This window comes from Onychomys torridus, chromosome 1, assembly GCF_903995425.1.
Source record: "Onychomys torridus chromosome 1, mOncTor1.1, whole genome shotgun sequence".
NCBI lineage: Eukaryota > Metazoa > Chordata > Mammalia > Rodentia > Cricetidae > Onychomys > Onychomys torridus.
This window is the reverse complement of record NC_050443.1, coordinates 54245609-54389787: the sequence shown is the minus strand read 5'-3', so window position 1 is coordinate 54389787 and position 144179 is coordinate 54245609. Positions and strand designations below refer to the sequence as shown.

The following is a 144179-nucleotide window of genomic DNA, read 5'->3' as shown; positions in this document are numbered from 1 at the left end:
TACGAATTATCTAAGATGCTATGTGTTCAGATGCATCCTTTTGACCAGAGTCTGACTCAGTAGGTCCAGGATCAGACCCAAGAATCTGTTCCAATACAGGGTCCAGGAACATGTTTTAAGAAATGCCCATGACAGTAAAGGACTACTGAGCAAAAGGGGAATGTTCCAGATTGGTAGTTTCCACCCCTGAATGCCCATTGAAATCACACAGGGAGTATTTTCAAGGGACACAGAGTCAAATGGGGTAGTACAAACCTATAATCCCAGTACCTGGAAAGCCAAGGCAGGAGATCACAAGGTGGAGGCCAGGCTGCTATATACAAAGCAAGTCTGAGACCAAGCTGGAAGGCTGGACCACATACTAGTGGCTTAGAGCCATCCATAACTCCAGTTGCAGTGGACCTGATGTATTCTTCTGACCTCCAAGGACACCTGGAACCCACGTGGTGCACATACTTACACACAGGTAAAACAATCTACACATGTTTTTTGTTTTTTGTTTTTAATTTAGGAAGAAAAGCAAAAGAACAAAGAAAGGAAATGTGCATATATAAAGAGAGAAGTAGGGAGAGGTAGACAGGAAAGAAGGAAAGAAGAGCTGCCTGTAAATAGTGGTGAGGGTAAGGCTTGAGTGCAGCCTCTTGTTTCATTAATTGAAATAAAAGTGCACACAAATTTGCAAAAGTTTATTAAGGCAAAGCGACAGAAAATATCAGAATAGACTGCAGTGGAGAAGAAGGTCACATGAGTGAAATTATGCAGGGGCCCTGATTATCATCTGGGGCCAAGAGAAGGAGGAGCTTGGTTACTGAGGGGGGCATAATGCAGGTGGTTCTGTTTTGATTAATAGATTAGGTCATAATAATCATTTTTCTACTTCCCAACATGCATCTGATTTTATACCTAATTATGCATAAGCAGAAGAGATTCTTCCTAGAAGTTTACTTAAAGGCCAGGTTACTAAATTATTCCTATGTTTGCCTGATTCAGAAGGAAGCAAGAAGGAAGGGAGGCAGGGAGGGAGGGAGGGGGAGAAGAAAGGAAGGAAAGAAAAGAATACTGATGCCTTCATTTGGACATCTATGATAAAATACTATAGATTGATTCACTTATAAACAACAAAAATCTATGTCTTACAGTAGTGCCATGTAGGAATTCAATGACCAAGGATACAGGATCAGTGTGTCAGGAGGATTGAGAACTGTGAGCCACCCTCCCTGGACTGGGCAATAAAGACCCTTGCTGTAGGTAATCTCTCTTCATTCTCAGTTTCAGCATCCCCCTGCCTCTGCATACCTGGAAACGGGAGGTGATTCTTCCACTACCCTTACCCCACCTGCAAGTCCACGTGACCTGGCTCAGGTTATTTCTTTTTCCTCCACCAGGAGCCACAACTTCCTCCTCCTGGTAAGCCTCTGAACTTATCAGCAGCTTTCCTTCCCACCAGCCTCAGCGCTCCTGCTTCTTCTGAAACAGTCTCACCAGAAGACGGGTTTGGGTTTGGGTGGCACAGGAGGATTGGCTGCCCTGCAGTGCAAACGTCCAGCTCTTGTTCTTTCTCTCTCTGACCCTGTTCTGCTCTACACCGCTTCCTTAATGCTGAACTTGTGTGAAATACATTTAGTTTCTGCTTTCCGGGTCTCCATCAAGATCAGGGACCCAGTCTTGTTCCCCATCTAGTGCAAAGCCTACCTCCACAGAAGGCACCCTGCATTTTCTGATGGACCTGTTTCAGGCAAATCAAACTGGCATGTGCTGCTCACTGGTCCCAGAGTAGAGTCCAGAGGCATTGCTTTCAACATCAAACTCTCCTGGAGCATTTTAAGAAGCCAGCTGACTGGTCCTTGAGTCCCCAGAGCTTCCACCTGTGTTCCCATGGTGGCTGACCTGTTTAACAGCATCGCAGCTGCCCAGAGATGCCAGGCCAAAGGCAGCAACCAGAACTCCTTTCGCTCTTTAAACCCCTCCCCCACCCCAAGAAAACATCACAGAGAAACACAGACCTGCTAAGTAGGAGTTAACAAGAAGAGATACCAAGAACTGAAGACTAAGTCGCTCCCATGCTTCCACTCTTTAGCCATCCTGGAAATGGCAGCAAGGCACCATGTCCATAAGAGGTAAATAATGCTTTCACTTTAGAAATGAGGACACTGAGGCACAGAGAGAAAATACATCATGCCAACTGCCAAGTGGCTATATCTAGCTGAAGACAAATCTGATTCTAAAGCCTTTCATCTTCCTTGATAGTGAATGTCCTTGTTTCTCTGGCTGTGTAGTGATTCAAAGATGCAGCACGACATCTCTGTAATAACCTGGAAAATATCCATGTTTTGTAAAAATGAGAAGATAAACATGTATGTGTCATCTATTCACATTATAGATGTTTTAAGTGCCTTAAAAATATTTGAAAGAGGGTGGGGAGATGGCTCAGGTGGGAAAGTGTTTGCTGCACCAGTGCAAGGACCCACATTTGATCCTCAGCATCCATGTAAGAAGCTGGGTGGTGGTGTGAGATATTTGTCCACTGTGTGAAGATGTCTTGCTGTGATTGGTATAATGAGGAGCTGAATGGCCAGTTGCTAGGAAGGAGAGGGTGGGCAGGATTTCAGGGGAGAGAGAGAATTCTGGGAAGGAGAGAAGGGAGATGCCAGTGAGACTCTGAAGAAGTCAGATATATGGTACAGAGCAGAGGTAACTAAGCCATGTGGTAGAATGGTGATTAATAAAAGCAGGTTAATTTGAGTTATAAGAGCTAGTTGGGGACAAGCCTAAGCCAAAGGCCAAACTTTCATAATTAATAATAAGTCTCCAGGTTGTTATTTGTGGTCTGACGGTTCAGACAAAAAGGTACTACTACATTTGGTGCCCAACATGCAGCACACTGTTCAAATTGGACAAGCAGGACACAAAAGAAGGTAACTGCTGGACTTTGCCAAGACAAGGTAGGACAGTCCTTCAAAATCCCTGCTTCACAGAAAAGTCTGTCAGATATTGTAGACCTGTAGATCAAAGATGGATGCCCTAACATTGCAGAGGAAACTTAAATGACTGTCCATGCAGCCAGATGTCTCTGTTGTTTCTATAGTTTGAGAAGTTGTTTACTCTGCACTTCCTGTTTACTCAGGTAATATTATATCCTTCTCAGGCCTCTGATGGGGTTGAAAATGGGATAGTTGTAGTTACAGTTTTCCTTAAAAAAAAAAAAAAAAAAAAAAAAAAAACTTAAGGACTGGAGAGGTGGCTCAGTGGTTAAGAGCACCAACTGCTCTTCCAGAGGTCCTGAGTTCAATTCCCAGCAACCACATGGTGGCTCACAACCATCTGTAATGAGATCTGGTGCCCTCTTCTGGCCTGCAGTCATACATACTGTATATATAATAATAAATAAATCTTTAAAAAAATTACAAAAGAGATGTAAAGTGCATAAGGTTGAAAGATATCAAAAAAAGACATAAGTTATTTATCTAAGAAAATGTTTTAAAGTCTAAAAAGATATTTTTAGGACAGTAATACAAGTTATGATAGAAAATGACTTAGGTATAAAGCTTTGGAGTCATCAAGGATAGATAATAGAGTATTTTCTCTGAAATTGTCAAATACAAATGGACTGGACATTGTGAATGCAATTCTTTCCTGATAACTGTTCTTATTATATGTAGTCTTATTGTGTTAGAGCTAAACTCCTTCCTTTTTATTTAGACAAATGGGGGGAAATGTTACAGAATATTTGTTTACACTTTGTTAATATGTGTCATTATGATTGGTTTAATAAAGAGCTGAACGGCCAATAGCTAGGCAGGAGAGAGTAGGCCGGACTTCTGGGCAAAGAGAGGAATTTGAGTTTAATCTAGCCAGTGAGACACTGAAGAAGTTGGTCATATGGTACAGAGGAGAGGTAACCGAGCTACATGGCAGAGCAGATTAATAAAAGCCAGTTAATTTGAATTATAAGAGCTAGTTGGGGACAAGCCTAAACTAGAGGCCAAATTTTCATAATTAATAAGTCTCTGGGTCATTATTTGTGGGCTGGTGGTCATCCCTGTACTGGGGAAACAGGCAAAAGAGGATCCGTGGGGCTTGCAGGCGAGCTGGTCTAGCCACATTGAGTTCCAAGTTCAGTGAGTGACCTTGCACCCAAAATAAATAAGGTGGTAAGTGACTGAGCTTCCTCAATCTCATTTGACATCATCCTTGTCCTACACACACACACACACGCACACGCACACGCACACACACACACACACATAAAATTATTAAAAACAAAGCAATTTCCTGGGCCAGAAAGATGGTTCAGGCAGTAAAGCACAGCCGCCAAGCCTGGCAACCTGAGTTTCATCCCCAGGACCCACACATTGGAGGGAGAGAACCAACTTCCACAAGTCAGCCTGTGACTTCCAATACGCTCATGTGTTCAGTACTTTAGTTCAAAGGGTCTTCTACCCACAGAAGGACATCTCGTGAGAACATAGATCTTTAATTCCATTTGGTGCCTTGGTGGCTGGAGAGAGAACAGAATTGGTCTTTCAAGGAGTAACTAAGAGAATAGAGGGAAGTTGCAAAGACTGGACCTAAACTGAGGCATGATTTCACAGTTGAGATCCGAAGACCCTTGTGGTCAAAGTACCCTGCGGTAATGACCAAGGGTGAAACTACCTCCAGGCAAGGGTCTCAAACCAAGCCTACTCCAGAAGAGAAGCAGAGAATGAACTTGGTACATGCTCAGTCCCCTTTCACTTACAGGGGAGAAAGTCAGGGGCACTTTTCAGCTCTTTGTAGGTGTTTTGGAGACACTGTGTTCTCTGAGAAGCCCTTAATATGGCTTTAGCTTTTAGATGTTTTGGCGTATGTCTGATCAACTCAGAACCAGCCTAGCATTTCTTTCAGCCGAGTCTATTTTCTAAAGGCAAAAATTAGTGAATATTGGAAGGACGGCTTCTCTGAGTGAGTGTACCCTGCTGTGTTGGACTTTGTAATTCTGTGAAATGACAGCTTCGTAGAACCCAGGACTATGAAATGTTCCTGGGCTCCTCAAGAGGATGGATTCAAAGGAAGGAAATTAAATGCCTGCCATGATTCAACACTACAAACAATCCACCTAAGTGCTACAGGTTTCTCGGGTGGGGAAATGTGGTCTTCATTGTGACTTCCTTCACCGTCACTGTGTGGTTAGCAGAATGACATGGTAAAGTCATAGATGATACTGAAGAGATGTCACAGTGTACTGGAATGGACAGGCTGCATCCCAACAGACCGGTATTGAAATCCAGTATCCTAGCTCAGGCAACCAGACAATGTTTTGAGGATATTCTAGGATAGGCTAGATAGATTTAAGAATAGAAATGTTTCCTTGTGGTTTGGGAGGCTGTAAATCTGAAATCACAGTGCCGGTATGGCTGGGTTCTGGTGATAAGTAATGTTATTTCTGGCTTATAGACTGTGACCTTCTCAATGTGTCCTCACACAGTAGAAACAAAGAGAAGAAGTAAACTCCGGTGACATCCCATAAAGACACAAATCACATCATGGAGGCTCCACTCTCCTGGCCTCACCTAAACCTAATCATCTCCCAGAATCCCCATCTCCCAGTACCATCACACTGAGGGCTAAGGCCTCAATACAGGGGTTGAGGATAGGGTTCAATTATACATGCTACTCATTCACTGGGGCCTGATGGGGGAGAGGCTCATTCCCTTTCTGAGTCTCAAATTTGTCACCTGAAATATAGTGAGTCTTCTTAAATATTTGTTAGTTATATGAGCTAAAGAGTATAAGCCTTTCAACATGGGGCATATAGGAGACACCTTAGATTTACCCCTCAACAAGCCTCTTCATTGACAGAAGCACCATACAAGCAGGTAACAAGAAAGAACTGCCCTTCCATCTGCATCTCGAATACCCTGGAATCACTGAGCAGTGCTCAAACACCATCCATCGGATATCTCTCCACTGCACCTACTGGGTGCCATTTCTACAGTGCCTTCTAGCAATCCTAGAAATAGAGCATACATCTGATCACGTAGTGCTGGGATCTGAATAAGAAGTGTTCTCTGAAAAGGCTCGAATGCTGAAGGCTTGGACTGCAGCTGGTGCTACTATTGGATGATGATTGCATCATAAGGGTGCTAGCTTCATCAACTGTCTAAACTATTAATGAGTTCATAGATGAATGGTCTAATAAGGGCTTACCAGCAGAAAGCAAGCCTCTGAGGCATGCCTTTGAAAAGTATCTTATCCCGACTTCCTCTCTGGCTCTTTCTGCTTCCTGGCCACCATGAACTGAGCAGCTTTCCTCCACCACAGCTTCCTGCCATTGTGTTTGTGTGTCTCCACAAAGCTAAGGCAGTAGAGATAGCTGACTATGGACTGAGTCCTCTGAAACTGTTAAAAAATAAAAAAACAGCCTTCCTCCTTTGTTTATCTCAGGAAGTTTGTTCCAGTAATAGAAAGTCAATGAACACACATTCACAGATACTTCAGGACAAGCGGACTTTGGGGCCGCATCCACACTATCAGACTAATTCTCTTTGCAACTGTGCCAGCCTTTAACCCCAGTGCCCTGTGTTCCCTCTCCAACATCATCACTAGGACCTCATTCCCATAGATGAATTTAGGTTGGCTCTCAAGTCTCCTCTCATCAGAACCTGTGTAATATCACCCCCTCCAAAATCCAAAAGATTTATTTCTTTCACGTTCAAGGTTAAAAATTTGGAATAGTTTCAGGGGTAGGCATACATGAATACACCATGGATCTCGGTTTAGACAAATTTACTAGATTTGGGAGTCTTGTTTCCACTTGAGGAGTTGTATGATGGGTTGAAAAGCATATGATTCATGTGTTTTGCATTCATTAGTATCATTTCTGTGTTGCCAAATGCATAATTCTGACTCGCAGTTCCCAGTGAACCTATAAGCAAGAGGATTTATTTTTATCATTTCGTTTTTATTCACTGCTTTTGCTCCCATTCAGTGTTTCACAGGACCATGTCACAGGTAAAACTGTGCCTGTGATTAGACATAGGATTATAGTGGTGAGAACTGGGAAGCTGGGCACAGGTCTCCGGTTGGAAGGCACCTCCCACCAAGTGTGGTGGAGGTGTTTCTGCAGAGTGATGGCCTAGGTGAAATATTCCTAGGCAGGATAAAGGAGGCCATATTTTCTAGGAAGAAAAACACCTTCCTCTGATGCCAGTGTTTAAAACCTTGTCTTCGGGTTCTAGGACCTCCTACTCAATGTTGGTGGTTTTTACTCAGCAAGTGTGAACAAAAAAGTATGTCTCCTGTATTCAGTCCTAACTTTGTAAGAAATTCCCATCACAAGTAGGCAGTCCACAGAAGCAGGACAGGAAAAGATGCCCTCATTCATGCATCATGGAATAATTTTCTCGCACCCAGTGGATGGCAACGATGAAGAAATTTGAAATGACGTTCTGTTAACCATTATGGATAGACATTTTGATGGACTATGACCTCTATTACTTTGACACCTCTTTTGGCAATGGCTAACCACAGAGTAGAATGTACATTATCCTTGTAACAACAACCCCACTCCTGAGACTTTGTCCAAAATTGATGATGGTGATATACATATTGACGGAGAAAAATTCCACACCTGCACAGATTTGGCTCAGTTTAAATGGTAACCTTGAAAAATCTCAAAATTGTACCTCCACTCTGCTCAATAAATGGATCATGCTTCCTTGATCAAACAGCCTTCTACTCTTGGACATGGCTGTCCTGGCAGCCCCTCACTTAATAAGCCCTTGGCTTCTCTCTCAGCTGGAGACTTCGTTGTAAGCTTCATAGAGAGAGAGATGTACGTAAGAATGTGTTTTCCCAGTTAAAACACCGTCAGTCCAGTTCTAACAAGAGAGAGCACGTGTTTGGCAGTATTCAGCCTCGGGGATAAGTGGCTTATAGTGTCACTAGTTATATGGAACCCCCCCCCCATATAAACCGTCAGAAGTTCAGGTGTACTGTTTAAAGAACCAAGATCCTGGCTATGAAGGAGAGAAAGGAATCAAATATCCTTATGGTTTTTAACCTAGGGAGCTACATAGATGACTACTACTATTAACCTGTATGTAAAGCTTTAGTTCAGTGGGTTTAGATCTTGGACTAACACAGCAGTGTCCCCCATTTCTTCTATTTAGGTGCAAGGTAATAGCGGAGCTGGTGATGTAGAGGATGGATCAGAAGGGAAGTACATGCAGGCGTCTTAGGCAGGAAAGAATCTGAGACTGGGTGAAAAGCCTCTCAAAGAGGGAAGGAGCCCAAGCTATGGGAGACTACTGATGCCAGTTTGCTCTCCTTGCAGAGAGGGAGAGTGTTGCAGGGAGCTGAGGAAATGGCCGAGATACTTCAGCCTCAGATGCAACGAGTTTACATAAGAGTGCTGGAGACCACGGCAAAACCTCTTACCTGGAGATAGTCTGGGAGTAGCAATTTATTTAGCCTCTTTTCTCTCCAAGTCTCACCCAAGTGCATCTTATTGGTGAAATGGAAATGGGATATATACAGGCAGGGATTCTGAGAAATACTCTAATCCCTATAGGAAAAGACAGAGCACAAAACGGAAGAATAACAGAACTTCTCGTGCTATGCGTGGGGAGTGGGGGAGTAAGGAGTTATGTTTGAAGTGCAGATGGCACACTCAAAAGGAGATGTGACTTAAATGATTGACTATCTGAGATGGAAAGCCATGAGTGAGGTCAGGCTGGGGATCTAACTAGGAGAGTCCTCAGCACATAGATGGCATCAAAAACCTTGGAGTCCACAGCATCAGACGGACACACAGTTAGAGGAAATTCAGGGACTCGGTTCTGGCCAGAGGAGAAACGAGAGTCAAGGATGCACAGAGGAATGGGATGTCTTAGGTGAAGGGGTAGATTGGAAGCCTGGAATTGGGAGAGTATGACCTAAGTAGATGTGACTGGGAGGTCATCTGTCAGGCAAGATGTGCAGCAATGTCGCCTGAGTTGAAACAGTTCTCACTGGAGAGAGATTCCTTAAGACTCAGGAAATAAATAACTCACAAATCTCAAGGAGTCTTTGAAATTCACCAAATTCACAAGGTCCCCCCGCTCTGTTTATGTAAGCATTAAGGACTGGTAAAGAAAGGCACATCACATGCAGAGTACTCCAGGGTTCCATAGCCCATGCTTGGACACACAAGCTGAGGAGGGCTTTTGGATGATGCGGCTACTTTTGAGTTGCCCATGCTCCTTTATATAACCCCATACACTCATATAACCCATTCACCAAGTTAGACTTTGATAGAATCATCACATTGGTCTGCAGTCCATTAGGTCTCTGTAGACATTTGTTTATGTCTCTCTAGGAAACTTCTCACACAACAGAAGGTCAACAGGGGCCCTTTAGAGGAACTATGAGGATGGAGCTGTTTGGAATTGTTTGAAAAATGCATGAGCATAAGAGGCAAAATCCATTCAAGGACATTTACTACAAAAGGGGACAAAAAAATGAGCTATGTTCTTCACCTGAAGAAACCGAGTGCCAGAGTGTTTATATAATGATAGATTATGGCAGGAGGTAACATTTCAGGCTATCCACCCCCGAGGCTGTCACCGAATCCCATGTTGTCTTCTTTCTCATGGACCTTTTACAAGTTTCACGTTGTTCTTTTGTGTGGGCTTGCTTTCTCCAAGTTATAGGAAAGAAACTAAATTCTCTAGTTATGGTCTCACAGCACCTTGTCAAAAGGTGACTTTTTCTTATTGGAAAACAGATGATACTAGACAGAAGCAGGAATGAGGCCTTGGGCTGGTCTTTATATCTTCAAAAACAAAAGCCGTCACTAATTCTCTCCCATAAGCACTTCCACAGAAGGAGAACGTTCAAAGAGATGAGAAGGGGAAGAAAGATTGACACCCTCTCCTTCTGATCATCTCAGGTTAATAAGCCAGCATTTGCGTGGGCGGATCAACTTCAATGGAAGCACAATCTAAACCAGTGGAGGGAAAATAACTCCAAAAGTGAGCACAATGTGAACCAGTCAATGCAACTCTGAGATGGTTATGGGCTGTCTGTTCTTTGCTGTCTTTGCTAAGGACATCTGAGAGCATGACATACGGGTGTTTGGGGCATCAGTTTGGCTATTTTCTGATTTCTAAACAGATGCTACAAATTCTGATCACACACCCATACATACTAAAAATTAGAACCGAATGCTGTAAACCCATGAAGCAAACTGAAGAAGGAGATGCAGTTTGGATTTCACTCTGAAATAAAAATTTGTATCTTGTCATATTTATTTAGTTAGTTACAAAGAAAATCATACAGAAATCATACAGAAAAATGAATCACATTTCAGGGGTATGATAGGCATAGTAATGAACCACCTAGGGATGGAGCTTCCCACAATGGGCTGGGCCCTTCCCCATCAATTACTAATTAAGATAACGCACTGTAGGCTTGCCTACAGCATGATCTTACGGAGACATTTTCTCAATCAAGACTTCTTCCTCTCAGATGATTCTGGCTTGTGTCAACTAGCCAGCATATTCAATGAGGAATAATTCTGCTGGCAGGTCATAGACAGAGGCAGTGAACAAAGCTAGAGAGTAAACTCACTGACTGCTAGCTCTCCATGACTCCATCTTCAGTGGTAGGTGAGGCATAGAAAGTCTCTGGCGTAAGATGAGAATTCAATTGTTAAATAAATCTCTTGATGAGTTGGCGATGACATGCTGATAGGAAGGAATAGTGTAGTTTATGCAATTTATCAGAAATGTGTGTTAGAGAGGTGGGGGGTATGCCTTGTCCAGCATGGTGTGGTCCTGGGAATCTGACGAGTGTGACATGGGAATGAACAAATGGCAGACACTGAAGAAATAACAGGTGCAAATACAGGAAAACTGTGACCCCATAGGCTGTGCTTACTCTAATGGAGGGTGCCTACTACACAACTCCAAAACTCTGCAAGTTTGTTATATACAGCTCAAGGAGAGGTTAACTAATCTCTCAGTCTGAAGTCTCTCTAAGGGAGCAATCCCAGCCTGTAAACACCCAGGAGGAGTAATACATACTTTCTATACACTCTGTCGACATCTGCTCATGGGCCAGGGGATGCCTCTGCCATTCCCTGAGCCTTCCTCAGGCAGGCCATTCCTGCCATTCCTGTGGGTCTTAGGCATGGAGGTGCTTGATATGATACAACCATAATCATGTCAACAAGACACATTCCCTCAGGACTTCATCTGCTTCCCACAGGCCTGTAACTCCAACAACAGTGTATTGAGTGACTATTGATAAACACCATTTATATTTAGGAAAGACTTAGAAGAGATTGACAATTGAAAGGCAAGTGTGAAAGCCATAAGACTTCCCGAGCACTTAATAAAAAGGTTTTGATATCCTCAAATGGAAAGACAGAGCAGAGACAGGTTCAGGACTTCATAGTAAGAAAAGGCAAACTCCTGGAGCTGGAGAGATGGCTCAGAATTTAAGAGCACAGCTGCCCTTCCAGAGGACCTGGGTTCAAGTCCCTTTGCCCACAATGGGGAGATCACAAGTGCCTGTAACTCCAGCTCTAGACCCTGATTCCCTTCTTTGGACTCCTAGAGCCTGCGTGCACAGTGTGCACATACCTACACCCAGGGGTATGTGTGTGTGTGTGTGTGTGTCTTTTGAGAGACAAAAAAGAAAATATCATGAGAAATCCAATCTCTAACCTACACAGTTCTGTTATGTCAAGTTCAAGGACCTAAATAGATAGGTAGGTAGGTAGGTAGGTAGGTAGATAGATAGATAGATGGATGGATGGATGGATGGATGGATGGATAGACAGACAGACAGACAGACAGACAGACAGACAGACAGATAGATAGATAGATAGATAGATACAAGCAAATAATACCTAAATAAATAGAACCAAACTTTAATGTTGAAAATATTTAGGCAATGTGGTGTGTCACCTTGCATAGCCTTGGTACAGTGGGAAGGGGCTTGGACCTGCCTAGGCTCAGTGTGTTGGGCTCTGCTGACTCCCCATGGGAGACCTTGATTGGGGGATGTGGGGATGCCAGGTGGTTTGGAAAAAAGGGCTGGGGGTGGGAGGAGGGAGGAAGGGGAAATCTGTGGATAGTATGTGGCGTTAGTAGAAAATTTCTTAATAAAGAAAAATGAAGAAAAAAAGAAAATATTTAGGCAAATAGTCCTACAACTTTGAATCTCCTGATTCCTTTGAGCCCTCTGAGCCTGCAGGAAAGTACTAACCCTACCTGTTATGGTTCAGGGCTCAGTGAAGATGCTAGTTCCTCACAAGACAACACATGCCCACCAAAGTATCTTCCCTTCTTCTTGCCATTAAGGCTACTATTTTGTTTAAGTTACCACATAACCCACTGTGGACCTACTGTACCTGATAAAAGGAGAAAGTCCACACCAGCCCAAAGCTGCAAGCCTAGCCAACCTGGGCCAACAAGACCATAGGATTATTCATTAGTGCTGATCAATAGGGTCAGAATTTAGGCCTGGATCAGGCAGAGTTTAGTGATTTGAGATTTCTCTTCTAAGATACCTTCTGTCAAGGACCCTAAGAAATGATGCAAAGTGGCTGTTAGGATGCTATTTAAAACATAGAACACACAATATTTAAAGCAAAGGAAATATGAAGTGCTCCAACTTCCAGGAAGGACATTGGGAGACACAAAGCTCTAGGAAAAGCCAGCACATTCAGTAGATGATCCAGTGTTCAAATCAGTCATGCCCTGGGGCTAGAAATCCCAGCACCAACATCACTTCAATTACTGGGGGTAGCTGTCTTCTACAAGCCAAGGCTGATGGTAGGAGAGGCTGTGGGGACTAGGCTTCCTGGGAGCAATGAGCATGATAACACCAGGAGCAACAAAATATCTGAAACCTGATGGACACAGTACCACTATAAGGATCAGGGGAGGAGTGCAACCCAATACAATCTGACCCATGGGGAGTTCACAGCACTATGGAGAAAATTAATAAGACACTGGCTTTTGTCCCTCCAAGACACTTCCTCTGTTTCCCTCAAAAAAGGGATGAGGCTCACTTCAATCCTAGAAAAGCTGCTAGCAGAACACATTACAGAAGAATATCAGACGTGAAAATGATGGACTATGGACAGAAACGTTCACCCAGATCCTCGTGGAAGGAAAGACTTTTTCTGTAGCAGTGGTGGGGTCTGGTTGCCAGCTCCTTTGGGATCTGCCTTGCCAATGAGAATGACTTCACCCAAGGGCTTGCCCATTCTGAGGGCAATGAGCTTGCACTGACCCACTGCAGAGGGTTATAAAAACAAGCCTTTTCCACCCAATAAGAAGAAACTTAACTGGGTCAAATATGCTCCAGACTTCCCTGTGTGGCTGGACAAACCTTTGTTAGGTCTGAAGAGCAGTTGAAACCTCCCTTAGCCCAGCTCCACATTTATAGCTTCCCTTCCACTGAGGTCCACTCAAAAATAAAGCACCCACAGGCATGTTCAAGTAAAGACCTGCTGCCCAGACCAGAAAATAAAGTAGGAGACAGTCTTCAGTGGCTGGCATGTCTCAGAATTGTCTCAGGAGCAAAGTGCCACATATTCCAAGGTCTTCTGGGAACAGCCAGCATCTAGTGGCTGAATTAGGCAGGGCTACAGAGGCTGGACCACTCAAGACACTGAGTTGTAGGGGCACTACATTCAGCTTTCCTGGCTCACGCTTCCTACCTGTCTCTTTCATATGTGATGGTGTCCATGAACATCTGAGTCTGCTCCCCAAGAACCCAACCTACAATAAAAAGAGAGAGAAAAACATGAATCAAAGTCACCTCAAATCATAAATGATAACAACGCCTATGCTGGCTAGTTTTATGTCAATTTGACACAAGCTAGAGTTATCAGAAAAGAGAGAACTTTGGTTGAGAAAATGCCTCCGTAAGATCTGGATATAAAGCATTTTCTTAACTGGTGTTTAATGGAGAGGGCCCAGTCCATTGTGATTGGGGCCACCCCCGGGCTGGTGGTCCTGAGTTCTATAAGAAAGCAGGCTGAGCAAGCCATGATGAGCAAGCCAGTAAGCAGCACTCCTCCATGGCCTCTACATCAGCTCCTGCCTCCAGGTTTCTGCCATGTTCCTGTCTTGACTTCCTTCAATAATGAACTACAATGTGGAAGTATAAGCCAAACAAATCCTTTCCTCCCCAACTTGCTTTTGGTCATGGTGTTTCATCACAGCAATAGAAACCCTAAGACACACTCTATGCTCCGTAAATCCAGAGTATGTCCTAGAGCTGAAATAACTCTGACTCAGGTATATGAAATCAGCCAGATAAATTTATAAGCTGTTAAGTCACCCTTCTGTTTATTCAATGACAGTGTCAAATCTCAGGTTTTCATCAGAATAAATGTAAAAGTCTGCCAGTGCCACACTGAAGGCATCTGTAGGCCCCAAACATTTTAAGAATGCTACATTTATGTCACCCAGACACAATAACACCTAATACATTATAGTTTAGAACTCAAAACCTCTTGCCTTAAGTGAGTCATCACTTTGGACACAACAAACTTACCCCAGGTTCTGAAGGCGAGGAACCTGTACAACTAGGCTGTGTTCTCCTCAAGGGTTTCAGAAGCATGCAAACAGCGTGCTGACAAGAACCGGGTTCTTATCCAAATGCTCAGCTGGGGAAAGAGTCACTTCAAAGCTCAGTTGCTGGCAGAATTCAGTTCCCAACCATTATGGGACAGGCATTAACTGGTGTCCCTGTTGGCTGAAGACCACCCTCAGTTCCTTGCCACATGGGCATTTCCAATGTGGAAGCTGGTTTTATCAAAATAAGTAACCAGGAAGGCAGTAGAGTGAGTCCAATAGTGTGATGATTAGCCTTCATCACCAACTTGGTTAGTTTTAGAATCACATAGGGAACCCACCTCAAGGAAAGGCTGTGAGGGCATTTCTAGAGAGTTTTAATTGAAAAAATATTTTTTCCCCTGAACATGGAAAGCATCATTCCATGAGCTGGGTGTCCAGAAGCAATGAAAAGGTGGGAGAAAGGAGGAAGCCAAGTGAGTTCCCTGGATCATAACCAGCATCCTCATGCTCCTGCCATAATGGCTGAGAGACACGCCCATTACCACGTCTTCCCTATCATGATGGGCTATACCCTCAAGCCATGAGCCAAAATGAATCTTCTCTCCTCTAAGTACCCTTTGTCAGATACTTGGTCACATGACAAGCAAAGTAACTAATACAGAGAGCAAAGTGGAAACCATGACATGTGTAACTAACATTTATTGTTAGTTCTTGTCATGATAGACATTCTGAAATAGGTAAGGAGGCACCGCGGAGTAATTTTAATTTGCATTTCTCTAATGATTAGGAATGTCGGACGCTTTTAAAAATAGCTATTGGCCGTTTCTGTTCTTTTTATTGGAAACTGTCTTTTCAATTCATTAGCCCATTTGTTGATTGGCAGTTTTATTTCCTTGGTATTCAATTTCTGCAATTCTTTGTAAATCCTGGCTATTATCCTCCCGTCTGAAGGGTAGCTGGCAAGATTTCCTCCTGCTCTGTGGGCTGCTGCATGCCTTGCTGACAGTTTCCTTTGCTTGGCAGGGACGTTTTTGGTTTCATGTGGGCCTACGTGTTGATAACGGGGGCTAGTTCCTGTGCTGTTGGTGATGTGTTCAGAAAGCCCTTTGGCTGCCTCAGTGTCTATTCCCTGTGTGAACTGAAAAGCAGAAACATCTAGATGAACTTCAAGCAGTGGGGTGAGATGTTTGAACTGATTTCTCTTTATAAGCTAAATTGTCAAGAGTCCCCATTTTCTCTGTGGGAAAGCACCACACCCAGAATGTACCAGAGGGGCAGGAAGAGTAGGTCTCCTCACAGTTCTAGCTGATTCTGTTCTCACTAACTACCAAATCACCCTATAGAATAAGTTCCCCCATATATCAAGACTTATTCCACATTGACAAATTTTCCTTTACAGAAGTCATCTCAATTTACTCTTGTGTGAACAATATGGAGGATTTGTCCCCATTTGTTTTAAATCTTTTACGAGCAAGGATGCCTATCCCCAGCAGAGTACAGACATTTGTGTGTCATGCTGATCCACTTGTTAGATGCCCCAGGGGCCAGCCAGAGAGAGATCTCAAGTATGTGAGCTAGAGCAAATGTAAAATACCAAGCTGTTGAGAACTGGGATGTCTAGGGCCCACTGAAAGCCTTCAGATTCCAATGCATCTTTAAATACTTTGCTTGCCATGAAAGCATCCATGTGTTTTTAACTTGTGCTATGAGGGTTCCGGAGATGGCTTAGTGGGTAAAGTGCTTGCCTTGCGAACATGAGGGGCTTAGCTGGGACCGCAGAACCTGTGCAAAAATAAATACATAAATAAATATGTATTGTGGCACACACTTGTAATCCCAGCACTGGGAGGTAAAGACAGATAGATCTGGTTGATTAGCATAGCCTAATTGAAGAGCTCCAGACCAATGAGAGAACTTGTCTCAAAAATTGGGTAGACTGAATGGTGTTCTTGATCAATGACACCTGCCCTCTGACCACTACATGCATGTACACACATGTGCATGAGCACACACACATAAACATGCACCCACACATAAATAATAAGCAAGTTTGGACTATAAATTTGTGGTTTGTGATTATCCTTGAGAGATAATTGATGAAAATTTAAGCAATTACTTGACTGTATTTTTATCTGATATTTTGAAACAGCCTTGAACCCATGATTCCTGTGCCTCAGTCTCCCAAGAGCTGGGATTACAGGCATGTACCACCACACCCAGAGTGAGTTATTGACTTTGAACACAGAAAAAAAGCTTTCCCTGTGCAAAGCCAGCTGCCTCATCAGTGACCGGCAGCAGTCTGCACTACAGAGGTCCTAGCAAAGGGCCAGCAGGAGTGCCAAGATGGACAAAGAGAACACAGCTTAATCAGCTCTCACTTTGGGGGACTTGAAAGCATGCATCATAAAACGTGTAAGTGAAGATGATGGCAGCCACCTGCTACCATATTCACTTTATCCTTCCATGCTTCCTGAGCAGAGCACTTTGGCTTTCAGAGCCCAGGAGTAATGAAGGTGCTTTTACAAATACACCTACACTTGCCACAAAACTTAGGGGCTCAACTCCACAACCCCAGAGATCTGACAACAAGAATCCATCAAGTTAATGAGGGACTGGGTACAGTTATATCTGTGCACCATGTGACAAGCACACCCCATAATTAAATCAGCAGAGTTTTCTTCTTGCAAAAACCTGGGGTGCTATGGTTTCTATTTCTTAACTCTCTGATCTCTGGGCTTGGAACTGGGCGCATAGGGGAAGGTATTTCATTATTTTATAATTACCTAGTGTTTGGCATGTGGGCTTCCAGCATACAAATGACATATTAATGCTGCCCTTTCTGTCAACCCTTGGAGAAGTGGGTTTGCTATTTGTATACTTTCCATGGGGTGGAGTAGGAGGCATTAAGGAAAAGAGTCTTGGCCTAATTTTTATTAAAAAAAAAAAAAAAAAAAGGATAACAGTACCAAGCAGAGGCAATTCTACTTTTTAACTTGTAAACTGAAACAGCCAGGAAACCGCATACTTACTATATAGTCTTGCCCACATCAGGGCCAGTGCAAGGTGTCAATCTGTTACTGATTTTGGTATTGATTATTTTAAGAACTGCTCAAATTTAATTTCTTCACTGAGGCTAGATGGAGTGTAAATGAAAGGACTTCTCTGTGGAAATTCCTGGGACTCTCTAACCAGTCTGGTAATCCAAGAGCATCTTGCCTTGATTCCTTAGCCTTGAATACTGATTTCCACAGACCATATGCCCACTCTTCATCTCAATTCCAGCTATGTGGCTTCCGTCAGCTTCACACAGATCAGTCCACAGACAAAACGCAAGATTCTTGCCTTCCAGGCAGCTGTATCCACTTCCTCTTCATCTTCTCATGCTCCACTCTCTCCTTGAGTCTTCCCTAGCCCTGAATTTACCAGATGGGAGCTAAAACCCTGCAATTTCCCTGTCCGCGATCCAAGGCCCTCATCTGGCACAGTGCCACCTGGTGGCTGCTCCCCGTCATCGCAGGGAGACAACAAAGGCCAAGAAAAGCTACCGAGAGAAAACTGAAAAAGAGGATTAGGTGCATCAAAGAAACCAAGCGACAGGAAAGGAATCCTCCCTGTAACTGCCCAAGTTATACGAAAACAGAGTTACAGGCTAAGAATCGATTCTCCATAGACTATTTACGAAAAACACAACTGCATCTCTGCCCGCATCTCCCCTCAAAATACCTGTTTTATTGTGTTTTGTGAGAGGACAGGATGAATTTGGAGTTAACAAGTCCCTGAGGAAGCCCTTCTCTTGACTGGCTTCTGGAAGCAAAGCTGTAAAATGGTCTTCGATTAGCCACACATTAGGACGAACATCAATATTATTGATACTTAAGAGTTTATCCTTTCAAAGGGCTGCAGTAGCCACAGAAGGATAATTCCTGTTTCATTCACAGCTCCCATCCACAGGGACTGGGTATGTGCTACAATCCTGGGACCTGGCTCATACTTGTTCATGCAAGGAATACAAGGAAACAAGTTGGCAATTTTCTTTCCCTTTAGGCTTTGGAAATACTTTTTTTTTTTTTAATTGTTGAATGTGATTTAAAAAAAAAAAAATCTTGCCTGGTGATTTCTGCCCTATCATTATTTGTGGTCAGTCCCATTCTACAGAGGGAGAGAAGTCATTTGCCTGCCAACTTCATTTTTCCCATTGATTTCCTTGCCCAGCACATGCCCCTAATGGAGCTTGAAATGACTGCAGCTCAGCTTTTTTTTTTTCCTCTTTTGTTGGCACACCTCTGCCAGAGGCCAGCTGCGGTGTGGGCTGAAGGGCCCTCGGGCTGCAGGCAGACCCCTCCCACAGGCTGGCAAACAGAAGGTAAAGAAGAGGAAGGGAGAATGCGGTCCCTTCCGCTAGGCCTTGGATCATTAGCAGATAGCAGCCTTTGAAATGAGCCACAGGACAGGGAAATGAAAACACAAGAGAGCTAGGAAGAAGATGCTGGACAACTGGACCATCATCGGGAAATGACAGATGAAGTGTGGATACTGCCCCCCTCCAACACATACACATACCCAAAACTGCAATATAAGTATAGTTTCCCTTTGAGATACAGGAGACACAGGTTCCAGGACCCCCATAGTTGCCAAGTGGATGTAAGTTCCTTATAGGAAACAGTGTACTATCGGCACAACACACACAATCCTCTCCTAGTCTTTCAATCATCTCTTGATGGCAAGAACCTAACACAATGTAACGTCAATGCAAATGTCCTGTGAATGGTTGGATACTTGGTATTCAGGGAAGAGCAAGAAGGAAGGAAAGTCTGTGCATGTTTGGTACATGTAAAAAAAAAAAAAAATTCTCCAATCTTTTTGCTATTCATTTGGTTGAGCCCACAAATAAGCAACTTACGATCCTAAATGATCCAAATAGAAACTATTCATAGGAAGAAGGAAGAATCTACCATCAGGCCCTCCAAGTGCTCCAGCTAGCCCTGGTCCTCCATTCCTTCAGACCTCCCTCCACCCAACCAAGCACCTCAATCTATAATAATTAGTGGACTTCAGTGAGTGCATCGCTCTGATAAAATTTAGAGTTCAGCCAAAAACCTTGTTTTTTTAAATAGATATGATAACCCTCTACAGAATTTTTCCTACATCTAACACCCTTCCCCCCAACTTTTCCTCCCAGAAGAAAACAAAAGGCTCCAGCTAGCTGTGTTAATGGGCTATGAGACGATGGACTTAAAAACAAAAGAAAGAAAAGAAAAAGAAAACCGCTATTAGGTTGTTGATTTTGGAGGTTTCCATCAGAGATACTGGCCTGCATGTTTGCTTTGTGACTCCGGCAAGCTACTAAATGCCAGGAGTGGGAAGTAGAAATAATACTAAACTCTCATCACAAATCAGGAGCTAGACTAAGAAGGACCAGGATCCCAGGACCCCTTTCACAACCACCTTCAAAATAACCTAGGGACTTCACACAAAGTCTCACCTCTTAAAATTCCACAGGATTTCCAATAGTACTGCCTTGAGAACAGGTCTCTAGAGTATGGGCCCTTAGGATCCAGGCAGTGAAATTCCCCATCCTGAAGACCCATGATCTGCTATATTGGAAGAAATATGTGTTTTTATAACTCAGTGTTTGAGTAACTTAAATGCTACAGGGTCTGTTGTGACATGCCCAAGCTAACCCCGGGTATGTTAAATGGCTTGAGGCCACAGCTTCTCCCAGAGCCACTCAGGAAATTGTATTAAATTGCTTTCAGGAGAGAGGAGCAGCCCAGAGCTCTCTTGTCATCATGGTGAATTTCCAGAAACAGACTGCATGTTCTTCGCTGGACCAAAGCTATAACTGGAGGCGCTGCTCCTGACCAAGGACTTGGGAGTAAATAAATCATAGCTATTAGCAATAACATGTTGACATAAAGGCCAACACACCGCCACAAAGCTCTGTAATCACTCAGATTTGCCAACATTATCTCCCTGTTAGTAAACATTTACTCTAAGCTTTGGTGATGCATGGGATTCCAATGTCCTCTAAAGAATATTTGAAACAGAAGAGCAAGTGATACTACCAGATCATCAAATAGTCTTCCCAAGCATGTGAGTAATAATAAAGTTAAGTAGGCATATTGTCCTCTTAGAATTTGGAAAGGCTCAGACAATTTGGACCTTTTTATACATCTCCAACAAGCTATCTGGGAAAACTAAAACTGTTGTCTTCCTTTTAATTTCAACAAATTTTCTCCTAGTCATTTTTTTAAGTTATTCGAAATGAATGGTAGTCTCAAAGCTATATTCACCATGAGAGCCCTTCTTCTCAAAAACAGCAATGGCTCCAAGATGACTTGGAGGCCTCAAGAAGGGCATTGCTGGTGAAGAACTGAAAAGCAGAGGCTCCTGACTCTTCCCTGCACTACCACCAAGGTGGAATTTAAGCAGTGGTGGGCAGAGAGGAAACCCAGGCTCCTTGAACAGGGCCCACTCTCCTGCTGAGCCAGCAGCAGCAAAATCTAAGTTGGATGACAGTTGGACTGGCCTAGAAGAAGGTACAGCAGGAGGAACCTTGAAGCACCCTCCAGAACTGGTCATCTGAGTGGAAGAAAGTTTTGTAGACCATGTTTTCCACCCTTGGAAATTGCACTGTGAAGTCTAGGTAGATGCTTACAAAATAGCAAAGAAAGGTTGGAAATTGTTTGCAAAACCAATTTTACTAAATATGTGTGTTTATATTGGATTATTGAGAAAGAATATTAAACCCTGCCAAAAAAATATCAGTGCAGAGAAAATAGGCGCAACAAATTTTAATGGCTTTTTTTTTTTCTGATTACAGAGTAATTTGTGAACATTGAAGAAAAATTTTTAAGGCAGAAAATAGTGAGAAGGAAAATCAAGATCATCCCAAGTTTCACTGCCTAGAGATACCTACTGTTACACATATACTACATATGCAATAGATATTATGTACTCATATATACATGTATAAACATATCCTTTGTATTTTGTATCGTACTAAATAGTACATATAGCTCTTTGTGTAGCACACTCAGTTGATGTTAGCTTTATACACACTTTGAATATATTATTTTAGTTCATTCTCACTAAAACTTCTGAGTTAAGTAATATTATCTTCTTCATTTAACATCAAGAAAACTGGAACTTAGACCCAGAGCAGATGCTAAGAGGGTTCTGAATCCTAATGGGCATGATCTCAGAATCAAGTCCAAACCAGAACAATTCAATGTGTGGCCCAGGGCCCAGCACTTATGTGAGCTATATATGACTCATCTACATTGGAGCCGTGTACTGCTCATCTACTCGGAGATGAATAAGAAAATTGAGCAGCATTTGGAAGCCTCTGCAGAGAGTCACAAAACTCTTTCCCAAATCAGTGACTCCTGCTGATGAAGAGGCGTGGGCAGTGTCTTAAGACACATACCGTTTGACAATTGGTTAAAAGTTTTAAAACAATGGGGTTGGGGATTTAGCTCAGTGGTAGAGTGCTTGCCTAGGAAGTGCAAGGCCCTGGGTTCGATCCTCAGCTCCAAAAAAAAAAAAAAGTTTTAAAACAAACAGCCTGTTTCTTCCCCACAAATTTCTTGAGAAGCATTGCTTCAGATCACTATACCCATCCCTTCGTGTGAAAGTAGTAAAATAAGGATGGTTAGAAACATGAAGACATATATATAGCATTGATGCCCAGTTCTACAAACAGCTCAGTTATTTACGGTCTGTGACTTGGGCAATCAGAAGGCAAGAATAATAAGATTTCACAGTGTAAAACTTGTCTTTAATACTCCCATTGTGGCAAACCACACTAGCTCTTCCCACCTGTGTATTCCTTCTTCCATGATAGAATCTCAGCTAAGATAGAAACACAGAAAAAACATGAGTTTCCTGCTTCCCTTGCAGCCCTGCTTCCCTTGCAGCTAGTTGTGTCACTTAAGCTCTCTGGACAGAAGTAACTTTTTTCTTATCTCTTCCCCCAGTTTATTGCCTGGAAATTGAATGAAATGAGCCATGTCAAAGAAGGCTTGCCGTTAGGAATGGCACAGGGTTTGGGAACTATTTATTGCATTCAAATTAAAACACTCATGCAAGGATACTAATTCATCCCTAGATCTTTTTGTAGCTCTCCTACATCTGCTTTGTCAAGAAAAATGTAAGAACTGGCAAGTGCTGGTGGGCAACCATACAGACTATTTGAGCAGGAGACACAGGAAAGAGGATTCCCAAAGGGATAGAGGAAATTACCTTAGAGCCTAGGAGCTCTCTCAAGTACATAGTTCTGTGTGTTATCCTGCCAGCAGGTCAGCATTCCAGTCAAAGGTGATATACCATTGTGGATTAACCCTTCTGGGGTTTATGTTAGAGATGGCATTTCATTAAGCATGCTTTTCAAGTTTCAGAACTGTGGCTACTCCATGTTGCCACTGGTAACTAATATCATGCTAGAAACAGTTTGCTCTCATTGTTCCATGCAGTCATAGAAAAAAATCAAAGTATAAGACTAACAAGATAGTTCAGCAGGTAAAGGCAACTGCTACCAAGGCTGACAAATCTAGGTTCAGTCCCCAAGCCCCACATGGTAGAAGGAGAGAAGCAACTCATCTAAATTGCCTTCTGACCTCTACGTGTACACAGTGGCATGCATACATATAATAGAAATGTAACAATAAGTATTATTACATTTACAATGTAATATATTAGTTACATATAGTAATATAAAAATAAATGTAATATAAAACATATTAAAAGTTAAAATATTAAATATTAGCATACATGGAAAATATAAACCTTCAGTTCCATAAATGATACCAGAAACAAAGTCAGTAAGCACTTAGAACCTATCACTTTCTCATTTTTCACCCTTCACTATTTTCTGTGTTCTTTGGGGTGTTTTCATTTCTTTCAGGCATGGTAGAAGTGCTCTGTTGTGGTGTGCCTGCCACTCATATCTCTTTCCAACTATGACTTCAACAGCATGGGTATGACAGTTTGAAGAAGGTCATGATAAAACAACAACAACAACATATTGGTTGTCCATGGTACATCACAGTCCGAGACCAGAAAGTAATAAACATCTTTATCCCTTGGAAGTTTCTAATTTCACTGAAATTGCATGAAAAAAAAATGAAAGAAACTGGTGTATATGAGATAAAACTAATACTGCATTTGATTAGAGACAAGCAAGCCTAAGTGTGTTCTCAGCTTTGGTACACCGGGAGATCTGGAAAAGCCCACGAGACTTCATCGGGAAGATGTCCACCTGCCTCAGTTACTGCATCCCAGCTGTCAGCACAGTTTCAGATACAAAACAGTGATGAGACAAACCGAGTCTGTGAATGGAGAGGAGAACGTGATTTCCACCAACACTCCTCCCAGCTTTGTGAATAAGAGATCCATCATTCAGATGGAGGCAAAGGGAAGATATGCATGATGGACCGAAGGGTGGCCAGCCTGGGCTAGCCCTGGATGCCTGAGAATGGGGATGTCGCACTGGACTACAGGCAAAGCCTGGCAGGCGGAGAGGTCTGACTCAGAAGTGGTCATTTTATGGAATCATGAGAGAACCTTCCCTTTTGTTCTCTGCTACCTGGTCCTGGACTTCACAGTTTTGTTCTAAACTGTCTTTCACCCCCACTGAAGGACTTGTCAAAATCCCAAGGAAAAGAATGCAACAACCCCCCCCCCTACACACTTCTCTCCCTTCCAACTCATTGAGGAGCACGTCCCACACTTGCCCCACATCTCTTGCTGATAATTTCAGAAACATTTGCAGCAATTGCCTGAGTATATTTCTTTTCGTTCCTTGGCTAAACTACAATTTTGCTATGTAGGAAAGTTACAAATGGAATGCAAATGTGCCCCTTTGCTTTTCCATATTGTTACCACTCTCGTTCTGACTTGGAAGGAGGAAATGTGGCTTTTTTTTTTTGAGAACACTCAAATGTAGTGTAAATTTCAAACGAAAAGGCAGGCTCTTTCAGTTATTGAAGGTGCAGAAACACAATAGCTTATTAATCTACCCAGACTATGATATCTTGCCTCTTTCCACGCCGCTCCCATGCTATCGTCTCTTGATTCTCCTCTCTCTCTCTCTCTCTCTCTCTCTCTCTCCTCTTTCAGAGATAATTAACAAGCAAGACTATCGATGTTTTGTGGCTACAAGGGTGTTAGGCACAAGGTTCGAATTTGGGAGAATCATTATTTATTCTGTAAATGATTGAAAGGACTTTTCCATGTGGAAAGACAAAACTGGAGATTTATGGTTACTGTCTCATTGATGATGGAGGCTATGCAGAAGTAAAGATGGATTTGCTCCCCCAAGCTCCTACACAGCAGAACTGGGGAGATACAGTACACATGAAAGGAGATGCTATTTACAAATAGATTTAGAACTGCCAGAGTTCTAGAGGAACCTTGGCATTCCTGGGATTACAGTGGAAGCATTTGAATCAGAATTCCCTCCACCAACTGAGCCACTTAGGCAGTTCAGCATTTCTGAGCCTCAGTTTGTCCGGTACAAAATGGAGATGGCACTCCGTACATGAAAGGCAGAGTCTGAGAGAACTAAGAGAAACACTGCTCAGCCTGGCTTGGAGTGACATGTGCGCATGAATGTCAACGGTGTGTTACCCAACACTCCTGCCCCTGTTTGACACATCCCTTCGCCCCAGGCAGTGTGTTGGCAAATTAGTATCAGTATAGTAGTTCGAGTGACAGTTTTGCATAGCTGGACTGTATTGAGGGGTTACTTAGGTAAGTGATGGTAAAGATGAAGAATGTGCATGAACCCCAGCTCTAGGTAAGTTCCACTTCTTGTGAGTGGCGTCTCAAAGGACAATCCAATCCTCAGCCTGAAGAGTAACAAAGAAGGACTGTCTGACTGCTGTGTGCATGGCCTCCTTCTATGCTATCCCTCATTAATACAAACTTCCTGAGCCCTTTTGAGTTGCCTGAGCAGCTAATACACTCTATTAATTCAAATTAAAATGTTAACGAGTGGTAATGACTTTTAATTTGCTGACACTCCCATATAAGTCCCGCATTTTAACCCAAGCATTCAATGACTTGTCCTAAAGAAATGATTGTTGTAGGACATCCCGGTTTCCTGAGAAATCCAATGCAGGAGAGGAGACTTGTTTAAACAAGATGGAAGGAGAGAAGTGATCGGCATGTCAAAGCAAGCATGTGCCTGTGTTACTGTGCTGGCTAGTTTTATGTCAGCTTGACATAAGCTAGAGTCAGTTGAAAGGCAGGAACTTCAACTGGGAAAAATGCCTCTGTAAGATCCAGATGTAGGGCATTTTCTTAATTAGGGGGGAGGGCCCAGCCCATTGTAGGCGAGGCTATCCCTGAGCTGGTGGTCCTTGGTTCTATAAGAAAGCAGGCTGACCAAGTAATGACAAGCAAGCCAGTAAGTAGCACCCCTCCATGGCCTCTGCATCAGCTCCTGTCTCCAGGTTCCTGCCCTGTTTGAGTTCCTGTCCTGACTCCCTTCAATGGTAGACTACAATATGGAAGTGTAGGGCAAATAAACCCTTTCCTCCCCAACTTGCTTTTGGTCATGGTGTTTCATCGCAGCAACAGAAACTCTAACTAAGACAGTAGCTATTTATGCTTGCTTCCAATCTAATCATTCAGTCTCATTCCAAATTCCAGGAATGAACTCAAGTTTCAGAGACAACAAGGACAGTAGGAATGCACAGGTCATTGTTAAGGACACTGGCGAAGAAGAGTGCCTAAGTTGCCTTAATTAATATTCTATGGTGAGTGGTCATAAGAGTCCCTCACCACACTCCAAGCCAAATCCCACCTCAATGACTCATTGGAAGGAGAGAGTCTCAACACTGTTAAGTTCTTTTTCTCTGGTAGATATTCCCTGGAAGCCTTCTCCAAGGGCCTGGGCACATGAATTTCTCTATAAGGAATGGTGTTTGGTATAAGTTCCCATGGCTTACTGGTCACTCAGAATGGTTCCTTTCTAGAGGATGCAAAGGAGGAACAGTGCTGAGCCTGGAATGAGAACATGAGTCACCAAACAGAAAAGGGAAGTCTCCACTGTAATAGTATTTGTAGCAGTGAGGCTCCCTGAACTGATGAGTTGAGCATCATGGTACTACTTCGTGACGTTCTGTCACGATACAGAGTATCATTGGGGAGTGGGGAGATGGCTCAGTGGTTAAGGCATTTACTGTGCAAGTGTGAGGACTGGAGTTGGGATCCTCAGAAACCCACATAAATGCCCATGGCTATAGGACCCCTTCTATGATTCCAGCCTGGGACAGCAGAGTCAGGGATTCTCAGGACAAGCTGGCTAGCAAACCTCGCTATTGGTGACCTTGGGGTTTGATTGAGAAACCCTGCTTCTTCGAATACAATGGAAGATTGATCAGAGGTGATTCCCAGCATCAACCTCAGACCTCCACATACATACATGGGCATACACACACACACACACACACAGAGAGAGAGAGAGACAGAGAGAGAGACAGAGACAGAGACAGACAGACAGAGAGAGAGAGAGAGGTATAGCTGGAGGAAAGACACAGAGCAGGGTAGACAGAGGCCAAGCTGGTTTCTTTTTGCTCTTTGGAATGATCTTATTGATCAATTAAAAGTAGGAGATCACTATGCCATAATCAGACACTGGCATGTCTGCCTTCCTTCTGAACGGAGGGCTACTCGAGGGCTAGGAATGACATGACTCTGTTAACTCTAGTCTCGAGCACAGAATTTGGCACAAGATAGCTGCTCAATGAACACCGCTGAGTGAACAAAGCAAATGGAAAAAAACAAGACAAGATGTTACCAAGAACAACACACACCTCTTGAATGACCCATAAAATCCCAAGAAGAAAAAGGCACTTAGAAAATTAGACCATATCAATGGTCATGCTGACAGGAAAGAAAAGGTAGGTGTGTGTGTGTGTGTGTGTGTGTGTGTGTGTGTGTGTGTGTGTGTGTTGTATTGTTCATGTTCATGTGGGGTGTGTGCAGTGTATTGTAAGGGCACACACACATGAATTATGTGTGTATGGAGTCCAAAGGTTGATGCTGGCTGTCTTCCTCAGTAATGCTCTACCTTAGTTTTTGAGACAGTCTCTCACTGAACCTGGAGCTTGCCAATTCAGCTATATTGGCTGACCAGCAAGCCCCAGGGACCTGCCTATTTCTACCCTTACCCCTCGGCACTGGAGTTAGAGATGCACATTACTCTTATTTGGGTATAGCTGTGTATTTGGGTGCTGGGTATCCAAAGTCAGATCCGATGCTTCATGTGCAACAATCTGGTTGCTGACTGAGCCACCTCCTCAGCTCTGAGATTCCCTCTTCTGATGTCTTGTCCTTATTTGTAATGGACAAAGAGAGTGATTTCAAAATGGTGCTCAGTATCAGAAAGTCACAACAACAACAACAAAAAAGTGTGCTGCTCTTAGGGACTCATTGCAAAGGGAATAGACGTGCATGATGATGGCCAGGGGGGTGGGAAAGCAATGAAGTACTGTGGAAGTGGCACAACCCTTCTCCGGGGGAAAGACAACTGCTGCCAGGGCCGTGTGTGTGTGTGTGTGTGTGTGTGTGTGTGTGTGTGTGTGTGCGCGCGCGCGCGCGTAAAACTTAATGAGCGGGCCCTTCTCACTTAATGCAACAGTGCTGAATTGTCTGAAGCAGGGAAACAGTCCAGTATAGGGTGGGGGGAGGGGCATCTTCCTTTGTGGGAACCGCATTTTTCTAGAAGGCCTTTGGATCATGATAGGACTCCAGGGGGTTATTGATTAGACCAGAAGAGAGCAAGAGCTAGGCAGATGAAGCCCGTCCAGCATCAGCCACAATGTGCGCACTAAGCCTGCTCTTGGAGGTAGAACAGGTGTTATACGGGATTCCGAGGGTTCTAGCCATGACTTCAAACAATTCGGGACCTCCAGGCTCCCGGGCTTGGGTCTATAAATGGACGGAGATGACCGCGCCATAGAGGAGGCGGTGTTTTGCAGGCTGAGTACCTCGCCCACAAATTACCATGAGCATCTCTGCCGAAGTTGAGCCTGTCTTAGCCATTTCTTCTTCCCTCCTCTCTTCCACTTCCCCTCTCAATTCGCCAACTGCTGAAACATAGCCCAGAGGAAACCGCCTCCTCGTTGCGCGCTGGAGACCGTCCCCAGGTGTCAGTCTTTGTGTCGGGAAAACTTTGCGAGGAAGCGAGGGCGCTGGACAAAGAGAAGGCGACGGAGGGCATTTGCCAGCCAGCCCCGGTGCTCGGAGTTGGCCCCGGGCTCAGCTCACTCTCCGGGTCGCTTTCGATAGCCCAAGCCCAGCCTGCCTAGGCCGGGAGTGGCAGGCTCCCTGAGCCCTCCCGGGTGGGAGCCGCCAAGGCAGCTGGCTGGTCGCTGGAGTTAGTGGGAGGAGGCCAGGCGAGGCGCGGAGCAAAGCTGTCAAACTGCGCCGGGAGCCCGGTGCGGGGCGGGGGGAAGGGAGGGGAGAAGAGGAGGAGGGAGGGGAGGGGAGGGGCGGGCAGGAGAGAGAGCGAGCGGGCTCGCCGCGACTGAGCAACCCCTGGCTGTCGCTGCCGCTGTCGCCTCGGCCGCCGCCGGCCCGGACTCGCCCAGAGTGCAGGGTGTGTGCCCCGCTGCGCGTGGAGCGCGGAGGCTCCTCCAGCCCCAGCTCGTCGCCCCGGCCCGCGCGCGGGTCCCGGAGGGCGCCGACCCCACCATGCAGCTGCAGTTCCGGAGCTGGATGCTGGCCGCGCTCACGCTGCTCGTGGTCTTCCTCATCTTCGCAGACATCTCGGAGATCGAAGAAGAAATCGGGTAAATAGCCGCCCCCGGCCCGTGCCGCGAGCCCCGGCGGGATCTCTTCCTCCCCGCGGGCTCCGCGCTCCCCACCGGCTTTGTGTGCGCCGCGCCCCCCTGTCGCTCCGCTGGAGGGATGGTGCGGGCGGTTTGGGTTGGGGATGGCAATGTCAGGGGCCCGGGACGCTTTAGGGAGTGGATGATGGGGGGCGCGGCTGACGAGGGGTGTCCCCGGGCGGGGTGCACGGGCAGCTGTAGCCGCGCGGCGTGGGGAAAGCGGACTCGCCCACCCTGCTCCCTGTCCCCCGGTCCCTTCCCCTGGCGTGTGCGCGCGCGGTGTCGCCGGGGTCGAGGGAGGGCGCCGGGGAGTGTCTCGGGCGGGTAGAAGGACGGAGAGTGGAGGGAGGCAGGAGTTTCTTTGTCTCCGGCTCGGCCGCTTTCTCGCCTTGGCAAAGTGGGCAGGGGGCGCGCGGGGATCTCTGAGCTGGGGGAGGGGAATCCCCTGGCGGGAGCTGAGTAAGGGAGACTCTGCACCGACTCTGAGGAAGGGGAATGTGCTCTACACACACGGGTACGCACTCACGCCTCCCGCCGGCCAGCCCAGGATCCCGGCGTGGGGGGTTGGCACTACTCAAGGTGTGGCGCGCGGGGCTGGAGACCCGGGCTGTCTGCTGGCTTTGAATGTTCAGCCAACCCTGCGACGCCCCAGGCGCCCCTGGGTTGCTGTGCGCTCACAGCAGGCACAGAGAGCCAGAGACCCTGCCTGAAAGTCTCCTACGCCGCCCTGTGGGTTTCAGGGTTCCCAGGAGCGCGCGATCTCAGCTTGTCCCCATCTCTTCAGAGGTGGGCGGGACCACAACCTCGAGCTGCTCGGGGTTCGGGACTTCTTGGAATACGCTCCCTAAAGGAGCCTGACATACCATCAAGGTGTCCCATGGGCTGAGGCTTGCGCCCGGCCCTACAGACTTCTGCACGCGGAGCCCGGCCCCTGTCCGGAGCCTCCAAACTGGGGAGGTCATGTAGGCAGCAAGGCTCTAAGGTAGCCACCGCTTTCAGGAAAAGGATGAGGTCTCATAAAGGGCAGGGGGCGAATCTGATCCTCTGTGGGATTTGTGAGAAGCCAAGTATACAAGCGTCCCGTGCTGCGTGCGCCCCTCCTTTGTCCAACTTCATTATCCACAAGAACAGAGGATGCGCCATGCTATCAGGCCCCTCCAAAACAGTGAGCGCCCAGAATCCAAGATGCTGAAGCCGTAGGGACCCTAACCTGTAGGCAGCTGTCTCTTCCTGCTCTTTGCTTTCGCACTGACACTATCCCTCTCTGTAACTCGAAATTCATTCTGTGGACTCCATTACGCTTCAAGAGCCCTGTCTGCGTCATCCTCGGTTTCCCCAAGAACTCTGAAAACTTTCACAACTGTTCAGTTAATACACTATGTGCCTCCAGCTCCTACACACAGACAGGAACAGGCTACTTTTTCATAGCTGTTCTCTTGGTGTGTGGTCAGAGAACCACAGGTACAACAGAAATCGGTGAAGTCACATTCTGGGACAGTGAGGGAAAGATGGACGTCCTGCGCTCCCGGGTTTCTGCCTGGCCCAGATCACTGGGTGGCCTTTGACGGTAAGAAAAGGAAAGACTCCAGATGCCCACTTGTTCTGTTATAAAAACACATTGCTGCTGCTTCCATGAGCAAGCATCCTTGCTCATCAATTTGCTGAACTTTTTTACTGAGCATCTTCTATTTGCCAGGGACTTTTAATTTTTAAAATGTAATGAGAAGCTCAGTTACACATAGTGTCTCCCTTTCCTGCCACAGGCATTGTGAAGTCTCCACTTTCCACAGTCAGATTCTTCCAGCAGGCAATCAGGAGTTTCCAGAGGGGCATTTACATAGAGAGTGTGTATTGAAAAGTCGGAGCTGGATGCCGTGAGCATAGTCCCTGTGACATGTTTCACTTGGGGATCCCGACTTCTTTTTCTTTTGCCTCTTACCTGGACTGATCCTAGGAAGAAAATTGTCACCCAGCCCACACTGACATGGGTTGTCGTGCCTTCCCTGGGGACTCTGGCCTTGGGGCTGACCTTTAGCTTGGTCAGCCATCAACACTCGCTCCTAGTTTGATGTAGTTAACCTTGGGCCTATACTGTCTCTGCCACATGATTGGTATCAATAGCTTAGTTCCATTTGCAGCCAGCCCCATCTATGTTTAGTGGAGGGAGCGGGGGCTGAGACTTATATTGCCTTTGCCATGCACAGAGAAGGAAAGAACAGTCTGGGGCAAGGAGGCTGGGAATCCCACTCACCCATCTTTCAGCTAAGGAGTGAGGTTTTAACATAGTCACAGAGGCTAGGAGGGAAGGGTGTCAAGAGCACTCTGTCTCCCGTGCCCTGCGCTTTTGGGGATGGCCTGGAATCCTACTCAGGACCACAGTGCTCTTGTACCAGTTCTTGCTACCTGTGCTAGAAAGGATAATAAATCACTCACAGTCAGAACTGTGGTCCTGTCAAAGTTGGGGGGGGGCTGTTCTGGAAGGCAGTAGACAGTGGGATCCTGAGATCTAGTGGTTAGGCAAGAAAGACAGACAGAATGACTTTAGGGATAGGTTTTCCAAGGATTAAGGGATAAACAGTGAAAGAAGCAAGTAAATCACACACACACACACACACACACACACACACACACACACACACACACACAGCCCAGAGACCCATTTTTCTAAAATCTTCAATTCTTTGTTAGAAAATGAGATTTTAGGTTGGTGGCCTCCATGGTCCTAACTTACCAGGGGTAAAGTTCTCTTTTAGAGGCCTTATCTGAGAGACATCTCTTTTTCGGAGGGAGTCTCTTCAGTTCCATTCCCAACACTCTTGTTCTCATTCAGCTAGGACCGTACAAAAAAGGAAAACACATAAAAAGACAAATTCTCTGCAAAGCACCCAAGGAGGCCTGCCTGAGAGCAAGGAACAGTTTCAAGTTCTGAGTCAACAGCTGAGTGGGGCTTTTGTGAAGTAGCCCCATACCTACCCTGAGCACCTCCTGGGCTTTAACAACAGTTGGCCTGTGTTGTATCAGGCATGTTCAACCTTTAGATAACATGACATGACATTATCATCTGCAAAGTCTACAACACACTGTCTAGTTACCAAAACGACTTGCAAAATAAAAACAGGATATTTTAAATAAGTTTATAATTTTGTGTTAAACTATATCCATAGCTCCTTTGGTGTGCATGGTGCCTGTGGGTTGTGGCTTTGACACACCTACTAGGTAAACTGAGTCATTCTGGTTGTCATTGGGCTTTAGTCTTGAGTGTAACACCTGTGAGGGACTGTGGATCATGGTTGTTAGGTGTACCACATTGTCCTCACAATTGGCCCATGGAAATCATTCAGGAAGTATGAATTTTCCCAGTCTGGCACAGGTAGGCACACGGCATCCGTAGGCAAGTTGGAGGTCCTCAGGCCACAAAGGACTCCTCCTTTAGAAACAGCTCCCTGTGTTATTAGTTAAGCTTAGTTTGATGTAATATAAAGGATCTAAGCCATACCCTGATTGCTTCCATGTAATGCAGCCTTCCACAGATCTCCACCTTTGCCATCCTTTCTCATCCATGCTGAGAGCTAGTCTTAGTTGTCCAAGACATTAACATATTCTATCCCTTGGTACCCCAATGGCAAGCAACCAGTGGCACCAATAACGACTGTTCATTGAGCTACTGTGTACCAGGCCCCTGCTGACTACCTTGAAGCATCAGCTCACTAACCCCATCACTCTACCCATCTCCTGGGTAGTGCTGCTACCCCTAGTTTATCAGGAAGGAAACTAAAGCTGTGAGTTAATATGCTAGTAATGAAATACTTAGTGTTTGACCCTAGGTCTACGTAGGCCAGAGGTCAGGCAGACTGTGGGCTAAATCTTCTGGAGGTAGGTAATAGTTCTCTCATTCTCTTGCAAACTAGACTCCAGTGGCAACTGAATTAGACTTCCTTGACTGTATCCAGGCATTCAGAGCAGGGGTGATTGTGAAGATATTTAGCAACCGATCCATCTCTGGCACTGATGTGTTAGAATGGATATCTGAGTGGTCAGAATTGATGCCATCTAGTACATCATGCCAGGGTCCTAGTACCCTATTAAACGTCAAATCATGTCTGGGAAAGTAACCGAGGAGGTGGGGCTAGCTCTGCTCATCACTGCGACTGGCTCTGTGAGCAGGCAGTGACTCCTGCCATCCAGGGAAGGCTAAGGTGAAATACACTTCTTAGAGGAGGGGTCTGGGTGGATGCAGAAGAACATGGCCTTGGGCAGCTGCTCTGTGAGGAGAGTTTGTGTTTATTCTAGGTGGTCCTTTTCATTGGGGGAGGAGTTCTTTTTTTTTTTCTCCTCCATCCTAGAATAGTTCACCCAAGCATAAACACAATTAAAAGATAAAATAGAAGAGAAAGACGTTCTGGTTTTAACTCCCTTGCTCCGAGTCCTTGATGCCAACTGTTCTAGCATCAAATTTAAATTGTAAATAGATATCTGTCTTGGAAACCAATTCAATGCACAAGGCCTCTTTCCCCTTGTAGTGCTGAGTTGCTAGGTTTTAAAATTGTTGAGGTTTTACAAACTGGAAATGGCGAAAAATGAAAATTATAAATACTTGACATGAAGAATAGGATTCTAGAAAGGCTCTCACTTCTTTAAGTAGAGAATGCACAGAGGTGAATATAACCTGGCCATGGCCTCCCTTTCATCCTTCTGTGGCTCTCCCCGTTCCGTTCTGTATGCTTGCAAGTTTCTACATTGCCCTATGATGGCACGTTTCTATACCTTTGCACATGCCAATCCTCCTTTCTGGGACTTTCGATACACACTAGCCTTCCTGCACTCCCTGTTCCCTTCACAGGTCCCTTTCTCTGCTCTGCTAGTACCTCCTTTACATCACAGCTCTCTCTCTCTCTCTCTCTCTCTCTCTCTCTCTCTCTCTCTCTCTCTGCCTTCATTGCTCACCCAATATGCACCTTGAGTATCCCATCAAGTCAGCACCCTATGAAGACAGAGTTCACAATTACATTTTATTTATCCCGTGGCCCCCAGCTCCTTCTGAGAAGTACATGGTCCGGGAATTCCCAAGCTTTCGACATTGCAAATTGGCATTGCCATCTACAAGTTCACCCTCAAGAACCCCTTGATCAAGTTAACAAAACAAATCATATTTTTTAATTGTCATGTTTTTAGTTAGTGTTCTAGTTTGTCATGGACTACATTCATAGCTATCCTGGGGTGCTTGTGGTCCAGGGCCCCAAGTTGGAAATACCTGGTAGATAATGAAGCTTGTGAAGTATCTTTTGAATGAACAAACTCAGGCTTAGGGTTTAGCCAAGTCAGATCCTAGTCTCTCTGTCTCAAAATATCCCCACTGTTCAAGTAACAGTTAAACACCCCCCACTTGATGAGAAAGCCATGGCGTTTCTGCCACATGCAGAATGAAGGGTACAGCCTGGGAAGGACACTAAAAGGGACATCTTTGACACACGGCCCACATAGGAATGCAAGGTCCCGCCCCGTGTGTACTATCTCCAAATGTTCTTTATGGGTACTTGAAAGTAGTGCTTTTATTTTTAAAACGTTGTCGAATGAGGGGATTGTGATGACCCATCAAGGCTGGGGTTGCTGCACGGATCTAGATAAGCTCAGGAGGATTAGAGCTCACAGCTGCCTGGAGCAAAACTGAGTTAGACAGGCAGATGGCAGGATAGCAGGAACTCCACAGCCCAGTGAGCCCGTGGCTATGGCTGTCTCCTTCTCGGGGGAGGGGGGGGAGGGAGTGATGGAGACAGGTCCTCCTCCCTAGAGGTCAGCCAGAGTGACGTCCCCAATGGCTGCCTTCCTGCCTGTCTAGGTCTTGCTATCTCTGCTGTGCTAGTCTGGTCCTTAAGCGTTGAGATTAGTCACTCTCTTAGGTGGCAGCTGGGCTGGTTTTAAATTCTCCCCAGTTGCCTGCAATTCATCACCCCAGCCAGGAGGCTGTCCAGTGTCCTGACGGGACCTGTTTGTCCCTGAATTTGCTCAGCTTCAGTTGTCACCTACTTCACAGTAGCGTGGAGAGAATGGCTTCAGCCGAGGAGAGCAGAGCATGAATGCACTACACACAGGCAGCTGTGTTCCTCCTGACACACTCGCAAGCACTTGGGGGAGCTGATTTGTTTCCCTGGAAAATCGTGCATCACGCCTTGCTTGCTGTGTGAGTTGTAAATCTGCATTGCAAGAGGGAGGCTCTCCACTCTGTCAAGGGGATTTCCCTGTGCTTTCTTGCTATTGTAGAAGGAACCCAGCGTTCTGCTCTTCTCCCCAGCTCCCCTGCCCCCAAGCTTCAGGGATGCAATTTCTGCTCCTGTAGCTTCTTAATTCATAGCTTGGCGATCCAGTTGACACCCCCTGACCAGTAGTCCCCCAAATGCTGATGTGTAGAAAAGGACAAAGGATTCAAAAGGGAAAAAACAAAAAAGAAAGGAAAAGCACACCAGAAGAGTTAGGCAGTTTCCAGCTGCCTTTACCATTGCTACTGAGATGACCACCCTTTGAAGAAAGTCTTGGTAGACGGACCAATAAGCCTCTTCGTTTTGACCAAACATATTGGGAACTAATGCCTGCCAAGCCCAGTTTTTATTTGTTCGGTTTTTGTTCTGTTTTGTTTTTGATGTTACCAGCTTTTAAAATCTTATATTCTGGGATCAGGTTCCCGGGAAAGGTTCAGGGTGGAAACCACACTGCAGCCTCCCTCCACACACAGGTTTTTTTTCTCCAGGGAAAGGTGCCAATAGACAGCAAGGACAAAGTCATTTTGTGGGTGCTAGATATCTAAGCCTCACAGCAATCTGATAAGGTTGATGGCATTATTATCCCCATTGCACAGGTGAGGAGACTGAGGCACAGAGTCGTCAAATAATTCATCCGGCGTTACACAGCTAGTAAAGTACAGAAGCGAGATGTGAACCCAGGCCCCAGAGGTCAAGAACTTTGCAATAGTGATGCATTAAGTGGCATCCAGTAAGGAAATGGGCATGCTCTTATATCCAAAACAGCAAGGTCTGTGTGAGAGAGGACTATGCAGGTGGCTTTCAGGGGTGGTGTGCTGGAGCCCAAGACATAATAGGCCATGACAGCTGAAAAGATCCATACAGAATGGGGCGGGGGGGCAGCTTCAAAACACCACCACCTTTGCCTCCCCTCCAGCAGCCTTCCGCCCCAAGCTGCTCTCCTCAGAACCGGCTCTGGAAGGTGTTCCTTAGGGGAGGAGCGAGGGAGGGAGCGAGGATCGACTCACCGAGGCACATGATGAAGACCTGGAGGGATTTTCTTCTGGAGAAGAACAGAGAGGTTCACACTGCCAGCTGCCCCAGGCCAGTGAAGCCTGATGAGGACAGAAGGACCGACCGATAGATAGCTCGTGAGGAAAGGATGGCTCGTCCCAGGGAGCCCTATTTCCAGGGCCTGACACCCCTGAAAGCTCACTTTGATAGCCTCACTAAGTACCCCAGTGGTGGTGTTGGCCCATCTGCAGTAAGTAATAAAGGCTCAGAGAGATCCCAGGACTTTCTGTGACCACACAGCAAGTGAAAAGGAGCTGTGTTTTCTGGCCCTGGCCTAGGCTCACTGCTCCTAGCTACTTTTTGGTACTGAAGTTTTGTTTTGTTTTGTTTTGTTTTATGTTCTATAACAATTTAAATTAATATTTATTTATGTATTTATTTACTATTACTTTATAATTTAATTTAATTTTACACATCAGCCACGGATTCCAATGTCCTCCCTCCTCCCACCCACCCTACCCCCAGCCACTTTGCTCAGCCTGGGTACTGAAGATTTTCATACCACCCTTCTAATCTTGCACTGGACCTCCTACGCTCTGTTCCATTTTCTGTGCCACGGTGCGGGTTTGTAAACTGATACTGGAAACTTCTGAGTCTGTAGGAGAGACTCGGGCGATCTGTGGTCTAGCACCGTTGTGACGTCACTGGGGTCTGGCGGTTCAGCTGAGGCGAGGGAAAAGGGCAGACACACCTGGACTCTGCCCAGTTAGACCCAGTAGTTGCTGTTGGGTTTCCTAATCTCTAGTTTCTTGGCCTCACTTGGGGGAGCGATACCTAGGGTAACTCACACCTTCTTTCATGGCATGTGCCAAGACAGTTTAAATAATGGAGGCAAAGGCATATGGTGTCTGGTGAGAGTGAGCTTGCCTGGGCTGCTGGCTTTGGCTTGCTGGTTCTATATGTCAGAAAGGTCCTCTAAGTGCATTCCTAGGACTTGACAGCAAGCGAAGTGTGCAAGATGTCCAAGCTAATGTCCTAAGTGAAAGGTTTATCTATGAGAAGCAAGACGAAAAGTGAGAACTACAGTCATGTTGTCTGTGTCTGGACATGCTTACGGAAGGCCCCCCAAAGATTCTGGACGGGTGTGGAAGCAGCCATGGCTCACAGCCCTTTCCACAGCCTACCCATGCTGCCAACTGTGGCTCTAACCCCACAGAGTGAGGACTTGGGTCTTCATATGAATCTCTTCCTGATGCCACCTAAAGCCTTACTTCTACACTAGGTTCTCGCTGGAGCTGTACTCACTTCCCATGATGCAGTTCACCAGGCTCCACTTTTATGCCAAGGAGGAACTATTATTGGGTGGTGGAAATGCTAACCTCTGGTGGAACACTTATTACCTATGTGCCTTCAAGCAAATATCCCGCTTTTCTGAACCTCAGTTTCCTAAGCCACAGTCTCCTCATGATTATGCAAACTACAAACCTAAGATATAAAATGCTGCTGCCACCATGGAAAACAGGACAGTTCCTCCCAAAATCCTAGTACAGATTGCACACTAGCCAATTTAGCAATCTCACTTATGGGTATACATAAGACAAAACAAACAAACAAACAAACAAAAACCAGAGGGGTTGGAGAGATGGCTCAGTGGTTGAGACTACTGGCTGCTTTTCCAGAGGACTCAGGCTTGAGTCCCAGCACCCACATGGCAGCTTACAGCCATCTCCAACTCCAGTTCTAGAAGATCCAGTTCACTCTTCTGACCTCTATAGGTTAACACACATGTGGTACACAGACATCTATGCCAGCAAAACATTCATACACAAAAAAGAAAAATAAATAAAATCACCCGAAACTTTATAAAAACTGAAAGCTGAGACTCAAACAGATAGTGGTACAATAGTACCGCTGTTCACAGAAGCGTCGGTCACAATAGGTAAAAGGTAGGAGCAGCTCAGATCCATTGACAGATGAATGGACGGCCAAAATGTGTTCCACATGTATAACGAAATATACTCAGCCTTAAAAATGAATAAACTTCTAACACATGCTCCATTCATAGATGAAGCTTGATGCCATTGAAATAAGTGAAATAAAGCCATCACAAAAAGACAGCCGGTACTTGATTCTTCCAACAGGAGCTTCCTAAACCAGCCAGATTCTCAACAGGATGGTGATTGCCACGGTCGGCTAGGGGAGAGGAAGGAGTTACTATTTAAGGAATGCAAAGTTTCTGTTTTTCAAGATGAAAAGAGTTCTAGGAAGGGATGGTGGCGAAGATCACACAGGAATCAGAAATGGACGAAACACCACTGAACACGTTTAAACACGTTTCAAATGACGAGATGTTGCTCGTGTTTTACTACAGTTTTTGAAAACACGTGCGCGCGCACACACACACACATACAAATGAAAGAATGCATGCCAGGTGCTCAGGCGTGTTGGTTTACTTTAAGAGCGCGGGGTGGTTTTAACAAAGCAACATCAATGAGAGTATTATTTTATTTAGAAAGTAATATGATGCCAAGAAGCATGGGAGGGAGACAATAATGAGGGAGGGAGAGGGAGTGGCAGAAACAGGGAATTAGAAAATGCACAGCATGGCTGATCGTGAGTGTGTTTCGATAGACTTGCTGAATGGGAAGTACAAGCACATGCTTTTCTGTGTGGCCATTGTGTAAATACTTGCTGGCTTGCCTGCCTGTCTAAATTCAGTGGAGGGGGTCCCTGGGGTCCCCTAAACACTCAAGTTCATGGAAGGCACAGTGCAATGGTAAAGGATGTAGGGAGCCCAAGGCTGCTCAGACCCCCTTCCAACACTCTATCCAGCTTCCTTCTCTCCCTTGCTCTATCTTCTGCAGGGGGGTAGTCTTGAAGCTGCCCCCCATTTTGTCTCAGGAGTCAACTCAACAAACCTCAGACCTCTCGTCTTCTGATTTGACAACCACAAGACCAGGAAAATTGGAGTCCTATGGTCTCTTTCCTGTCAGGCTCACACCATGCAGTACCTCCAAGAAAATGGAATCTTCAGTTGATATTGTTTCTGGAAGGTATAGAGTCCACAAAACGGCCCTCAAACTTGAAAGAGCATCCTCAACGGCTTGTCCAAACCAGCTTGATGAGCCCCACTCCAGAGGTCCTAAGGCCTGAGAATTTGCATCCAGAATATCTTGTCACCACTAGGCCCTCTGAGGAATTGAGAGACACTGGGCTAGGATCTCTTTCCTCAAAGTGTGGTCCTTAGACCACCAACTCTGGAGGTTTGGAAGACATGCTGAATCTCAGGCCTGCTAAGTCTGTGTCTTCCTTATACGAAGGCCCCAGGTGGTATGCATGTACACCCTGCTGGTGGGAACATAGTCACATACCACATAATGATGTTTTGCTCTATCCCAAACTGCATATGCCAAAGTGGCTCCCTAAGATTGTAATGGGGCTGAATAATAATGTACCTTTCCTATGTCTGGATAAACAAATGCTTACCACTGAGTGTAGTTGTCTGTGTACACCATATAGAAACCTGGGGTTTGGTCCTAGGAGCAACAGGCCGGTGCATATAGTCATCAGATAGAGGCCTGCACCACCCGTGTTTGCAAGGACACTTGGTAGCATTCACACAACATCCCTTAATGATGCATTTCTGCAGACATGTCCCTGTCACTAAAGGATGCATGAATGTAACTGCCCTCCCTGCCTTCTGTAGTGACCCTGGCCCTACTCACCAGGGAGAATTTGTCTATGGATCTCTGCCCAAAACAGGGTTGCCCTACAGTGACTCACCAATGGATGCTTAAAAAAAAAAAATAAATAAATAAATAAATAAATAAAAAAACCTCATTACAAGCACAAGTAGGATACCCATATTAATATGAAGAGTTCTTTATGTAGTTGACACATTTATTGTAAAAACACTGCAAGAGGTACTGGGGAGATGGGTGAACTGCTCATCACACAAGCTCGAGAACCTGAGTTCGAATCCCCAGGACCTATGCAGTAGCATGCATCTCTGACCCCAATTCTGCGACAGAGAGATGGGAGACAGAGATAGGAGGATCTCCAGAAACTCACAGGCCAGGGGTATGTATTAGCAAACAATCAGCTCAAATGAGGTTGAAAGTAAAGACCAATGCCCAAGGCTGTCCTCTGACCTCCATAGGTATGCTATGGTGAACACACACACACACACACACACACACACACACACACACATACACACACACACACACACACCCTGCAAGAGCAATTTGATGGACAGGTAACTGAAACCCGAATACAGTAATTGCTTCATAAAGCCAGAAAAGGGACCTGAAATTTTTCAGTCTAGCTGGCTGTGTTCCTGGGTCATGAGGTAAGCCAGAAGGAATCTTTGCCAAAGGTTGGCCTGACATAGGACTTTAAAGAGGCTCCAGTGCGTCTAGACACAGCCTTGACCTAGGCCTGCAGTACCAGATGGAAATTTCTGGAGAAGCTGGACAGCAACACACTCCTCAGCTTCACTGAGCCCTCTAGTGAGCTGGTTGGCTGTGATCATTCAAATGGCAAATGGCCTTCCTTCATAGTTGGCACATGCAATAATAGTTCTTCCAGAGGTCTGGGGGTTCCTCGGCAGATTTGGTGGCCTGCCCAGCCTGTGGTCTAGTTCCAAATACCACTGTCGGGAATGGAGAGGGGAGGCCTCTAGGGGTGATGGAGGCTAAGTATAGGGGAGCCTTTTAAAACCCATCTGCTCTTCCTGATAAAGAGAGCCCCTGAGCAGGACGGCAGCCAAGAATTTAATTGTATTTATTCTTGTTATTACCTTCTATTTAGGGCAAGGGATATTGGTAGTCTATTTATGGTAGTAATATAAAGATGTCTTTTGTGATAAATCCATTTAAGTTTAAAGACAAGTGTTAAGTCAACGAAGTTGAGTTAGCAAAATAGATGAGGGTAGACCCAGAAAATGTTGTGGTTGATGTGTGATGTGCCATCTGATTTCTTCCCTGTGGCATTATCCACCCCCAAAGGTAGCAAAGCCAAAACAACTCCTTGAGGAATGTCTATACAGAGTGAGTTAATACTCCAGAAAGACTCCTTATTATGGAAATGATCCATTCACTGTACTTGGGAAGTTGCCTAGTACCCAATGGAAGACTTCCCAGGAAACAGTCATGCAGGTGATTTAAATAGTGGTGTGTGTGTGTATATATATGTGTGTGTGTGTGTGTGTGTGTGTGTGTGTGCATGCACGCACACGCGCGCGCGTGGATACACTCATGCAAGCTCTACCTACCATCACCCTCCAAAGCAGTACCATCTGGACAAGAGGACAGTTCGGATGAGGTAGGTCCAAGTGGGACTCCCTGTCTTTGCAACACTAGCAGGCCAACCCCAGCTCACATTCTTCTGGAATGCCCGGCCTCTCTTGGGTACCACTTCATATCTATTGTATGACATTTTCACGGCTGCTGCACAGTAGCTCACCGAGAGACAGGACCATTTCAGATTTGTGCTTTGTTGACTTTCCAGCTCCTTATCCAGTGCCTGCTAGAGAATATGACTTGTTTGGAAAGCCCAGGAAAGAATGGGGAAGGCAGAGAAAGAATGGAGAGGGAGCTAATTCCCCAAGGGAGGCCCAGAAAGGCCCTGTCATTCTGGAATCCTTTAAATACCTCTTTCTGTTGCCAGTGAAGAGGAAACCTGCAAGGTAGTGCATGGAGCTCTGCAATCATCTGATATGAAACCCACAGTTACTATTTGAACGTGAGATGTCCCCAGCAGACTCGTGTGTTAATTATGTGGTCCTCAGCTGGTGGCACTATTTGGGGAGGTATCAGGAACCTTAGGAGGTACAGTCGACCTGAAGGCATGCCTTTGATGGGTCTACCCAGGGCCCAGTCCCTTCCTCACTCTGCTTCCTGTCCACCCTGAAGGGAAGAGGCTTTGCACTTCCTGCTCCCGCTACCGGGATGTTCTGCACAAGCACCTGGGCCAAGCTGTGGACTGAACCCTCTGAGAGTATGAGCAAAATACTTCTTTTCTTCTTTGTTTGTTAGGTATTTTGTTCACAGCACAACAGAGCCAATTAGGACACAGATTAAATCCTGTCTTATTACTATAGTAACCCTACTCCCTCCCAATTCCATGAAGAAAGATCAGCCCACAGATGAAGTTAGTATTCCTAACTTGCTGCTTCCTGGTTCCACATGGCCGTCATATACAGAAACCAGAAGATTGGAGGGATGTGGCCAGAATTGGGAATCAGGCGGGCGCCTGGCAGGCTGAGATCCAGCTGATAACAAGAAGATTAACAGAGGTCCACAACCTCCTCAATCCTGAAGCATGGAAGAGGGTTTTTAAATCAATACTGGCCAGGCTGGCTTAATGGTATCTAATCATGCCTTTTGAAGCTCAGATATTTGGGAGTTGAGATCTATTGAGATAAAATAGAATAAAGCGTGTTGGGTTTTAGATTTTTTTAGACTTCATCTGAGTCTCATTGTGCACAGTTGTTTTTATTTTCTTAGAAGCAGGCAGGGATTAGCCTCGCTCCATCTGCATGAGGGGTGGTCTATTTTTATTCTTTCATCTCCCACTAGATCGTTTTCCACGAGGGAAGTAATGCGTGTCTGTGCTAGCCTGTCTCTGTACCCAGCACATGGCTCTGTAAATGTCCAGTGACTATTTTTCAAATGCAGTGTCTCAGAGAAACTAGTGAGGACAATATACCCCTAGCCTTTCTTCTAGGGAAAAAAAAGAAAAAATCTATTTCTGATCAGGTGTGCATACAGCAGCCTCACAGGACACTCATGTTGTTCCTGGATGAAAGCATCGGGTCAACTCCCCAGTACCTGCTTTCTGTGACAGTTCCACAAGCTTTGAGGCGTCATCACACAGTTGTGTGTGTACTATGCACATGACCCACTGTACCCAGGTACTTATAAGGTCTGTGCTAGATGCTAGTGCCATGCAGAGATGGACACATCCCAGATGAGGTGCTCAAGGGAACTGTGGTCTGGTTGAGCAGAGTTTTTGTATGATAAAGAGGCGCGTGTCTGGAGAGGAGCCTTTAGAGTTCTGGATTCTGCTGTAGACTTGCAGTCTGCCTCAGTGGCAGGCCCTTGCTTCTCAGGGCCTCAGTTTCCCTATCTGTACAACACTGAGTAGATAATGTCATGGGTCTTTCCTGGTTCTGAATCCTCAAAATTGGGTGACTACCACAGAGACATTCCCTGGAACAGGGTTTAGACTCACTGGAGGTAGATAGGTCCTTTGTTGTGCTTCCAAATGTTTTACCCTGAAGGCTGGAATGGCGCATTAAATAGATTCTGATCTATTTTCACCTCCTATCTGCTCCACATGGAGCAGTAAAGGGTAGAAGAGTGGGGGAGGGCCATGTAAGGAAAAAGAAAGTCAAACTGGCTACCGTGTCTACACTGTACCAACTATTGCATGTGACACTTTCATCTCAGAGAAACATCTTCAAAGATTTGCAAGCTGGGGTCCATCAACTCCTATCCCACCACTCAGTGTCACTGGAGAAAACATTATATTACAGTAGGATTGGCGTTCTTGATAAATAACGGTCAGTGTACCACAATTCAGCAAAGTTCATGGGTGTGTGTAGCTAGAAGCAGAAAAGCTCCCACGACACATAGCTAAATCTGGTGATCTGGGAAGCCTTCTTCATTTGGCAATCAGGAAAACCCACCATTGCCAATAAAGAGCCTGTGCCTGTGATCTGCCATCAACCTAATTGTAACCCCTGACCTTGGTGGTAAATGCTCCTGTATTAAAATAAATAAATGATTTTAAAAAGACAGTCTGGTTTGGAGGAAGTGAGATGCTTTGCCTGAGGGACCAGAAGCCCTAGGGAGTCTGTAGTAGATCTTAGGTGCTCTGTGAACCCTGAACCCCTTCAAATGACAGGCACAAGATCCATATGTCTCAAAAGATTCTCAAAGAAAAGGGAACCATTGGGGACCCCTGAAGTGCTTCAAACAATGATGACTGTCAGCAAAGAGCAAGTTTACTAGGGGGCAGGGAAAGCAAAGGAGCCCAGAGGACCACCCATACTACCAATGGGAGTTGCAGCGTGGAGGGTCTACCCCGGGGTGGTTTCCATGCAAAGACAGGAAGGGTTAGGGAATGGTCCCTCCCTCCTCCCAAAAAACCCTGATAGCTCTGCAGATTCCCCAGGGACTGTCAGTAATGATTGAGCCTGGGGTGGCTCAGGCATGGAGAAAGGAAGCTGTTCTGTATGGCTCATCAGTGGGTTTGGTTTCACACCTGATCATTTTAGACAGAGGTCTCCATCTGTGTGGTAGTGAAGATGAGTGGACTAGAACAAAGTCAATGAAATAGCCAGACAAACAAACAAACAAACAATAACAACAAAAATCCAAATCAGTTCACCTGTTATTAGAGCAAAGTGGTACATAAGTGGCCACGTCCTTATTAGTACAGGTACAGCAAGCATAAGATGTGACTAACTTGTCCACAGTCCCCTAAGTGGTGAGAGCCAGGGGCTGATTGGAGAGCAGGCAGGGCTGAGACTAAAGCAGTTCTGCATGAGGTGGTGATGAAAACCATTAGTGTAGATGAGCCTCTGGAGTAGCAAAGGCTCCAGCAGTGAGCCTGGGTCTTTGGCTTCACTTGGAGAGTCAGAGCAGAAGTCAGGTGGCGGAGGCCATGGGAAGAAAGGGTAGCCAATGAAGTGAGGAGATGACAAGAGAGCAAGGGAAGCATGCTGCCAGTGTGTGCACCCCTTAAAGATGAGGGTGCTCAGGGCCCTTGGGCTTGCTCATCATCAAGCATGGAGACTTTGAGAGACCACTTTGCTTAGAGTAGTGGTGTGGAAGGAGATTCTACAGACAACAGATTCACCAGCAGTTTGAAAAGGAAGGAGAAAGCAGGAGACAGAAGATGGGAAATATTCTACAAATAAAAAGTAGATTTCCAAAGAAGCCAGGCTGAGGAGAAGGTTCAGTGAGTAAAGCCCTTGCCAGGCAAGTATAAGGACCTGAGTTCAAATCCTCAGAACTCATAGGTCCTACTTAGATCCACTTGTCAGTTTGACATAGCCTAGGGTCATCTGAGTGGAAAGTCTTAATCTGAGAGGAACACCTTGATCAAGGAATTGCTTGTAGGTTAGATTGACCTCTGGGTGTGGTGATATTTTATTTGTGCTTTAACAAATAAAGCTTGCCTGGAGATCAGAGGGCAGAGCTAGCCACTAGTTGGCCATGGAGGCCAGGCAGTGGTGGCACACACCTTTAATCCCAGCACTCGGGAGGAGGAAACAGGAAGTGATAAGGATGGGCAAAGGCAGGAGCTTGGCCTCTTTCAGGCTGAGGAGTTGGCGAGGTAAGAGGGGACTGTGGCTTGTTCCTTTGTCTCTCTGATCTCTCAGCATTTACGCTAACATCTGGCTCCAGGTTTTTATTATTAAGACCAATTAGGATTCGAGCTACATGTGGACGTGTCTGGGTGGGGGATTGTTTGTTAATTAATATAGGAGGGCCAGGCCCACTGTCACATCATTCCTTGAGCAGGTGATCCTAGGCTGTGTAAAAAAAGAAAGAAAGAAAGAAAGAAAGAAAAGAGAAGAAAAGAAAAAAGAAAAAAAACTACACATGAGCCTGTGAGTGAGCCAGGAAGTTAACCAACAAGTAGCATTCCTCCATGCTTTGACTTCCAGTTCCTGCTTGAGTTCCTGCCTTGACTTCCCTCAGTGATGGACTGTGTCCCAGAAGTGTAAGCCAAATAAACCCTTTCCTGTTCATGGTGCCTCATGGTGCCTTTGGTCATGGTGCTTATCATAGCAACAGAATGAAACTAGAACATCACATGAGGCTTGGCAGCGGGAGGCTACAGCCCCAGCTCTCCTACTATGCAATGGGAGGCAGAAGAACCCTGGGATCGTGGAGGGCCATTAGCATGCTGCAGGCAGTGGTGAGCAGCAGAAGTCCCTGAGTTAAGGTGGAAGTCGAGAAGCAGTACCTACCTGTCCTCTGTACACACACACACACACACACACACACACACACACACACACACACACTGTTTTCAAAGTCTAAAAATAAAGTCATAAGGGAAGAGAAAGAAAGCAAAAAAGGCTCCATGCTGGAGCCACAACCCTGAAGTGAAATGGAACTAAACAACAGAGAGGGAGAGGGGACAGGAGTCGGGGGATAAGATTGCAGTGACCTTGTGCTGGGGTAAGAAGGGTACAGAAACACCACATTGCCTACATAAGGGAAGACTGGAATGTGCTAAGCCATGAGGCTGGACTGTGCTTTTAGGTAATAACCTTTGCAATTCCTTTTCTGCGACTCTTTCCTGGGGTGCATTTTGAGTCTGGTTCTCCTAGTCCTGTAGAAAACAGCCCCTCCAATCCACTACTAAACACACAGTTAACTGAAGTGTCCCCATTTCTGTTTCTGATGTGTGTTCTCAGTAGCACCCAAGACCTGGGTAGGTAATTATAGCCCCATGCCTAGGGCCAGAAGGATGTTTGCTTGAGTGTGTGTGTGTGTGTGTGTGTGTGTCTGTGTGTGTGTCTGAGTGTGTCTGTGTGTGTGTGTGTGTACCTTGAAACTAGACACTCTACACATGCATGCTCACCATGACCATAGAGTCTACCCCAATGCCTGTCGTATAGGTACTCAGCTATATGGAATTCATACTAATTGGAACAAAAAATAAATAAATAAAACAGAGAAACTTAGCTATGACCTTCTCACCTCAGAAGAGTTCTAATAAGAACAATAATAATAAAAACAAAAGTGTAAGAGCAATACATGCCAAGCTGGTGGTACCTGTTTCAAGGAATGGGAAAAAAAAATGTGGCCTTGCGTTCTCTACTAAAGGTGGCACTAGGAATCACATCAAACTTGTGAGGCTTTTAGTTGGTTGGTTGGTTGGTTGGTTGGTTGGTTGGTTGGTTGGTTGGTTGGCTGGCTGGCTGACTAGTTGGATGGATGGATGGATAGATGGATGGATGGATGGATGGATGGATGGATGGATGGATGGATGGATGGATGGATGGATGGATGGTTGGATGGATAGTTGGTTGGATGGCTAGCTGGATGGATGGATGGTTGACTTGGGGATATGTGGGGGTTTTCTGCAAACTCTTACTTTCACATTATCATATTAAAGGAACTTTTGTTGAAAAAACAGGCAGGTTCCCATCCCCTAGCCAAGAAGTAGAAATCTCCGTCCCCTCTTCCCTTCATCTGTAGAAAGCATTGTTGGGTCCCAGTGTGCCTGTGTCAAGCCCCTCTTGTGACCAGATGTCTCCAAAGAGCACACAATCTGTTCAAGAAAACAGGACTAAAACCTCTGCCCAATTGCAGTGTGATGTGATCAAGTGGAGAAGTTGGTGGGACAAGAGTTCTCTTTGCCTCTGGATGATACCAAACCCAAAGAATGGCAGGCTCTCCACCTTCTCGGCTTCACCCCGATCATCTTTTCTGAAATTTCCTACAGTAATCAACGACAGGAGATGTGAGAAGAGAATGAAGTTCTGAGGCAGCTCCTTCATGTCAAATGTTCAACAACACCTTGAGTCCCTGTGATGCTCTCCAGAATCACCAGCCCAAGCAAGCCCGGGGGGCTAACAGTTCCCTGCCCAGTGCCTGTGCCTGTCCCTTCCCCAACAAACCATGGGATCTGAGCTGATTGATTCACAGGGCAAACAGGGAAAGTAGGGTGTGTGTGTGTGTGTGTGTGTGTGTGTGTGTGTGTGTGTGTAGCTGTTTGTTACATCTTGGTAACTCTCAGTGTGGGTGTTTAAAATTGAACTGAGCTTCCTGCCAGAAGGTGCTGGAAGCATCCAAAGTAAAGGTCTGCAAGTCCATGGAGATAAAGAGAATGTGTAAAGAAGCCCACCATGACAATGGCTTGGACTGTAGTAGCTCTGTGATTTTTTTTTGGGGGGGGGGCTCTTCTTAATCGTCAAAGTGAAGTCCTCACTCAGACACATGCTACTAACATCCACTTGGTCATAACCTTGGAGGCTCCTGTCCTTTCTGAGCTGTTCCCATCCAACCCCTACCTGTTGTGAGCTACAATGACATTTCTTGTGTAAAGCTGCTCTCTGGTCTCTAAACCAACATGGCTGGAGTTCCTGCTTTCTACTTTGAGCATGCCCATGACTTCCCAAAAGGCAGTCAGAAAGTAGTCAGGAGGACCCTAAGACAGAAGGCTTCTTCAAGTCCAGTACCTCCCAGAGCCTTGGAAAGCCTGAAGCAACCTGGACTACAAGAGATCCTATCATAAGGAGAAAAAAGTTCGGCATAATACAAGTCCCCAAATGCTTAGACTAGTTATGATCTGGCCATTTATAAATGTTAAATTCAACACACACACACACACACACACACACACACACACACACACACACACACATAAATAGAATAAGGCATTCCTGGGAGAGAACTTGATATTCAAAGGTATACCATGTGATCCAGCTCATACATTCCAGGATACTCTTGCATTGCCTGACAGAGCTAGAAGGCATGGAAAGTGGAAGACCAGGGCAGAGGGGCAGCCCAGAAAAGATCCTGTAGTAAGAAATCTGATTTTGAAAGCTAGTGGTACCCATGAAGGAATCCTGAGGAGTTTACGGGAGGCAGAGAGGCTGCTGAGCTCTGCAGTGTAGAAATCATGCCTGCCCTGGGAAGGACATGGCAGGCTGTGCACCTGGGAGAGGTGTATGTCACAATGATGGGGGCACTAGCAGCTCCTGTCATTTAGGAGTGAGCTAAAATCCAAAGGTGATGGAACTTGGAAGGGGAAGCACCAAGGGAGAGATTGGGGAGTTGTAGACACTGCCCTGCTTCTGAATGAACTAGGCAGGGTTGTCCTTCCCTGACAGAGAGGTCTATTAGGTAGATGTAAGGCATAGATAGGAAGCAGGCATGTGTAGTGGGTAGCTGTTCCAGCTTTGACCCACAAGTACTACCCCAGTGAGGCTTCCGGTAACTGTCATGCCTACCATGATGATCAACGAGTCAGACAGTAGAATGAAGTTGCTTAGAGGTAGACAGAGGAAAGTTGGAGGTTAGTACATGGGCCATGCTAAGGCTGAGCAACCCTAATATCAAGGCAGGACTGGAAACAAACGGGGGCGGGGAGTATCCTGGGAAAACCAGAGAAAGTGTTGCCACAAGATGAAGCTCGTCCCTGGGATACTTCAGAGTCTCACTTGGTTCGTGGGCAGTGCAGACAACAAAGACTTGGTGTCTTCATTTCTTTTCTCCATTGCTGTGGTTAAATTCCCTTACAAAAGTAACTTCGGGGTGGGGGTGAGTTTGTTTCGGCTCACATTGAAGGTGCTCTCTACCACAACTGGGAAATCAAGGCCTTGGGAGTTTCAGAGAGTTGATCACATTACCCTGGTAGTCAAAGGAGACTGATGGATGCAAACTTAGCTCAGTCCCCTTTCTCCATTTGTACAGTCCAGAATCCCAGTCAGGGAATGATACCACTCACTGTCAGCAGGTCTTCTCACTTCAAGATAGCCCTTCACAGGCACAATCAAAGGCCCTTCACCCAGGTCATTCTAGATTCCACTGAGTTGACAGCACCAGCCATTACACTTGGCTTGTGCCCAACACATGTCTGTGCCTGCTCAAAGAGTGAGCAGGCCTTTCTACACAAGGGTTCTGTCCTGCACAGTCCCATCAACTATGGGCATGTGACATTCAGATGTGTCTCCTATGTGAAGAAAAGGAAATGCACGAAAGTAATCTCCAGCAGCCCTCCCTTCTGGATAGACCCCAGCTCCACATCTGAGGAGGCCATGGAGCATTAGAAAGCATGGTTGTGCTACAGCTAACTCTGTCTTTTCCTTCCTTCATGGCTTCCAATGGTACCCTAATAGGTTGCACAGTAGAAACGCAGCTGTCCTAAGAGACTTCTTAGGCTCAGCAAGCAATAGTTGGTTTATTCTGTTCTGAAGGATGGTGGCCATAACCTTCAATAACACTGCAACAAACATTCACATGGGCTTCTATTTGAACTCTACAAGACCCAACTTACAAAGGGGATATCAAGATCAAGAAAGATTCAGGGCTGTTAAGAGCAGAACCCATGGGGAGCTGGAGCTCCAGGCCCCTATCCAGTGGTCCCACCGTACCTCCTTCTATCTAACAGTGAGGCTTTCTGAGAGGTGACCAGCATTGCTGCTGAGGGAGTGGGAATGGCCATTGTCCTAGGACCAGGCAGGGTCAGAAGGAGACACATCAAACACCCAGAAGAAAAGCACCTTCAAAGTCTTCCCTTCCCGTGTGTCCTCTAGAAATTCTGTCATGAAAAGGCAGCAGCTGACGCTAATAGGGAACACTCCTTCGTCTGAATGCAAGGCCATCAAGAAAGGAACAAAAGAAAAAGAAGCAAGCCTGGTTGAACATGGAGGTCTTTCAAGTCGCCGCCAGGCAGGTTCAAGAGCAAAGCGTGGCATGTCGGATGGGCGCTCTGCTCCTCTCTAAAGAGCATGGGTTTATCTACACCCTACGACATGAATGAAATGAGTTTCCAGGGCTGCCAACTCTCTGGTTAGGGTTCTGCAGTAGCATGTTTCTTCCACAATAAAAGAGAGGGGAATGACAGCCAAGGTTAAGGCAGTGTCTGAAGCAGAAGGTCTGTCAACAGTGGATGCAAAGCGACTGGGTCATAGACGTGTGTGTTTTCATAGCAAACCGTTTCCAAGCATAGCCTCCAATGACGGGACCACACTTTATCTGCTCAGAGTGGTGCAGGTAGGAAGGCTGACTTGAATATTTTCCTGAATCTCTGCTCCGCTATCCCAGTACTGTTTGTGGAATAACCTTTGCTTCCTCTGAATTCGCTGGCACACCTGTGACTGCACACTCAGTCCTTGCCTGCAGCCAATAAATGGGAGGTACAAGACACCTTTTCACAGATACATGACATCTGGCCTCACATGAGTGACATCCTGAAACCTCATGCTCTGTGGTTATTCACTGGGTGATCCTGGGCAAATCCTGAAGGCTTTTTGAGCCTTGGACAGCCTAAGTCTTAAAACAGTGAGAAATAAGAAACTGAATGTACCATATTTCCAGTACTGTGTCTGGCATACAGTAAGACTCCACACATGAAGTCATGACTATTTTTAATGGCTCTTGGAATCTTCATATCCCCCTAGGCAGCATTTTGTCTACATGGCTAAGTGGGACAAGAACTGTCACCTGGGATAATGAAGACATGGCTCTTGGGGAGTGAACTTTGGTAGTGGGAAGGAGACCACTTATTCTGGAGGGGAGAATTGTATACCTATACACTCTTTGGACAATGTTTTGTATTTGGAAATGTTGAAGATCTAAATTTTGTAGAAAAAAAAATGATAGGTAATTCTAAGCAAAATCTGCTTGGGTGTGAATATAAAGGAAAACTGAAATTTTAAGAATTTGGACACCATCTTCCTGGCACTAAAAAGTATCAAGGAGGGATTTTACACCATTGGGGGTAGAACCTTAAGGCGTTGAAAGGAAACAATCTAAAATACTACATCTCTGAACCAGAAGGACTGATGAAGACGTCCCATGAACTCAAAAGCACCCCTTTACTTGCAATAATCTCTTCCTGATAGCAAGCTTCCTCCAGGGTGTGCCCATGGATGACATTTTTCATTTGTCTTCTAAGGGAGAGAAGGTCTGTTCAGAGCTACCCAGACAGAGGGTTAGGACTACACCCAAGAAACCCACAGTATTCTATCCTGGAAGAGAGAAGAAGCTACACTGGCAAGTACCGCTGGAGGCTGAGTAAGATGGCATTCTGGTCAGTTTTTGTCAACTTGACACAAGCTAGAGTCACCTGGGAAAAGGAAGCTCAACTGAGATGTCTCCATCAGCTTCTATGGGGCATTTTCTTGATTAATGATTGATGTGTAAGAGCCCTGCCCACTGTAGGTGGTGCCACCTCTGGGTAGGTGGTCCTGGGTTGTATATCAGAGCAGGTACAGCAAGCCACAGGGAGCAAGCCAGTAAGCAGCACTCCTCCATGGCTTCTGCTTCCGTTCCTGCCTCCAGGTTCCTGCCTTGAGTTCCTGCCCTGACTTCCTTCATGGTGGACAAGTAACTCCGAGCCAAGTAATTGCTTTCCTCCCCAAGTTGTCTTTGATCATGGTGTTTATCACTGCAATAAAATGCACACTAAGACAGATAATGACTGAGAAATGCTGTTGCAAGGTGGTCCTACAAGAATTCTTTAATAGCAGATTAGAGTGGGACAAAGAGAGAACAGGTGGAGAGGGAGAGGAGGGGACTGAGAACATTTGCAAAGTGATGGGAAGAAATATAGAATTGGCTGAGGGGAGCATGGAATTAAGAGCTACTTAAGATTAAGGCAAGGTTAAGTGAATAGATACCTAAATGACAGTAGGTGGGTATGAGCGAGCTTGAACTATGGATGGTAATTCAGGGCTGGGCTCTTCTACCAGTTTTCTAAGTTCAGATCCCGATCCTGAGGTCATCACTTACTATGTGGCTCTGATCACATTTTCACCTTCTCTGTACCTCCACTTCCTCTTCTGTTGGATGTTTGTTCCTCCCTCAAGGGCTCTAGTGAGGCAACAATGAATTAAGAGAAGATTTGTGGAACCGAGCCTGACTTACAACAGCTCTATGATACAGATCAAATTATGCAGCTCGTGGGAATTGTTGAGTTCATGGAAGAGGGAAGACACAGTGGATAGAGAGCCTCAAGGCAGAAGGGATTTGACCCAGAGCACAGGTAGAGGCACTGGCTTTGGATAAGGAGACAGCTGGTTCCTCTGTTGTAACACAAGAAAGGTGAGAGGTTGAGTCCTTCTATTAACGAATATTAATTGAACCCTGGAGGCAATGTACCCCACACCACTGAGGTTGGCAATATTAAGGCTAGCATGCTTCCATCATGGAGCTAATGCTGTAGTGAAAAGACAGTACCTTTAATAAGTGAGTGTGGTGATTAAAAGATTAAAGTAATGGAGAGTGAGGAGAACTGCAATGAGAATACAGGGGAAAGTAGATGCTATTTTAAATGATGGTCAGGAAAGGCCTTTCTACACAGATGGCATTTGCACAAAGATTTGAGAAGGGGGAAGTGTTCCATGGGGATCTCCCTGGAGCAAACATCGCAGGGTACAGCTAACAAAGCCCTAGCCCCAGAGCATGCCTGGTGGATGCAGGTGGAAGAACATGGGAGTATGTCTGAGTTCTCCATCCTTCCTCCCCAAGCCCTGCTCCAGGAAGCTGAGACTTCTCTGGAGAAGAAGGACACCTGCAACTGTTTTGACTCATTTCTTCATTCCCCAGTCCCTCCGAGAACACACTGGATAAGCAGGAAGTATACTTTCTATGTAAATACTGGCATGAGCAGGACCCCAGACTTATGTTTGGCCATGGTCTATGGTGGGGGCACTGGGAACTGAGTGTAGACAGCACCTTGCTGCAAATAGGCTAGAACGTGAAGGCAGGGCGGAAGACCCTGACCTGTAGAGAATAGGAGGAATGTATGAACTCAGAAAAGGCCTTGTAGCCATGAACACTGTGTTGGTTGCTCTTGTTGCTGTGACTAAATATACAACCAAAGAAACTTGAGGAAGGTATGGTTTGTTTTGGCTCACAGTTAGAGGGCTATGACCCTTTGTGGTGGGAAATGCTTGGGAGCAGGAGCAGGGGGCAGCTGGTCACATTACCTTCCAAACAGTAAGCAGAGTGTAAAACTTCAAGGCCTTCCTCCCAGTGACCCACTTCCTCCCATAGCGCTCCACCTCCCAAAGGTTTCACACCTTCCATAACAGTGTCACCATTTAGGGGCCACACGATAGAACACATGAACCCATGAAAGAGACTTCATAGTCAAACCATCATATCTGACATTTAAAAGCCACTGGGGCTAGAGAGAGGGTCCACTGGTTAAGGACATTTATATAGAGGACCAGAGGACAAGGGTTTGGTTCCCAGCACCCATAGTAGGTGACTCAGAGCCTGTCACTCCAGCTCCTGGGGATCCAATGCCCTCTTCTGGCCTGAGTAGACACCCACATGTTCATGTGCATGCTAGTACACATACACGTAAGTTAAAATAAAATGTTGTTTTATAAGCCTTTTCTACTCACTTTTCACCAGATCCAGCTCATTTATTAACATAGATGCATACACTTTTGGATGCCTTGTTATCTGCGTCTTTGAACTGGAAGAACTTAGGATGCAGCATTATTTTAGTTAGTTGTGTAAAAAGTATGTATCATTTAATGATTTGGAGGTCAAGTCCCACACGAATTGGTAACCCCAGTTCATGCATCTTCTCAGGTCTGCATCTCCGTTCACTCTGAGAGCTTTCTGGCTGGAGTGATAAATCACACTGTCTCCCCCTGGTTAGAGGTAAGAAAGAGGAAGGATCCAGAATAAGCCTGGTGTGACATGCTGGCATCCAAGAGGCTTGTTTACTTGCATTTTGATGTGCAGATGCCTATAAGTACTTTTATATAAAGTCTAGGGAAATAGGCTGGAACGTAATCAAAGCTCTAGCTTCTCAGGGATGTTTTCTTAACTTAGGCAGAAGGGAGAGCCAAGAGAGAGATAGTACCTTTTTGTACAGCAAGGGAAACTGACAAGAAAGAGGTTGGCTGAAATCAAAGCAAATGTATAAATCAGATCAAGCCAGTATTTAAAATAGAAGACGGGATGCCAAGGGAAGTGCTGAGAAATGGAGGAGAGCTCAAGGGCACAGAAGACAGCCATCCTCCTTAGCGGAGGTAACCTTTGGCTTCAGCCACACCCTCAGAAGCCCAGTGCTAGAGACCTCAACTGTTACCGACTCAACACCGTCAAGGTTGACACCTACGCACATCTCCAACTTGTCTGTGTCCTGTGGAGCCTCCATATATACGGGGTTTAAGCACTCCACTACAAGAATAAGGCTTGCTCTATTGAAAAGGAGGGTCAAATCCTGGGGAGCACATTGTGCAGCTGTTAGGCCTGGCCTGAAAACCAGTAAGGAAAGAAACTGCCCCATCCGCATGGACAACACCAAGAACAAACTGTGTCGCTTCCTGTGAAATTCAAGCTGTTAAGAGGAACGTCTCATGATGTCACTCCACATCCTGAAGTAACCACCAGCCAACTCTAGTGTGATCGTGATGGCTCCACACTGGTGATGAGCTGGCCTTGCTGGAGTTCAGAGCCCATGTTAGACCTGTGACTGCCACTTATAAGCAGAAGGAAGTCCTCAAGGAGAAATATGGCAATGATGTCTCCTAGAACATGAGGAGCATCTTGCATCCTACTTTAGGAGTAAGCAGCTCAAATCTGGCCAGCTCCCTGGTACCAATTTCTGTCTTAGTCAGTGTTCCGTTGCTGTGATAAACAAGGCAACTCTTATAAAAGAAATCGTTTAATTGAGGCTTGCTTACAGTTTCAGAGGTTTAGTCTGTTAGCATTGTGGCAGCACATAGGCAGACTTGGTGCTGGAGACACAGCTGAGAGTTCTACGTCTGGATCTTCAGGTGGTAGGAAAAGAGAGCCACTGGGCCTGGCTTCGGCTTTTGAAACCTCAAAGCCCATCCTCACTGTCACACTCTTCTAACAAGGTCACACCTACTCCAACAAGGCCACATTTCCTAACCCTTCCAAAGCAGTGCCACCCCCTGATGACTACGTATTCAAATAGACAAGGCTATGGAGCCATCCTTATTCAAACCACCACGTGGTCCTTAGGTTAAGAATGGAAAGCAGTCAGAAGAACGACATGCATGTTCAGTGGTTTGCAGCGTGCTCTGTGTTTTTTGGATCTTTGCCTTAGATCATGTAACCTTTTCAACAACCACACCAACCAGATACTATTACTCAAACTACAGCCACGGAAGCACATAGAAGCTTCTAGATAGGCCAAGTGATAATCTAAAATCAAACAGCTACTGACTAGTTCATGGAGAAATCAGACACTTGAAATTGTATCTCAGAGCTTGCTCTCTTAGCCTGCTTCCCCATAGGAAAAGTTCCCCACTACTGTAAGGGCAGAGCCTAAGTTCCAAAAGAAAGATTAAGGTGGCACATGAGTTCACAGGGAGAAAAAAAAGGATCTCAGAGAATCAGGGAAAGAGTGTAGGAAAATGTGGCATACATTCATAATATTCATACATACCCATAATAATGGCAGGAACAGTAACTTCTAATTAAGAAAAACCTTAGCCATCCTGCCCCCCCATTAAATTCTTCTCATTAACAGACTGATGAATCTTTTGAGTAAAAAAAAAAAATCTACTGAATTATTATATTTTCTAATGTCATCAATAAAACATTTGTGGAAAATTTTTCTCCCTTATTTCTGAAGGGTATGCATATCTTTAATTTTTCCTCTTGGCTCATAAAGTCTAAAATACTTTCTGTCTGGCTCTTTAAAGGAAAACTTAACTGACTCATACCCTAGAGGATATAAAGTCACCTTGGAAGTGACTTGGAATGTGCTTGGAAAAGCCAACTACAGCATGGGTCAAGTCACTCCTGTACCAAGGCACACCTGTGAAGGTCAAAGGACCATCTCAGGTGCTGGTCCTTGCCTTCCATCTTGTTTGAGACAGAGTGCCTTGTTCACTGCTCTCTATGCTGGGCTAGTTGGCCTGGAAGCTCTGGGAATCCTCCAGTCTCTACCTCCTGTCTCTCAGCAGGAACCCTGGGATTACAGACATGCAGTACTTACTGCACCTAGCTCTAGGAGTGTTCTGGGGATCTGAACTCAGATCCTTATGGCTGTGTGCCAAAAGCTTTACCCACTGACCTATCTCCCCAGTCCCACTTTTAAGGTGGTCAAGAGTAAAGATACAAGAGCTTCCACATCTTGAAGTTTGGGACGGATGACCTTGAACTTCTTGTCTCCTGATGATCCCAGCAGTTACATCACTGTAGTCTAGCTTGCAGACAGATGCAAGTCCTTCATAAAGGTTTCTTCAGTGGTGATCACTGAAGATGCCTTGGACTGGGATTACTGGGATGGGATGCTTAGAGCAAAGTCTCCCCTTGTGCAAGCCATATCCAAATGGAAACATTCTTCTTGATGTGACCATCGGTGGTGGTTTGAAAGAAAATGCCCCCCAAAGGGAGTGGCACTATTAGGAGTTGTGGCCTTGTTGGAGTAGGCGTGGTCTCATTAAGGAAGTGTGTTACTGTGGAGATGGGTTTTAGGTCTCATATATGTTCAAACCGTGCCCAGTAAGACAGTCTACTTCCTGTTGCCTGTGCAGCTCCTCCAGCACCGTGTCTGCCTGCATGCCTGCATGCTTCCCGTCATGATGACAATGAACTGAACCTCTGAAAGTGTAAGCCACCCCTTCAGTTAAATGTTTTCCTTTTGTAAGAGTTGTCATGTCATGGTGTCTCTTCACAGCAATAGAAACCCTAGCTAAGACACCATCCCAAATCAAACTACAAAAACTCCAAGCAAGCACACATGAACCACCTCCGACTCAGAGTAAACAATGGAATTATGGTTGCTAACTTTATGTTTAGGACCTGTACTGAATCACTCTGGGGTCCCTTGCTCAGATGAGCAAGGATATCTAGCCTTTCAGAAGACAGAGACAGGCAGCTAATTTTTGGCAACCATCACACACAGGTCATTGGGTGGGACCTCTGCTCCCATGGAAACCACAGGTGCTTAACTATGGACGCCAACATGGAGGGTGGGGCCGTCCCCTACAAAGAGCATCTTTGTGATGTTCTGCCTCTCAGAACTCAATCATCAAATATCAGGCCTCCATGGCACACTGGTAGGTGGACAAGCTTTGAAAACACGACCTGAAGTCAACAAAGCCACATGTTGTGTGGTTCTATCCACCTGAAATATCTAGAATAGGCAGGTCCATAAAGATGTGAAAGACGACCATGGAATCAAAGTTAGGAGAATGGTGAGGAGGATCGCTTATGAAATGTAGTTTCTCTATGGGAGGAGATGTTGTGAGGATCGTGACGGGTGATACCATCATTAGGGCTTTAATGTCCCCATGCTGTTGCTGAAATTTTTCAGTATGGCAAGTTTTAGGTATTCAGAGGAAAGGGCATCTTTAAATCAAAACCCTTGCTTGACCCTCAGTAGGAACCCCAGGTCTGCTCATGTGACTAATTCCAAATTGTCCCTTCCCTCACCTCTTTCTTTATCATATGCTCATAGGACCACATCTTAGTGTACCCCCAGGAGTCAGCAGGTAGGAGCTCAGTAGGTTTAGCAAAAGGCATTCAGTATCCTCCCAACAATGTGAAGCAGCTACAAATTCATGAATCACTCTTCGGTTTAATCTTCTACTCTCAAGATTAATCAACTGTTTAAGTTAGGTCCAGACGCTTAATTAAAGCTGTCAGAGCCTGAAAGTTCATTTTCCAAGCCCAGCTCTCTGGTGAGAAACTGCAAATGTGGGAAATTCTAACACAGACAGACACTGGGCATGACCTTGAGGATAAACAACGGAGCCTGTTGGTCACATATCAGAATACCACATTGTACCTCACTAACGCATACATTTGTGATTTGTCCATTGGGGGGAAAACAGTTAACACGAAATTTAGTAAATTGCAGGCTGGGGTTGCAGCTTAGTAGGCAGAGTATTTGCAGACATGCATGAAGCCCTGGGTTCCATCACTAGTACTACAGAAATGGGGCGGGCACACCTATAATCCCAGCACTCTAGAGGTAGAAGTGGGAAGGTAAAGAGTTCAAGATAACCTGGGCTACATAGTGAGTTCAAGGCTAGCCTAAACTGTGTGAGACCCTGTCTCAAAAGTAAATAAATATTTTAAAAATAATTGGGTTCTGATGCAGAAGCTGAGCAGAAACTCCTTTTTGTGTGCTTACTAGTTGTAAACACTAATAAATGGATCCAACTGCATGGAGTTTTGCTGTGTTTGGTCAACAGGCCATCTCTTTCTTGTCTTAGTTACTGTGTACTCTGCTCGGGGAGAACATCACAGCTGTTGCAGGACACACTTTCTAAACTGTAAAACTTTTAAATGGCCAAACTTTGTCAACATTCTAGCTGAGACTATTGTAGAAAGATCAAACAGACACTTGTTATTGCTGATATTAGGGCTTGGTTATGAGGCTTTATGGTATGCAAAGTGCTTTCGAGGGGGGGGGGTGTTGTTGTGAACGATGAAGATGATAATGACTTTGGTAGTCTAAGCATCTGTGGTTTTCTAATTCACTTTTGTGATTGATTTTTAGCCAATTTTTCACCCGATCATCATGTTCTCTCCCTTCACTAAGCAAGTATTAGTTTATTTTAATAACGTTTGAGGCCAAATGTAATCATAAAACAAACCCTCATCACTCTGCTTCTTCCTAAAGCCAAATACCTTCAGACTCCCTGAGAGTGATGCCTTGCCTTAGAGATTATGGCAATGCAGTGTCTTGAATGGGTGTAATGAAGGTGTAGGATCAGGTGTGCAGAATTGAAGTCTAACTTAGATCGCTAAGCTCCAGGGCAAGGCACTCTATGAGCTACAGACCTGAACAGGGACAGGGCCTCACCCTGGTTAGCTTGTCATGTTAATAGTCCCCCAGAGAGAGGGCACACATGTCATACCATGATGGGCACACAAAAGACTAGGGCAGGGCAGGAGACAGAGTGAGAGAAATAGATTGGCAAGAGCCTTTAGTGTGGTTTCTGTAAGAAGGCGGTGGGTAAGGATGGTGATCAGGCTAGTTTGAATAATTTCTGTAGGCTGTGGAGTATAGAATATGGCCCTGGTTTTCTCATATCTGGTCTTAGGGCTATTGTGCAAAGGAATAATGACCTCTAGTGGGAGCTCCATCAATGAGGTGGTGGCTTGTGGGCAATGTCATGATTACATGCCCATGCAAGCCTTGATTATTTGTAGGTTTAGTTACCCCTAGGAGGGATGACTAACCTGAAACAATAGTCAAAACACAGGTTCTAAACCAGCAGCAAGCCTCTGCACCACATTCCAGGGGATGCTGGTAATTGGCAGAGACATTTTTGATTGTCACACCTTTGAGATGAGGAAGAAGTCTACTGTTAGAACGCAGTAGACAGAAGTCAGGGGTGCAGCTGGGTTTGGTGGTGCATGCCTTTAATCCCAGAAGAGATGGGGGCAGACACAGGCAGATATCTGTGGTCTACATAATGAGTCCCAGGACAGCCAGGGCTACATTGTGAAACTCTGTCTCAAAAAAGAAAAGTCCAGGATACTATAACATAGAGCTAGCAGCCCACTCCTCGCCTCACTAACAAAGAGCTGTCCTGACTGAATGCCGAGTGTCAGCAATAGAGCCCTGAGTTAGAGGAAGGATTGATAGGGGAAAGTGCATGGAGATGATGGTAATGTCTGAAGGATTCCATGTTCTCTGGGACCTGGCCAGAGGCAGAAAAGGAGAAAGGCTTGGAGCTGGTGTTGGTAAAGTACTGATCCCTTCAAACCTGTCAGTCGGGGGCTGGGGACAGAGGAAGGAGATGTTGGTCTAAGGGCACAAAGATCAGTTAGGCAGTTTTAAAGTTCTATTTTGTAGCACAGTAGCTACAGCTAATACTGTATTTAGTCAAGCACAATGTCTCACACCTATAGTCCCAGCTATTCAGGAGGCTGATGCAGAAGGATCACAAATCCAAGCCCACCTGGGGAACACGGCAAGACTTTGCTCGAATAATTATAGTAACAACAACAATAATGTATACTTGGAAACTGCTATTAGGTTGATCTTCTATGTTCTTACAACAAAAAAGACAACTAAAGAGGTAATAAGTATACAAATTATCTTAGTCATTTCATAATATATACATATATTAAGGCATCACAATGGACATGATGTATACACTCAGTCTTCAGTAATTGTGGGTAATTGACTGTAGGACTCTCCCACAGATACCAAATTCCACATGTGCTCCAATCCTTTATATAAAGTGGTGCAATATTTGCCTATGACCTATGTACATCCTTCCCAAATACTCTGGACTCATTACTGCTAATTTCCTAATACAATATAAGTGCTTTGGTGTACTGTTTGGCTACCAAAAAGAAAAATGTCTGTTCAGCTTCAGTAAACACAAAAAACAATTTTTTGGTTTTTTGAGACAAGGTTTCTCTGGGTAGCCCTGGCTATCCTGGAACTCACCATGTATACCAGGATGGTCTTGAACACAGATCCACTTGTTTCTGCCTCCCAAGTGCTGGAATTAAAGATGTGTGCCACCATCACCCAACTAACATAAAAATTTTAAGGTATCTTTTTATCCTAAATTGGTTGAACCCACAGACGTAGGACCCATTAACACAAAGAATCATTTCTGGTTTTATGTGTATATATATATATGTACTGGAAACTTAAGACAAAAGGGAGAAAAAGAAGAAGACGCCTTGTGGTGTCTCTGAAACTGTTCTTCATGAGGACAGGAACTATGTGTGTTCAACTTTGCCAGCAACCTAGCTACGGTGTTATTCAAAAATTGTGTTGAATGAATAATTTTTCAAAGTTAAATTAGATGCAGCATTCTCCTCACCTGGAGCCCTTGTAAGTTTGATGAAAGCCCCCATGAGCTGGGCTTGCCTTTTGAATAAGCAGCATTTTAGATTCTGATGAAGGCAGAGCATTCTCCAGAATCTCTTATCTCTTCTTACCCTTCACATACACTCCCAGGCCCTCGTCAAGCACTTTATAAATATGCTGCCATTTTTTAAACCCATTTCTTGTATTTCTTTAACTTTTTATTTACAAGCTGACATTTTTATATATGGATACAATATATTCAGATCTTGTCCACCAGCCGTCTGCTCCCAATCCTGGTGGACTCCACGTGCCATACACTCTCCCAACTTCATGCCAGCATTTTCTTCTAAGCATTTTCCTTTTTTATCTGGTCTTTCCCAGAGGGAGATGCAAGTATCCCTACTATTCCCCATGGTGATGTGGGATGATTTGAGGGATTCCTCTGATAAATACTTTCCTTGTGATGGTTTTGTGGTTTTTGTACATGAGTGCGTGGCTCTGACATCATATCTCTGTTTCTTGGATGGTTTTGCTTAGGACAAAGGTACATTTTTAAAAATGAGTCTATTTTAAAGTTTAAATAAATGATAGTATTCATAGATGATAAAGGAAATTGGTTATAGAGATTTAAGAATTGCTGGTTTGGGGAATATTAGCATGCTGGTTAGTGGTTTTGCCAACTTAATACAAACTAGAGTCACCAGGAAAGAGGGAACATCATTGAGAAGACCCTCCATCAGATTGACCCGTGGGCAAAGTTGTGGTACATCTCTTGATTAACAATTGATAGGCAAGCCCACTTCATTGTGCATAGTGCTACCCCTGGACAGGTAGGTGGTCCTGGGTTATATAAGAAATCAGGCTGAGTAAGCTACAGAAAGCAAGCCAGTAGGCAGAGTTCCTCCATGGCCTCTGCTTCAGTTCCTGCCTTGACTTTCCTCAACTTACCTGGGAGCTGTGAGAAGAAATAAATCCCTTTTCCCACCTTAGTTGGTTTGGGTCAATGTTTTAACACAGCAACACCATGTAAATTAGGACAACCAGTCAAACTCACTTGAAGTTCATTTTGCTATCCACAGTAAGGTCCTCAAATTATTTCTTCCAAGATTGTTAGCCAACTATTCCAAACCATTTACTTAATTTCCCTTTGATAATGCTTTTAAAAATCATGTATCAATTCTTATACATGCAGTATTTCTAGACAATCTCTTTTGCTTCATTAACCTTTTTTTAGTCTTGAACTATTACTGCTCTTTTAAATGCCATGTTTGACTTACTATCTGGCCCAACAGCTCTTCCCTCCCAAGAGGAGAGCTGCTTTGATGGCTGGGGTCTGAGTGAGGGGTATGAATGGACACCACACCAAATGAAGCCCCTGGGGTCAACTGGGCCATGGTTCAGAACCGGGACCTGTGAAATATTACCAGAATCCCAGTCAGAAGGTCAGGAGCTCTGCCTTCCAAGGAATGTGGAAAGACTATAAAACCAAATTAATTAATTAATTACTAGACATTAAATGAGAGTAAATATGATGTTACTCTGTGTCATAAAGAACTGGGCTTGGAGGGGTAAACTTGATGGTGGGGAAATCCTAAAGGTCCTCTTACCACCTCCAATTATCTGCCTATGAAGTAGGAGACTATTGACTGCCAGTAAATAAGGTTGAAACTGCATTTCAACAGATCAGAAAAATACATACATACACATGCATGTGTGTATGTACATGCAGATGAACATATGGTGATATCTGTATAAATCCAGTGTGCTGTTTTACCATAACTGCTTCCCAAAGAATTCTTCCCTGGGGATGCTAATTGTTTCTTTGCTGTATACTAACCCTTTCTCTGAAGGGCTCAGCAGAACTTTAAAATATAAGTAAAATTCAAAATACCTTCTTAGTCACATAGCCTATAAATGGTGGGGGAGGGAGGTTTTAGTGAATAAAAATAGTTAAGTCTTATGTATGATTTACCTACGGCACAGGTACAAAGCAGGGAGCTGAGGGCACATATTCATGCTTTACCCAGTCAATACAATAGCAAAACAGGATGATGCTGTGTTGCCAAACAACCGAATCTGACAACTGAATAGGAAAGGGACTGAAGTCTTGAGCTTTGCAAGAGCCTATTCTCCAGAACAAAGGATCTCATTCATTGCCCACATGCCTCCTGTCCCCTCCACTCTACACTATCAATAGTATGCATCCTGACACTAGAAAGTAAGTTGTTGCCACATTTGGTCAGGGGCACTGCTGGGTGGATTTTCTTGCCTCTCTTGAATTTCTGGTGTCTTCAGTTCAGAGTGAATGTGAGGAACAACCTCTCACTACCCATGAACGAAAGCAAGAGATGAGAGCGAGCGACCTGAGTTATGCTGGTGCCAACGCCATGTTGTACTGAATCACGGCATCTTGTGGATTAGCCAAGGGAGACATTTCCAAGGCAGTCTATTACCAATCTCAAATGGGTGTCTCAGTTTGAAGTATTCAGTTGGGAGATGGGAGGATCTGAGAGACCCAAATCTCGGTAAAATTCCTGGGCTGTGCTTGAGACCAGGGCATGGCCCATTATTGAAAGTCCAGAGTCAGATGTTGTCATCTTTCTGTGGTCCCCCAGGTGAGCTCTGGGGTCTCCTGGTGATTGAAGAGGGCTTTGCAAGGAAGAGCTGCACTGATAAATAATGCATTTCCTTTGTCTTGCAGGAATTCTGGAGGCAGAGGTACAATCAGATCAGCTGTGAACAGCTTACATAGCAAATCTAATAGGTTTGTAAATTAGATTTTGTGTTCATTTGTTTTTGCTGTAAGGCACCTATTAATCTGCCTCTCCTCTTTGCTGGGTGGTGCTCTTCCTACTTAGCAAATAGATATGTTTCATTTCTCTTTGGTTGTGCATTTCCTTAATCACTTTTGAGGGGGAGCTGTCAATGGGAGATCACATGAAATGGTCCATGGGGCTAGAGAGGCTATAGAGCTGGGGAACACAAGTGGGTAAAAGTTACCTTCTGGAAAAGAGCACACCCACTTTGTAGAGCTTGGGCTAGCACCAACTTTCCTGTAACCTGCATTTTTGCTGAGTAGTGGAGCCCCTGGAGCAAGCTAGGGCTTTAATCCAATTTCGTTGTAGTTGATGGCTTGTCTGGGAGGGTGAGATGAGGAGAAAGCATTCAAGAACTTTGCTGAGACATCTTAAAATACGTAGGAAGTCAACTGAGTAATGTTAACTCTAATTAGTGGATGTGCACTAAATTCTAAATTCTGAAAGAGCACTCTTACATTGTGTGACTGGAGCCTTTGGGACAGTCCTGGGCTAATGCAGAGAACTGAGCAGATGCTTTTTGCAAGGCAACAAAGCCAGACTCACTGCAGACACCTCTTGCTTCTAATTCTCCGTCTCCACAAAACGATGAGTGCACCATAGCTCTGACCTCTGTCTCAAAGCCCAAGCTTAAGGAGCAGGGAGACAGAAGAAAACCCCTTGACATGAACAAAGGCTACTGTTCAAGCTGAAGTTCTTGTTTTACTTCTTCAATGTCCCGTTTTGATGCTGCTGAGAGTGAGAGATCCACAACATCCAGACGCCACAACCTTCAGTTTTGATATTTACTCTCCACATTTTTTAGGTCTTTTGACTATACCAAACCTGTAAAGTATGTCCAACCTTGACCTTGCATAACTGGTTTGAGAAACTGTTCCCTCTATCCTTGACATCATCGCTTCTACAGCTCTAATGGCCTCAACCATATGGCACTTCAAATGGAGGTTGTCTTTTGACTAAAATGCAAATACGGCAGAAATAAAGCAAGTTGCATGTCCTAGACTTCTCCCTGTTCTACTATGGAAAGATGTCCCCTTTTGGAGAAAGGTGGACCTGCCCCCAAGGCCCAGGTCTCCATGGTAACTTGAGGAGGCACTGTCAGATTGAGTCTGAGAACTGAGCAGAGTCTTGGAAACCAGGCAGCCCTGGATTCATCCCTGAGTTTTCTAGGTAGGGCTTCGGGCAGGTACCGTCTGGGTCTTAGTAACCCATTCGATTACACTGATAAAGCAGCAACTTTGAACTACTAGATGTAAGGCTCTATATAGCCTAGCTTCTGAGATGATCGAGACGTTCAGTGGATGCTTGCTGCTATCACTGGACATATTGATAGCACCAGAGACTGGTGACTGAAAGCAAAGTTCAAAAGTTGAAAGATGAAGCAACTTAATCCAAAAATGTGTCTGTAGTGTTTGGGAGATGAGAGAAGAGTCCTAACACCTGAAGGACACATTCACAGAAGAGAACTAATCTCCCTCAGTAGCCCAGCTGGGTTTGCATAGCACAGAACATATGAAACATGTAAATAGAGGCTATCCGTGAGGATAGCTAAGCTGACCCCTTTATTGTACAGACATGAAGGCAAAGGCCAGAAGCCTAAAGGGTTGAAGCCTAGCACCAAGGATGTCTATGCAAGATCTCCCTGATAGCTAGGAACTAGGAGTAGAATAACATGTTACCATTATCAGTGCCTGGATTCTTCACTTCTTTTAACACCTTGTGCCCAAGAGGAGCCTACAGACTTCTCAGCAGGCCCCCACTGCAAGCTTCCATGAGTCCATAGCTTTGCAGATGCCTTCTTGCTGAGTGTGCCTGATGCCATGCAAAACACCCAGTTTCTGGGGAGCATCACCAGGGACCAAATCCACCTAAAACTATGAGATTCCAGCCATGATTCTTTTTAGGAAGAGCATACCCCACCCCAAAGAGTAAAATATTTCTGCCACTCACCCCTACTAATGTAAGTTAGTGAATATTGGAGGTCTTAGGATGTGACAACCGTACTCCAGTCCCGAGTTTATTGTTCTTGCCTCTAGCCACACATAAGTAGACAGTAAGTACCAGGGCTGGAAGATAACTCAGTAGGGAGAATGCTTACTGCACAAGCATGAGGAGATGTGTTCAATCTGAAGAGCCCACATTAAAGGACAATAAAATTAAAGCCAGTTATAGAGGTGTGCACCTGGAATCCTAGCACTTGGGAAGCAGAGACAGGTAGGTGTCTGGAGCAGCTGGCTAGACAGTCCAGATGAACTGGGGACCTCCAGGTTCAGGGAGAGACACTGTCTCAAAAAAATAAGATAGGCTAGGCAATGGTGGCACAGGCCTTTAATCCCAGCACTGGGGCCAGGAGCAGGCAGGCAGATTTTTGTGAGTTCGAGGCCAGCCTGATCTACAAAATGAGTTCTAGGACAGGCTCCAAAACTAGAGAAACCCTGTCTTGAAAAACTAAAATAATAATAATAATAATAATAATAATAATAATAATAATAATAATAAAATAAGATGGAGAATAATTGAGGAAGACATCTGGCATCCTCCTTTGGCCTACACACACACACTCAGAGAGAGAGAGAGAGAGAGAGAGCAGTACCAGAGGGGATGCAGCTATACCAGCTGGAACCCTGGGAGGTGGTAGGAAACACAGCTATCCTTTAAGAACTCTAGATCTTCAGAGCCTGGTGTGTCCTTGTAGCCCCCTTCTTTCCGTAAATAGCTAGACTGTGGCTTGGAGAGGTAAGGTCATTTTCCCACAGAATCCCAGTTTGTGAAATGCCTCCATAATACGTTCTGCTTCCTCTTCCTTCTATGAAACTATAAAAATTTCGAAGTTTGGGCTTTCTGTTTTCTTCCATAAGTTCCCTTAAGCCTGCATGCTAGATAAAGTACATTGGCCACACTCTGAATCCTTTCATGGTCTATCCTCGGCAAAGGGACAAGACAAGTGATTAGAGCAGAGGAGTAAGGAATGTGGAGGAATGGAGGTGAGCAGACGGGTGGGTGTGCCATACAGGGTAGACCCCTAAGAATTTCTTCTCTGCCCACGTAAAGCAAAACAGAGTATTGAGTTCAGGCTTCGCTAACAGGATTTCATCTTGCTGAACTTGGCTGTTCCAAGATAAATGTAGAAGACAGAGGTGTTTGGTTTGAATCCTCAAGAGCTCTGGAATTCAGCATTACAAACCCACTTATCATTCAAACTGGGAGAATGTGTTGCCAGCTAGACAAAGGAACTTGGGACGTGACCCACATGTATCTGTGTGCGTTGGCAGGAGGCGGGCTGGCTTCTAGACGGCCTTCAAAGCTATCAGTGTAGCCTGGTTTCTTAGAAACCTACTAGCATAGATTTCAAGTATATGAGTTCAAAAGTCCTCCTGTGCCTGGCGTCCCTGAGTGGGACAGGAAGATGTTTTATATCTAGCACAGTGATCTGCCTCAGGAATACAAACCAGCCAGCTCCTTCCTCCATGCCAGGCTTCTCAGGGCCAATTTCAATGTCAAATTCAACAGGTGGTTATTTATTGGACCCCTGCTATGTTAAACTGTTATGAAATGGAGACATGAGTGAGCAAAATCCCACAGTTGAAGTCTGGCAAGACAGGCAGATACAACACTAATAACTCAATCAGAGTTGGTATTTTTTCTATGAGCCAAAAAAAAGGGGGGGGTAGGGGATGGAAGGTCCAATGAGATGGCACAGTGATCAAAGGGACATTCCACAAAGGCTGACAATCTGGATTCAATCCCCAGAACACACATGGTGGAAAAAGAGAATGGACTCCTGAAAATTGTCCTCTGACCTAAACACACACACACACACACACACACCACATACACCACACACACACATCACATACACACACACACACCACACATCACATACACACACCACACCACACACACACACACACACACACACACATATCACCACACACACATACACACACACACACACACCACACCACACACACACATATCAACACACACACACACACACACACACACACACACCACACACACCACATACACCACACACACACATCACATACACACACACACCACACACCACACCACACACACACACACACAATCACACCACACACACACACCACACACACATATCAACACACACACACACACACACACCACACACACACACACATACACCACACATCACATACACACACCACACACACACACACATATCACCACACACACACACACACCACACATCACATACACACACCACACACACACACATACACCACACACACACACACACACACACACACCACACACACACACACACATATCAACACACACACACACACACACACACACACACACACACGTAATTTGAAAAGGTTTTAAGAGAGTAATAGGAATGAGGGAGGAGGGTGACACCACAGGCTACAAGGACATTGTCCTGCATGAGGTTTAGCTATCTCTTTAAGTTTGCTGGCCACCATGTTATAGTTTGCACTTTTTCCTTGTGGACTTTCTTCTCTGTAGCTGAGAAGAGATGCTGTACTGTCCAGGCAGAGACTGCGGGTTCCCCGGAAAGCTCAGAGATGGGAGGGGGGAAGAGCGGTTGTAGGCCCCCACTTCCTGCTTCTAAGAACCAATGTCTGCAGGCTATTCCTGAGGGAGAGAGTTTGTGCATTCTAGAAGATAAATAGACTTCCCTTCTCAGGTAATAACTGCAATTTTGCTCTTGTGAAGTTTACATCCCAGCCCGTGCAAAAACAAAACTATTAGACTTGTCATGGGCAGACTCACAGATCATGTCTACCTTCATGTTTTTTTCCCCTTCCAGAGCTGAAGTTGTAATAAATGGTTCTTCACTGCCAGCTGTTGTTGATAGAAGTAATGAAAGCATTAAGCACAGCATCCAGCCAGCTTCATCCAAATGGAGACACAACCAGACGCTCTCTCTGAGGATCAGGTATCGGCCATCACCTACAGGACAAGAGAGAGAGGCAGGCCAGGCTTTCTTTACCATGAGCCACCAACCTGCTGCTCTCTATTATCTAAAGAAGTCAGGAGAGAAATAAATGTTTCTCTTCTGAGGAAACTAGGCTTCATCTAGTAAATGATCCATTAAAAATCAAAACCTGGGGCAAGCCCAGCCACCTGAACCAACCCCTCTATGGTCCTCAGTTCAAGTCTGGAGCTCTGCTTCTGGGCAGAGCAGGCCACAGGCATCTTTCTCTGTTAAAAAGAGTTGCTTCTTGTTTGCCGTTACCTGGTACCTCTGTCCCCTTTCTGTGACAGTCCTTCACCTTGTCTGCCGCCTCCCATGCCCTTGTAGAATGAAAGGCTGTCTGTCTCCCTACCGCTACCCACACGAAAATGCAGAACCATAGCTGAGAGACACAGAACTGACCTGACATCTGGTCGACCACCAAAAGAGTCATCTGTCTAAGTCAGAGAAGTTTTTGTCCTGGCCTTGGCACCCTCAGACAGCAGTCATCCTTGGGTGGTAGACATGAAGAGAAATGATAACTTCCTCACTTCAGGCTCAGATGCAGTCATGACAGATAGATCAGACGCTCATTTCCAGGCATTTAGCTGTGGCCCAGGCTACTGGCATAAATAGACATGGTAGGCAGAAAGACACAAAAATAAGCAAAGACAGGGCAACACAGTAGGATGTTCACACGAGACATTACTATGTCTTGCAAATAGGTGAAGCTAAGGATTGTACTGAAGGGAGGCATTCATCTTCTAAGGGGTCCAAGAGGGCTACCAGACAAGGCTGGCTTATAACAATATGTTTTGAAGGATAAGTAGGAGTTTGTCAGGTGTGCCATGCCACATCCTGCATGCACACAGTCTGAATATGGTATCTGTGACCAGGGCAGAAAGGGCATTGAACAGAAGATAGGGAATGGGGGATGGGAATGAGGCAGGCAGGACCAGGTGAGGAAAGGCTTGATGATCTCCCCAGGCCATCAGTATGGTGAAGGAAAGGTGACGAGCCACATACAATATAGTGCAAAGCAGGGAGTTGCCCCTCCAGTGAGTGACTCTACCCCATAGTTCTAGATGCTTCATGGGGAGAGAAAAGGGGTGTAGGACTAAAAAGCATTGACATCTGGGAGCGCGTCGACTGAAAGGCCACCTGGAGGAACTGCCACCAGGCCCAGTCTTTCTCAGCACCTCTTTTGGGGCCACCTAAGTGAGACCAATCCTTGTTGCACTGTCCCGACAGCCATGCCCTTTCTCTGAGGCACCATGGAGCTGACGAGACTGCTAGACAGCAGCAGAGACCACCAACCAGAGGTTAAAGCCAAGCAGTTATTCTCCACAGATGGTTCTAGAAGCCAGTGCTAAGCGCTGTCACAGCAGCTCCAGGAGAACCCTCCTTACTGCTTCTGCTGGCTTCTGGGGGCCCCAGGTGCCCCTGCGGCTGTATCACCCTGACAGCTATCTATTCTGACCCCTCATCTGAGTCATTGTAACCTCATCCTCCATCTCTCACAGGACACTGTCACTGGACTTAGAGTCCACAAGGAATCCAAGATGATCTCATCTCAAGATCCTTAATTACATCTGACAAGATACTGTTTCGGAGTAAAATCACAGGGTCCGGGGATTCAGAGTTGACCGTATAGTTTGGGTGGCCACCATATTCCATGTTCCCCAGTATAGCACCTGAGGATAAAATTTTGCTGCCAGTACCCAACCACTTCAGCTCCTTCTGGCTCTCTTCTGTAGGATCTCTGAAAAGACGGTGGGAAATAGAGATACCACACATGCATGCGCACACACACAGGCACACTTACACACATGGGTGCATACACTCACATGGGTATGCGTGCGCGCACGTACACACACACACACACACACACACACACACACACACACACACCCCTACCTATTTGTGAAGAAGAGGACAGCATTGCTTCCATAAGGAGCCTTCAGACACCAGCTACTGTAGAAGGAACAATATGCCTCCACCCAGAGGGAAAGGGAATTTCCCTCCACTCAATTAGTTGCCGAAATTATTCACAATGAAAGATTCTGTGAGTGATTTGGAATGATATTTAATAATTGATTGTAATTTCTCATAATTAGTTAGAAATTAATTCCCTCGCAGAGGTATTTATTTATGAGCTTTCTGGGGGCTCTCTTTGCTTTTAAATACTTTGGGGTAAGTAATTGCAAGGGATATTAGCAATTTCCAAAGTATATTAGCGTATCAAGTTGTATAATCTTTAGTGAAGTGGAGTAAATAAAACGCTTTTGTTTCCTCCTAAGAAGTAAGAAGTGCTCAGCCAAGGTGGCTTCTCCTGCCCAGTAACTGGAGACTCCAGTCACTAATGTGTAGTAACTAGTGGATGGTGTGTGCCATGCCACGGGGTTCTGGCCACCCCTTGGCTATCTCAGAACATCCCAAACCTAGACGTACATTAATCATCTGACCCAGGCCCTGACAGAATCAGGTTTTCTCAGGTGTCAGCCACAGCTTCTAGAATCTCCCTAGTTTCCAAGTATGCAGACATGCAATCTCCTGGGACTTGCCTCGGAGTGTACACCTTTTAAGCTCGACAGGCTCAAGACACAACGTTGTCATGTGCACATCTGGGAAGGGTCACACATTTGCAAGCCATATGAGCATTCTGCAGATGGAAGACAAGCCTCCCTGGCTCTTTTCTCGGGGGGGGGGGGGGGGTGCTGCAGGAGATACAATCAGATCAGCTGACCCGAGCACCCAGTTCCCTTCTCTGTATGACTGCAATCACTGCCACATCTTTAAAATGATGGCTTAAGGTGGCTTAGCCATTTCATGTGTCTGTCTGTCAGTCCATCTGTCTGTCTGTCATCTGTGGGTGCATGTGCATATGTAGGCATGTGCTTGCAGAGGGCAGAGGTCAACCTCTGGCATTGTTCCTCACAAGCTGTCCACATTAGTTTTTGAGACAGCCTCTCATTAGCCTGGAACCTGCTGAGTAGGCTAGACTGTCTAGCCACTGAGCCCCAGGGATCCATGTGTCTTCACCTCCCCAGTACCCGAATAACAGGCACATGACACTGTGCCTGGCTTTTTAAAATGTGGGTTCCTGAGATGAGACTTATGCCCTTAAGCTTGTGTGACAAGCACTTTACCGACTCAGCTGGCTCTCTAGCTGGCGCCTTAAGCAGTTCTTTTTAAAATTCAATTAAAATATAATTACATCATTTCCCCTTCCCTCTTCTCCCTCTAACTTCCCTCATGTATCTGCCGCCATTTCAAACTCATGGCATTGTTGTTACATGTGTGTGTGTGTGTGTGTGTGTGTGTGTGTGTGTATACATATTATGTATGTATGTATATATGTGTGTGTGTGTGTCTATATATGTATGTATATATTCCTAAATCTATAAACACAGCCTGCTCAGTCTGTTACTTATGCGTGTTCAGGGCTGACCACTGGCATTGGATAACCAGTTGGAGGCGCATCTCTGGGGAGACTATTTACCCTGCTTCCAGCGCTCCTTAATTTGTAGTTCTTTATCCTGTGTTCTAGGCCTGTGAGAGCTCTCCCTTCCGTGTCAGTGTGCTGTGGGTCATCCTTGCTAAAGTCCTTAGGTCTTCATAAGTAGAGCTCCAAGCTGGTGCTTAGGCTTCTAGGGAGAGGCTGTGTTTGGGGTAAATTCTCCTGGCGATTTCACGAAGATACCTACTCCAGTGTCTCCCATCCTTTCCCTGTGCTGCTCTAGAACTTTCCCTCTAAATCTAACTTACCCTAGAGAACTGGATTTTGATCACTTGGTTCTGAACAGACACAGAGAAACACATCTCTGTAGGACTACGGAGATGTCACGATTCACAAACCCCACTAAACCACAACTAGAGGAATAAGAGGCAGGCCACAGAATGGGCCAGTGCACAGGCTGGGAGGCCATGCTCACAGGCTCTTACAGGTGAAAGTAGTAATTCCCCATTGTGGTTCCACAGACCCATCTACATCCCGCCACACCCACCACCCCACTCCACCCCCACCCCTGGGGTCACCATGCCTGAAGAAGCCTTCCTGGAAAAGCAGAGGCCAATGGGGAATGAGGGTTCATATTACTCGGACTCCATTTTTAGATCCCCGTTAGATGGTAGTACTCCTAAGACAGGCAGTTTGATGGGGGGGGGGGGGGGGCACTGCCATTCCATCTATAAATCCTAGAGAGCATCCCTGAGGTCATTCTAGCTCTGGGTGTGCTCACCCATTTGCTGGGTGGTAGCGTCCTTGCAGGGTGACATGGAGTAAAACATCTGAGCCAGCAAAGAGAATCTAGCCTCATGGAGACTTTATTCATTTGGTTTTTTTCACAGGAAGCAGATTTTAAAGTTCTTGGATGCAGAGAAGGATATTTCTGTCCTTAAGGGGACCCTGAAGCCCGGAGACATTATTCATTATATCTTTGATCGAGACAGCACAATGAATGTGTCCCAGAACCTCTATGAACTCCTCCCCAGAACCTCCCCCCTGAAGAACAAGCATTTCCAGACTTGTGCCATCGTGGGCAACTCGGGCGTCTTGCTGAACAGCGGCTGTGGGCAGGAAATTGACACGCACAGCTTTGTCATAAGGTAACCCACCACCTGAGTGGCAGGTCTGTTGAAGTCGGGTGACTGGATCAAGGCACATTAGTTGGGTGCATCCTGTTCTCCACCTTCATTGTTTGTCATAATTGCTTCGGGGAGCATTAGTGATTTGTCTCATTGCTGCGCCCAGACATCTGACAAAAGCCAGTTACAAGAGGAGTGGCTTGTTTACAGCCATGGTTTGAGGGTCCAGCATGATGGAGAAGGCACAGCAGCAAGAGGATGCTGGTGAGGATTGCATCTGTAGTTAAGAAACAGAGATAAAAATTTGTGCTCGGCACATTTCTCCCCTTCTTATTCAGCCTGGAAACCCAGCCCACAGGATGGCACAACAACACTTGGGGCTGAGTTTCCTTCTTCAATCAAACCTCTCTGGGAAGTTCCGAAAAGGCATATCAAAAGGTGTGTCCCCTAGGGGATTCCAAATCCAATCAGGTTAACAATGAAGATTAGTCATCACAGGGACCCTTACCTCCAATCAGAATGTACATCTAATCAGTTAAGTCACCTCAGGGACAGGGCAGGGGCATTGTGTGACCCAGAGAGCCCGGGTGATTCTAGATCATATCTAAAGTTGGGAACCAGAGAGAGAGAGTGCAGAAGTGGGCAGACTGTGACCTTTGGTATATTTTGTAAATAAAACTTTATTATAACACAGCTACTCAGACCCACCCTCACACTATTAATAGCTTTCTGGGCAAAGCTGGGATAGTTTTTGCTAAAGCAACACAGAGCACATACAGCCTGCAAAGATGGAAATATTTATTTCCTGGCCCCTTACAGAAAGAGCTTGTTCTCTGAACACTAGACAGAGCCTGGTACAAAGGGGATTAAGAAAATCTGGATGGCTAGTTCCTGTGCCCGGGCTGTAAAAGTCTTCCCATTATTCTGGATACCCTACCTGTAACTTTAGTATCCTGGAGTCAAAACCTAGGAATGGAGAGTGATTTAGAAACTCAACAGTCATTTTCTCTACGATATCACTCTTGTTTTGCCATCGCTGGGGACATTGTGACAGTTACCCAGGGCCCTGACACCTAACCCTCGAGCCATACAAACTCAGAAACAAGGCATTGCTGTCTCCTGGACAAAAGTAGGACACACAGTGCCTCAAGTTTCATCCCAAAGCACTCCCAGCCCTGGCAGAAATGTGTGTCACGTCTCACATTTCTGTTAGGGCTGCCCTTTTGTAAAGGGAATCTCATTCTGGGGCTTTGGGAGCATAGTGACCATGGAGTTCCCCAAACCTGAGGACATGGGAAGAGATGGGTATAATTACTCCTGCATCCCCTGAGACTGGAGGTGCTACAATAACCTGGGTACCAGTTACATCCTTTTTGTTCCTCTTGACCAGGTCTCTCTGCCTGGCAGAGTCAATAGCTCTGTCCCTATATTTTCGAGCCCGCCAGTCTAAAGAGAGGGTCCGGGGGAGGAAAAGAAAGGGAAATGTGTGGGAACTTGACTGATTGGAAGCCAGAGGAGTGATGGATAGGATCATGGCTGATAAAGTGGAGGGCACAGGGCAAAGCCTCCTCCCAGGCTCAGCTTCCCTCCAGGGTGAAGCCAGCAGTGAGGAAGTTTTTCTGACTTGGTATAACTCTTGCAGGATATGCAAGAGTTATGAGTAATGAATTCCACCAGTCAGCTTCCCATGCCACACTAAGCCCATCTCCCGACTGAGGAGCAAAGATTCACTCTGAATATGCTCATTAGCCTATGAACTGGGGTCCCAGGCTAAATGAAAAGCAAAATTTCTAGAAGCCATGGTCAGGGTCAGCCCACAGTTCCCAGTGTGGGTTCTGAAACTCAGTCTTGGTTCTAATGGTCATTTGTCATGTGACTTGGAGTAGATGGCTCCCCTTTCCTGTTTGGGTTGCGTTGGCTGATTCTGTCCTCATGATAAAGCCTTTCCAGACGCTAACCCAGCTTTCGCCACACTTTAATGTGGATACATATCTGCTGGCTTATTGAAATACAGAGGCATCAGCTATGAAGTGAGCCCAAGACTCTGGATTTCCCGCAAGACCTCAAGGGAGGCGTGCAAGATGCACTTAGAGAGGCAAGGCTATAGCATGCTCTGCTGACCCCCATGTCCACAAGCACACTTATACTCACACACACAATCAAAAGAACACGATGTTATGAATGCTAGGTATGTAGGCATGCCCTGTGTCCCCACATAATGGCACACTGAGTGTTCATTATAAACCCTATGTCTCCACTGCACTGCCTCACCCCCAGACAAAGAGCTCCTGAAATGACAGTAGTTTTTTGTGTCTGTGTCTTGATCTCCTGGCCAAGGTGTGCCTAGCACACAAGAGGGCCCCACAGGCCTGTGCTCCAATGCCAAACGCTAAGACAGTCTTAATGGCTGCCTGCCTCCATCTATCAAGATCTGAAAAATTAGTCTTCCTCATTTATGTTTCTGCCCCCACTCCATGTGAGGGACACACAGGACATTGCCACCTCCTCAGAAAACTACTGGAGAACAGGACCCCAGGAGACCGAGTAGGTCATAGCACACACGGCACACAATGAGCTTGTAATGTGCAGCACCTCCCACAAGGAAGAGCAGACCAGAGCAGGACAGATGGGGAAGCAAGAACCGGTCCAGGAGGCTATACTGAGCAGATGCTGGCTGCGCACTGGCTTCTGGGAACTAAGATGGCTGGAGCAGCTAGGCCCAAGAGGATGACACAAGACTACAATGCCAGGATGAGGAGAGAGGCCATCCTCAGCTTCATTCTCCTGAGCAACACACACACACACACACACACACACACACACACACACACACAAATTACCACCAGCATAGTCCCTTAAGATGTGCTGTGCCCTCAGCATGTTATTGATAGCATGCTCATGGCATTTGGTGTTACCCTATTGACATCTATGAATTGATTTCACTATCAGCACTGTTCTTCTCAGTGGGGAAACTGAGGAATGGATGGCCAAGATCCAGGTGACTAGCTACAGTCAGTGTTAGGCTGTGGAGCTAGCAGCCTGGCTTCAAAGCCACGACTGCCCCCTCTTCTTGAGGCTTACTCTACATGTACCTGTGGATACAGTTATTTCTGGAAGGGGCCAGCTCCCTTCCTGCCAGAAGCCAGGCCCATCTGCAATGCAGCTCCTTCACCTAGAATGCTCTTTGAACAAGAGTGCCTAGATCCACCAGAATCAAAGTCAGAAAGAACTGTTCCCCCTAAATGAAAAAATGCATGTATTCTGTGTCAGTGGGAAGGAACATTTCCAGAGTCCACCCATGGCTCAGCCGCCCCCCACCCACCCCCGCGCGCGTGCGCACACACACACACACACACACACACACACACACACACACTCACTCACACACGCCTAGCAGCAATGTCCTCTCTAAGATACACCATTGGACAAGCTTGAGCCCACAGACCCCCCACTCCCACCCCAACCCCATGTAGGTATGAAGCCCCTGCTGTGAATAGTCCTGCCCTCAGAGGACACAAATACCCTGATGTCCCTTCCAGTGGAGGCCTTTCAGAACCTCGTGATAGGAATCAATCAGTGTGATCCCCACCCCCTGATCAGCCCTCAAATCTGCTACAAGCCCACTAAACCTGTGCTTCCTTTGCCCTGTTACAGTTAGTGGTGGTCTCCAGTGAGCCTGGCAGGATTAAATCCCCTTGGCTCTGTTCCCAGGGCTAGGAAGTCAGTCCACAAACAGACCCAACACTCAGGGAAGTATCGGAAGCTTGGTTCAGCTAGCCTTGGCATAATCGGGAGATATGGTTGGCCCCAGACAGGCCACCTTGCTGCAAGTACCTCCCACTCTCTGTTGCCTGGTGCAGGGACATCTGGAAAGGTTCCTGGCATTTCTCTTCCCAATAGTATTTAGCCACAGTCGGAGATAGCAAGGCTGGGGCAAGGGATGGAAACAAGAGGTGTTTGGGGAGGCCATGAAGCTTCTGAATCCTAATGGTCTCTTTCTTGGCTCAGAGGATTTGAGCAAGTTAATTGGCAGCTAAGGACTTCCTTCTTCTGTCTGTAAAATGGGGTCATGAATATAGGTTCACAGTAAATACAGGTTCATAAGCTGACCTGTGGAAAAAAAAGTACTAGCCAAGTAGACAGTGTAGCCAACCCAGGGCTCAGAATGCCAGCGTGTTATCCATTAGCCATGGGTGGATAGTGTAGTAAGACAGTTGCTGCTTAAAGGCAGGGGCAGATGGTGTCTGTGGTACACAATGAAATGATGGCACCGGGCTCCTCACTTACACAGTCAGCCTTCATACTGAACATACCTGCTCCAAGTTCTCCATTTATTCCTACTGATGTGGAGATTTTCCTTACCACCCAGTTCTCCAGGGAAGACACTACTTCCTGGCTGCAGACTCAGTCCTAGGGGCCCTCAGACACCCTCAGACCCTTGAGGAAGGGACCCAAGGTAGTCCTTCAGTGAATAGGCAGGCTGATTTGTTCAGCAAGAGAATGCAGTGTACAGATCTGCCCATTTGCTCTTTCCCTCCAGACCCTTCCAGTGGCTCCCTGCTGCCTCCAGAGCCAAGGCCTTGCACAGCCAACCTCTGATATCGCATCCTGCTCCCTCTTGTTCCCTGTCTCATATATGTAATACCTGTTAGTCAAACCAATTCACACACCTCCTCTAAACATCTGTGCTGTTTCACAGTCACTGCCCTCGGGCCTAAAATTCCATGGCATGGTGGTTTTTTAAAGCTGCTTGGAACCCAAGGAGGAAGAGATTTTTAGAAAGTATATGTATGCACATGCATATACATATATACATATAAATTCTTAAGCTCTGAGGCCTGCTGAATCAGGACCTGGGGAAGCCTATTTTTAACTAGTCTCTGTGGGATTCTCCTGACTTTACAAGCTGGAGACAAGCTCTTTTTCTGTAGCTGTCCACCAGTGCTCTTTTGCTCCCCCATCCTTTCTGTTTCCCTCCCTGCTCGGATACCTGATGGTCCTCCACCCCGCAGAAAGATGACAGCAGTTAACATTGGCTATGCAATCTTTATGGTCCCAGGGCATTCTGAGTAACCATGTTCCTGTGGTCTCCACAACAACCAAACTAATGGGAGCTCTCAGGAACCCCAGAGAGGCTGAGAAAGCTGTCCAGGATCACACGGGTAGTGAGTATCGAACCTGGAAATCTGTTTTCTGAGCCTTCACTCTAATGGGCCAGGGCACACATGCTAAGGGCAACTCCATTGTGGGGCTGAGGAATAACACTGTTGTTCCTCTTTTAGATACTGACCTCCAGGAGAATGATGACATTTTGTGTTTAAGGATATAGAGGGGGTTCAGTAAACGTTTGAGACAGGAAGGAAATGCTTGTGATGCAAAGTACCCATGATGCATCTGAGCGGAGGAAGAGAAGGAAGCAAGAAGAGGCAGAGGACAGGGTAAAGTTCAACGTAAGAAGGACGTTGTTGCCTTTTATCTCCCAGGTGCAACCTGGCTCCAGTTCAGGAGTACGCCCGGGACGTGGGCCTCAAGACAGATCTAGTGACTATGAACCCGTCAGTCATCCAGCGTGCCTTTGAAGACCTGGTGAATGCCACATGGCGGGAGAAGCTGCTGCAGCGACTTCATGGCCTCAATGGGAGCATCCTGTGGATACCTGCCTTCATGGCCCGGGGTGGCAAAGAACGTGTGGAGTGGGTCAACGCCCTCATCCTGAAGCACCACGTCAATGTACGCACGGCTTACCCTTCCCTGCGCCTGCTGCACGCAGTCCGAGGGTGAGTGCGCCACCGTAGCTAAGGGTTGGGGACATGTGGTAAGCAAGGCTGCCTCTCAGAGGCACTTCCATCTCCACACCCATTAGCTGAAGGCTTTTGGCAAACTGTCTGGCTTTTTTGAACCTCCATCAGCAAGGAGGGTGGTTGGCAAACCGGGTTTCATCCAGGTGAGCTGCCTACTTCCTGTGCTCTTAAGAAAGTATTTGGAGGTTATATCGAGGCTCAGTGGGAATGGATGCAATGGACTTGGGAAGGGAAGGCGATGGCAACTGATACGTCACATATCCGCCACCTCAGGTAGGTGATTTCCACCAGAAACAAATGGCTTTGACTTCGAGATGTCACCTTCAGTTCTGTAGACTTTCACTTCTTCATCATTGAACAGGGGTGGGAAGGGTAACATTTCTGGGGTGTAAAGACTAAATGGAGTAATGTCAGCACAACCACTAATACAGACACACTGCCATTGTCAACACTGCCGTCCTTGACTCTTGCACTAAGCCCTGGGTCCAGTCTCCAGCATTGCACAACCAAGGCATGGTGGCTGAAAACTCAGGTGGTGGAGGCAAAAGGATCAGAAGTTCAAGGTCATCCTCAGCAACATAGTGAGTTCAAGGCCAGCATGGGCTACATGAGACCCTGTCTCAAAACAATAAAAATAAATAAAGAAAAAAGAAAAAAATAGTTGATTAAGTCCACATTGATCCAGTTGGGCTTTTCAACAGCCCAGCCAACCTGGTAATTCCTAACTTCCTGCTTATTTCTTCTCCACTGTGAGACCAGACACAGGCCCACCCCCAGGGATTTGGGCTAGGAATCTGCCTGGGGTCACACCCTGGGTCACAAGAGCCAGCAGAGCTGGATGTTAAGGTTCCCGTTATCTATTACAGGGTAAGAAATCACCCCAAAATTTAGGATTGCGAGAAAATGGTAACTGTATTCTTTGAGATTAATGTTCATCAAAACTCAGGAATAGCTTGACTGGATGGCTATGGGCAAAGGTGAACCACACAGTTACAGTCAGACAGTGGCTGGTGAGAGGATGTTGGGGACAGATGGTATTGAGTGCATCACTTTTCATATCCTTTTGGGATTAGAGCTTAGGCAAATGGGTGGATGGTGGTACTATATTCTGGCATATAAGAGGCTGCAGAAGCCTGGGTGGTGGGGTGGGAGCAACTACTGAGAAATTTAGTACTTCCTTAGACATAAATTTGATATGTCTGCTAAAAATACGCATCACCCACTGACCGACCCAACTGTCCACCCAACCAAGGGACCAATCACAGCCTTACTCCAAAGACAGTAGAAGCTCCCCGGTACTGACTCCTTGCTACTGAGGCACATGGGAATACTGTTTGGTGGAGCCTCAGTATAAAAACTGGGAAGCCATCTGAGTCACCCACACAGGACCAGTGCTCATGAAAAAAGGTGACCCTAAGACATTCATGCTTATGATCAAAGTTGGAAATATTTTGGTATTGTTATCACAGGGAATACACTGGCCCCAAGACAGATCTAAAGAAAGAAACGGGTTGGGGATTTAGCTCAGTGATAGAGCATTTGCCTAGGAAGCACAAGGCCCTGGGTTCGATCCTCAGCTCAAAAAAAAAGAAAGAAAGAAAGAAAGAAAGAAAGAAAGAAAGAAAGAAAGAAAGAAAGAAAGAAAGAAACTAACTACCAGGGCAACCACATTGAGTCACACCCTGGCTGGTGAGACAGAGTGGTCCCTGTTCCAGAGGGACACAAGAGAACCTCTGCAGCATCTTTTCCCTTCGTTCTGTCAGAGTGGGTCTGTCTGAGCAACCTTGCTCTCCAGGGCTTAGGCCCCATGCCTTGAAGGGCATGTATTCCTGGAAGGAGGCCCCTCCTGAGTTGATCTGGAGATTCAAGGAGACAGCCGAGGGCAGAGAACTGCCCTTTGACAATAAGAGCAAAAGTCCTTTGGATGGGGCACAGGCAGCCACCTGGAAGAAACCTCTGCAGCCAGAGCTATTTTTAGCCATAATTGACTCACTTTCATCTGTCAAAATAGCATTAAGCAGCCGTAATGAGCCCTTTAAACAAACAGGCTGTTGATCCTGGGAAGAAGGCAGCTCTCTTTGCAAGCACTCCAGGAGAGAATACATCAGGAGCAACAGGTGGGCTGCCCCACCTCAAGCTGTGAGCCAGGAGAGGAGGGAAAGAGAGAGGTGCCTTGGGATGGATTTTCTTCCACAGACCCCTCCGTCTTATGGAGCACTGAGCCAGTGAGAAGGTGGGCAGCCAGCCTGTGTCCTCGGGGAAGACCTCGCCTCCATCTCTGGCCTTACCTGGTGTTCACTGAAAATGAAGGGACAGGTTTGCAAGGGGTGCAGAGTGAAATAGTGAGAGAAATGTCCAAGGGGTGGTAGCAGAGATGGCAGAGGGCCCACTATGTGTAAAGGGTGAGCTATCAGAGAAGTGAAAAAGAACACCAGTAGCATAGGCAGGAACACTTCCAAGCAGCATGTTTGGTGAGGACCAACATCCAGGACCCGTAAAGAACGCCTACAGCTTAACAGCAGAAGCACAGACCACCCAATTTCAAAAAAATAGGAGAAGGATTTGAATAGACATCTCTCCAAAGAAGATACCCAAATGGATAATTAGCATATGACGAGCCATTCAGCATCACCGATGACTGCAGGAAACACAAAACAACAGCGGCCACCAGGTCACACCTAAAAGCATAACTGTCATTAAATAAACTAATAAAGTGACCAGAAGACTAGTGCCTGTGAAGACTTGGAGAATCTGGAACTCTTGCACTCCGCTGGTGAGGATCTCCAAGGAGAGGCAACTTTTGCAGCATACTAGTATCTCTGCTTATTAACGCTCAGCAAAGTCCAGTGGTCCATGCAAGGTGACTCGGCCATTAAGTGGCACAACCAAGAGTAAAGTCATGACATCTGACTCCCTGGGTAGCAGGTGCAGTGGGCACTTGTGCCTCTTCATATCCAGATCTACAGGGGCCGGAGAAGTTCAGTGGGCCTGGGAGCATCCCCCTGGTGTAGACTCTCTATTAGCACAGCAGTTATCCAGGCCCTGGGGCAGTTTTCCCAACAGGCAGGACAAGATGAACTGTCAGAACACTTCAGAACCTCAACACACATCAGTACCTAGTGGGATACGATCTTCTTAAAACTTTCTCATCCCTGGACCAGATGGGGTTGTCTTCCCTGATTTGCTTGGCTATTTCTTTGTATGCATGTGAAATATTCTTCTGAAGAAAAGCAGACATGCTTAGATGTCAACTATTAATCATACATTCTGAATGCTGTGTGGAGGAATAGAAATGAAAAATAGGAAAATAGGTATGGGGGCACATAATATCATAGCTATTGCTTATGGGCCAGACACCATGTTGAGCCTTATCCCATGTAATCACAAGGCTAGACTTAGTCCCATTATCCCCATTTTAAAGATAGAAAGACTGAGCCTCATAGAGCAACTCATTTTCAAAGGCCCCCTGGTAAGGGAGAGATTTGGGACTCTTCCATGGCTCCTCGTCAGCTTCTGTTTACTTCTAGTGCACATGGCCAGGAAATGGTGAAGGGACTCTAGAATAATGCCAAGACTACCAAAGCCAAAATGGGCTTGAGCTCGTAGAAGTAGTAGGAAAAACAATAACCACAACAAAAGCTGCATTATCTTTCAGGCAAATAACAAAACAAAACAAAACAAAACAAAACAAAAAATAGAGGCAGGTGGTACTGAGGCTACAAGAGACAAAGGTAGTCTGGGAGTGTAGTTCTCTTACTTTGCATACTTGAAACTCTGGGTTCGACCCCCATCACTACCAATAAATAAATAAATAAACAAACAAACAAACAAAATAGAGAGGTAAAGCAAGGTGGTAAAGCAAGTCCTCAACTCCTGTTTTCTCTGCAAAGAGGGTAGGGGTGGATCTGTAACCTGCACAAAAGTGAGATGATCTCTGGTACCTTACCTGCCATTCCATTTACTGCCCTAAGCCAGTGGCTCTCTACATGGACCCTGGGTGTGAGCAACATCAGCATCACCTGGGTGTGTGTTATAAATGCACATCCTCAGACCACCCCAGACAGACAGAACCACAAGGCTTAGGAAAATGTCCCACAATCTGTTTGAAGAGGTCTTCCGCCTGATTCCGGTGCACGGCACAGACTTGAGAGCCATTGCCCTCAACAAATGAGGACCGGTTGACACAGCAGTCTGGTTCTCTGAGCAGCTGGCCATGGCGTCTTCTAAACTGAGCTGCACTGGAGGACAGTGGAGGCAGTCACCTTGGCTCTGATTTTTTTTAAAAAAACATGGGAAACTACAGGTACCAGTGAGCCTGAGTTTAAGAAGGTTATCCACCCAAGGATTCATATCAGAGGGTGGGAAGAAATATTGCAAGTAGGAGTGTTCACAAGAAAATAGCAGGGCATGCTGTCCTGGGGTCCCTGATTGAAGGCAAGAGCAGGCAGGTTCACTGAGATCTGTATAGTCATTTTAATTTACACAGGGTGTATGTAAGTCAGCTATGGTGATGAGGCCATGCATGGCAACTCAAAGAGCTATGGCCTGATTGACAATCAGGAGAACGTTAGCTTTCTTCTGGAACAGCCTCGTAGGTAGAACAGAGTTTAGTTCCCCTTTTACCCATAAGGAAACTGAGATTCAGAGATGTTAAGTAAATTGTCCTGCTCTTCCAGATGAGGAGAGAGCAGCTTGAATTAGACTTTTCCTAAATAAGACTGAGATGTCTCTCTACATATCCTGCCACCACATCCTCATATCCACGACAGACTCACCAACCATTCTCTAATGACCACCACCCTTCAAGGATGCTAATTCAACACACATGTTTATGTGGACCTTATTGAGACCTCTGAGACCCTGCCACCAGGCTCAGACCCTGTCTCCAGTTTTGCCAGTGGCTGAAATGGGGTCGCTGTTGGTTCACTTAGCAAATTCATGAGTGAGATGATTTTAGTGGAAGTCTCAATATTCAGAGTCTCAGAGTAAAACCTAAGTCAATCTAAGGAGGAAAGTAGGAATTCGGATCAATTCAAAACTCTGCAGTTAGGCTGAGAACAATGGTGGCCGGAAACTGAGTGGATGGATGACTACCCCAAAGGTTTCCATGCTCTTAAGGCACAGCTGAGGATGTTTGGACACCTTTTAGGTGTTAGGGGGGTCAGGGATCACCTTGTTACTCTGCTTGGCCAGATCCCATTTTAAGAGTCACATCTGCTTTTGAGGTAACCAACTGTTTAAAAAAAAAAAAAACAGTACCAGAAAAACTGAGGACTTGAAACATTTGGGGAGAGAAGGCATTAGGAAGCATGAGAACATCTTCATTCAGTCAGCGGCTCTCATCAGACACTTAAAAGCTCCCAGGGTGCTTTAGGCTAGTGAAATAGAGCCCTTGAGGGACTACTAGATTGAGGCTGCTGGACAGGTGGAGGAAAGGGGTTTGGAGAGGAAGCTATCTGGCCAATGATAAGAACATCCCAGCACCTGAGAGCCTCAGTAACAAGGTGGCTCCTTTAGGAAGTGATGAATTCAGCATCTTTTGAAATGTCTGGGCAGAGCGAATTCCCTTACTGAGGCTGTAAAGAGGGGAATCCATATCATTCACACGGAGTTGGTTGGTCCACTGTCCAGTGAGAGCCACCTAAGTAAAGCACCAGCCTGATATGGTTAAACTGTAAAAAGGGATTGTCTCATAGCTCTAGGGGCTGGACACCCCAAAGTTAAAATGCAGGCAGGGATGGTCCCCTGTGAGGGCTATAAAACATCTATCTCAGTCTCTCTTCTTTGTCTGTGGATAGCTGTCTTCACACTCACGTGGCAAGAATGTTCTCATTTACAAGGATCTAAGATATCGTGGATTAAAACCCATCCTAATGACTAATTTTAATTTGGATACTTCTATGAGATCTTATCATCAAATAAGGTCACATACCAAGGTATTAAGAGTTAAATAGAGCAGACTTCAACCAGTGAACGTGAGGAATACAATTCAACCCCAATAGCTATACCCCACTCCAGAATTCTTCGATTCAGGGAGTTGGTGCATTCAGCAGCTTCCAGCCCAGCTGAGATAGTGACCTGAGCATTGCAAGGAGCAGAGAGCACTGTGCAAAGGCCGCAGTTGGCAGAGCTCAGCTTCGAGTGCCAACAAGGACTCACCATGAGCAGCTCTCCCAAAGGCTTTGCCAGCCAGCAGAGTGGCCCAGTGCCCTGGCTGGCTGTTGGCCAGGGAGGAGAGTAGCAAAGTGGATGGACAGCCAGGCAGTAAAGTGTGGCACAGTAAGTGGGAAGCTAGTCAACAGCTGGTAGTGAATGGTTCTAATTCAATTACAAGAACTGGAGAGGCTGTAACCCACAGAGAAGGCCACCCCTTGAGCAGGGCAGTGTCCTGCTGGCCCTGAGCAGACACCCTGTGAATTGGCGCCAAATTAAGTATCAGGAAGGCTGAGCCTGATCTTGGTATGGCACTGAGTCAGATCCCTTCCTGCCAGGGCTTAGAAAGGACAATCAGTGGAGGGGGCCCTGGCACCTGTCACCACGAACAGAAGCCTAAAGGCCAGAGAGCAGGCTGGGTGAGAGGACAGAAGGTTTGGAGAACAAAGGGACAGCTCAGCCCCAGCTGGGGAGCTTCCCCAGGCACAGCACTCCAGGACAGAGTGTGCGTCCCGGGTCCACACCCTTCTCTTTGCTGGCCCTAGTTTGTTCCAGTAGTAACTCTAGTCAAGGAACTAGAGTTACATTTCTGGAAGTATATTCTATAGAAAAGAAAGAGTATCTGTAGTATTGGGCATTTATTTATTTGTGTACATATATGTGCTTGTGTGGTGGTAGTGATGGTGGTGGTTGTATGCAAGAGTATGTGTGTGTGTGTGTGTGTGTGTGTGTGTGTGTGTGTGCCAGAAACATCATTCCTCAAGAGCCATTCACATTTTTCCCCAATACCCCATCTCTTGCTGGAATGTGAAGGTCACCAATTAAACTAGACTGGTTGACCAGCAAACCCCAGGGATCTCCATGCTAAGCACTTTGCCAACTGAGCTATCTCCCAGCTTATTTATGTTTAATGGTGTGTGTGTGTGTGTGTGTGTGTGTGTGTGTGTGTGTGTGTGTGTTAAATCCCAGTACATATAGTAAAAAGAAAAAGCCAAATTATATGAGAGAAGTTTAGGTGAAAGGGAAGTTAAACTCTTTCTCTCTCCTCCTCCAGGAGACAAACAATGATGCTGACTCTCTGTGTCTTTGTCTCTTTTTACACACGGGGAATTTGTGTTCCCTCATACCTTTCTAGGCTCCGAAGATTATTCCATATGGATGCACACCACCTCATGGTCTCTCAAAGCTGCCAGGCCATACGCGGTACATCTGGCTCATCACCTGTGTAGGCAGAGGCATTGTTCCCAGGCTTTGCTGCAGTGATCAGGGACCCATCCATCACTTAAGATGGTTTCTGTCTGCAAGCACATATGAATCTGTGGGCTCGCTCTTTAGAAGTGTCTTTGCTAAAAAGGGAGATGAATACATGCCTTGTTGATTTTTATGGATATTGCCAAATTGTCCTCCCTACAGGCAGGTGCCAATTTACTTTCACCTACAATTATTGAAAATACCTGCTTTCCCACAACCTCTCCAAAATATGTACTATCAACATTTGTCGTCTTTACTGATCCAGTGAAAACTGGCATCTGATTATTGTTTGAAACTGGATTCCTTTGATTATGGGCAAGGTTGGATAAAAATCTGTTTGTCTCTATGTGGCATCAATTTAAACTATGGAATCTGACCACACAGTTTAAGCTCCCAACAAATTGTCTGGAACCCTCCTGGCTGTTTAGAGTCATGAATGACACTTAACCCTGAAAAGCAAGTCTCTCTACACCCAAGGTGCCCACTCTGTAGCATGGGGAGCCCCTCAAATAACCAGCATTGTGTTTCTTACTCCTTTGTTGAGGCTAAGTCCTGTCTTCACTGGTGTTAGTCTGTCACATGCACAGTCCTGGTCTGCCTGGATGGGTTGGAATAAGCCGGGTGAGCCCACACATCTCTCCTGGCAGTGCCCCCACCGTGAGCTATGAGCTCAGCTTGCCAGTCACCACTGGAGATTTGTGAAGTATGCACTTCGTGCATGATTACACTGGGATCTAGGGTTACAAAAAAACAGGAAGTCAATCAACTTCCTTACAGAATTTAGAAGAGCAGGGAGGAAATAATAGGCAAACAAATAATTCAAGTGTAATGTAGTAGGTATTGTGATAGGGGAATCAGCACTTAGGACCAAAGCCATCCAGGGAGGCTCTAAAGGCTTCAACAGGAAACAGGAAACGATGTAGCAACTGAGAATGTTCAAGAGTGGCTGACCAAAAACAAAGGAAGGAGCTTTGGAGGAAACCAAGATCCTGCAGTGGCAGTTGGGTAGTCCAGAGCAATGATGAAGAAGGTCTGCAGGCCCAGATCTCTGGTATATCCAGCCTGGCTGGGGCTATTGCTTTTGTTTAGTGTACTCATCGGATCACTGAAACTTTTGGTAGCTTGGTCATAGATGAGGTATATTTGAGCTTAGGTAGAACATTGGTGTAGGTAAGCCTAGAGACCTAGACACCTAGAGACCAGAAGCCTCCCTCATTCCCATGGCTTCAGTAACATGTGTGTGTGTGTGTGTGTGTGTGTGTGTGTGTGTGTGTGTGTGTATTGTGTTGGTATGTGCATGTGTGTGTAACTGTGCATCCTTAAGTGTGTATGTGAAGGCTAGAAGTCAACCTTGGGTACCTTTCCTGGGGTACCAACCATCTTGTTTTTTTGAGAGTATTTCCACACAGAACTCAAGACTCGAAGATTAGGCTACCCCCACCCTCACCCTCACCCCCACCCCCACCCCCAGGTTTGGGAGGGTTAAGCTCAGGTCTTCATGTTTGCAAAGCAGGCACTTTACCAACTGAGCTCTTTACCAACTCTTGACAACAACAGCACCAGATTCTAAAATAAAAACCAGAATTTACCTGTCATGCAAAATGGGCAGATTAATCCTGAGATTAGTAGCAGAGACCTCAGTGTTCAGCCAAGGAAAGGACAGTGCCCTTTACATTTCTCTGTGAGACATCCTCCCCCACAAGGACATTATGAGCCCTGTCCCACAGTGTTCCTAGCTTCTTGGAGAAAGTCCTTTGTCCCATCTGGGGGACAGCCACTGTTCTCACAATATAGTGTAGCCAAGACTCCAGGGTGACGGAATGAAGCACTTTAAAGATTAAAGATTTTGGCAATCCTCATTGATTGCTGTCCATGCTCATAAAACACAGTGCTTAACTGTCACAGTCATTGGGGTGGCCAATTTGAAAAATAATTACTGCCGTCTTTGAGATTACTTTGCCTTCTAATTAAAATCTCAAGACTGGGATATTAAAGGTGCATTGTCAATACAACTCTCTGGATGCACCCAGCTAACCTCATTTGGGAAGGCAAAATTAATTAGTTTGTGTTTTAACACCCAGCTGTTATCCCAAGGAAAGGAATCATCCACGAGTCAGCCACGAACGCACACAGTCTCTAAATTGGCCAGAGCGACTGAAGAGACAGAGAGGAAATCTAGAATGATCTGTTCCTACATAACACAGTCAGCTTCTATTACAAGCTGCTCATTAAATGGAGGCCGTGTTCCTGTCAGACATGGCTCAGGAGTTCTTGTTTACCCTGGAGGCAGAGCTGGGAGCAAGCGGGTCCCTCCACCAAGAGCCTCACACTTCCGATTTAGTCTGGAACCTTGTGGGCTATTAACACCTTTCCCAATTAGCGATCATAGATGGAAAATCTGGCACTAGATCTGAAGAGCTGTGTGTTCTGTCCCTGTCCCCACTGTCCACGGTTGCAAAGCGCTGCACACTGCCAGCTTCCCCTTTTTTCTTCCCCACATCTTTCCACTTTTCAGTTTGAATAGTAGTTGTTTGGCACACAGCAGACCTCAGGACCACCATTCCCAGACCTGCTGCAGTGATAAAGCCTGGAGTCCCAGCGGTTTAACACAGTAGATGTTTGTGTCTCACTCTTATCAAATGTGACAGGAGTTGTTCGAGACTCTCTTCCAGTCAATGGTTTGAAGATCCATGGTGCATCCTGTTTTAGCCAACCCATCTCTAGATCAGGGGAAGAGAAAGTAGAAGAAGCCCCTCTTGTTGTAGACTGGGCACCAGAACTGGTGATATGATCCCTCTTAATCACAAGGATGCTGGGATGGGTCGGGAAACACACTGAGGCTTGGAGAATTACTATTGTCTCTGCCTAGGGCCTCAGGTACAGCATGCAGGGAGCTGGATGGCTGAATCCTACAAAGGAATGTAAGCCATGGCCCCAGTTGCTAAGCACTGAAAAGGAGTAAGGGGACAGCTCATGGTGATCAGGTAGTGTGATTAACAGGTTGAGCCTGGGAGGAGCTAGAGGAACAAAGGGGACAGAGAATGTTTCCAGGAAGGTGGGCTGTGTGTGCTTAATTTGGGGAAAGAGAAAGAGAGTTTAGCCAAGGAGGGGGTGAAGGAAGGTATGGGGTGGGGAGACCCCAGCATGTGTGTGTCACCCTCCCCTGCTAGCTGCTTGGCTATCCCATTGATTAAACTCAAACCTGACCCCCTTTCTGGGCATAGCACTACTGCCTAAAAAGAAATCCATTTCTGAAAGCCTTCCCCTGCTAAGGCTGTACTATCAGACGGTAAACAAAGGACACATCCCTAGGATGGCATCTGGCTGTGATAGCTCAGGGAGTGAACATCAGTAAAGACACACGCAGGACACCACCAGTGGCTCATGTGTCCCTGTATAATGTCCGGGGCCACTCGATGGTCTCTGGCTAACACTAGTTGTAGCTCCGGCCATGTCATCCTAACCCCGACCTCTACGAAATCACCACAGGGTGAAAAGTGCCCTAGAGGCCAAGATTTAAAAACACACATTCTTATATCCAAACTCTGTCTAATCATATGCATATGAATCTTGCTTCTGCTCAGGAAAATCTCCCACGTCCACTACATCTGCCTCTGTTCACTGAAAGAGGAAGATGAGTTCAATTGAAGAGGCTGGTACTCTAATCACAGACCAGTTCTGTCTGACCCACCCAACAAGGTCTCACATGATAATTTTAAAGAGATAAATTTTTGATAGTGTTGGGAATTAAACCCAGAACCTCGTGCATGCTGGGCAAGTGCTCTACCACTGAATACCCTTAATGTTGTAAAAACATTTTAATTAGTTACCAACATTTTAAAATTTGGAGAATTTATACAAAAAAAAAAATCCAATTTCTGGTACTTTAAAAAAAATCAGAACATCTGAGTGTCAGCCTTGAGAGCAACAATGAAACTGGTCATTCCTGGAGACGACACCGTCATCACTGCCCCCTTTCTGTGGCAACACTGAGGTAGGACACCAGGTTTCTTTGTACACAACCCAACTCTCAATTTACTCCATTTTACCTCTGCCAGGCTGCTGAGCCGGCTGAGTTCTCATCTATCCTTACATGTCCTCTGTTCCCCTCTCCCTTCCCAACGTAACCCACACTTGGGCTCTTTCTCTAGCTCCCCCTCCTAGTCAGAGCAGGAGTTAATGGAGCACATTGTAGGAATCTCAGTGTGCAGGCTCCTGGGAGTGAGTGGACCCTGGGCATCTCCTAAAGCTCCTGGTGTCGCAGTGGACAAGTAAATTAAGAAACTATGCACTAGGACTGAAGTGTAATAGGCAAGCTTAGCAAAGGGCAGGCTCTCCATTGTTGAATGTGTGTCTGTTGAGGGAGATGAACATTCCCCAGGATGTATGGGAGGACCTGCCTTCACTGGCTGTCCTTCTGGAAGTCATCTTTAAAACAAAACAAAACAACAACATAAAACCTTTAATTCACATATTGTAACTACAGCTTGATGAGTTGTAAACATTCAGTTGTGAATCTGTGATGTGAACATCATCAGCACAACCCTGCTTTAAAGACTTTTGTCACCACCAAAAGTCCCTTTACACCCATTTGCAGTCCCACAGGGAGTCATCTCTTTATAGTCTCCCTGCCTATGTCCCCCAGGACCCTCCCAAGCCCACCTCATAGCCATGTTGTGCACAGAGAGTGCCATGGTGGCCAAGGAGCCCCAACCTCAGCATCAAGCATCCCTAGGCCATCACCAGACTTCCTTCCTATTAGCTGGTGAGTAAATAGATAGCCCCATGGGCAGACCCACATACTAGCACCAGCCACCTTCCTGGCCACCCATGTACTGTCAGGGCTAGACCACAAAGGACAAAGAACATGAATATGGAATCAGAGGAACCCCAGTTCAACCCCTCACCAAGTAAGATCTTGCCTAATCCTTGAGACCTGTCTAGTGCCTCAGTCTGTGGTATAGCCACTATGTGAAACCCTGGATGAGGGGGTAGGGTACTGAGAGAGAGCTACTGAAGTCAGGGCCAGACCTCAGTTGAGATACAGTGGAAGGGGAGTGGCTGTGGAATGTGGGTACGATGGTTGGTGTATTCGTCATGTTCTCTAGAGTAACACAACTTATAGATTGAATATATATATGGGGGATTTATTATTTGAATGACTTACAGGCTGTGGTCCAGCTAATCAAACAATGACTGTCTGTCAATGGAAGGTCCAAAAATCTAGTAGCTGTTCAGTTCATGAGGCTGGATGTCTCAGCTGATCTTCACTATGTGCCAGAATCCCAAGGAAGTAGGTTCTAATGCCAGTGAAGGAGTGGATTTGTTAGCAAAGTGAAAGTAACCAGGCAAAGGGTAAAAATGTCCTTCTTCCATGTCCTTATATAGGCTTCCAGAAGATTGCATGGCCCAAAATGGAGGTGGGTCTTCCCACTTGAAAAGATCTGTAATCAAGGTATATCTTCCCACATCAAAGATCCAAATTAAAGGTGTACCTTCCTACCTCAAAAGTCCAGATTAGAAGTGGATCTTTCTACTTCAAAGGAAGCAAAAATCCCTCACAGATGTGCCCTGTTTGGGGGTTTTAGTTAATTCCAGATGTAGTCAAGTTGACGACCAAGAAGAGTCATCACAGTTGAGGAAGGATAAGGGTCACAAGATGGACCTTTCAAAGATGTAATTCTTCTCAAGAGCTCAGAATAGTATTGCAATGTGGGGCAGTTGGAAGAAAACCTCATCACAAAACACAGCCTTTCAGAGACATCCAAGCAACTGCAATAAGTAGTTCTGATATCCTGTGGATTCTTGGGATAGTGGCATTAATTCCCCACTTGGCTTAGGGTCTCCAGCATCACGTTCCCCCATGGAGTTCTCTCATCTACAGTAAGGCTGGCTGATGTAACTTATCACATCAATTCAGAACTAGACATGTCCAGAGCCACACAGTATGGGTCCTGTGTGAATTCAGCCTGGCTCATTCCTCCTCCTGCTCAGGAAGACTAGGGGGAAACCCCCTCTTAGAGATCCAGGCCCATTTGTATTATGGGGAGCAGAGCAGAGCAGACACAAAAGGCAGACATACTGCATCTGTGTCCAATCTACCAGGCTTCCCTGTGACCAGAGGAAAGAAATTTCCAGCCACTGAGGGGCCTCAGTTAACCCATCCTGGACCCCAGTGGGACTGACTACACATAGGCTGCCCTCACATTCTCAGTGTATTTTCTTTCAGACAAGTGGTACTCCAGCCCTTGCCCCTACCTAACCCAAAGAAAGTAGGCCACAGCCCTGTGGAATCTCAGTCTAAGGGGAGGAAAGACTAAACATAGCCCCCCCCCCATCCGAAATCAGCCCTCCCTCCTCCTCAGTGATAATACACTTCTTCAGTAGTCCTGGCTGCTCAGCACAGAGGCAGCGAGCTAGACAGATGACCCACAGAGAACCCAGACTATAAGGAAAGGCGCGCATGTGCACTGCTGTCCCATGAGACTTCAGCAGCCTGGGAAAGAAACCATTACACAGGTGACCTTGGGTACAGGCCAGAGACCAGAACAAAAGAGCAACAGAATTTTGATGGGGGGAGCACTGTGAGACAGCGTAGGGCCTTGGTGGGGAGCTGTGGCCATGTGTACTGGGGAGGCTGGTGCAGTGAGGGAAAGGCCAGGCTGGAAGTACAGCCAGGGAAGGTCTTGCAGAGTATCTATTGTGGAATTTGGATAGCATGAGGAGAAAGGAGAGGTTTCTGAGAGATGCACAGGAGGCTGTGGGAGGGAGTTGGAGGACTTTCAATGGTCGACCATCACCATAGATATTTCAGCAGTATGGAGAAGAAAGGGCAGGTTTGCGCTGTGTCCACAGACTGGCTTCATGCTAGTTTTCAACTGTGCTGTGTCTACAGTTACCAGAGCCACTGCACGGCTCTCTTTGTCATGCCATCTGATTCCCTGTTGGAAAATCAGTTGCTTGGAAGTTTCTAGGTTCATACAGCCTAAAACAGGAGGAGCCACAAGGATGAGGATCTCCAAGTGACGGACTTACCAAACAGCCATGGTTGTCCAAGGGACCACCTAGCTCCCGCTGTGCCCAGGAGAATCACAAGCTTCATTGTGACCATCTGGGTCCACTGCCTCCTATCTCAAGGTCCACAGTGACATTCAGATCACACTAGACAAATATTTCTGTTGGAGAGATAGGTTGTGGGGCTCCTTAAAATACCTTTTATTTATAAAACCTTGAAAATATTGCCTACTTTACTGTAACTATATGAGTTTTTAGGCATCTGTGACCTCATGTGCTCCAGAAGCTAATGCTTCTTCCAAACAAAAAAGCAAGGAAATGCTCCAGAGATGACTCTAGAATCTTTTGGGTTTCTTTTCTGAGCTGCAGAAGGAGTCATTGAGCATAAAGGGGTTTGGGGGGCTTCAAGGAATCCTTTCGCTCTCCACTCCTCCAGACCAGCTAAAATCACTGTGAAGAACACACACACACAAAATAGTCTTATCCTTCGACAATAAGTAAATGTTTTGTTCTGGTGTCCTTCCACTTCCAGCACGAATTTAATTGGCCATCATTTGAGGGGCCATCCGAAACTTCAGTGGTCTTTACTTCAGTGGAAGAGGGGCAAGCCTGTGGGATACGGCCCCACGGAAATTTTTGTTTAAAGACAGGAAATCGTGGTCTGGGTCTGGTTTAGAGACACACTGAGCCAGCTCAGTGGTCAGCAATTCTGCCTTTTCATTGGAGCAGAAGCCTGGCTATTAAAGCCATTCAGCCAGGGGCAAGCAGAGCTTTAACTACAAATGAAGAAGTGGGGGCCACTCAGAGTGAGCTCTGGATCCACAGCAGGAAGCAAAGATGACAAGTGTTCTCATGTGTAGACGATTTTCTCCATTCTCTCGGAACCTGGAGGTAACTGAACCATACATCAGTGGGAAAAATGAGGTCCATCAGAGAGAAGCAACTTTCTCAAAGACACAGATAGCCAACAACTGAATCATCTGAGTTACTTATGTCCATCCTCCAGCAATGGTTCCTCATCCCAAGTGCAGATGGCCCCTCCTGTGCTCTTCTGACTAAGGTACACAGAGATGCACAGTACTCCATTCACCCGGGATGCTTCATCCAATGCCCTGCTCTCTGCCCTTCTCCATGTTTCCTCCCATCACTCTTTGACAGAGTCCCAAAGGCAGAAAACACGACTCCCTACTCAAGATGGCTAAAAAGATCGAGTGACAGATCTTTGGAAGAAATGTGTAAACAGAATACAGCCTCGTAGCCCAGAGCCCCTTGGTTCTGCAGAGAAGTTACACATGTTGTCAGGGAAGGTCAGCTGCCTCAGATGGTGGGGCTTCTAGGAACACTGATAGGAAAGAAGTCTACCTGTATGACATGCTTAAGTGGAGAAGACTAATAGAACTGCCCATAAGGCGATGGGCATTATGCAGACAAACATGCTTTAGGAGGGGTCAGGGCCAAGCCCGGAGGGGTCAGGGCCAAGCCTGGACACATCGGTGTATGTTGCTGGTGACCCTTCCATGCTCTAACTACAGTGTGGTTACATAGTCATAATTGAAGCCGTATGGTTGCAGATCCAAGTGTTTATCACCCAGCCCATCACAGAAGGCTGCTAACGCTGCTTCAGTTGCCAATGGGTCTAAGTTCAAGACAAGGTACCGCCCCTTCCCACACGTGACCTTGGGGTGCCAGTTTTTACCATGGTGTCCTGGACCTCATAGACTCATGTTCAGGAAAGCACCAACTCAAGGTGTGGTCCAGGTGCTTAATCGGTGGTTGTTGTCAATCTTCTGAGAAGGAAGTCTAGGGTCTGTGGCTTGACTGATCCTTGGGGTGGCAGGAGGTGGGCTGCTGGGCAGAATAGAATTGCTCTCTTCTTGGAAGAAACCCATTTCCTCATTGTTTCTGTATGTGTTGGTTTATAATGTATATTGTGAGTGGATGCATTTGAGTGTGCACATGCGTGCATTCATGAATGAGTGCATGTGTGTGTGCAGTATGCCCCTGCACAATCAGGTTACAGCTATACTCCACCATGCCCTGCTTTTTGATGGATACTGAGGAATCCAAACAGGTTCTCATGCTTGCAAGGCAGGCATTTCAACTGAGCTGACTTCCCAGACCTTATTTTTTTTTTAACTTCTTTTTTTTTCTTCTCCAGATATTGGCTGACCAACAAAGTCCACATAAAAAGACCAACTACTGGCCTCTTGATGTATACCCTGGCCACACGCTTCTGCAATCAGATCTACCTCTATGGCTTCTGGCCTTTTCCACTGGATCAGAATCAGAACCCTGTCAAGTACCACTATTATGACAGCCTCAAGTATGGCTATACCTCCCAGGCCAGCCCCCACACCATGCCCTTGGAATTCAAGGCCCTCAAGAGCCTGCATGAGCAGGGGGCATTGAAACTGACTGTCGGCCAGTGTGATGGGGCTACGTAAGGATGGCAGCCCATGGGACTCAATGGCTCACTTTCCTGCCAGCTACACCACAGGCAGATGGGAGTCGGGGTGGCACAGACAATAGAACAAGCAGGCTAGTGGTTTCCTTTGTTAAAGTGTAAAACAGTGACCAGAATATATATATCTATACCTGCATATATATATTGACCTGAGTATTTATAACTGTGTGGTGTTCATCTAGCATTAGGCAGATAAGCCACAGGAAGAAGGTGTGGAGAACCCACCTGGACCAGATGGAGACTCAGTCCATCTTTGGGGGCAGAAGGACTTGACATGCAAAGAAGCCAGTCCCGTGACTTTGGATGACAACCCACCTCCTGGGTTGGACGGATCTCTGGGCTTGTGGATAAATGGAGAGCCACCTGTTGTCAGCTTTCCCCGAACCTCTGAGTGATGTGGATTCTGGGTAGCCCAGACTCAGAAAGGACAGTTTGAACCAGTCTGAAGAGGTACAGTTCATGGAGGAGAGACTTGGAGAGTTCCACTGGGCAAAGAGGCACAAGGAGACCAAACATCAGAGGTCACAACAGAGCTGAGGACCTTGTCCATGAACTTGAGAGCGTAACTGGCCGACGTTCACATGGGTTGTGCCTGTGTCCCAGTCAGGCCTTCACAGTTCCAGAGAGAGGCTGGAGGAAACTCAGTGGAGAGCCCCATAGCCTGACTGGACACGTACCCTCCAGAACTTAGTAGTGTGGAGCAGCAGATGGTCCTAAAGAGGTAGAGTGCTATAAATCATGGTTTTAGAAACCTGAGACTGTCTAGGGGGTTGCTCCACCTCAGAAAAGGACAAAAGAGTGTCTAAAATATGGTCATTTTGTTGGGTGTGCTTTACAGCAACTGAAGCCCACTGAGGAAGTGATCCTAGGGCATCAACTTCCAGGTTAGCCTTTGTCCCATCCTCTAAGAATGTCACATGAGGGAACTCTACTGTCCTATCTACCACCAGAAAGACACAGCAAATGCTTGAAAGGGCACAGTCACCATAGGGATCATCCTGTTCACAACATATAGCATCGCCTTTCTAGGCACCTCACAGAGCCCCAGACCCGGACTCTGGGAAGACTGTGGAGCACCCGGTTGTGGGTCATTATAGTCACTCTCTGTTTGCTTTCTGCACCCTGCACTCTGAGGGTCCCCTGCAGCCAGACCACTCTGTCAGCATCACCTTCTTGTCACTTCCCCAACTTGACAGTCATCCCTGACCACACCAAGCTCCACCATGGAGATTTTCAGCTCTTCTGTGAAAGGTTCCAATGTCCACTCTACACACCTGCTGACCCCCACCCCCCACATAAGCAATGACTGCAAAGTTTTTGCAAAATCTTTTCCCCCCTCTATGAAGATTCACACTTAAGACTTATTTTTCTTGTAAAAAGCCCAAAACTAAACACAGTTCCGAACACTGGATATAATCTCCAAGGGAAATCTGGGCTCAATGCCAATAATGTAGGGGTTGGACTTACAGGTCACACACAGTAAAGCCATATCCAGCTTGATTTGTTAGATGCAGTCCCTCGCCTGATAAATAATGTTTTTTTAAAACATATTTGAAAGATAAGGAAAAAAACTATTATCTTGAAGGTGAATAGAGTTAAGAAAAGTAATCAAGATCTGCTCCCAAGCATATGAGGCCTGACGTAATTAATCAACAGCCATTCAGAACATAACATTTGCTCTCAATTAATGGCTGATGGGAAATGAGCAGAGACAATGGAGGGACACCCTGGAACCATTAACCCTGTGTACAGTCCTTCCAGCCCCAAGTCAAGATGAGGACTGTACATCTCCATGTTTCTCTCTTTATTCTTGTTACAGTATAAAGCGTGTGGTTTGGGATTTGCATCATAAAATGAATATTTAAAAAAGCAACAGCCCTAACAGCCTCCCTGGGAACTGAGTGGTTCAGCCTCCTCGTGAGCTGTGGAAATAATTAGTATCATATTTTACATGTCTCCAGAGCCTTTCATCTTAAGGATCTCAAAGGCTCTAGAAGACATTTAATTTCTGAAGTTTGCAGTGCCCTGGAGGAATAGGTAAAGTCACCAGCAGGGCCTTGCATTAGTAAAGCCCTTGGATGTTAGAATAGTCCATGTGGAATCATGAAGAAGGCCCAGAAGTCAGGTTCTGGAGGTGACCCTGAACTCCACCCAGCATCCTCTCTCTCTCTGCAGAGGAGTTAGAGGGCCAGTCGTCAAACCGGACTTAGGCAGGCTATAACCTGATTGGAAAAAGTCAGCAACCTCAGGACTACCCATATATGCCCTTTCCCTAACTCAGCAGGCCTTAGGCTATCTATCTAAATAATCTGGGCATATAGCAGCAAGAATCTATGAGCCTTAGCTTTCCCTCTCCTTCTTCTCCAGCTAAACTCACAGTCAGCAGCCAAGTGTCCTTTACTGCCTACTGAGAACTCACTGGGGCTGGGTTCCATTAACCTAGGCTGGCTGACCTTGGCTGGCCCCCAGGAGGCCCAGCCTGCACTCTTAACCTGATTGCTGCCACCATAGTCAACCATAGCACCCCATCAGCCTCAGCCAGTCCCCACTACTTTTGGCTATCAGTCACCTTCTCAGTTCACCCACCTAAGTCTGACAGACCTCCATTTACTTGGAGCTTCCAATGACTCCAACCTTAGCCTCTGCCATCACCAAAAAAAAAAGGAAGGAAGAAAGAGAGAGAGAGAGAGAAAGAAAGAAAGAAAGAAAAGAAAGAAAGAAAGAAAGAAAGAAAGAAAGAAAGAAACCAACGAACTAGGCATTTGCCATGATACCTTTCCTCGGAAACTCTTGGCCTCTGCCTCCCACTTCCCCTCCATTCTCCCATTTCCGAGTAAGTGAGGCTCCTCCTCTGGCCAGAGAGTCCTTCCTCTCATACCTTCTATTTCTTCACTGGCCCCCTTGCATTCACCCTGATTCCTATAGCCTCTTCACTGAATTCCTCCACTACCAGACCTTGGCAGGGTCATCTGTCCCTGTTGCCTCTGCTGCCACCAATCCCCTTGACCACACCTTAGCGGCACCTCCTAGTCCACTCCGGGGACCAGCCTCTCAGTGCCCTCCATGTGCTAACTCGAAAGGCCTCTCTCCCTGCACAGCTCTACGGTGAATTGTCCTGGGCAAGACACTATGTTCTTAAGCTTTTACTCCTCCTACCCATGATCACTTATTTATATATTTATTTATGTATTTATGAGTTATTTATTGGCACTCCTACCTTGAATTGAAAAGGGAGCCAAGGAAGAGCTGCCCATTTTTCTCCCTCTTCTCCCCATACCACAAAGTAGCTATTCCTTCCAGTAAGATCCTCCCCACAGGCCCCTGCACGGTGCATCAGCAGTTCTGTGCCTTCCTTCAGACCTAGCTACCACCACCCAAAGAACACCTTCCGCTCCCCTTAGCCTCTTGGCGCCACTGGATGCTCTGGCCCCAGGATGACGGGCTGCATCTTAAACATACTCTACCTGCTCTGACATTTTGAACTCAGCACATCTGAAGCTAAGTAGACCATCCGTCTTCCCTGCACGATCCTTCGTTTTCCCACTGGAACACCAGAGAGTCTTTGAACATAATCTAGGACCCTAGGATGACCACTGACAACGCTTCCATACATTCCCTCACTACTCTTCCCAACTAGTCCCAACCTCACTTCTGCTTGACCCTTGGATTCCATAGTAGCCGTCTCCTCTCCCAGACTTCCCTAAGCATGCACACTGGTCTGTACCTCCAGTTCTTCAAAAACCTTGATAAGATCCCTGGCCCACAAAAATGTGCCCATCTTTATCCTAACATCACAGGGTACCCAATCAGGTCCCTTCATACCCTGCTCTGGCATATCCGGAAGAGTTGTCATTAGTGGAAAAGGTGCCATGTTTCCCGGCTCTGTGCCTTTGGCCTTACAATTCTCATCTTCTGGATCACTCTTGAGTTTCTTCCAAGGCCCATGCAGAGACCACATCCTCCATGAAGCCCTCCCTGATCCACCAATGCTGGGATCTCTCCCTCCACGGAACCACCACAGCACTTTATTTGTACCTTTCTCATGGCACTTACCATATTCTGCCTTGTATTATAGCTACTTGTGCACTTGTCCTATGTCTGTTCTTAAACTGTAAGCTTGTCAAGGGCAGGCACTGTTTTATTCATCTGTACCCATCACAGCACTAGGCGTGGTGCATAGCACACAAGGGTTGCTCAATAAATGTTTGTTGGATTAAATCCTGGGTGTCTACAGAGGCCTTTATAGTGAACAAAACCGTTTCGCATCTATCATGTCACGAGAACCTTCCAAAAAGTCATGTGGGTTGGACCTAAGCAGAATAAATAGGTCATTAAACTGAGGCAAAGGCCTACATGGAATTTTCAGCAGAGTTCTACCCTCACTCTAGGGCTGTTTCTATAAATCCATGTGGTTGGAGCATTCATTATAAAACTAAAAATTGACTTTAGCTAGATGTGGGCTTGGCTGCCCCAGGTCACTATTGCATCTTCCTAGGGCAAACCTTAGTATGAACTCCAGCACATATGCCCCTGAATGCAGGCAGACTTTCACTGTTTCTGGGAGGACAGACACCATTTGGGTTTTCTCAGACCCTGGGGGGTTGAGATGCGGGACCTCATTCATCATTCCCACCGCTGTTGTTGCAGGGTGGGAAACCATCCATCCAGATGGCAGAGAAACCAGTGGCTCCAAGAGGCCGCTGTTTGATGAATGTCTTCATGCCTAATTAAGGCTTTCCTTCCAGAATGGAACAGAGACATTTATTGATGCCAGTCAGATGGGACTCCAGACATGAATGCTGCCTCATAAATGCCCTTAACAGCTTCTCCAATGACACGAACAGCCCATCCCCGCCCGCCATCTCTCACCAGCCCTCTGGATATCTTCTTTGCCATCTCCGTCCCCATACTTTTACCCCCCGCCCCGTCTTGCTGCTCTTCTCAAACATTCTGGGGGTGTGTGTGGAGAGGGGTCACATAGATGTGTTTCCTGAATGTGGAAGTGGCCACCCACTGAGGTAATCGCTAATGGCTGGCTCTGTCTCCAGTGTAACCATTCCCTGGCTAAGTGTCAGCTCTTATTCTTGGGTACCTGAACCCTAACCCAGGTATTGTGAGCGACGGCAGTGAGGAAAGGGGGAGGCAAAGCATTTAGTACCATCCCTCAGGGAGGCAAAGAACAAATGACTTCTGTTCTGGTGGTGGGCTGCTCGTGACAATGGGAGGTTTCCATGGTTACCAGTTAGAGTCGGTATAGGTTGCCTTTGGGCATTATAGAGATAGTTGAGTCTTCATTCTCAGCAGTCCAGGTGATGGGGGAATCTTCGTACATGGTGCATATACAAGGCAGGGTCTGTCTAGTCATTCTAGTTGCCTTTGGCCAAACAAAGCCCAGGAGAGTCAGCCAACCAGGACACTAAAGAGCCTTTGTGGCCTGTCCCATCCCCACCGTTTCCTGAGTCATAATACTTTCCCATTCGAGAAGACTAGCAGGAAAATGGGCCTTCCAAAGGGGCCTCCAAGAAATGTCAAGAAAGGTCCAAATGTTCTAATCAAGAAGACAACTTCAAAAATCTAAAGAGGCTTCTATGGCCAGACCGGCCAGGAGCCGTCAATTCTCAGGTAATTGTTGGAAAACCAAGAGCCAAGAAGTAGGAAAATTAATCTTAGTATGCCAGCCACACAGAGGCATGCAGGGTCTCAGACAACAAACTGAGGTGAGTCAAGGCTGGTGCCAGAAAACATCCTCCAGTGCGGCTCCATTTGCTTAGATGAGGTTGTAACAATGAGGCTGCTGAACAGTTGGTGAAGGGCTCACTGGTCAGCAGGATTAGGGCACTGTGAGTTAGAGAAGACACCTAAGAACTCCTTTGTGTCATTATTGTGAAAGCACAAATCAAGAAGAGGCTAGGTAGGGAAATGGAGTGAGGAAGAGTAGGAAAGTGCAGTGCCATGGAGCAAAGCGACACCCAATCATGCCCTTGCCCTTGCCCTGGTCATACCTACCAGGCTCTCTTCCATCCTGGGAAGAAAATCTCAAACCCTGTACCACACTCTTGAGCTCTCACCGTTCTGGGACACCCAGCCTTTTTTTTTTTTTTTTTAATCTCCCTATAATTTTTCTGAATTGTTCTGATCGCAGACTTTTGTGTCTGCTATCCTCTCTGCTTGGAAAGCTGATTCCTCTACACCTTTGGCCTCCTCCCCACCTTTCAGGACTGAAATTGGATGTCACATGCTGGGGAGTCCTGGTCTTTCTCAGCTAATCCCTTTCTGTTACATATCATATTGTCCTCGTAGGTGGCCTTCAAAAACTACAGTAATTGCACCTATATCCTCATGAGACACATGCCAATACCTCCAGTGGATGCTTGAAATCACCAATAGTATCAAACCCCAAATGCACTGGTTTTTCTATACACAACAACCTATGACAAACATTAATTTATAAATTACACAAAATAAGAAATAAACAACAACTAAACATAAAATAGGACAATTATAAGTCGATTGTTCCCTTGTATATTGCGTGGGGTGTGTATGAAGAGGGGTTATATAGGTCTGTTTCCTGAATGTGGAAGTGGCCACCCTCTGACATAGTAGCTAATATCTCTGTCTCCAGGGCAACTATTCCCTGGCTCTCAAGAGCCACAGACATCTAGACATCTGTAGAAGGTTCCATGGAGCACTCAGGTGCGCCCTGACTCTCACCAGGAACCACTACCCAGAGCCACTTCCTGAACTCTTGTGACCTCTTCTATGGCATCCCCTTGGATCCTGCCTTGAGGTTCTTCCTTTATTTCTGGTTACTGAGGTTTTCCTTTGTTGGTTTCAGGGTCAACTGTATTTTGTGTGGTCGTTTATTGCTGCTGTTGCTGCTGTTGTGATGATGATGATCATGATGATCATGATGATGATGCTTGGATATTTTTTAATGTTTATAGGTATTTTGTCTACATATATGTCTGTGCAGCATGTATGTGCCTGGTACCTGTGTAGGCCAGAAGAGGGTGGAGTTCCAGATGGTTATGAGTCACAATTTGGGTGCTACAAATTAAGCCTAGGTCCTTCAGAAGAGCAGCCAATTATCTGAACCACTGAGCCATCGCTCCAGCCCCTGCTGCTTGAGCTAACATGTGCTTACAGTGGGAAGAGAGGACTGACATGTTGCCTGCCTCCCTATGAGGACAGAGGTCTTGACTGGCATGTTCACTGAGGTATCTCTAGCCAGTAGGACTATGCTTGGCACATAGTGAGTGCTTTAAAGACTCCCATTGTATGGACAAAATTACACAAAAGCAGAATGTAGAATATGGATGTGTAAATACTTTGAAAAAAGATATGGGCCCAACTGATCCTTGGAATTGGGGGAAAGGAAGCCTACTGTCTTAATTAGGGTTTCTATGGTTGCAAAGGGACACCATGACCACTGCAACTCTTATAAATGAAAACATTTTGCAGGGGCTGGTTTATAGTTCAAAGGTTTAGTCCATTGTCTTAACGGCAGCATGCAGGCAGACATGGGGCTGGAGAAGGAGTTGAGAGTTCTACATCTTGATCTGAAGGCAAAAGAAGCAGTCTATGTGCTACTCTGAGCATAGCTTGAGCAAAGAAGACCTCAAAGCCCACCTCCATGGTGACACACTTCCTCCAACAAGGGCACACCTACTCCAACAAAGCCACACCTCCTAATAGTGCCACTCCCTAAGGGGGCCATTTTCTTTCAACCCACCACACCTACTTTTAGAAAAATGCCAGAACTTCCCCAAGAGGAGAAGCAATTACTCCCACTTTCTCACAAAATACCAAAAGTTGGACTGAAACAGTCATTAAATGGATAAATTGCTTTCCTTGCAGACACAAGGACCAGAGTCTGATTGCCAGGATCCATGATTAAAAAAAAAAAAAACAACAGGTATGTGGTATGTTCTTGTAATGGCTATACTGGAGAGACAGCAATGGGTAAGCCCCAGAAGCTCACTAGCCAACCATCCAGCTCCAGGCCAATGAAGATCCTGCCTCCAAGGAAAAGGTGCACAGCGCCTAGAGAATGACACATAAGGTTCTCTTCTAGCCCCCACATATATTTGTACACAATGCAAGCACACAAACATGCGCTTATACATATGCACACCAAACAAACAAACAAAAAACCCAAAAGCTTATTTGGGCTCACAATTTCCAGTTTCAGCCTATGGAAACCTGACCAAATCATTGTCGGGCCTAACAGAAAAGAGAACATTGTGGGACATGCAGAGGAAAACCACTCGTTTGTGGTGGGAGAAGAAGGGCAGAGCTAGCATTCCACATCCATTCAAGAGCACACCTCCAATGACCTAACTTCCTCCCACTAAGCCCCATCTCCTGAAGGTTCTATCACCTCCCCAAAGGGCCATAGGCTGATAACCAAGCCTTTAATTCCTGGGCCTTGGGGATATTTAAGACCCAAATCATAGAACTTCCCGTGACATTCAATCTTACCAACAGCTCTGTGTGCTATAATTGGATTGGATTACCAAGGTCTCTGAAAAATGTGTCCAAGATGCCAAAGTTCATGAGCAGGAGCGCATAGTCTGCGAACAATGCCAACCCCATTCACACCATCTGCCAACACTGTTTACACACCATCTGCCAACACTATTCACACCAGCCCACCCACAGCCATTGAAGGCCACTTAATTATATCACCTCTCAAACATCTGGTCATTATATGAATCTATACCAGAAGGAGAGAAAGATGGGACTCTACCACTCAGACCCCCCCCCCCAAGGCTCTGTTCTGCTTTGGTTCTTCCCACTAGTGCATTGGGTATAGATTCAGAACACACATGTACAGCAACATGTATTAAAGTGTTTTCTAGGCAGGATTCTGGCTCCAGCACTGCCACCATTGTCTATTCTGATATCCAGGGCCCTACTTGGGTGCCAAATACTTTATATAGCCCTCAGGCCCTATAGGCAAGTTAGGAGGCAGAAGGGATGTTTGGGTGTTTGAACCATGGGAGGGGGCACCAGAGAGTTCCTCTGTAGTGCTTCTGTGATGGAAATGCCTGGAGAAGGAAGAGGCTTTCCTCTTGCTTGTTTTGCATGGACACATCCTTGACCCATAGCGGATGTTCTGGGTAGCTCATGTGTTTTTCAGATTACAGATTCAATTAGGAGAGCACTCAGAGGCACAGAAAGAGAAGCATCTTCTGACAGTGTGTCAGGACTGATAACCAGTGCGTGTCTGCCTCAAATAGTATCTGAGGCATACAGAGGAGTGCTGGAGAGTGACTGGAAACTGAAGGAATAGCCAGGGACCAAGAGTAGGTGACCGTTATTGTGTGCTGACTAGATGATGTGTCCCATAGACTAACTATGATTTCTCAGAACGACCTCTTTTATGTATCTTGTTATTTTTCCAGTTCCATTGACAAGAGAACTGAGGCAAAGGGTTAGTTAACTTTCCTAAGACCCACACCCTAGGAAGAGGCTGAGCTATAGTTTAAACCCAAGTTCTCATTATCCCAGAGTGGTGCAGGACGCCCCTAAGCTTCACCAGGGCCCCAGGGCTGCATTAGCCTTGGCCATGGAATGATACAGCTGGTTCCCAAAGTCCTGTGACCAACCCAGGCTCAGCTTCCAGCTCCTCCTACTCCTGGCTGCTGAGCAAGACCCACCAAGTAGAGATGCTCATTAGTGCAGAGTCAGTGACAGACTCTATCTGCACTGGGGCTGCAGCTGCTGCCTTTTGAACTTGGCAGGAAGTTGAGCATTGTCTTCTCATCTTCCTCCGTGGACAATAGCCATTTGGCTCAGGGTCTGGGGATAAGATGAGGAAGGGGCAGGTAAGCTTTGGAGTAGGGGAATGTGGAAGTATTCTCTGATCCCACCAGCCTGGAAACAAGCCCCAGAATCAGCACAACAGGAGACAGGGGGTGGGGAAAACAGGCAGATGTCCATATCAGGACTCTTGCTCCAACAGCCTGCCTCAAGACTAGGCATTTCCCAGGCCGGATCACCACAAACACAGGGTCTTCTTCTCCAGCCCTCCTTTGCAGCACCATGGAACGCAGGGGATCTCAGGAGGGCCAAGCATGGGTGCAGCCTCTCCCTTCTGGTTCTGCTACCTTATCAGTCAACTGAAAATAAAATCTGCCTAGCTCGATCAGTTTGGGGACTGTCCCAGAGCAGGGCCCCTTCATTCTTCATCTATTGTCTCAACAACTTTCATGCTCCTGTCACAGAGTACCTGAGACTGGGTGTATAAAGACCAGAGTTGTTTGTTTGTCTGTTTGTTTATTTTTGTTTATTTTTTACCCCCTATAGTTCTGGAGCCTAGGAAGCTGAAGGTGCAAGTACTCAAGAGTCTAGAAAGGACCCTTCTGTCATGTTGTCCTCAGCAGAGAATGAAAGGGCAAAAAGATGTCAGTAGACAAGAACAGTTGGGCCTGTTTTCATAACAAAATGGTCTTTTTATGACTCATCCACTTCCATTGTATCGACATTCACCCACACAAAGGACACAGTATGGTGTAATGACTGCTTATTAGACCTCACTTCCCAGTACTGCTTCTCTAGGAGCTGGATTCCAACATACAGACTGGGAACACACATTCAAGCCATAGGACTCACTGAAGGCATTACACACATGAGAACTCACTTCCTCCCCCTGCCAGGCTCCTCTCCACTATGGCTAAAGCCAGTGAGGAGGGCTTCACATGCAACTTTTGCACAGTGATGAATGAGGAATAAACAAGTGAACTGAATGGAGTCCGCCCAGGTTCCTGGAATCTCAACAGGTGGGCTCCCTGGGCCTCGTGGCCATGCAGGAACAAAACAGACGTAATTATCCACCTCCATCTCCTGACAGCTGTGGTTAGGACCATGGTACTCTATCAGATGACAGCTCAGCACCCTGATGGTCCAGAAAGGGTTCATTTTTTTTTCCCCAAATGGCGTTGTGACCCTTCAGTGCTCTCACTGACTGTGATAGACACTTGGGCTGGTTTGGCTCTTTCCCCCACCAGCCCTCTGAGGTCATTCTTTAACTTCATTGCATGAATAATGGTCAAGGCATGTAATTTGTCATATGATTAGTAAGTGGCAGAGTGGGGATCAAACTTCGTTTGAAATTTCCTGCTAGGAATGCATGTGATAAGACAGTGAATGGGAAGAATATCTGAAGGAAGGAAGGGAGGGAGGGAGGGAGGGAGGGAGGGAGGGGGAGGAAGGAAGAAATCAGATGGGTTAGAGATCACAGGTTACACAGGTGGGGAACACAAATGAGAATACAGTATAATGGTACAAAGTGGCACATACATATGAAGACGTCGTAACAAGACATGTTACTTTGTGTGCTGATCGCTGCCTCCCTGATATGCCTGGCAACTGAAACCCACTCACACCTTCATCTCTGTTTTAGTCAGTTCAGTGTGCTAAAACAAATATAAAAATAAAGCAAATATCCAGACTTAACAGCTGGAAAACACTGACACCTCAAGGTTCTAGAGACTGAAAAGCCTCAAATCAGGACACAAGCAGATCCAGCACGTGGTGTTTATAGATGGTTATCTGTTGTGTTTGGAACTTAAATGCCCCCTAAAAGCTTGTATAGTGAAGGTTTGGTCTCTGGTACAGCACTATTCAGTGGTGAGGCTTCTGGATCATGAAGAATGGCCTGGGGAATGAGTTAATTGTTTGTGGATTTGGAGATTAATGGTCTGTGGTGGTTTGAATAAAAATGGCCCCCATAGGCTCATATATTTATATTTGAATACTTGGACCCTAGTCGGTGAAACTATTTGAGCAGGATTAGGAGGTGTGACCTTGTTAGATATGTGTGTCAAAAGCCTACACCATTCCCAGTTAATGCTTCTCTCTCTCTCTCTCTCTCTCTCTCTCTCTCTCTCTCTCTCTCTCTCTCTCTCCCTCTCTCTCTTTCTGCATCTTCTGCTTGTGGATCAGATATAAGCTCTCAGCTACTGCTCTAGCAGCATGCCTGCCTGCCTTTTGCCATGCTATGCACCGTAGTGGCCATGGACACTAACCCTCTGAAACTGTGAATGCTTAAATGTTTTATTATCATCATCATTATTATTAATTATTATTTATAAGTTGTCTAGGTCACAGTGTTTTGTCACAGCAATAGAAAAGTAACTAAGATGTGGGCTATTGATAGGTTTCCCCAGCCTCTTCCTCTCTTTCCCTTTTAGCTTCCTGGCCCCTATGAAATGGTCCTTCCTCTAACATATTCTCCCAACATCACAAGGTTCTACCTCACAGTAAGCTGCAAAGCAACTAAGCCAGCTATGTTCTGAAACCTTGAAATCATAAGCCAAAAATAAGCCTTTTCTCCTCAAAGTTGATTTACCTCGGGTGTTTTGTCACAGCAATGGAAAGCTGAGAGAAAACTTGGATTTCACACCTCATTTAATAAAGACATTAATCTCATCAGAAAAGCTATACTCTTGTGATATAATTACCCTCCAATGGTCCTACCTCCTGATACAACTGTACTGGAATGGTTCAACATGTAAGTTTTAAGAGGACAGAACTGTTCCAGATAGAAATCTCTTCAGCCATTCATTCAAGGAAGTAGATGGCCACTGGATGGTATGGCATGTAACATTGGGTCCTTGCTTTTGCAAGGATCACAGTCTGGTAGCTGCAGTGGGTGAGGTGTATATGACAGGAAAAGCAGATATATGTGCAGCACTGGCAGAGACATTGGGGAAAGAGCCAGGGAGGGAGAATACGCAAGAAAAGGATTGGCTCCATGTACCCTTGAAGACAGCTCTCCTCTCCTTTTGAGACACATAATCCACTAAGGAAGAGAGAAGGCTGTGGCAATCCAATCTCCACGCCCTGCCCCACCCCTATGATCTGGCACCCTTCCAGACATGGGGCTCTGGACTAACCACTAACATTGGTGAACCACACAGGGGAAGGCAGGGTCCCTATGTGTTCCAGAATATAGACTTTTGTACATGCAACTTTGCAGACCTCATTGAAAGGCAGCAATGAACTAAGGCTGTCTTTGAGGAGCATCAACCCATAGCTCCAGCCTCAGAAAGGCTTGAATCTAATGGGAAGGACCGTGATACACAAAGGATGGCAGCATAAAATAAAAAGGAAATGTCAGTCTAAGCAACTGGGAATGTTCAGTGAGGGATTCAGGGAAGAGATGACAGTTGTGCTAGGCCTGGAAGACAAAGTGGGACCTTGCTTGTTAGACCTTGACTCTCCTGCTTGCTCCCTTTGGGAAGGCTCTATCCTCCCTAGCAGCAGTAATGGCCAAGAAAATCAATCAAGCAGCCAACTATCACACTGAAGCTAATCCCTACCCATTTTCAAAAGCCACCAAGGGAGTTAGCCCCGCTACCACCTGTATATTCTCCCCTACCGATCTCAATGATGCCCCAGCTAAGGTCACAGCATGTGACCCTTGATCTGTGGAGAGTGATCTCAGCTATTCCAAAATGGAAAGACAGACAGTGCTTGTGTGACAGGCATGAGATCATCACCATTTTCTTCCAAGCCTCTCTCTTGTCCTTGTCCTCCTCCTAACACATCTTTCCTCCAGGTACAACCAGAGAAACTATAATGTTGCACATTACTTTCCCTTGGTTTGCTTGCAGCTCTTCCTGAGGCATCAGTCTCCAGGCCTGTCTTTAAGGACACACTGCAGTCAATCGCATCATTCTTGATGAACACGTCCGTTTTTCTTGGTCTCCTCCTGGAAGTTGGAAGTTATTTAGCCTTCTCATGGGAGTCAACTGTACAGACAGGGAAACCTGGATAAATTTCTAAGAAGGATCCTGCACTTTCCCTAACCATAGTAACTGGTGCAGGGTGGGTGGGGCCTGCTCAGGGAGACTTTGGGCTGCATTCTCCACAATCATTGGGCACCCTTGCTCTTGGATCCCCTCGCCCGTGGTTGTACTCTGTGGCTCCCTCCAATCTCATTCTTTTTTGCTAGTCCTTGTTGATCAGGACTCGCTTTTCAGGTTCATCTAAGAATTTTTTTTATTCTAACCACATGACAGACAAAATTATGACCACACATAAGTAGAGACAGCATTATACTTTTGCAAATCCTTAAAGAGTTACTAAACAGATACAAGTTTGTTACTTATCCTAGCATGTATGATTCCTCCAAAACAACAGATTATCTCATCAACTCTACCCAACTGTGGAGAGTTGGAGTTAGAGAAGGATTACAACCTTAAGTGGCTGCCTGAAGTCTGGCATGGGAATCCAAGGTCATGAATAAAAGACACAAAAGTCAGGCAGGCCCAGCCCAGCAACACGTTCCTCCGTCTGTCTCAGGCAGTCCTCCAGGCTTTCTGAGCTCTGAACCCGCTCTTTCCCTGTTCCTTAGCTGCCACCTCACTATAACTAGTCTTCAGACATCAGGTCTCCATTGTCTGCTCCCCCTCCACTTCATTAGACATTTCCTGTGTCTTCTCTGGAAACTTCTCTTCCCTGTGCAGCACAGTGGGCCAGAGATAACAGGTCTTCCTTTGGCTCATCTCAGGTATCAGCAAAGCATTTTCTTCCTGGGCAGCCCAAGGATAGGAATGCCCTGGGTCCTGCCTCCCAGTTACTTCATCTTTAACCAGTGTTAGTGCAGAGGAAGGGGTTCAAATCTCAGAGGGAAGTGACAGCTGAGACATGAGGAACTACCCCAAAGCACTTAACACAGACGTTGAGTCTCTCTATGTCTATTCAAGTGGCCATCAACAGACAATGGAAGAGACACTTCCCTGTCACTACATGAAGTATCTCCATAGCTATTCCCTCATCGAACTGATCTTGTAAAAAATAAGACAACAGACTGTGTTTCAAACAAAGCTTTGTGCTTTTCCTAAACCTGCATAAAAGAATACAGTAAAGGCAGTGCTCACAGGCAGAAGCAGACAGACAATCACTATGATGAACATAGGAAAATTACAGGCTTTCTATACAGGATAGGGTCTAAGACCCTCTCCAAGGAGTGCCTCAGAATCCACACAGGAAGAGGGGCTCCCCGCTCCTCTGCAGACAAGGGGGAGGAAAACCATACAATTTATCAATGTCCAAAAAGGCTAGTTGAATAGGATACAGATAACAGTCATTCAATAGGGTCAAGATGTTTATCCAGTGCACAGTAAAGATCTACCATTTCATTGTAATTATAATTTGTATGTTTGTGTGTCAGTCTAGCGCAAAAGCTGATCCCTATTTCAATCAACTATTCTCATGTTACATTCACACTAACATTTTTTTCTGTTTGGGTTATACTTTACTTTTTTTTTTTTTTTCAATTTATTCTACTTGGGATCATTCTGCTGTCAAGAATCCTTCGTCCAGTGCTGAAAAGAAATGAGGAAGGTGTGTAATCTTACCTCTTCACCGGATGCCCATCACTTCCCCTCCTTGCCTCCTCTGGCTCTCCTAGCTAAAGCTAAGTCTTTATAAGGTCATGTAGGAGATAGAGATGTGTTAGTCTCAGCCTTCTAGAAACTTCCACAGCTGTCCAGAAGTGACTGCCAAAGAGAGCAGATTTCCCATGATCTCTGTCAGATGATGAATGTGTCTCACCCATGCCTAGTGGGAGGCAAACTGGACAGGGCAGAGTTGCTGCGGAGGAAAGCGGTATCCCCATAGATGTCTGGAGGATTAACAGTACCATTCATCTCCTCTTCTGGCTTGGAGAGAGGGTAAACTGACCTTCCTCTGACCTGTGGAACAGGACCCACTGCCTCATGTCGTCAGTCATGATCGCACCAAGATAACTGGAGTCTCTAGGATATGTGGTGTCTCATAGGAACAAGGGCACAACTCTAACTCTCCTTGACAGTGGAGATGAATGGTGTGTGACAGGCTTCTAAGCGGGAGCTTCCTCTACTAAAGTAAGAGACAAATGATGGTGGGGGGAAGCAGGGGCAAATGCAGTATGGTTCACAGTTAAAAATAAGTGGGTGTGGCTTGAGGATGGCTCAGCGGTGAAGAGCTCTTGTTGCTCTTCTAGAGGACCCAAGTTCAATTCTCTCCACCCTTGTCCAGCCACTCACAGCTGCCTGTAATTGCAGCTCCAGGGCCCTCTTTGGCCTTTGTAGACACTTGCTCAAATGTTGCAGACACACAAATGTACACATAATTAAACATTTAAATAAAAAATTTTAAAGGAATGAGGGGCAGGAGAGAGAGTTCTATAGATAAAGTACTTAGTTCGTAAATGTGGGGTCTTGAGTTCAATCCCCAACACCACCTACCTCAAAGGGGGGAAAAACAGGTGCGTTGACTCATGCTTGTGATTTCAGCATGTGGGGTGGAGACTGGCCAGCCTAACATACTCCGTGAGCTCTAGGCTAGTAAGAGGGGTGAATGGTTCCTGAGAAACAACACCTGAGTCTGTCCTGCTGTGGGATGTTCTGTATGTCAAAATGTGTTCTGATTGGTTAAAATAAATAAAGTGCTGATTGGCCAGTAGCCAGGCAGGAAGGACAGGGTAGGCGGGACAAGGAGGAGGAGAATTGTGGGAAATGAAGGCTGGGGCAGAGATACTGCCAGCCACCACCATGACAAGGAAGATATAAGGTAATGGTATGCCACGAGTCACGTGGCAAAGTATAGACTAACAGAAATGGGTTAATTTAAGATAGAAGAAGTAGATAACAAGAAGCCTGCCACGGCCATACAGTTTGTAAACAGTGTAAGTTTTTGTGTGTTTACTTGGTTGTTTCTGAGCATCTATGGGCCTGGCGGGTGAGAGAGATTTGTCCTGACTGTGGGCCAGGCAGGAAAACTCTAACTACACTGCCCTTCATCCTCCATGTGCACACTTGAGCATGTGTAACCATATATACATATACATGCACACACAAGCACATATCTGAATGTGTACATGTATGAACACACACAGAAAAGGGGGAAGACTGAGAGGAAACATGCTACCTACCAGCAGGATTAAAGGACCCGAGAGAAGGCAGTGAGTTTGCATAATAGTCATCAGGAATGATGGAAAGATGTTGAAGGAGTAAAGGGACAGTGTTTGTTCATGCTTTTAATCTTCTCTCTCACAACACAGGTACTAGCACAGTGCACCCCTGGGGTTTCTCCAACATGAGAGACCAGACCATACTTCTCCATAGACCAAATGGTGCCTTTGAAAGTAGGACAGTTTTAAAGAGCATGCATCATGGGAGGGATCATGCAACATGCATTATGTAGCCTTTAGAAGCTGGGTCACAAAGAGGAGTGCTATCTGCTTTTGACTTGGGAATGGTCTTCACTAATCCTAACAGAGAATTCTGAGAGTTGTATGACTTCCACTCTGAAACTAACCTCATGTGTTGCATGGAAATCACAAGCCAGACTCCAATCTTTAGCTCCTAGTTGTGCTAGAGGCAAGAAACTGATCTGATGGCATGGAGGAGAAGAAATTCTAGCCCATAGTTCCTCTTCATGACACTGGGAAACTGCCACCAAGTCTTGACATGAAGTCACAAGGGGATTGGATGTTGTCAAATGTTCATTTGTAAATGTGTGTGGGGGGATAGACTCAAGGGGAGGGAATGGGAAAAGGAAAGGAAAGGGAAGGGAAGGGAAGGAAAGGAAAAAGGGAAAGGAAAAGGAAAAGGGAAAGGAAAGGGGGTATTGGGTAACTAAGGCTGAATACCCTTCTAAAGACCAGCAAAGTCTCAAAGCTGAATCCCAAGCACAGAGCATTCTGTTTCCCCTCCCTTTAGAATATACAAACACAGTGGTCCATTTATACCAGAGACCAAAGAAAGGCTACAAAAGCCTACTTCAGGCTACAACCTCAACAAACTGCCCAAGAGTTCCCCATCAGCCGCCCTAAGTCTTCCTTCATTCTTTCCTATTCTCCTAGAAAAATAATACCTAAGCTACAGTATGTTTCAGGATGTTGAGTCTTTTATAATTCCATGTGTTTTATTAACTAGATATTACATAAACTCGTGAAACGTTAAGAGACACTGTGCCTCTTCTAGAAGCCATGATCTGAAAGTCCATTACAAAACAGTCTCTGGTCTTTAGAGTATGTTTGATGGATCAAACTTTGTTCTGGACACTCAATGGTCCTGCTCTACCAAGCTTCCTTGAACAACAAATGCGTCCCTCTGATTGGTTAGTAAATAAAACACTGATTGGCCAGTAGCCAGGCAGGAAGTATAGGCGGGACAAGAGAGAAGAGAATTAGGGGAAGTGGAAGGCAGAGGCAGAGAGACCAGCCAGCCACTGCCATGACAAGTGAGATATAAGGTACTGGTAAACTACAAGCCACGTGGCAACTTACAGATGAATAGAAATTGGTTAATTTGAGATAGAAGAAGTAGATAACAAGAAGCCTGCCACAGCCATATAGTTTATAAGTAATATAAGTGTCTGAGTGATTATTTTATATGTGGGTTGTGGGATTTCAGGGGCTTGGTGGCACCTGGAAAGCAGCTCTCCAGCTACAGCCACATACAAAAATAGCCCCAAGCTAACAAATGTGTTTACCGTGTTTGCCAAAGAAAAAACACATAGGGTGAATTACAATGTCCTATTTCTTCTCTCAAATGATAGTTGGGCAAAAGAATCCCAGGTTCCACTAAAAACAGCTTGGAGTGATGATATGTATGTAAGAGTCCAAGTATAAGAGACTTTCACACTGTGGGAATAAGCCTTCCGTCCAAAGAAAGAGAAAAAAAGGGTCAGCAAGCATCCATTCACCTCTGCACCCCCCCCCCAACCGCATTGCAATGGTTTTTAAGTGGTACAAATCCAATGGCACATAAGGAATGGGAGAGGAAACAGGAAGAGGCATTTGGAAGTTAAGAAGCACAAAGAGGAGTGAGCACTGTCTTGTGAACACTTGTGAAGCTGGCACCAGGGAAGATGCTACCAGGTGCTCATGAATGTGGGAATGAAGAGGAGGCTGGGAGTGAGAAAACCAGTTTAAGAACTTTAAAGGAACAATTTGATCGTCAGACCACCTCCCTCTGGGAAACTGGAGGATGTCTTCTCATGTACAGAACTCTGGGGAGGGTAAAAACAAAGAACTCTAGACCCCAGGGACAGGGATACCATCAGTAACAACGTACCCAGTGTCTATGTGTATACTACATACTGAAATACTTCCCATCACCCCTAGCTTTGGCCTCCTTCCACATCTCAGCTTCCAGAGCATCGACTGCCTGGACTCCATCTCTAGCTAAGAGATGAGAAGAGACTCCTTCTAAGGCTCTGGCCAGCTGAAAAGGAAAACCACAGGAAGCTACCAGCATTAGAACCAGACAGGCGGTTGGACACTGTCTTGGTCAGTGTTCTATTGATGGCAACTCTTATAAAAAGAACGCATTTAACTGGGGCTTACTTACAGTTTCAGAGGTTTAGTTTATTATGCTCATGGTAGGGGGCACAGCTGCATTCAGGCAGATGTGACAGCTGAGGGTTCTGCCTCCAGTTTCACAGGCAGAAGGAAGAGAGACACAGGGCCTGGCATGGGTTTTGGAAACCTCAAAGCCCACTCCCAGTGGCACACCTCCTCCAACAAGGCCACACCCACCCCAATAAGGCTACATCTCCTAATCCTTTCAAATAGTGCCACGCCTTAAGCATTCAAATATATGAGCCTATGGGGGCATTCTTATTCAAACCTCCAAAGACACAAAGCCTATGGTCCAGAGCTTATGGAAAAGATATCTTGGGTTGACAAGCATTTCTTCTGCTCTCCCTTCCCTTCCAGTACATGCACCATAACCAACTGTAGGTGGGAGAGATGTCACCCAAGAATGAAGCATGGAAGAACTACCAAATCATCTGGAACCCTGTTCCACAACTGAGGGCCCAGAGAGACTGTATCATCCAAATAAAACAGCCATGATGATGGAAGCTCCATGGACCCAAGCCCTTAAGGGTGGAGCAAAGTTTAGTCACTGGATATGTTATATGAGAAATTATGTTGCATGAAAGACAATTTCAAAACTTCAGCCTCCAGTCTCTTGATTAGGTCAAAATTACACATATATACACACAGCATGCTGGTGGCATTTGTCAACGTAACACAGCAACAACTCAGTAGTTGTCTCCATCAGATTGGCCTATGGGCATGTCTAGGGGCGGCATTTTCTTGATTAATGATTGATGTGGAAGTTAGCTCACTGTGGTATCACTCCTGGGCAGGCAGTTCTGGGTTGTATAAGAAAGCAGGCTGAGCAAGCCATGGAAAACAAGCCATGGAGAATAAGCCATTGGGCAGTCTTCCCCCATGATCTCTGCATCAGTTCCTGCCTCCAGGTCCCTGCCCTGCCTGAGTACCTGCCTTGGCTTCCCTCATTGAGGGACTGTGATTGTGCTATGTAAGCCAAATGAACTGTTTCTTCCACAAGTTACTTTTACCCATGGTCTTTACCATGGAAAAGCAAATAGGACACACACACACACACACACACACACACACACAGTTCTTGATCACCACATTGGTGCCTAGTGTAAAATATGAACATTTGAAGATCCCAGCATTGGAGGGATACTTTCCTATGCACAGAGGAGACCAGTAGAAAACAGCAGCTTGTGGGGACAGTGACCCAGACAGAGAAGCCAAACCACTGAGGCAGACATTCCACTCTGGAAACCAGACCACACATACTAGATGAGAGAGAATTACTCAGAGATTCATAGGGGGGGAGAAAGCTGTTAGAATTAAAAATATGATTGCAAAAAATAAAAATTCAATAAAACTAGTGAGACAGGCATTGAGAAACTCTCCCAGAAAATAAGGCAAAAAGATCAAAATGAGGGAAAGGGACATGAAACCAGAAAATTAGAGACTTGATACAAGTGGCCTGTCATCCAAATAATTATCTCCATTGTCTTTGGAGAAAACTGAAGGCAAATGAAAACATGAAAGTTATGAGATACATAACTCAATGTAATTTTTAGAATAGAAGAAAGTTTTATACTTTAAAAAAGGCTCACCAAAGGGATTAACACATACTTCTTCTCTTGTGTGAACTTTTCTGGGATGTGTGGACAAATGTTTATTCACTCCAATCAGGGCACCTGTGACAGACCAAAAAACCAGCTCCATCCAAATCTAGCTTCATGAACCAAAAGGAGGCTCACTCCCACAGCATGGGTGAGGAGTCACTTACAAGGAGACTCACTCCCACAGCATGGGTGAGGGGTAGGAGCATGGATGTCCTGAAGCAGCACCAACATTGGAAACGTTCGCCCCAGCACACACAACTGCATGCATGGAGTGTCCCCCTTCAGTTAGCCTTCCACATGCTTCATACCCTAGCACGAGACCACACACAGCTTGGGTGGAACTAGAAATAACCAGGACTCGAGATGTAAGAAGAGGCTGACATCTCAGGCGATGATCTAAGGGCCTCCACCCCCTCCTTCTACGGGAACATCAGGCTGATCTTGAGGGCGCTTGCAAATAGTCAGGACTGCTAAGGTGAAGGTCACAATGGTTGCTGCACTCAGAGGACAGTATTCCACGTGTCTGCTGTGTGTGTGTATTCCAGCAGTGATGTGAACCAACTCTCCACAAAAAAAAAAAAAAAAAAAAAAAAAAAAAAAAAAAAAAAACAAAAAAAAAACCACTAACAATTTCACTAAAACGCTAGAAACCCCTTCCTGTGAGCACTGGTGAGAGAGTAGTGAACATCCCACTCAAAGGCCTCAACAAGAGCACTCAGAGGAGGTAAACTGGCAGGCAGAAGTAAAGGCAGAAACAGAGGGAGGTGAATTCAAGTTGCCTTCACCCTGAAGCTATTTGTCATGCTAAGTGAAACCGAGCTTCGGTTTTTATGTGCAGGCTAAGGCCACACCAGCAGGATAAGGGAGGGGCACAAGGAAACCTACTCAACCTTGCCCTCATGCCCAGGGTCTGCAGAGAGAGGCCCTGACACTCCGAGAAAACAAAAGCAGATAAACATCTGAAAGCCCTCTTTGAACTGCTGTGACCACGGCTGACTTTTATAAGATGTTTAGCCCAGATGTGCACCACCTGGATAGTATCCAAAAGAAACATCCAGCCACAGTGAAGTGGAAAGTGACCCCAGACTGGCAGTACCCTCCACACCCCTGCCCCCAGCAACAGCCTAAGTAAATATTCTCCAGAGTAAGGTACTTTCACTCTTGTCTGGAAAAAAAAAAAAAAAAAAGATTCTCTACAAACAAGTTTTCCAGAAAATAAACAGAACGCAGTCAAGAATAACCACGCAGAGCTCATTCTGTCAGTATGTGCACTGAGATGGGGCCAGGCAGGGTGAAACATCTTAGCCTTTGCACGGATCGGTGAAACACACAGTTACGCGCAGAGCCCTCCAGGGTACCTGATCAAGGGAAAGGAGATGTGTTCCGATGATGAACTAGGACTAGAATGTTCGAATGTTCATATTTAGCAGCTCTGATCCTAATAGCCTGAAGCTGGAAACAATCCATGTCTTAACCAATAGGGGAGCAGGCAGGCAAATGATTAACTAGTACTACCACAGAAGGCTATTCTGCAATTAAAAAGGAATCCATTCCCAAAGGTGAATAAATTTAGAGGTGTCCTTTCATATCCTCACTGCCTTGGAGTCTTTGTGTGAGCTAGGGTTGGAGCTTAATGGTAAAGCACTGCCCAGCATGTGAGAGTATTGGTGAAACTATTAAGGCCACTCCACGTAGTTAAAAGGGAGGTTTATTTTGGTGGGTAACTTACAAAGGAAGGGATAGGTTGCAGGGTCTGGCAAAGGTATGGCGCAGTCCGGCGGTGTTCTCTGGAGAACTCTGCTCGGTCTACCTCCAGTGTCCAGGGTCCCGGAACCAAGAGAGAGACCTCCTCTTGATCCTCGTCTTCTGCTTCCTCCTCCGCCCTCCTTGTGGGCATGACCATGACTGAAGCCTCAATGGGGGTTGGAACTTCCAGGCCAATGCTGGGATGGCTATCCACTACATGAGAGCCTCTGGGTTTCAACCCTAACACCACAAACAAGCAAGCCTACTGTGAGGAAGTGGAGAGAGAAGAGAGACTCGGCATTCCTCTCTCCCCCTAAGCCCAGGTGTGGCAGATGGCTGCTCATTTACGTCTCCAGTGTTAGCCCAGAGGACCCAGAGCTCGCCCTCTAGACACTTTCAGTAGGGGCTCATTACTTTTCCACCCATACGACTTGGCCAAACTCCCTTCCAAGACATCTCCAGGTCAATCCTTTTCCTTGGTTCCATTTGAATCATGGGAAATTCATAGCATGCCTTTTAGCGCCCCCAGTTCTCTGAACCCTGGTGACGGAGAACCTGTGCCAAACTCAGATATGGCTCAGACCCCAGTGTGCTTGCTATATCTCCAACTCCAAGGACATTTCTCCTTCTGCCTCCTGTTCCCTACAGTGTGTGGATGGGGCTGAGGGGGAATCCTCACACACAATCCTGCCTACCAACATATCCTTTGTCTCTTGAATTTCAGGACCCTGGTGTTAGGCCAGTCTGTGAAACTTCTGCACAGAAGTTTGGTTTCGGAGTTTGGAATGTGAAAGCTCATAGTTGTTCTTCTTTTGTCCTTGTATTTTGGCATCTCAGCTAAAAGAGATTCCGAGCTGGCCGGGCGGTGGTGGTGCACACCTTTACGGATCTCTGTGAGTTCGAGGCCAGCCTGGTCTACAAAGCGAGTTCCAAGAAAGGTGCAAAGCTACACAGAGAAACCCTGTCTCGAAAGAGAGAGATTCAGAGCATCCCCTTGTGCCGCGACCGCCTCGACCAGCAAGGAAGATGCGACACCAGGCTCTTCTTTCAGCAGTTTATTCAGGAACCTTGAACAATCTTCTGACTTCTGACCCCCGGGAAACCTGCTCACAGCCTTAAGTAATCACTGGGTAGCCAACCCTGATATGCCACGTGGGCACTACCAATAGGTCCAGGTGCGCGTAAGCAAGCCAGATTCTCAGCCTTAGCCAATTAAGGAGTTGTTTATCACAGAGAGCGCTCACCGTTGGGAAGGTGGAAGGCGGAAGCCAGCGCCATCTTTGAGGCGCGGCTGTACGCAGCTCTCTACACCCTTGCAACCTCCTGGCATGCATAACTTCATGGGTACCTACTTGGAAATTCATTCAACAAGGCTCAGATAATCTTGGAGGTCTAGATTTCCTGGAACTCAGTCTCCAGGGTCCCAGATCACAGACATCTGCTAACTCCAGAATCACAATTGGAGCTTATTGAGACATAAATACCGAGAAGATGGGGACTTCATCTTGGCAGTCCAAAACAAGGTGAAATCCTGTCATCTGTCCCCTTGCCTCTGGTTTACAATCACATCAAAATCAAAGTTCCAGCTTTGAAGCATCCGTGTTTCCGTGACATCCAGTGGTCTGCGGCTGCTGCTAACTGTTCCCTTGTGAGGAAGTAAAACTTCCTGCCATAGGCAGGTGGATATGAAGAGCCTGCAGAGGTTTTTGTGGTGTACCAGCATGCCAGGGAGCTGAGGTCCATTTCCTGAGTGAGTAATAGCACACAGGTTCACGTGAACAAACTGAGGCACGGTTACCAAACGCTGTGGCAGGGTGGGACATCTCAGCCTAAAGCAGTAGTAAACATACCCACTGTCGGACCAGCATCTAATCATGTCACCATCCTGACCACTGAGCATCCCCTCAATGGTGTCCTACAGCATATGATGAGAGACAGGATCTGTAGTTATCGCCAGGTCATCCAAATCCCGGAATGTCACACTGACCTTTGTTCAAGGTCACAAAGCTATTTAATAATGGAGAAAAGGCTGACTCTCAGTTCAGCGCTCTTTCAGCCGACTCATCCTGGACACATGGGAAAAGGAGCCCTTACTTCTCAATAACCTTTGGTCCATCTTTCCCTAGAAAACTCTCCAAAACTGGAAGCCTTTTCCTAGTCATCAGTGAAGCCCAGATTCTATTTGACTCCTCTCTCCTGAATAATATTCCCTTTATCCCACCCTAAACTCCTCCCAGGAAACGTTAGATTATATACTAATGCTTTTGCATGGACCAGACCCTTAATTCACTATTTCTAGGGTCTCCTGATGTTTGAAAAAAATCATGTATTATGCTTTCCCACAGAAAGGCCTAACCTACCCTGGAAACATGAAAATAGAATCTTTCCAAGTGCCATATCATGTTAAATGGATGTCTTTGAGTATAAAAGGGCAAGAGAAAACCAAACCCACCCCTTCCAGTGTTCAGCATATTTCTGGCTCCTTTCTGGATGAATGTGCCTACTTCTGTGCAGAATGGAACAAACTTGTGGGTTAGAGGTGACCGTGAATGTGAATGGGAAGAAACAGAGCTTTCTATCCCTGGATTGCATATTGCTGTTCCATATGGGGGTTGAACCAAAACATATGGTGTTCCATCTGCAAGACGGAGCTGGCTGGGTCTCATGAATGGCTTTTAATTCAAGTAGATTCAGCCTGATTTGGTCTGCCTCCAAAGGAAAAGAAAAGCCAGTGATTCAAATATTGTGTAAAACCATTGAAATTAATGGCACAAAACAAGACTCATCTGTATTCTGCCTAATTTAAAAGATGTCTGTGTGGTGTAAAGTAATGAATTAGTTACGGGGGTGTTTGGACTGAGCATCCGATAGCTCCTTCAGAGAACAAAATGCCTTTTACCCACTTCTTTCAAGCCACTCTCTGTTAAGTTATTTGGAACCATTCTCCCAGGAACTCCACTAAGCACTCTGGCTTCTCTAATGGGCCAGACTTCAAGAGGTTCATAACACCAGGCACAGCTGGTGGCTCCTTCATGCCCCACCCCATCAATGGTGGGAGACGGAACCCAAGGAAATGTTCTTTTTTTAAACTTACCCAATGTAGCCACTCACTCTTATGAGTGGGAAACCAGTTCATGCCCTAGCAGAAAACCAGAAACCTCCAAGGAGCCCTTGTCATCCACAGACCTTACCCTTCCCGAATGCAGTGAGGGAGTGAGCACTGTGCTTCCATACAACACAGTTCATTGAAAGGCCATGTGCAGCGCCAACTTACCAGGCCACTGAACTACACTGTGAACATAACTACACTCACTAATGAGTGGTGACGAGCATGGCAGCTGTGGTAATGGAATGCAGTGAGACCCAGATCTACATGTGAAGTGTCCGATTCCATTCTTGCGATGTCCTTAGGAGCTCAGCACCATGCACTCCACTTTTTGGAAGAAGATGCTGAAATTCAAAGTTGTCAAAATCACAGAGCTAGACAGGATGTAAACACTGATGAGCCTGCCCCAAAGGCCACGCTGGAATTGAAAGGAAAAGCTGGCTCGGTTTCCCTGGTGCACACCCACCAGAACTGCCTCATCCCTCCTCAGGACAGGCTAGGCTATTGTGAGATTTACTAGTGAGCCCATATGGGCCAGCAGAAAATAGTTACCCCAGCCTTACTCAAAGCAAAGGATGGGAAGCAAAGAATGAACCCAATGTCATCGGTCCCAGCAGGACCAGGACTTCACGCTGCATCCTTAATGGCTTGTGGTAGGACTCAGACCAGCATACCAATGCCTTAAAACCCCACATCAGGCCAGATTACACAGCACCCCAACCTGCCAATCTTCCCTGCTGCTTGTTAGTTTCCGTTATTGGTTGTTTACTTGCATGGAGTTTAGACCTATTTCAGCAACCTGCTTCCACAAATGAAACTGGCAAACAGAAGCCCTCCATGTGAAGGGGCGGTGGTCTCCAGGATTCCTCCTCCTGAAAACAAACACTTAAGACTCTGAGGAAGTTCAGGACTCCTACCATCATTACCAGTAATCCACTGTTTTAGAACCATGCTCACCTTGCCTCTGGAAAGATTCTGGTAGACTCAGTCATGGCCACCTATTCCTCAGCTTTTTGTGGGACAGCAGAGCTGTTTTGGAAAGCCACCAAGTCTGCTGTTGAAACTTACCTTCATAAGGGGACATGCTAAATAAAGTACAGCATCCAGGAGGGAAAGGGAGATCAGGCCTGCATCACTTCTAAGAGGCAGTGCTATTGGAACCTTTGATTGGTCATGGTCTTTCTTCCACGGCGGACCACATGGTATATGTAAGGCGGCTGTGCCTCACTTACGGCTGAATTTGAAGGAGGTTGTGGAAAACTTTTTCTGTGCTGCTTTCTAGATGGGGTGGGAAAGTAGAAGGGCATTAAAGGATGCGTTAGCATTCTAGTGTTCATTCTGAGTAAAAATAATAAACCAGAAGGGCTGGAGAAATGGCTCAGTCAGTAAGTGCTTGTCACATGAGCATGTGGACCTCAGTTCAGACTTTCAGACATACAACTTAGAAATTACTTAAAGGTGGGCATGGTGGTACAAGTCTGTAATTCTAGCACTGGGGGGTTGGGGTGAAGACAAGGTTATTACCAGTATTCACCAGCAAGCCAGTCTAAATCAGTGGTTCTCAGCCTGTGGGTCTTGACCCCTTTGAGGGTCACATATCAGATATTCTGCATATCAGAATTTACATTATGATTCATAACAGTAGATTACAGTTATGAAGTAGCAATGAAATAATATTATGGTTGAGGGTTATCACAACATGAGGAACTGTATTTAAGGGTCGCAGCATCAGGAAGGTTGAGAACCACTGGGCTAGATGAATCAACAAGTCCTACACTGAATGAGAAACCATCTCTCAAAAACGTGAGGTGGAGAGGAGACACCTGACACCAACCTCTGCATGATGTGAACATGAGCATGTGCACACTCATGGAAACAGTGAACAAGCCATGAGAGCTGAGCATGATGGTGCAGGCCTGTAACCCAGTACACAGGAGGCTGAGGCAGGAGGATGACAAGTTTGAAGCTAGCCTGAGTTACACAGTGAGACCCTGACTCAGAAATTCCAAAAGGAAAAAAAAAAAAAAATGAACTGGATTCCTTGGGAAAGTGAACCAGGAACGTTCTTGGCTAGAAAACTCTGTGTGTGTGTGTGTGTGTGTGTGTGTGTGTGTGTGTGTGTGTGTGTTCTTTCTTCATTTTGTCACTTGGTATGAGGCTTAGCACAATCTATTTCAGGTTCCCCTGTATCAGACCACATGTATCACAGTTCTCCATGGAGGAGTAATTTGTCAGTGACTGACCCAGCAAGTGCCAATGTGGGCGAGTCTCTTAGGCATAGATGTAAAAGTAAAGAAGCAATGTGAGGTAGGAAATACAGGGCCAGGCTGAGCCCAGCAAGAGGGCCTGGCTGCCCACGCTCAGAGCCATCTCTTTCTTTTAAAGGAAAATTTGCTTCAGAAAGCCCACATCCATGGCAATTTACCCTATGCTGAGACACTGACCATGGTCTGCTTACCTTTCCAGGGATGAGAGGCCAAACAGTATCTTCTGATACCTGTTTCTTCTGGTCACACTCTGCCCCTGCCCCACATACAAGTCTATAACACTCCCCCCCAAATCCCTAGCTAAGACAAGCTTCTCCCCACTTTTCCAATGTCCAATTTACAAATAAGCCTAGGGCTCCACCTCCTGAAAAAAGGACTTTATTGTAATATGTGCAGCAGGCATGAATCATAGTCTTCGATGTCCTGTGCCAGTCCCAAAGATTGCCTCATCGCATCAGAAGTCAAGTTCATTTCAGTGTGAGGCCATCATTTCACTGGAAGAATATAAAAGTCCAACCGAGTCAGTGTAGAATTCTCCTACCTCCTCAGGGATGTGCCCAATCATAAGGACTACATGATGCCAGTGTATAGTAGTGGGGACACCATCTGGTCCTTAAAGCCAACCATCAACCCAGGCAAGCATGCAAGAAAATAAAAACCAAATCTTTTCCAAGATGCTGCCTGCCTGGGATTCCTGCCCCTCCTGAAAATGCAGTCAGATTCAGGCAAGCTTTGCCAGGTGCTGTGGGTTGAAACCATTCATAGCTGCTGCCGGATCGGGATGACCTCAGGCATGCAGCAGCCATAGCGGGAGTTATCAAGGATTTAGACTGTTCACATCTCTTAAAAACCTGGTGCCACACTAGAGGACCCAGCAGCCCAGGTGATGAACTGGCTTCCACTCAGTTTCAGGAAGGTGGTCCAAGCTTAGGCCAGCTGTAAACAAGAAAGTTATGGTCATAGTGGGGATAACCAGGGCCCTACCCTAGTATGCAAAATGAGAGTTGGAATGGGCACATGAATGTGCATGTACATGCATCTGTACCTGCACGCACACACACACACACACACACACACACACACACACACACACACACACTGCACAGTAGTGCTGCCCTTCTATAAGTGTTTAGTCACCTCTGCCTTCTGAGAAACCCCAAATCCTTGCCCCTGGTACCTTCCTCTACCACATACTCAGGACAGGCACTCCAAGGCTCTTGGGGTCCCTCTGTCAATTTGGGGAGTTGGAATATGGTGGCTGTCACTGATAAGGCATTTTTCTGTTTCACTCATAACTTCTCAGGTATGAGTGTTGAAAACCCATACAGGAGAACTACCTCCCAGGGCCCCAGCTTCCTGGAGAGAAGGGGGAAGCTGGCCAGAGTCATGCAGAGAGTGGGTTTGGGGGGCAGTCTAAGTTCAGATGCCAGCTGTGACTCAGAATCTAGCAGTATGATCCACACTGCTCAGAAGGTCCCTCAGGTCTGTTTACGTGAAGATGCCTTGTGATGGCCAGTCTTCACTGTCAATTTGACTGATTTAGACTCACATAGAGGATACATCTACAGCATGTCTGAGGTGGCATTTCCAGAGAGGTTAACTGAAAAGGGATGACCCATTGTGGATGTGGGTGGTACCATCCCATGAGCAGGGGTCCTAGACTTACAAAGGAGGGTGTAAGATGAGCATCAGTGTTCTCATTCTCTCTCTCTCTCTCTCTCTCTCTCTCTCTCTCTCTCTCTCTCTCTCTCTCTCTCTCCTTCCTGACTGTGGACACAATGTGACCAACAACCATAAGCTCCTGCCGGTATGCCTTCCTGCCCTAGTTGGCTGAATCCCTTTGGAAACAATGAACCAAAAATATCTTTCTTCCTTTAGGGAATTAAGTTGCTTTTGTGGGGTATTTTATCATCACAATGAGAACAGTAACTAATATACGTCCATAGGGACTGGATAGGGAGGTTTGTATGAAATGCCTGTTGGTGTCCAGCACAGTAAGAACTAACTTGTGTCTTTACAACCAGCAGCCCCACCCTGCCCGCTGACTTTGTCCCTGCCAAGGCAAGCAAAGCCAAGGGGCAATCCCTCAGCCTCCCTCTTCTCCTTTGAGGAGAGAGACATAGCTGCCATACTCATATTCCCAGGGAGGTGTTGTTTCTGACCTAACACAATAGTCCTCAAAGTGCCCAGGCTCTGTGGAGTTGAAAACAGAGGGGTCAAGGAGAGGAGTGACCACCTGAGACGAGCACTTGAACATGCTTCTCCTCATTCTTCTTAACCAGTGGTTGCTTCACTCGGCAAGAGTGGCATGTTCTGGGTCACTTGGGTAACCATCAGAGGCCCCTCTACCTCACAAAACCTCTTCCCTACCTGCCCCATACTCCTTTTCTCTGTGTGACAGCCTGAAGGTCAGACCTCCCCTCCATTCAAAGCAGACTCGGGATCTCTGCCTACAGAGGTCAAGGCCACTGACATGCTCAGAGATTTGTGGCAGCACCCACCCATTCCACAAGTGACCTTATCTCTGATATCCAGTGTTCCCTTTTCCCTAGACTGACTGTTGCTGGCGGACTGAGAGCCCAGTCCCTTCTGCAGGCTCTGTGGGTGCAGGATGTTTCTCACCTTCCTCTCTAATCTAGCCAGGGATAAACACAAAACAACCTCATGGAAGTTACCAGCAACCGCTGGGTCCTCCCACTCCTCTTCCAGGCCAAGGAGCAGTAGTCTAATGGAGATTATCTGCTCGGATTTAACGAGAGTCACTGTGAAAACCGAATTCTGAGAAAATGGAAAATATCACCTCAAAATGAAGATGGAGAAGAGAAGAAGACCCCTCCAATTAGTGTCTCTAACACGGCCTCATTATGCACCTGATCCTGACGCTTGTTAGTGCTGTTGGATTGGAACTGCAAAAGTGTCTTTTGAACGGCTGATTGGCATTTGCCATAGCCACCCCCTCCCATTCTCTTACCCCTACAATCTAAATGCTTACCATGACAACTGAGATTGGGAAGAAGGAAATAAGAGGGGCAGCCAGTCCACTCCTGGCAAAGGACAGACCAGCCCCAGAGTGGGAGCCAGGAGGAGGACAGGACGGCTGAACATTATTGCTCCTTGTGAATGGCCCTCCTCTTCCACACACACATGGTGTGATTTCCTTTGTAGGGAACATTTAATAAGATACAGAAGCCAGATTTGGTTGGGCTGAATGCGAATTGCCATGGCAACCTGCCTTTGGAGGTTATCCAAGTCAGGTAGTGACAGCAAAGGTCACCCCTACTGAGAAAGACGGCCATTGATAAAGTATTTTAACAAGACCCAGCGGAGCTGGTATTTGAAAGCTGCCTTCAGAGGATCAACTAGGTGCCAGGACTAGGAGACAAACAACAAGTGGGGGTCCTGCAGGGGATCCCACCAGACAAACTCTCAGAAAGGAAACCATCCCTAATTGCTCCATGGAAGGATAGACAAGCTTTTTAACCAGGTATGTGGATGGCAAAGACACACACATGGACCAGTGTGTATCCTAGAAATGCATACCTGGAAGGTTGTGAACAGGGTGCATGGTTGTAGGTGGAATCCCCTTGGCCACTGTTGCTTCAGAGATGCGGATCTAATCTCTATCTGGTTAGAAAGTTACCTTGACACATGGGTGCTGAGAAAATGCTTCTTTGCATGATGCTGAAGCCAGAAATCTTCAAGAAAAGCCCATAAATATAAATACATGTGACCAATCCCTAGAAAAACACAAAAAAATAAATTTTAAAATATGAAAAATGACCAACTTCCTCCCCAAATAAAAAGATTATATTTAAGTAACAAATAAATAGGCAAATAGCTATCAATTTTGTTTTTGTTTTTGTTTTTATTTTTTTCCCAGACAGTCTCACTGTATAGCCCTGCCTTCCTGGAACTCACTATGTAGGTCAGGCTGCCTTCAAACTCACAGTGATCTGCCTGTCTCTGCCTCCTGAGGGCTAGAACCACAGGCATCAGTCACCACATTGAGCAATCATTTTTAAATGATCATTCTTTAAACTGGAAATTCCACTTCTACATATCTTCCTTCACACAAAGATCAATGGAAACAGATGGTCATTGCAACATTGTTTAACAAAAGAGTAGAATGGTGTAAAGGTCCATGAACAGGAGAGCAATTGAATAAACAGTGTAATGTTCATAAAAAGGAATAGCTGTTACAAAGAGTAAGATTTATAGGTGCTGACATAAACGATCTCCCTGGCATATTAAACACACACACACACACACACACACACACACACACACACACAAAAAAAAATATATACATATATATAGAATCATGGACACTGTGTGTTCACTTAAGCCTCCATGCCCTGTACCCCACATCCCCCCGTGTGTGTGTGTGTGTGTGTGTGTGTGTGTGTGTGTGTGTGTGTGTGTACATATCAGTGTGAAGGCCAAAGAACAGCCTTGGATGTCATCACTCAGGTGCCTGCACACCTTTTGTGAGGCGGGAGTCTCTTACTGGCCTTGTGTATTCAATTCAATGCGTAAGATAGGCTAGATGGATGGCAAGTCCCACCCAGCTCAGCCTGCCCAGTGCTGGGTTCATAAACATACACTACCACACCCAACTTTTTTACATGAGTCCTGAGGATTGGAATCAGGTCCTTGTGCCTGCAAGACAGTGATTTACTGACCAAGCTACCTCCCCACGTCTCCTACCTATGCTCTTCTATGATTAAAAAAGTGTACACTTGGATATATGATAATTTTACAGTTTAAAGGGTTGAAGGTGGACTGGGCTGAGAATTAGGCACAATTTGATTCATACAGTGAGCACTGGTGGTATCTCTCTCTCCCCCAACAGAACCTCAGCTTTGTTCAGGAGGGCATTATTCCCTTCGGTACCCCCATGTGACTCCAGGACATGCAGTGACCCATTTCTTCTGGGAAGTCAATGTATCTCAATATGCTGACTGATCATCAGAAGTAGCTATGGAGCTCCTGTTATGATTTCTATGTAAAATGTCCCCCACAGATTTTTGTGTTCAGACATGTGGTCCCCAGCTGTTTTGGGAGACTGTGGAACCTTTAAGAGATGGGACTTAACTGGAATAAATAGGTCTCTGGATAACAGACCTTATGGGTTATAGACCACCCTGGCCTTCTAAGGCCAACAGCAAGGTAACCAGACACCTCATGCTACTGCTACACCAGCTGAGAACTACCCATGGCTATATATTTCCTGCCCATGATGGACTGTATCCCCTGATCCATGAACTAGAATCAGTCTTTCCTTCCCTACATCATTTCCTTCAGGTGTTCTATCACAGTGACACACAAAGTAATTCATACAGTGTTTCTGACGAGTATATTTGAGACATGGCTCTGAGTTCTTTTCATTTCAAAGGACTGGTATTGATAGCCTAGGACCACTCTCCAAAGATCCCTGACAAAATCTGAATACAGAAACACTCTCCTATTTGCTGAAATGGCTTCATAGGTAAGATGCTTGCACCCTCTGAGACATGTGAGATGTATGATGGGAACTTGGCAGAAATTTTTCTTAACAGTCACAAGTCAAATAAGACATCTCTCTCTCTCTCTCTCTCTCTCTCTCTCTCTCTCTCTCTCTCTCCTTTGCCTCTGAGCATGAGCAAGGAAGAATGAAGTATGACCATCACTGGCAGGCAGCCTCTAACCACAAATAGCCTTGGCTTTCAGATGTCACTATTTGAAACATGGAAGCATCCAAGACTTTGGCCCATTGGCCAGTTGACATCTTTTTATGTGAACTAACACATTTGGTGAGGTCCTAAGTACCTCTGTGTTGTGAGTTCTGCTATTTGCAGACAAGTGCAAGCTAACCTGTAAAAACATAAGAACTATTTTTAAATAGTTAAAGCTCTCAAAAACATTTTCAACCAGGCAATGGTGACTCACACCTTTAATCCCAGCACTCAGGAGGCAGAGGCAGGCAGATCTTTGAATTCAAGGCCAGCCTGGTCTACAGAGTGAGTTCCAGGACAGCCAGGGCTACACAGAAGAAACCCTGTCTCAGAAAACCAAAGGAGAAAAGGAGAGAGAGAGAGAGAGAGAGAGAGAGAGAGAGAGAGAGAGGAAGGAAGGAAGGAAGGAAGGAAGGAAGGAAGGAAGGAAGGAAGGAAGGAAGAAAGAATTCCTAGATGACCTAAGGTCATATACTTACTAAAATAAAAGCAAATTAGGGAAAACATTTGAACCTGCCCCTCATAGATCTGTCTCAATGAATAGTCAGGTCACATGAGCCTTTTGTGCTTTTTTTTTTTAATCCAATGGAATGCAGAGAAAATTGTTAAGGGAATACAACTCTGGGTGAAACCTTGGCTAACCTGATTTAATAAAGAGTTCCTACAGATAAAGAAGGTGAATGAGCCTCAAAGGGATATTCCTTTGAAGAAAATGCTCAGTACATCTATCTCCCCCACCCTGCAAAGCAGAGCAGTGGCCTCTAAGCACCTCTCCCACTCATCCTCCAACACACTGGCTAACTCTTCCCATAGGATTCCTGGGTGCTGCAAAATGTGTAAAGGTGTGTTACTTTTGTTTATGTTGTGGAATATTACTTTAACTGTGTAAAGGCATGTTGCTTTTGTTTATGCTTCATGTATTTAATGATGTAAAGATGTGTTGCATTTGTTTCACCTTGCCTGCCTGAAGCACCTGATTGGTCTAATAAAAAGCTGAATGGTCAATAGCTAGGCAGTAAAAGGATAGGTGGGGCTGGCGGGCAGAGACAATAAGTAGAAGGAGAAATCTAGAAAAAGGAGAGAAGAAGGAAGAGAACAAAGAAGAAAGAGAGGGACACACCCAGGACCAGAAGCCAGGCAGCGCCAGCCAGCCAGGAGAAACAGCAAAAATAGGACATATAGAAAGAAAGACAGAGACAGACAGAGACAGACAGAGGGAGGAAGGGAGGGAAGGAGGAAAGGTAAAAAGCCCAGAGGCAAACATAGATAAAGAGAAACAGATTAAAACAAGAGCTAAGCTAAGGCTGAGAGCAGTCATAACTAATCAGAAGTCTCCATGTCTTGATTTGGGAGCTGGTTGGTGGCCCCAAAGAAAGCCTGGTACGCCTGGGCTTCCTGGATACTTCATTCTGCCAAGTCATCCAGTCCTCTGGGCATCTTCCATCATTGCCTCTCGAAACCATCCATGGAGGGGTGTAGTTGAAGAGGACACTGAACACAGAGACAATGGAACAATGACCAAGTTCATCCAGAATAACACTGAGCTCTCAAGCAGGACACTGATCTGCCATCAACCATGGATGGAGGTCTACAATGTAAAAATAGCCCTTGCAAATCAAAGGGAGCAGGAGGCAGGGGAGGATCTACCCTAATGGAAGAATTTGCAAGGAGCATGCACAAAGAAGTTAAAGAAGAAAAACAAATTGGAAAGAATGTTCAACCTCACTAGTAATAATACGAGTGGAAATTAAAACAATATTTCAGCTAGCAGATGAGCAAAGATTTTTTTTTTAAATTAATTATAACCAGTGTTGGCTGGGTATTCAGGAAAAGGAACTCCCACACTCTGCTGGTGAGAGAGTAACTGAGAAAAAAATTCAGTAATACCTCTCCAAATTGAAAATAAGCCCACATTTCCCCCATGATTCTGCACCTAGTAACTTATCTTAATGAGTTCCTAAGACAGTGCTGTGGTGTGGATACATTTTGTTCCCTAAAGGCTCATGTGCTGGAGACTTAGCCCTCAAGATAACGATACTGAGAGAGGTTGGAACCTTTAATAGGTGAGCCTATTAAGAGATGTTTAAATCATGGGGAAGCATCACCCTTGGAAAGATTAATGCCCATCTCATAAGGGTGGGTTAGGTCTCAAAGGACTGAATTGGTACCACAAGAGCAGGTTGTTATAACACTAATTAGTCTTCTCTCTCTCTCTCTCTCTCTCTCTCTCTCTCTCTCTCTCTCTCTCTCTCTCCTCTCTCCTCTCTCCTTCCTATCATATACACTCGCATCTTGTAAGAACTCTATCCACGCAAGGTTATAAGGCACAAAGCCCTTACCAGTTGCAAGCACCTGATCTTTCATTTCCTTGCCTCCAGAACTGTGAGACAAATAAACTTGTCTTCTTTCTGAAGTACAGCCTTGGGTATATTGTTACCGCAATGCAAAATGGACTAGAGCAGACGGCAAGCATGCAAGAATGCTTACAGAGCATCGTTCCCCTGAGAGCATACTCAATCTCTGTCAGCACCGGGAATGACTGACACTCCCTGGTGTTTGTTCACATCTGATTCATTTCTGCTGTGTTTCCTACACATGCTAGAAATATCTGTGCCTGGGTTGATGGGGTTTTGTTTTGGGGTGGGGGTTGTTTGTTTCTGTTTTGTGGGGGCGGGAGGTGCTGGAGTGTGAACCCAGAGCCTGGTGCATGCTGGGCGAGCACTTTACTGAGCTGTATCTTCTGCTGGAATATCTATAGCTATATAAATTAAATGTGTTGCTAGCTGACCTCCATGAGCTACACAAACACAGCGACTGTTCTAGAATGAGAAAATGATCAGTGAATCTTAATGTAGAAAGAAATTTGTGAGACCGAAAGGTTGGCTCAGCTTCATCTTCAGGTGGAATCCGCAGGGATTGGCCTCAGCTCTTGTTTTCTCCCTCTTTCCAATGTAGTTGCATTTGTGACACTAATGGGAGTTTTATTTAAGATAGTGTTTGTGGTACAGAATGTTGATTCCTTGTCCAATTCTACATTCTTCTGCTAGTCCAGAGAGGAGACAGCAAACCCCAGGGGCTCCTTCGGTGCTGAGAGCATAGCAAGAGATCCCCCACCCCCACCCCACTTCAAGTAAAAGCCAGGATCTTAAACAACACAAGACTGCAAACCCACTTCTCCAAGGAGACTGCATGGAAAAGTTTCTGTCTGACTTAACTACTTTGTGATGAGTAGAAGAGAGAAAACAGTCCCCCGGGAAGTTTGTAGTCTCGGGTTAGAGTCATTCACGCTCACAGGCTGAATTCAAACTGTGTGGTTGACTTTAAGAAACTTCAAGGTGAGAATTTAGTTCAGATAGTCCTGGGGTGGTAATTCTTCAAGATGCTGACAGCAAATCACACCTTCTTTATCTGAAGGAAGTCATCTTTAAGCCAACCTTCAAAGCATTCCTTTAGATAAATGTCCAAATAATAATCTCACAGTCAACATGGAATCAGGAACCAGAGAAGCTGAGAAAATAGACAGAAAATAGACCTTTGCTAGTGGGTGAGCACACACCACATATGAAGTACATTTTGTGGTTTCTCCTTTTCTTCTGTCTTGTGTGTGTGTGCGTCTATGCATATTGCTGTGTGTGCATGTACATAGATGCATGCATTCATGAGCTTGGGGTTAATTATTTGGAGGCCAGAGGTCAACTTTGGGTGTCTTCCCCTACTGCTCTGTACTTTACTTTTTGAGACAAGGTATGTCACTGAACCTAGTCCTCACTGCAGCCCTCACTGTTGGCAGCAGAGAGACAAGATCCAGGGGTCCTGCTGTATCTGCTGAGCCCAGCACTGGGGTTATAGACACATACCACTATGCTGAGCTTTTTAAATGGGTGCTTGGGTTTGAACTCAGATCTTCATGTTTATGTGGCAAGCATTTACCAATGGAGCCATCTCACCAGCCACACTTCATGTTTTGTTTTGTTTTGTTTTTTAAAGGAGAGAAAGTTAATATACATACTAGTGAGTGAAAGAAGCCAGTCTGAAAAGGTTATATACTGCATAATTTCAACTCCAAAGCACTCTGGGAAAGGAAGAATTATAGACAGTATAGAATGGTGGGCCTACAATTTTGAGAAGGGGATGGATAGGCAGTACTCTGCATTGCACTATAATGGTTGGCAGGTCTGTTATATACTTGTCAGAGTCTTCATAATGGACAGTACCAAGACTGTGAGCTATGACAGTGGGTGACCGTGACGCATCACTGTAGGTGACCGTAACAAATGCACTTCTCTGGTACAGGGTGTCAGCAGTGAGGAGACAATGCAGACATAAGATAGGCATATAGGAGACCTCTGCAACTTCACTCAGAACTACTGTGATCCTAAAACTGCTCTAAACATGAGATCTCTTAGAAACAAATGGGCCTCCGAAGGAAGAGAAGATAAAGGAGAGATGGAGAGGGAGCAAAGTTGCCTTAAAATGACTCCGTGGATTTGAAAAGGTGGGAATAGAACTTCTACAAATGAAAACCCCAGGAAGTGACATTGAAAATAAGTATCAGCCATGCTACATCGCCATTTCAATGGCTAAACTTAAAAAGATGGACAATCTCAAGTGCTGACAAAGATATAGGACAACCCGAGCTCTCATGAGTTGCTGGTACAAAGTGGTTTTAGTCATTTCAGAAAACATACTGGCAGTGTGGTTTCAGTTAAACACACATTTTCTATATAATGCAAAAATCAATCAAATAATCCCAGGTATTTGTTCAAAATAAATAAAACATACCCATGCAAAGAGGTTTTATCTACAAAACTCCTCAGTGTGTGGCATGACTTTTCTAGATACATATGGAATAAGACACAACCCCTCAAATCAACGTAACAAAATGAACCCAGTGGGCCATGACTGCTGAGTGGACAATGGCACTTATCACTAATAGACCTGATGACCTGAGTTTGATTCCCCAGGACCCACGAGGTAAAAGAAGAGAACAATTTCCACAAGCTGTCCACTGACCTCCATAGGAGTACTATGACACACACGTGCACTAATTAACAATAATAATAATAAAGATAATAATAATAATAATAATAATAGTAATAATAATAATAATGTTTTTTTTAAATTTAAGAACCTAAAGAAGTGCTGTGCCAAGGATACAGACAGTGTCTATGAAGAAACCTTTTAATCCAATAAAGAAGACTTTAAAATATTGAAATGAATGCAGACATGTGATATTTCATTTTCCTGAGTAGCATTACTTAACATTATCCATACATATGTTCTGTCCAAACTACTGTATATCTAATAATATCAAAATTCTTTTGAACTTCTATAGAACCTCAATAAACTTAATGTTTAAAAGCAATAAATAAATTTTAAATATATGTGAAAAAATACAGACTCGTGGACAGGCAAATCACCTTTTAAAAGTAAAGAAAGGATCTTTTCTAACAGATAATAAGATAACCCACAAAGCCATATTAACGTATTGATAAGCATTTTCTGAATTGGAAACAAACTAATTGGAAGAGAATGGAGAGCACAGAGTGAAAGCTGTAGGTCTAAGCAACACACACAGTTACACACCCACACACTCAGACACAAGTTCTGTGCTGCTTCTAACATGACAACACAAACTAGCTGGCATGTAAACCTACCTCTGTGTGCAGAAAGAAAACTTTTGAGGGATCAAAGACCTAAACATTGAATATAACATAAATATATAACTAATCCCCTAAGTGCAAGGCAGTACGTTTGTGATCTTAATGGAGTGAAGAAGGATTTCATAAGGTAATTTTCAGAAACATAAAGCAAAGGCAAATGAAGACTAAAACTGACATCCTTAAAGTGATTGTATTTGTGCTGCAGAGTTTTATGTCAACTTGACATAAGCTAGAGTCATTTGAGAGTTAGGACCCCCAATTAAGAAAATGCCTTCATAAGATGGGACTACAGGCGAGCCTGTAAGGTATTTTCTTAGTTAGTGATTTATAGGAAAGGGCCCACCCCATTGTGGGTGGGGCCATCCCTGGGCTGGTAGTCCTGAGTTCTATAAGGAAGCAAGCTGAGCAAGCCATGGAGATCAAGTAGTTCCTGTCCTGATTTCCTTATATGAACGGTGATGTGGAAGTGTGAGCCAAATAAACCCTTTCTCCCCAACTTGCTTTGGTCATGGTATTTGATCACAGCAACAGAAACAAACCCAAACAGAGACAGTGTTAAATGTAGCATATCAAAGACAAACTTAAAGGAAGAAGACAGTTTAGGAGGATATACACGCAATAACTAAAATCAAGACAAGAATATCTAGAACATGCAATAGTTTGTGAGAATCAACTAGAAGAAGTAGAGGAAAAATGAACAAAAGGTATGAGAATGTACTTTATTAGAGGGGAAAAAAATCCAGAAACTAGTAAGTTCAAAAATAGGAGTGCAAAAGAAGCCAAGGAAAACAAGTTACGAATAGCCTCAGGCTGCTAGTAGAGTCCCTATGAAGGGCCAATGGGGAAGCAGAGTTGGCATATGCATTCCCCATGAGGCCATAATGCTACTCCCACAAATAAATTCCAAATACATTCTTAGGCAGGCCTTGTAATTGAGTATATTCAGAAATGTTTATTATAGTGAGACAAAGAGGAATTCTGGGCGTCCACTGTTGGCAAAATGATATAATTTACAACAGTGTATGATTTACAATAATGAAGACCAGTGTGAAGTATGAGTAAATTGAATGAAAGCTACAACATCTACCTTGAAAGTTATTAAGGAATACCCAAGTGGATGGAAAGTCATACCATATTCATGGATTGATATTACCAATTAATATCAAATAATAATTGACTATCCCAAAATTCCCTTTTAGACTTAATAAAATCCTATCCAGAATCCCATGAATGAGTTCAACAGAACTTGCCCCATTGATTCCATGATGCACATTCAGAAAAACAAAGGTCCCAGATTAATCAAGAGATTTAAATGATTTGATGTAGTTTGCCTTAGCAGAGACCCAAACAGACCTGATGATAAAAAAATAAAAGAAAACACAGCTCTCACTTTAAAAGGAGTAAGAGACGATTTATTCTAGAGCCAAATATGTGTGACCATGGCCTAGGACATGTATATTCTCCTAAATCCATGTTCTAGCATGGTAACAGTTTTGCAAAGTCCCTATAGTAAAAGAACAAGGAAAATCATAAGTCAAGACACATTTCTAATACATCAGTGGACACATCAGGTAAGTGGTTACAAAAAGGAAGGGGAACCTCTACCACGGGTCTGGTCTGTTATCTAATGACCCAGAAGTCAGACCAGAGGTGGACTGGCAAATGTATAGTTTAGGCAGGGTCTACAATAGCCCAGGAGATCTCACCAGGGACCGACGACACTCTAACCTCTCCATGAGCACTGAAACTCCAGTGAGTTACTGAGCCTTGGGAGCATGTTGGTGTAGATGCTGCTTCCTTCCAGCAGCTTGAGCTCAGGGCAATGAGGGCAGACTGCTCAGTGATGAGAACAGGAGGGAGAAACTGGCCAAGCAAATTAGGGTCCATTTCCTTCTGGGCTAAAAGCCACAATGTCCCTGGGCCTCTTAGTACCCTCATTTATGCCAGAGGCTTGAGACGACCGCAGAAGTGTTGGGGCCCCTGAGTCCTCACCTAGTTCCTGAATGATATGAGGGTTACCTCTTCTGAAAGGAGAAGTTGGAACAGCAGCATCAGCCCATTAAGAGAAAACCCCTTCTGGCCAAAAGACTAGAATCTGGTCAGAGTAGACACCTGACATTCCAGATGGACAAGGTCAATAATCTGACCAAGGGACCACCCTCAAGGAGGCAGGACCTCCCTTCAGGAAGCCAAGACTACCTCACTAGGAAGGCAGGTTCACCTTAAGCCATGTTAAAGAGTTAGACAGAATAATTATTTCACTGATGAAATCCTGTACTTTTCCTTTCTAGAATCGCCACCCCACCCCACCCCACTCCCCAGTGCAATCCATACAAGCTGAGCCACCATGAGGTTCAGCTGGGTCTGCCCACCCTTCCTGAGTCCTAGTTCAGAAAGACACAGCTTTCTGGCTTTTCTCTCTCTCTCTCTCTCTCTCTCTCTCTCTCCCTCCCTCCCTCCCTCCCTCCCTCCCTCCCTCCTTCCCTCCCTCCCTCTTCTCCTCTCCTCTCCTCCTCCTCTCCTCCCCTCTTCCTCCTCCTCTCCTCCCCTCCCTCCTCTCCTCTCCTCTTCCTCCTCCTCTCCTTCCCCTCCCTCCTCTCCTCTCCTCTTCCTCCTCCTCTCCTCCCCTCCCTCCTCTCCTCTCCTCTTCCTCCTCCTCTCCTTCCCCTCCCTCCTCTCCTCTCCTCTTCCTCCTCCTCTCCTCCCCTCCCTCCTCTCCTCTCCTCTCCTCTGCTCTCCTCCCCTCCCCTCCCCCCCCCTCTCTGTGAATGCTGGCCAGAACCTAAGTGTTCCTTCCTGATATCTCAAACTTCTTTACTCTTTCTCTAAAGCTCCCCTTCACCATGTTGCTGCCTTCCATGACATGATGATCCTCCATGCTCATAATTCAAACAACATGGCATTTTCCTTCTCTCTACCAGGCCGCTGTTGAGGTTTATGGCACGCTTGCTCAACCACTCAACCACCCAGGGTGTATTTTAAACTTTAATAAATTTGTCCTCAAGCTTCCAATTGAGTCTATTCTTAAATTTTTTTAACTAATGAGACCAAATCCTAAGAGCAGACTCCAATTTCTCTATATCATTGGCTCAAAATGACAAATAGACTAGTGAGACAGACCCACACTGAGATAGACCCACAGTGAGATAGACCCACACTGAGATAGACCCACACTGAGATAGACCCACACTGAGATAGACCCACACTGAGATAGACCCACACTGAGATAGACCCACACTGAGATAGACCCACACTGAGATAGACCCACACTGAGACAGACCCACACTGAGATAGACCCACACTGAGATAGACCCACACTGAGACAGACCCACAGTGAGACAGACCCACACTGAGATAGACCCACACTGAGACAGACCCACAGTGAGATAGACCCACACTGAGACAGACCCACAGTGAGATAGACCCACACTGAGATAGACCCACACTGAGATAGACCCACACTGAGATAGACCCACACTGAGATAGACCCACACTGAGATAGACCCACACTGAGACAGACCCACACTGAGACAGACCCACACTGAGACAGACCCACACTGAGATAGACCCACACTGAGATAGACCCACACTGAGATAGACCCACACTGAGACAGACCCACACTGAGACAGACCCACACTGAGATAGACCCACACTGAGACAGACCCACAGTGAGATAGACCCACACTGAGACAGACCCACACTGAGACAGACCCACAGTGAGACAGACCCACACTGAGATAGACCCACACTGAGACAGACCCACACTGAGACAGACCACACTGAGATAGACCCACACTGAGACAGACACACACTGAGATAGACCCACACTGAGATAGACCCACAGTGAGACAGACCCACACTGAGATAGACCCACACTGAGATAGACCCACACTGAGACAGACCCACACTGAGACAGACCCACACTGAGACAGACCCACACTGAGACAGACCCACACTGAGACAGACCCACACTGAGATAGACCCACAGTGAGACAGACCCACACTGAGATAGACCCACACTGAGATAGACCCATAGTGAGACAGACCCACACTGAGATAGACCCACACTGAGACAGACCCACAGTGAGACAGACCCACACTGAGACAGACCCACACTGAGACAGACCCACACTGAGATAGACCCACACTGAGACAGACCCACAGTGAGACAGACCCACACTGAGATAGACCCACAGTAAGACAGACCCACACTGAGATAGACCCACACTGAGACAGACCCACAGTGAGACAGACCCACAATGAAATAGAGTCCACAGCCAGACACAAACTCTCCTCCATGGAAGACTGATTTATAGCTTTCCCATAGCAAAGAAGGACCCATCAATAGAGTGCACTGGAGCACTTGTTAATGTAGAAGGTGGTAAAGTTAGGCCCATACATCATGCATAACAATAAATCACAGGGAGATTAAACATTTAAACGGGGAAAATTTAAGAACTAAAATCAGAAAGAAATGACTAATTGCTAGTGTACTGAAATTCTTCCAAAGACATCAAAATGAAAGCACAAAGCCAACACAGAAAATACTATCATCTACTTGTAACAAAGACAACTTCATAAAGAAACATAAAGCTGTGAAGGAGCACTTTATAGAAACCTGAACAGTCAAGAAACATGAAAAACTATTCAACCTCTTTAAGAAATATGGAAATTGAAATAAAAACTGCAGTGGGAAATCAATAAAACCACCAGACCAGTATAAATCAGAAGAACCACCATTTGTCAAAGGCCAGGAGTGGCCCAAGACTGTACTGATGGCCTGTGAATCGGGCAGATGGTCTAAGAACCCTCCTGGCAGCAATTCCCCTCCTAGATACACGTGCTTGTGCTATTTCAGAGCAGAGTGCTGCAATTGGATCTATTGCAGTACAACCCCAACGTTACCCAGCCAAAGTTAGTGCAGAGGCCCACGGGATATGGGCCAAAGTCCATCCCAGGACCCTATCCAGAAACCACTGGCACTTCGGACCAACTGGCTAGGAAGTATGGATTCTTCAAACCCCCCCACCCCCACCCCCCCACCTCCCCCACCACCCCACCACCCCGGCTTCGATAATTTGTTAGAATGACTTTCAGAGCCCAGCGTATATGTCAGACTTAAGACTCACAGTGAGGGGTGGTCATAAAACGAGCTGGGTGGTCCTAGGTTCAGAACCTTAGTGCCCTCTCTCTGAGCCAGAGTTTATTGTCCCAACCAGGAAGGCCCACTGAGCTTCATCGACCAGAGGTTTTTACTGGAGTTTCATTGCACAAACATGATCAATAAGTCCTGGCAATGTGCATAAATGACATCTTTAGCCCTCTCCTGCCCCAAGAGCTCAGGCAGCTGAACTCCCATCCCAGCTGGATGGGAGCCCCCACCTGAAGTCAGGGACCACAAGAGTCACCAAATTAGCATGACAAATACATTCCCAACACTAGGGAGTTTCCAAGTTTTGTTTTGTTTTGTTTTGTTTTGTTTTGTTTTGTTTTGTTTTGTTTTTTTAAACTGGGAAAATAAATTCTTTACTATACAGCAACCCTAGAGAGATTCTTCCATGTGAGCCCCAGGAGACATTTACAAGAACATGCAAGGACCATTGTTTGTAACATCTATAAAGAAAGCAAAATAAACAACTAGATGCCCTGAGTGTACCAGGAAAAATCCATGCAGTACAATGATAACATACAAAATGATGGTGGGGGCTACTGATTGAAAAGAAGGCTGAGAATCACACATCTCCCCTTGCTTCTCTGTGACTACATGACTCTGAATACAGGTGGTCATGCCTCCGCCTAATCCCAGCCGCTGACTGCAGGAGTCGTACATGAGTGCACCCTTCTCCAGTAAGCACGAGAAGGTTGGTTATCTGACCACCAATCAATCATCCCCATCCCTGAGTGTGTGGGCCATGGAAAGGGGCCTGGCATTATTTGATCAGACTTAGAGTGTTAGTAATTAGCAATGCCACAGAAAGGATTTAGGATGTCTACACACAACCCTGGGGCTAAATAGAGCTGAATCTGAAAGGGAATTGCACACAGGAACCAGCAACCAGCAAGAGCCAACATGGCCCAAGGACACCTGTGTGCTCGGCCTAGGGATGGACATGATTGCCATTTCATCTGCACAGGGAGGCAGCTGCCTCTTTCACCCAGCCCAGGAGAACTACTGAGGCAGCCGAGAAACTCTCCAATCAGACAGCAGCTCACCCCTTCCCACCAGTACACCACACACAACCCCCACAGCCAGGTGCCTCCTTATAAGAGAGCATCAAGGGGACCCTTCAATTCCCCAAAGATCAAAGTTCAGTTCAGAAATGAACTAAGTGCCCCAGAGTGGCAAGATTCATGTGTTCTTCATAAAAAGGGGGTGGGGGTGGAGGTAAGTTTGAATCTACAGATTAAACAAAATTCATTTTTACAAACTAAAAGGCTGAGTGTTAAAAACTGTCTTCCTGCCAGGCGGTGGTGGCACACACCTTTAATCCCAGCACTCGGGAGGCAGAGCCCGGCAGATCTCTGTGAGTTTTGAAGCCAGCCTGGGCTACCAAGCAAGTTTCAGGAAAGGTGCAAAGCTACACAGAGAAACCCTGTCTGGCAGGGGGGGGGGGGGGACTGTCTTCTTCCAAAATATTACAGCTAGTACACAGGTATAAAGATAGATGACAGATAGAGATGATAAGTGATAGGGATGCGGGGCATAGATAGGTGGATGACAGCCAAACAGACAGACAGATATAGGCAGATAAACACACATATCTTTGTTAATCACTTTTAAGCAAAACCTAAATTCCACAGGGCCCAGTATTCTGTGGCTTTCTTCTTTCAATCTCGAGGGCATCTCGGGCTCTGTGACCAGTTGTTTTCAGAGTGCTCACAAGCTGAATTATATATAACATTGATTTCAGGATAATTATCTTGGCCCCCTGTGTCCTCTGTCTAAGAAAACATCCTTTCGTGGATCAGACCCCTGTTTGTCTTACTCCTGAAGACCCAAGTTGTCATTGTCTCTCTTGAACAGTGCTGACTGGAATAGCCTTGCTTCTGCAATGAGATGTGGGCTGAGCCAATAAAGACACATCTCTCCAGGGTATGGTGCTCACCAGCAGGGCCTGGCAAAGGGTTTGAACTTGGCCATAGCCTTCTGAACCTCAACTTATGGATCTTTTTCCGAAGTTGACAAGAAGTCAAAGGCATCACCTTTGGCCTTGCAAATTGGCCCACCCCACTCCCTACCCCCACCCCACGCCCCATCCCTCACCCTACCTCACCCACTCTCACCCCATCCCCCCCATCCACTAGGACCATTCCAGATTTAACTCATTTAACAAAACAAAGCCCTTGGCCTTGACTCTCATCTCTGGTCTAACCTGTAGAATCTCCCAGGAGCACAAAGGGCTCCAGCAACCTCTTCTTAGGAAAGAAAAGCAAGCATGGTGGTGAGTGGACACTGTATATTCATAGTAGCCTGGGAAGGGGTGCTCTGAGCCCCAGTTGAACACCTTCATTTCCCCTCAGGCTTGATGAGAC

General features: G+C 45.8%; 1 protein-coding gene and 1 non-coding gene across 3 annotated transcripts; both read left to right on the top strand.

Moving 5' to 3' along the window:
- Positions 1-29125: 29125 nt before the first annotated feature.
- On the top strand, positions 29126-99859 carry St8sia2 (ST8 alpha-N-acetyl-neuraminide alpha-2,8-sialyltransferase 2). 2 transcript variants are annotated; one of them, XM_036197163.1, is made up of 6 exons: positions 29126-29362; positions 64838-64900; positions 69769-69897; positions 74266-74523; positions 79986-80279; positions 96880-99859. In XM_036197163.1, exons 1-6 carry the CDS (start codon positions 29265-29267, stop codon positions 97163-97165), a joined length of 1128 nt encoding a protein of 375 aa, XP_036053056.1. In that variant the 5' UTR covers positions 29126-29264; the 3' UTR covers positions 97166-99859. The 2 variants fall into 2 exon arrangements, with proteins under 2 accessions (XP_036053056.1, XP_036053065.1); XM_036197172.1 differs by lacking the exon at positions 69769-69897.
- LOC118576953 lies at positions 51099-51230 on the top strand. Its single transcript, XR_004944142.1, has one exon. It is a non-coding gene; the product is annotated as a small nucleolar RNA U109 (small nucleolar RNA).
- Positions 99860-144179: the final 44320 nt, after the last annotated feature.

Coding starts and splice junctions, on each gene's coding strand:
- St8sia2 (XM_036197163.1), top strand. CDS start 29,265: ATGCAGCTGCAGTTCCGGAGCTGGATGCTGGCCGCGCTCACGCTGCTC. Junction 64,901..69,768: donor TTACATAGCAAATCTAATAG/GTTTGTAAATTA, acceptor TTCCCCTTCCAG/AGCTGAAGTTGTAATAAATG. Junction 69,898..74,265: donor ACGCTCTCTCTGAGGATCAG/GTATCGGCCATC, acceptor TTTTTTTCACAG/GAAGCAGATTTTAAAGTTCT.